Raw genomic sequence first — 104731 nt, forward strand, 5'->3', positions numbered from 1 at the left:
ATCAGGTTGCCCAGGGCCCCGTCCAACCTGGTCTTGAACACCTCCAAGGACGGGGCATCCACAACCTCCCTGGGCAGCCTGTTCCAGGGCCTAAATGCCTGCATGAAGAAATAAGGCAGAGATTTGGACAAGACAAACATATACACTGAAACCAGAAAAATAATTAGATACACATATCTAATATATATACACACACATACACTTAAATAAGAGGCTTGCTTGTTCAGCCCGCTGTAGAAGAAATAGAACACAGACCAGTAGAGCCCAGTTTGGTAATACAGGTATCTATTTTATTAAAAAAAGTTACAAACAGGTGGACTGGAGGGTTGTCTTACAAAATGACAAGGATGGTTTCTACTGGAAAAAACTCTTTTACAAAGCATTATAGGGAATTGTTCCATGGGTTCGGGTGGCTTTTTGTTTTTTTGCACTTGTTATTCCAGATTTCACCTATCACTGATAAAGATACAGTACATTAGATACGTGATGTTAGGTTACATTTGTATTTGTAGAGCCCTACTGCAGTGATTTGAACAACTCCTAAACAGATGCCATAGGAAAGACGATACATATTTCATTTATTAGCCTCTTAACTCTAATAAGCAACTTCAACATGCAATCTAATTGAGGAAGCCTAAAATAACTTTTGGTCCCTTTTTCCCCCCAAAGTGTGCTGAAGCAACCATGTCTCGTTCTCCCCCTCCTGTCACTCTAAGCAAGGTTCAAGTTGAAGGTTTCTCTTTTTTTTTTTTTTTTTTTCCTTTTTTTTTTCTTATTTTTTGGCTGAGGACAATGAAAATGAACACAGCGTTGATAACTACCCATAGGAACGAAGCACCGATTCCTATCCACCGACCTTCTCCCCCCTTTAGACAAAGGAAAACTAAGCTCTTCGTCAATTACTTGTATGTCCTAATTACTTCCTTACAACCTACCAGAAAAGATCAACAACCACCACTGAAAGAAAAACCCTACTCTGAGTACAAGGTTTGGTTTTACTTTGATATTAAAGTGCAAACCTAAATATCAGACTCAGCCTGTTGATAAATTTGTACAAACAGGGGAAAAATAATAATAATAATAATAATAATAATAATAATAATACATTTCAAGTGACCCCACAAGACAATATCGGGTGTTCTGATAGCCAAGCAGGAAACCTGCTCTGCTCTTCTCATCAGGATTCAAATTCAAAGCTGAACGTAGACTCAGAACCTGTATCCCTGCTAAACGCTGAAGCCAGCCTGCGTTATTACCAATAAAACACATTAATGTTGAGATACTGAACTGGTGATCCTTTATTGTTTCAAATGCCATCATCCACAATACATTCGGTGAGTTTGAAACTGCTTAACCTCATATTATCCATCACTGCTTTTACTGGAGCTTTTCTCAAAGGTATTTTAGCTATTACAGGGAAAGAACGTACAATCCTAGAAGCATGTTCAAATGACTAAAGCCGGGCTCCTAAAGACCTAGACCTTTGGTGCAGTAGGTGAGCTGCAGTTATTCAACTTCCGCAAAGAAAAATAAATCACACGCTTGAAACCACTGCTAGAAAAAGCTCTCGTGTACGCAAACGCGTCGCTAGAACTGAACAAAACCATTTCATCTGCCCTTTGTACGTTTCCATTCTGCTCTTTATACCTGTGTTATTGTTAAGATTTTCAAGTATTCAGAGAAAAATGTCGATCAGGTAAACAATATGGAAGGCAATGGCTGTTTAAAGCACACTCGCAGTTAGTATCACTGAAACCTGGTGCTTTTCCCCTTGTTACACCAACTTGTCTCTAATATTAAACTCGTTTGTCGGGAAAAACAAAATAAAAACCAAAAACAAACCTAAAAAGCAATTTGTGACAGTGCAAGAAAAAAAAAAAAAACTTTTAACAAATATTGCTTTCAAACATTATTCAGAAAGACAAATATTAGGAACTATAAAATGTAAAGTGATCTTATTTGCATTAGATTTACATGTGCAGAGGTCTACCAGATGTCACTTGCTGTGCCAGGCTAAGCCGAGGCCCATTCTGAAGGATGCATTATCCCTTCCCAAAGGCATAGAGAAGCTACATGTAAACAAGCAAGTTGAGAAACTCAGTAGACAGAAAAGAGCGCTGCCATTTTTCAATGCTACAATTGTCATTCGTTGATTAAATGAGTTTAAGAAACCCACGATTGCCCTCCAAAAAAAAACATCAGCTGGAGACTTCACAGCCCATTGCAACAGATCCCTGCTGTCAAATCAGACTGGTTACAGTTATCACAGCTGCACTTGCCAGGAATAGGGATATTACATCCATACAGAGGTGCCTTCAGCATCTATTCATGACACTGTCACACGTAAACAAAAAGTCTCAAAGAATCACAGACTGCATCGGAGGAGAAAACTTTGCAAAGAGAAATAAGCACTGATGCGAGGTAATATACAGAAGTAACCATTTGTTTAAGGCTCAATTTATTCTCCATTAAAACTCTCTTTTAAAAGGCATTGAGTAGGTAATACTGAGTTTAAGTATTTAATAAATACAAGTTCAGAAATTGATTAAAGAAATCAATTAAAATATTAAAAATGAACTCTTGCATATTAGCCATTATATGAACTTAGAAAGCTATAAAAGGACTGATAGATAAAGAACAGATTTTAAACTTATGGTAAACATGCTAAGCATTCTGATTAAGGTGTGTGGATCCTGGAGGCCACCAACCTTATGCACTTAGATGTATGGCAATGTGCTGTAATAGAGACAGGTTTACCAAGGCTCAGCTCTGCAACCTGGGCTGAAAGTTCTCCAAAGCAGCATCTGTGCAAGTTTCCTCTGAGTTTTATCTGAAATTGAAACAAAACAAGCAATGAAAATCACATGCATTCAATTGAATTCAAATCAATCACTCAAAGTGAACATAGCTGCTTCCACAGCGTGGAACTAAGATCCAAAGCAGTACTTTACACAGTGGCATTCTTGAAGTCCTTCTCCTCTAATTCAGGTACCGTTAAGAAGCAAGCAGGTAACAACCATTTCCATCTTAACAGGTGCCCCTAAGGGACACTCAGCTGTTTCTAAAGATCTCCAACAACCAAGGGAACGTCAGTTCTCCTCTGGAATGATACCGGGCTTCACATTGGTGGCACAGAGGCCCTTCACCACTGAGCAATGACAAGCAAAGGCACAGTGCACAAGTTCTGGGAGCAGGCAGGTGAGCCAACAGAAGTGCTTTAGACATCTGAGTTCTCAGCGCTCAGATCTAAATTACCATGAAAAAAACCCTTAATATTTCTCAGACAGCTTCAAAGCAGGGCAGCATCGTGTGCTGCTGTTCTTAAGTACACACAGACAAGTAACCTTTATCAGCACTGCCCAAGACATTTCTGTATCTCTGATGTTCATTGGTTTTGGACTGGGAGGGTCCCTGTACTGTTGGAAAAGAATTAAAACCAAAGCAGAGCCAACAGCATTTAGCTTTCAGTAGTGGTGCATTAGACCTACTTAATACATCTTTTATCTTTGCTTAGAGCACAGGAGGCAAAACATTTACAGCGCAGCTCTTCATCCCACCAGGATTTGATCCATCTCAAAACTTCACCAAAACGCAGCACCCAGGGCTGTGACCAGCACAGAATCACATGGCACAGCAATAACAGAAGCAAGTAATAGCTTCCTCAAAATGCTCTTTCAGCATCTGTGTGTTTGCATATCAGGGAACACCCAGTTTAGATTTTTGATCTTTCCATTTTACCTTATTTACTACAGAGAGCACCACCAGGCTGGCTTTCCTGGCCTGTGACATTCCTACACTCCCTTCTGTGAGCAGGCAGAAGGGGGTGGGGGATGTTAAAAAAGCCTGGTAAGATGAATTTGTCTGTGTCACACAGTCACACACAGAAGACAGCAGATGCTCAGGTTTAATCCCTAAAGGAGTGGTCTTCCTTCAGCACTTGCTAATATCAGTTAGCCGTGAATGGAGGAGCCAGAAATCACTAACCAGGAGCAGCCCACAGTAAGTGCTCTCCATCTGTTCAGTGCCTCTAAAGAAGAACTTCAACATCAGGCATTACTTTCCAAGGAAGATGTAAAACACGAAACACTGTCATACTGAAAATTAAAGAGAAATGCTGGACTGAGCAACAGGGAGCAGCTACTGGGAATCTCATGTCACTGAATGCAAGAACGAGATGACAGAAGAGCACTGCAGAAGCAGGATGGGGAGGGAAACAAGATGCAAGAACGCACATTTTAAGAGGAACTATGGGTTATTCTGATTGTGTGTGTGTTCCAGCCCCCATTGCACCAAAGGCTGCCTGGAACAGAACCTCAAAGACATGTTATTCAAGAAATACTGTTAAAGAACCTACACAACAATGTCCTACTTGATACCTCAACAGATAGGTTGAGCTACCAACCAAAAAGACGTAAGTGATAACCGCTACTTAAAACTGATCCTGAAACAGCCCTAGATGTGACAAGGAGCAGCACGTACTCTCACCCCTCCCTTAAGTTCCTCAAAAATGTAGAAACACAAACAGTCTCCGTGTACCTCAACCCGAGCTGACTAACTGGTCCACAGCAAAGACAGCTCCCAGACACAGACAGGTCACACGCTGCAGGGGTGATGACAGGACAGAGCTACAGCTCAACTCCATTTCCCACGCACGGGTTTTTTAAGACAACTGTTTTAACTGCCCTGGTTTCACTTTGGCTAGGAGGGGCCACTGCTCAGGCAGATGTGTGAGAAGCACTGCTAGTCCCTTGGATCACAGATAAGAACATTTACCCCTAGAGAGCAGATTACAGCTATCAGAAGACACCATCAGCAGCTCCTACACAAGACGTTCACTACCAGGCAGCACAGCTAACAAGATCCTACCCCTAATTCAAAGAAGAAGGATTGAATGGAAACAAGGAATAAGAAAACATCCCGAAAACGTGAGGCTGAAGTAAGAGATACTGGACAGAAGCAGCATCTCCCAGAAGCAAGGAAGTTTTTTGATGCTAAAGGTTTTATGCGACTTCTTGAGCATGGCAGAATGAAGAAGAAAGCCATACCACAAAACTTAGAATCCTGTGTTTCAAGGGATTGCAAAGACATGAGAACGCAGATGTTTGTTCTGAAGCAAGAGCGCGCTCTGCTTAGAAGACCCATCCTGATTAAGCATAACTTAGCATTCAAAGGGATAACATGGCTCTGTTCCCTGTCACCTTTAAGCCTAAATTTGGTATTTAAAGTCACGTTCCAAACCGGCCAGGTTATTCAGAAGCTTCTCTTAGAAGCAACCAGCTCTGGAAGTACAAATTTCATCGATAACAGGCCTTGTTTTGTCAGAGTTGAAGACAGCAACCTGCACCAAATGAACCACCGGTAACCCAACAGATTGCTGTAACTTTTGGCCCAATACCATAAGAGATGCTCTTATTTGTGAAGCAGCCTTAGAACTCGCTGAAACTGCATTGCTATGAGTGGTTTGAGATATTAACCCTGTAGCACTTCAGTTGTATTTTTCTCTTTTCCAATACAAATAGTCTGCTCACCTTTCAGCATCAAACCTTGAACCTGTACGCATGTCTTACACGGTGACAGCAGCCTCTCCTTACTTCACAGAACTAGAGATAAAAATACCCTGCTGCCTTTAGAATGACAGTACCAGGGTCATGAGTACCTAAAATTTTACATCCACAAAGCACTTGATAACAATCTCAAAGACAAGCTTTGAGACTTCACTCTCTGACCTTACGCTCAAGATTAAAGAGCATGCACAGTCCAAAGCTTTCGTAATAACCTGTTTTCACTCTTGTCACTCAGACACAAGGAGCTCCTTTGACTTGACTTACTAACACGGCAGTCAGAACTTAAGCTTTAATCAGCGTAGCTGTCAAGTGAGGCAGTTCTTTCCCCTGCATTTTCAAGTCCTTCATCTCTGTGCTTGCCCTTACAGATTACATCAAGTTGTTTGCAGAGTCAGATGCAACAGACAACTGTGGGTCTGACAGACCAGCTGGCTGCACAGGGGGCCTCTTCCAAAAGCAGGGGTTTGAGCTGGTGGTAAAACCACACCCACAGCAGCAACAAGGAAAACAGAGGAGGGGGTTTCATGAGCACCTTACACAGGGATGACCGTGCTGCTGCTTGCACGGGAGGAGCAGAGCCACATACACAGCTGGGTGAGAGGCAAGGTGTGGTACAGAAGATGACCATGCAGGCAAAGGGCCTTGCAGAAGAAGGAAAGCAATACCCAAGACCAGTGAAGCCTTCAGGGTCCCTTCTGAACACTGTACTCTTGCCACACCTCTTATGAGTCACTGGGAAAGCAGAGTCAGGCCTCGGGAGGCCATTTTATCATGTATTCTCTGCTCAGGAGTCGTTAGATGAAGAACACTTTGTACATGTCCTTGACCAGTACATGTGGGCTTCAAGCCACTCCTCACAGCTCAGGGTAGTTCTCTTAAACTTATTTCACTGATAAGACAGAAATGTGCTCCAAGTACATTCAGTTTCTGTACAGCTTTTTTTTTTTTTTCTTTGAAGCAAGCTCAAAGTCTTCTCAGTGCAATTAATGGAAAGCTGGGCAAATATAACACTATTCAAGTCCAAGGTACTTCACATTAACTTGAAAATAAGTCAGATAGCAAACACAATGAGGAATCCCACTAAAATATCACAAAACATCATTAAGGATACAGTAATGTCCAATGCAGTGCTGACAGTCAGAACAGGTGGAGATGAGATTGTGAACTCTGCTGCACTACAGAATTGCTACAAGCAAAGGCAGTGTTCCCTGAACCAACACTACTGCAGTAAGGCAACAAGTCTGTGCGATTCAAGTACTTACGTGCAAAGGAACTCACGAACTTCCAGCTCTTTCAGAGGAAAGCTACCTCCAAAGCTACACCACTTAATTTCAGGCTCCTTGGCGCATTTTATCTTACTTAAACAGTAATAAATATAAAGCTTATATGCTTCAGTTAGTTACGACCGTTCAACCAACCTGCTCTGTATGGCCATGACTGAGGTTTTCCTTAACTTCTCTCACTGGACGATGCAAGTTGTACAACACTGATCTTGTTTTTCAGGCAGGGAGGCATAGTTCATTTGCCTGACGATCTCAGCAAACAGTTCATCCACCATCGTTTTGCTCTTGGCTGACGTCTCCATGAAGGGACAGCCCCATTCCTGAGCCAGAGCTCTGCCTTCTGCAGACAAGACCTCTCTCTCCGACTCCAGATCCACTTTATTCCCCACTAGGATCAGAGGGACTTTCTCGTATCTCTTCACCCGGACAATCTGGTCCCTCATTGGCTTGATGTCCTGATCAAACAATCCAAGCAGTTAGTGTGTGCAAGCAATCACATGAAATCACTATACAACCACTACAGAAGCACATTTAACCAACCATCACATGCTACTCAATACTGAACACGTTTCAAAGCTTCATTAAACTCACTGCCATGTGGATCTGGAACTCACAGGAAGTTCTACACCCACTTTTCATAATGTTTTTTCTAACTTCACATGTACAGCTATGCTTATGTTTTATAAAACAGGCCCATAAAGACATAAATCTCAGAGAGCCTTTCAGTTTGGCTGGAGGAAGACAGCCCAGCTGCTTTGAAAAGCCATTAGGATGTTTGAGTTCAGTTTACAGCTTGAGAAAGCCAATAATTTAAATAGCCTTCTCACTTGTGGAGAGCTTAAAATAATTCATTGTGAACACGTTTAATCACGTGTAAGTAACCAAATTAGATGCTGCAAGAAGATTGCATTACCTAGAGATGCATTTATTCAAGCCTGAGCTAACATTAGTTTACACAGGCTGAGTCAGACTCCTCTGCCCCCTGACTGTTTTAAGTCACTATCAGTGCCAGCCACTGAGTTCTGCAAATTCTTGCATAGTTCTGAGACAAAGCAATTAAGCATCTGAAGTCACCACTGTGTCAAAGATCCCGTAGGGTGGTTTACACCTACAGGCTTTGCAGCAAACATGCTGTAGACAGATAAAAAGAACTAAAGATTAACAGGGTGGATTGTGTATGGCCGGTTCTTGAATAATGGGGAGACACCGGTCCCCAAATACGTGAGAATGAAGGGAGAATCATCCCGACGGCCTTGTTTTCCAAAGGGAGCATGTCTGTAGCTACATGGAACCCTCTGCTAAGGCCAAACCGAGCCCTCATAGAAGCAGCCGTTCTGCTTCAGTGGGGGGTGTGCGAGGTTTCTCCAAGCAGCTGGAAAACACCCAATTCCGAAAGCAAAGCCAACACAGCAGATGCAGATCCCTGCATTGTACGCAGCGCTGCTAAACGCACGTTTCCCTTCAAATAAAGCCTCAATCCCACAGGCAGCTCAGCCCAGTCGCTGCCTCGACGCTTCCATTTTTTGAGAGCTCTAATAGCAGGACCGAGCTCAGAGCCCCGTGTTATAGCTCCAGAGCCCCACATTATAGCTCCAGAGCCCCACACTATAGCTCCAGAGCCCCGCATTATAGCTCCAGAGCCCCGCATGATCCCATCTGGCTCGCTGCTCTTCTGTGCACCACCCACGCTGCCAGAGCACCGAGCTCGTGCTGGACAGGAACGTGATTTGGGGGGATGGGGGGGGGAGGAAAACGGCATCTGATTGAGCGAGTCTTAAGTGAGGAGCAAGAATTCTCTCTTCAAAAGCAACCGAAGAAAAACGCCTTTTTAAGAAGAAAGAAGAAAAAGAAAAGAGGAAGCGTTGGTTTTAATATCGAGTGATCTCCTCGCGGAAGGGGCTCGCCTGCAGGTTTCTAACAGGGAAGTGGGAGCGGGTCATTGTTGTGCAGCACAGCGCGGGGCTCCGCGATGGGGGCAGCCCCATAAACAGCCGCACAACCAGCGGGGCCGGGCTCGGTTGTGCCGTGTGTGAGGAAGGCCGAGCCCGGTTACCTGGAAGCTCTGCTGGTTGACCAGGCTGTAGACCAGGATGAAGCCCTGCCCGTTCTTGATGTAGAGGTCCCGCATGGAGGCGAACTGCTCGGTGCCCGCCGTGTCCAGGATCTCCAGCACGGACGGCGACGAGTCCACCTCGATCTCTTTGCGGTAGAAGTCCTCGATGGTGGGGTCGTACTTCTCGATGAACGTGCCGGTGACGAACTGCACCGTGAGGGCGGACTTCCCCACCCCCCCGCTGCCCAGCACCACCACCTTGTACTCCCGCATCGGGCCCCGATCGACGCTTCCCCCCGCGCCGGGCCCGGGCCTAGGGCAGGCGGCAGCGCGGCCCTCGCATAGCCCCGGCCCCGGCAGCGCCCGGCCCCGCCCGGAAGGATTACGCTGCGACACCGGAGACGCGCCCCTCCCGCCGCTCTGCTCCGCGCGGGTCACTTCCGGCGTGTGACGTCACCGCGCCCATGGGGACGGGGTTGGGTGCGGCACCGGGTGTGCGCGCGGGGGAACGATTTGAGTGTGACACCGAGGAGCCGACCCAACATGGCGGCGGTGCTGGGGGCCGGGCCTCGTGTGGAGGGCGGTGCCAACAAGGGGCCGGGTTCAGCCCTGAAACCCCCCCTGAAGCCCCCTGGGGCTTTCAGTGCCCGGCTGGGCTCCAGGGCACCTCCAACACCAGCACAGCCCGACCGCCGCGCGGCTGTGTGCGTAAATAGCGTTATTTGTTCACAGGTCCAGAGCTGCCGCCCGGTTCTAATCGGCGACTGATGGAGGGAGACAAGGGGAAAGGATGAGGATGAGGGTTATAATAATGAGATTACACGGTCACTTGGGCTCCTTGTGTGCGCCTCTCTGTGGTGCCGCCCGGCCTGTGTGCAACGGGTGGAGGAATGAGGGAGGAAATAATGGGGCTCGGGTGGAGGGATGAGTGAGGAAATGGGGCTGGGGTGGAGGGATGAGGGAGGAAATGGGGCTGGGGTGGAGGGATGTGTGAGGAAATGGGGCTGGGGTGGAGGGATGAGGGAGGAAATGGGGCTGGGGTGGAGGAATGAGGGAGGAAATGGGGCTGGGGTGGAAGGATGAGTGAGGAAATGGGGCTGGGGTGGAGGAATGAATGAGAAAATGGGTTTGGGGTGGAGGAATGAGGGAGGAAATGGGGCTGGGGTGGAGGGATGAGGGAGGAAATAAATGGGGCTGGGGTGGAGGAATGAGGGAGGAAATGGGGCTGGGGGCAAAGAGTGGGACCCAGCGTTGGGGCGGCCTCGTGCACAGAGCTGGGATTGATCACAGAATCACAGAATGATCAAGGTTGGAAAAGCCCTAGAAGATCATCCAGTCCAACCATCACCAATACTTCCCAGTTAAATCATATCCCTCAACACAACATCCAGACGTTTCTTGAACACTCCCATGGTCGGTGACTCCACCACCTCCGTGGGCAGTGCATTCCAATGCCTGACCATCCTGCAGCTCCCATTCATCCAGCTGCTGTTTGTCCATGGCCAACCCTTCACCTCCAGCCAGCAGCACCTTCCTGCTGCTCTGTGCTGCCCTCACCTCTTTGTAGCGCTCCCTGTGTCTGTGGCCCGGTTTAATCACTGCTGTTTGTTACCCATCTCTTGCCAAGGAGAACGACGCAGGGCTGGGCCCATGGGAGGCTTCGCTCTCCCTCAGCAAAACAAACCTCTTAAATGAGCATCTGGGCTGGATCTGATTCCTGCTCTGTGCTATTGATGTGCTCCTCTGCTCCGTGCCGTGCCCGTGGCCAGCAACAATAAAGCAGGCGGTTATTAAATTAACCTGCTAAGACACACATCCTGCAGGGATGTTCGGGGAACAGACAGATGGCACAAGCAAAGGGCCGGGACTAATTGCAATCCCCAGCTCACAAAGTTGAGGGGCTGCTCCTGCACACTGCCCTGTCCTGAAGCTCGAGGAGGAGCAGCCCGGGCTCTTGAGGGGAGGGAGCAGCTCCCATGGCAGGGTACAGTCACTTCCTCACCAGACAAAGCACGAGCAGCGCCCCGACTGCTGCTGCTGCCTCTGCAGGCTGCAATGACTGAGCAGAGGTGGCTGTGACTCACTGCCTCTGCACGAGCTCTGCACCAGGCCCTTGCCAGCGGGTCTACAGCAGGCGGCAGAGCAGAGGCTGCTCCAGCAGGGACAGCCAGGAGTTCACCTGAGTTACGCTCTAGCCAGGTACAAAGTATGTGTGAATACGCGCAAAAGAAGCTGAAGACTTTGTGTCATTTCTTCAGCAGCCCCATAATAATAAAAGCAGCTTTCTGTTTCAGCTCCTTCACAGTATGACGAGGTCTGTCTTAGGGGCTGGATGTGTTCACCTGGTTGAGCCTCTTAATCTGTGCCTTTGCAGCAGCACTACCTGCAGAGACACTGCTCTTCTTTGCCAGTTTCTCCTGCCAATGTGGAGATGACTCAGAGGCAACTTTGCTCTGAAATCTCTTGTTTCTGCTGAGCTGCTTTTCCCCGTTACTTTGCTTACCCCTAACAAAAGAGTTACTGACTCTGCGGATGCATTGAGATACAGCTGGTACAGGAAGGTAACTGGAGTTTCTGAGGAGGACAATCCCAGTCCCGCTTACCTCCCCATAACCCCGCACACCTTGTGATACCAGCTTCCACCAGCTTCCCCAAAGCTGATGGGGTGGGGATGGCCTCAGACTTTCCCATGGCAAATCACCAACGCATGCGACAGCCTCTTCCTACATACAGAGAGAGGCTTCCAGCCAGTGCTGTCGTGGAGTAAGGCTGAAAATACGCCTCTCTGAGGCTCAAAAGCCTGAAGGCAACAACGAACAAATAAGCCAAAGCTGCTGTTTTAAACCCTAACTGAAAAGAAAGGTGAGGGAAGGTAAACGTGCTGTCAAGATATACTGAAGACTTGTGAAAATAAAGCAATTTAAAACTGACACCTCAGAGAAGAGTTCTTTCAAAACTCCACGGCTTTCCCTTTTTAATCACATTCCCTCAGCAGTTACAATTCAAGTGCTACAGCGGTGTGCAAACTTGTGCATGACATGCAATAGCAGAACGAAGCAGCTGACAATCAATTAGAGTGATACTCTCCAGTTTATTCCCGTCGCAGGGAGAGAATAAAATGCTCTCAGACGTGGGGCTTCAATTTAGGGTGGTCCCGTGTAGGGGCCAGACATGGGACTGGATAATCCTTGTGGGTCCCTTCCAACTGAGGTTCTTATATGATTCTACTGTTGTAAGTGTATTGGCAGAGCTGCAAGCAATGTATGTCTGGACAGACAGGGATTCTCCCCAGGCTGTACTTGCAAAAGCTGACAATACTGCCTGCAAAGTCACTCTTCTTATGTTTTTTGCTGTTGAAGGGTTTCTGTTCCCTCCATATCAAGACTTCGTACCTCACACCGCCACTGTGCTCCGATCATTTATACATGAGCTATTTGCACATTACATCTCACTGACAGAAATTCTTGCACGTTCCCTGGGAAGAAAATTATCCCCCATTATCCTGTACTTTGCAGTGAATGGGGATGGACACCACACCGAGAGCAGCAGCAGCTCCAGGAGCGATTAGAGGTGGATAAAAGGCAAACAGCAGCTTTGCTTTGGGTTTGATACCATTATCCACCCATGACTTGTTGCCCAAACTGCAACCTGGCTGAAGTTGGTGGTCAGTGGGATGGAGTGAAGGGAGTTTGACCCTGCGTGCCTCCTAAGTGGGTGGAAAATCAAAGCTTCCATCAGGCAGATCTCTGCCATGGGCTGTGTCTGTCCCTGAGGAGTCCAGCGATGTTTTGGGAGCGTGCTGAGGTTGCTTTTGCAGTCACGACTTGCCACCTGCTCTTGCAAAAAGAACAGCCTAGTGAGCATGGGAGCCTGGGAGGCTTCTCCTGCCATCGTGCCCTGAGCTGGCCCAGCCACTGGGGGACACACGGTCCCATCCTTGCCTAGCTGTCCACTCACAGCAGACAGGGCTGAGGTGACATGACACCTGCAGGAAGGGATGCTAGGGGACTGCCACATCCCCACACTGGACAAGGGGAGCAGAGCTGCCTCCCCAGCCCCAGAACAGCGCTGCCATGAGCCTCACAGCAGGCCCGGATGGAAGGGACGCTCCCTTGTTTTGTGTCCTTACGGTGCAGATCAATAATGCTGCAAAGAGGAAATTCTTCCTGCCTGATCACTGCAGCACAAAGGTTGGAAGAGGCAGTGTGGGCTGGAGCTGCCCTGTTTCCTCTGCTCCTGCCTTGCAGCCCTGTGCCAGGACTGGGTTGCCTAGTGGTGGGTGTTCGTGACTCATTATCTCTGCTTGCATCCTGATGACACATTTATTGCCAGCAGGATGGGCCTCCTGCCAGTCCGGCAGCCTTGCAGGAGGGAGGGAGAGAGGAAGGCTGGCTCTGCCAGAGCCAGGCACAGCCAGACAAGAAGGCAGCAAACACCTTCCCCTCCTGCAGTACCCACTGTGCCCCAGCCACCGGGCAGGCAGCGGTGGGGCCATGGCGACCAACACCTTTAAAACATTCTATATTAAGTGAGAAATCTGACTCTGCTTCCCCTGTACCAAGACTTAATGCAGTTCAGATCTAAATACAGCACTAATGCAAAAGCTTAAAGGATTTCCCATAATTGAGCAAAGCTGGCAGAGCGGCAAGAGCATGGGAGGGTGATTGCAGTCCAGTTTCCCCCCAGCACTGCCCATGATGTCCAAATCCAGCCACGGCCCCACCTTCAGAGTAAAGAATCTTCTAAGAACTCATCCTCTCCATGAGAGACAGCTCTAAGTGTGGCCAGGTGAGGGCTGCTGCCTCTTGTTCAGCTCAGCTGAGCAGGAACAAGGGGCACAGAGTGATGCACATGGGGCCGGCTGCTTTACAAGGGGTCAGCCCCTGCAATTAGCTGCCCAGCTCTAGGCAGGCTCTTAAATTCCCCGCTCCAAGCTTTGGCACAAGCCGGGTGACCCTGTTTGAATGATGCAATCAATTAAATACGCACAGCGGCCCCTGCAGCTGCGTGGAGCAGGAGTGCCCTTGGCAGCTGGGATGTGCTAATGTGGTGTGAGCAGGGCTGGTCTGTCCTGGATCAGACCCAAGTCCTGAGCTGTCATTGGCATCCCCTGGCTACTCCGAGTCCCCCAGCCTGGCCCACTCTCCCTGAGGGAGCTGTGCCGCTTTGGCATTGGCACAGAGGGCAGAGGGGTATCTCAACCTGAGGTCACGGAACTCGGAGATGCTTCCTAGCAAACAGAAGGAAGAAAGTAGAAGGGGTGTTGGAGCAGGGCCTGGGGCCAGTGGGGCAGTGGCATATCCCCCAGCACAAGGCAAGCTCCTGAGCCCTGGTCTGGCTGAGGGAAGGGTCCAAATGCTGCCTTGGGGGGCACAAATGCGGATCCCTCCCTGCATCCCTGGGCACCCCAGGGCTGTTGCCAGGAGCTGCTCAAAGTGAGAGCCCTTCCAGGCACTGAAGATGTGGGACAGAAAGAGGGCAGCTGGTAGGGAAATGGCACATAGCAGGGGAGCCTGGGCCAGCCAGAGCCACTGCTTGCACACAGACACTGCAGCAGAAACCACACCACTGAGATCAGCTGAATTATGGCGGCATGAAGCATTAAAGCAGTAGCTGCACTGATTATAAACACAGGATTCAAGAACACGGTGGCTACAGAGGACAGGAAGGAGGCAGCAGCTCCTTTGGGATGGCACAGACAACGTTTATGAGCAAATAATTCACATGCACCATGGAGCGAAGCGGAAATACCTCAGTGCAGCCCAGGTGTGGCTCTCAGGAAATCCTCGGTGCTGCATCATACCCTCCTGCATGGCTGCAGTGCCATCACCCCGGGCTGGATTTACACCTCCAGATCCTGGACAAGGACAGCAGCAATGCCAGGGAGAGGACAGCTGCTGTTGCTGCATTGACTGGATGAAACACCCTGCAAAAGGCACAGCGAGGAGGAAAGGGACAAGGCATTTGCAGCAAAGATCTCCCAGCCCAGCCAGGCCCAGCCTGGAGGAGCACCTGCTCATTCAAGCCCATCATCGTGTCCTCTGGGCTTCAGCTCTTCTCCAGGAAGGTCCCCCTGCCCTCACTCAGCCCGGGGCCTTTGTGGGCTTTTCACAAGAATCAGCTTTTAGGGAGATGCTCTCCAGGGAGGAACCCACATGTGCCAGAAGGGACAAACTGGTCCATTATGCATAAAATCGGCATAAAATTGAGAGCACGGGGCTGTTTGTTGGGCTGCAGCTTGCTCCGAGTGGAAGGGTTAACCGGCTGCTTTTACTGGAGAGGGTATTTGAAATCCACAACTTGGCGGGGATTAGCCAAATGTTTCTTTCTCCTTCCTCCTCTTCCTTCTAACAAATAGATCAAAGTGATCTATTTATCCAGCACTAAGTCCAGATTGAGTCAAAACTGTCTGCCGTTGGACCACAGAGGCTCATCTGAATATGGAGCAAACCCTGAAAAATAGCTATTTTCCCCACGTTTCCCACTGAAGCTTTGACAGCCAAAGAGCTAAATGGAGATTTTTATTAAACTTGGCTTTCCCACACAAACATGCCCCAGCGGAAAGGAAGACAGATAGGCTGGGTGCTGTTATATTTCCAAGTGACGTTTGCCATAAATACACTATCATGGATGATGTGCTTGGGTTCTTTAATCCAACTTCATCCATAAAGCTCTGTCCCAGCTCAACACAATCAACTGCACACTCGAGCAGCCATGGCTCACCAGTAAGGAGCACTGCCAGCTCTCTTCTTCTGGCCTCCTTTTCTCTCCTTCCCATCCCAAATCCCAGCGCTGCTGTACCCGAGCTGGCAGGGACGGGCTGTGCTGGGCTGCTGTCAGCAGGAGGCACAATGTGCCTTCCCTGGCCAGGCTGCAGTGCAGCAGCGCAGCTCCCTCCTTGCAGGGCTGTCAGCCCACAGCCACCCTGAGACGAGCTTGATTTGGGCTCCTTAAGAGCTGTGGATGTGTCACCCTTGCATTAACCAAGCAAGGTTTTTCAGCCCAGAGTTTTGAGCTTCTCCGATTGGAACAACGTTGGCAAGCAGAGAAAGAAAAGCAGAGGAAAGTTGGGAGTGAAAACAGTAAGCATTAGGAAAGGGTCCCACACCATTAATGGAACAGCAAAACAATCACTGCTTAGAAGTTTCAGTTTTCCCCTTCTTCTTTACTTTCAGAAACAATGCAGACCTGTAACTGTGCCATCAGATTAAGGAGGAGTCATTTATAGAAGAAAATCTGTGTGGCTCTGACACACAAATAGAGTCAATTAACCTGCAAGGAGAAGACGAGGAAACAGGCTGATAAAAAAGGAACGGTTACATAATTTGTCCTAGTCTTGGTCTGCCTTCTTTCAAAGTCAACAGCACGTCCTACTAAAGGCAGTGGGGAGCACTGTCCCAGCAGACCAGGAGCCTGATGTCAGTGTTAAAGCTCCTGCTTTTCCCTGGCAGAGGATTATTGAACACGTTTGGGAATGGAGATCCTTGCTGTCCACGATGCAGGACACCAGGTGCTGTCCCAGGCTGGGCATTCACACACACACTGCCCAGGAGCTGCAACAAACCTGCTTTGGATCTCACGAAGTCAATCAAGGAACCAATGGCCAACAATCCATGGCTGCAGTCCCTCGTGTTGGCACTGCAACCTCCTTTTACACATGGCTTTCATGACTCCCATCATTGCAGCAGCCTGGGAGCTGAGACTAAAATAGGACAGAGAGGCCAGAGTGCCCCACAGGCAGCACAGCACCCAGCAGAGCGCTTGGAGGAGACTCTGGGAACCCAGCACAGCCAAAGGGCGATGAGTGCTGTGTTACTGCACCGGGATGTTCAAAATGGTATCTGACAGAGCTGCTGCAAGAGAAAAACGAACACGCATCACTGTGCTACAAAAGCCGCAGGTCTCTGGATTGCACTCAATGCCTTATTCAGGGTTACCTTCAAGCGTGCAGCTCTGATGTCCTCCCTGATCACACGCAGTCAGGGTTGGAAAGGAAGCGTGGGCACACAGGAAGCAAAGACAGCGCACCATGCGTGTCCCAGAGGGTCTGGAGGCACAAGAGAAACCAGCAGGCAGCGTCTGCAAAGGTTGGCTTTTATTGTTCTAAAATACAAACGTCTCTGTTGCTCTGTGAGTAACTTTAATAGGACAGGCCCGATGCGTCCAGGAGGCACCGGCTACAGAACTCAAAATACTGAAGGGATTTTTCTGGAAAGGAATTTATTCTGTTGTTCTACATTTTCAGGTATAACATCGAATCAAATCCATTAGTCGTTATTGTTTTTACATCAGAACCTTTATAAAGGTCGGGACCAATAAATCGGAACTCGGAAAGTCCTTCAACTCCTATTAATGCGTAGATATGGATCAATTTAAAAAAAAAAACAAAACAACAACACAAAAAAAACCCCTCAAAAAACAAGCAAACAAAAAAACATAACCAAGAATTTTATACACTTTATTAAAAGATCAAAAAAATAAAAATAAAACCATAACAATAGAGAAGTAACATACTAAAATGAGTAGCATTATGCACATCTCTAAAGCACGTACAGGCACTACAGCAATATAACGTGGCAAAAAGAAAAGGAAATCCCAAGCATACACCGTTGGTAGCAGTTGAGGGAATGAACTACCGTGTTATGGAACCAAAACACTGTGTTAGCCTGTCTGAACCTGGTGCTACTTTGTTTCTTGCAATGCCACAAGGGTAACTGTAGTTGTTGGTATATACGCTAAACGACACCGTTAAACGGATAGATAACGTTTCTCTTAGCGTTGTTGTACCAGGAATGCCTATGAAAGGAATTGGTTTGGCTATCTACTTCACACAGTACGGTGTGTTTGTATGGACTTAACCACTCGTGGTTCTGTGTTTGAGTTCTGTGGCTGCCTGAAGTACAATTCTCTGCTTGTACAGAAGAAGAAAGCGACCTGTTGTCAGGTGATGTGATTGGGAGCACGGGGAGCTTCGCTTCATCTTCATGTGGTACAGAAAAAATAGAATGAAAAGGAAGCTAATTGGAGAAGGAAAGAAAACCAAAACAACCAATAAATCCCATAACCCAATCTAAGAATGGTCTTATCATCCCCTCATCTGCTAGGATACAAAAGCCATGGCAACAAAATCATTTGGCTTCCACCACTATCACATAGCATCTGTGTACAGTAATAAGGAACTGGAACCTTGTATTTCAGTGTCAGGTAATTCTCTCTGTTGTGTGTTTGGAAAAAAGAACTTTGTGTTATCTAACAGTTGTGTTATTTCTGCGTGTTTAAGCATCTTGTCTGAGAGGCATAGAGTTATTTTTGATATAGAGACGTCAGTAGAGATCACTAGCAAAGATTTCAGCAGTGGTGTTGTGGTTGTTTTCGTATCCCCAAGCAAAAGAAGTTTACTATCTATCTCTGATTCGTTTCACATAGTGCAAAATAGTTGTGTTTTTTTATTCCCATAATCCTAGAAATGAGAAGCAGCTCGATTACAAAACCTGATGACAGTAACGGGAAGCTTTAACAGCACGCTGGCTAGAATTAGCTGATCATTTCATATTAAAATCTACATGGAAAGAGACAACAACTGATTTTCCTTCCCCTTTACAGACACTGGGACCACATGATGCTAAGGCTCTGATTCAGCAAAGCGTGCGTTCCAATGAACCGCGTGTTGAATTATGGGCTGGCAGGAGACGTTTGTGGACAGCGTGAAGGGAGTGATCTTTGGGATGCCAGCAGCAGCACCCAGAGCACTGGGGTGGGCAAGGGAGGGACCCGGGGACAAGGAGCTTTATCAGAGCAAATCTGAAGCGTGTTTGCAAAAACAAATGGGTCAGTGCAGGCCTCCCAGCTTCCCAACACCTCACCCAGTGCTGCAGAGCATTGCACTGCAAGCAACAGAGCAGGAGTGGGAAGGGAACTGAGAGCCCAGGGACCCAGATTGCTGGGAATCAGCGATCTGATGCAGGGAATGGGTATTTTACATCATTCATCTTCTGTTTTCTCTGTTGCAGCTAACATTTCAATTGGGAAAACAACATGCAGGGAGCAAAGGGACAACCTAGCTTGCATATGAGAGCATCTCCTGGTCCTGCATGGGCACGGGGCTTTGCCCAGGACTCCCACTACCTCCACACAGCTTGGCAGCCCTGCAGAAGCAGGTGAAGCATGGGCTGGGTGGGGGCACATGGCCAGCAGCTCCTGGGAGCACAGGTCCTCCATGGCTGGGAACAGGGCTGTGCTCCCTTTGCACGGCAGGGCAGCAGGGCTGCACCCAGCCAGGGGCACCATGCTGCCATACAGCACAGCAGCGCTGCCTTCCTTGCCCAGCACCCAGCTCACAGCTCCACCACGCACTGCTGCCACACCAGCAGGCCATCTCACTCTCTCAGAAGAGCACTAAAGCAGTGGCAACAGAGGGGAAAGTCATTCCAAGCCCATCTGAAACAACTCCTACCCTTCCACTGCTTCTCAGCCGTTCCTTTTTGTTGGCTGGCCCTGAAACAGTGAGAAAAACACAAAACCACATATGCACAGAAAACCCAGCAAAGGGCAACAGTTCAAACTCCCTCTGGGATTTCAAGCACTGCAACAATAGTCACCTGCAACAGAGAAAAAAAACGCTTCCAGCCAGAAACAGGATGAGGTGCTGGGAAAGAAAATGAGCGTGTGCCACCACCGGCATTCCGGTCCCAATAGGATTCACCGAGAATGCAAAGCATGAGGAACACGACCTCGGGTGTGTTTGAAAATGCAGGCTGATTCAAAACAAAATCTTTGCTAGTGACCTTACTAATTCATTAAGCACTGTTTCCCATTTCTCCGTGCTGCAGGTTGGAGCTGACCTGGTATCAGTCTGCTGTATAATAAGCTATGGCAAACTACAAAGCTTTTACAACAGCAAAGCAACATCATGCTTTCAGATAAGTTTTATAGCAAAAAAAACCTCCTCCTTTTCAAAGCCTTAGTAATACCTATCTCTTTTACAAACTTTTCCTGTATTATTACAGACTTTTTTTATTTTTTTTTTTAATATTCAAAATAAGTTCCAAGGATTTCTTTCGTGGACTATGTACATAAGTGCAAAAAAGGTGTGTCTCACACATTCGTACACTAACTGAATCAGTTTAACTGCAGCATATTGGTATCTTCAACACTGTTACGGGGTCATTCCACAATATTTTTTTCTTTTTCTTTCTCTTATGTACAGGTTGTTTTTTTTTTTTGCTGATATAAATTAGTATTAAAATAGTTACACGTTTCCATCGCTTAGCCCTGATGGTAACATCATCACGCGAGCGTTCAATTTCAGGAAGGGGGAAAATAAAACCAAACCAAACCCAACAACAACAAAAAAGGAAACCCAAGAGAAAACTGCAAGCAGAGCTACAGTACTGAGAGGGATGGATTCGGGATTCCCACAATGGTGGTGAGTGTGAAATGAAGGAACGACCATCACTACGTCCCCACGCAGCCCGCCGTGCTGTCAGAGTTAAAATACTGTGGAATAACCCTTGCCACACAACAATTTTCTACAAGCTATAAAACCTGACTCTAAATCCATGTGTTGTAAACTTCTCGACTGAAAAAGTGACGTACAGACACCGATTCAGCGTTCACATGGGGCTTTGGGATTTTAAAAATATTCAATCATCTCTTTATCTGACAGTATCGAACTGTACCTTTCACAAGCTCATACTGTTACACATCACTTTTAATTTACATGTGAAAATCTCACAAATAACGTATACAAAGGTAGCCATGTTGTAGTTTTGTTGCCATAGCAACAACAACTTAATATAATTAGTTAACAATGAATCTATCATTGTAGGAGTTACATACAAAGTTAACTTTGTTCTTAAACTGTAAACTATACAGACAAGTTATGGACCGCGTTCTATACCTTACCATGCTTCAGTGTTGGTTTAGAAGAGAACCAAACGGGTTGAACGGACGCATGAAAAGCTTTAAGCTTTCTCTAACTCTCCTTCAAAATTAAATTCATTCGTCACTAAAGGTATCAAAAAAAAAAAAAAAAAAAAAGCAATAATGAAAAACCTTATGAGCTAATGGCAAAGAAATGAAGATACATGGCGTGGGTTAATGCGTTGTAGCCCAGTAACAACGTGTTGGAGCTATATTTACATTTGGATTAGGCTAGCAACTATTAAAGTTATTACAGTCTTTAACATACAGTATATACTCTAAGGCCTTCAACAGGCACGTGGTAAAATCAGGTCAATATCAAACTAAATCCATTCAACAGGAATGGGAAATTAGATTTTCCTCATAAATTTCACCTTCTTCCGTTCTCGCGCGTGTGAAATGTACAAGGGATCGAAACCAAAACCCAACGAGGACTCCAGTTATTCCATCACTGCATGTCCTAGAGCTACCCTACAGCGCCAGCAAGGAGCCCACGAGGTGGAGAAGGCATCCCGTCCAACTCAACGTGGCTCCTCGTCCCACCGGCCGCACCTACCACAGGCACACACTCATCTCCGGTGCTGCCTCTATGCTCCCGCAGCTCCAGCTGCCCAGTGGGCCAGGAGGAGCCCGCAGTGAGGACGAGCAGCTCCGTGGCTGTGCCTTTGGGTTGCTGAGAGCATGGCCAACCTGCCTGCACCGCCGCTCCTCAGCACCCCAAGCACCGCAGAGCAGTCGGGAGCGGGGCCGGCGCCGGCTGCCCTGGGAGGGAATGGTTTCTAGGACATCACGAGGCAAAAATACAAAGTCACAACATCATCAGCTAGAAACTTGCAACTAAAAGAAACAAAAAAGAAACCCAAAAAGCCAACAACATTGATTGTGAAATCGTGTTCCAAATTACTAAAAACACTGTACTTAACAAAAATAATCTTAATAGTTTTATGAATCCATTTTATTTTAAATCCCTCTTTTATTGTCTGCTTATGTTACAGTTTAGTAGTAGTACTTTTATTGAAACTACTAACAACCTTTTGCGTGAAAATGATCAATCTCAGCTTTCATTTTCCCTCTGCATGACCCGTTTTATCCAAGTTTCAGCATTTCTTGCATATTGTTTGCATAAGGCTGAGAGAAATGGACAAAGAGAAATCACTTTGGATAAATAAAAAATAGAGGTTCATGGAAAGTGGGAAGCTTATAAAAATGTCACTAAAATTATATTGATTTAAACAAACTTACATACATCTCTTGTCAAATAAAGGATGATATTCATGCTTTTATGACATTTGTTTAGAGTCACTACCCAGCTTGGTGACTTTGTAAGAGTCTATGTAGGAAATTTAGAGTCTGGCGACTGTTTTTTTGTTGTGATTTTTTTTCGTTGTTTTTCTTCTTTTTTTTTCTTCTTTTTTTCTTTTTTTTTTAATTTTATTTTCTTTCTTGAACGAAGAAAATTAGAGCAAGTCATTGCACAACTAGTTTCAATAGTGCTACCTCAAATGGCATTTGTGCCAAGATTGTTTTGAATTTGGTGAAGTTTAGTGCTTCAAGCTTTTCTTTCCTTAAACTCATTTACAAATTAACGCTAAATTTGCCAGCAATATAAAAACTGTTGTGGCACCTAATATAACTACCCTGAACATCCCTCATTGGACCTCTTTAATAAAAAATAATCCTTAAACGCTTTTCTTTTTTTTTTTTTTTTCAGTGCTTTAAATGTGACGTGAAAACAGCTGTATTCTAGGTTTACATTCTATGCACATCTATGCCAGATGTTTAAGTAGATAAATAAAAGAGGAGGTTACATCAAAGTGTCAAGATATACAAAAATCCATTTAGCACTGAAAAAGTTCCAACCTCCTTTAACTCATAAAGCCATACAAGCTTGAATGCATCCTTTCTGGCTTAAGAAGATCAGCTCTGTTCTTTGTTGAGGCACTGGCACAGGTTGTGCAAAACCCATTTTGATACACAAATAATTTCAAACAGGAAGTACTCAAATCCACTTTTTCCACTAATAATGTTATGGTTTTGGGAAACAGAAACTCAGTGGTTAAAAGAACAGGTGGGCGGTAGCCAGTTTAAATGACAGACACTAATTTCAAGCAACACTGTCTGCTCTCGAATGCTGATGGCTGGGAGACATCCACAGACACAAGGGACTGCAAAAAAACACGAGGTGCATGGCTGAGGGTTGGGGTTGCAGGGGTTTCTCCCCACTTTTAGGGGGTTAGGTTCAAAGCCTGCTGAAATGAATGGGAAGATTCCTTCTGGCTCGAGGCCTTTCTGAGCTGGACCCTTTAAAGGTGCCTGCTATGAATATACCTCCACACACAGGTGGTTGCAGCCTGTCCTGGGCTATGGCTGTTGTGCCCAGCCTGCTCCTTGTCCCTTGTGGTCCATGCAGACGTATGTTTATCAGTGCACCCACAGAAGGACATTCTCTAACCAACATCAAGGAAAAGAAAATGGAATCCTCTCGGCACCCCGCAAGACCACAGTGAGCTCAGGGCAGCAGAACATTAACAACTCGCCCATTTAAAAGCCATGGCTTTAAAAAATCATTCTCTTTCTCTAGCACTTCCTACTTTTAGGAGTTCATGGAGCAAATCCATCTCTTCCATGATGCCAGTGATGGTAGAGAGCTATGACAGGATGGATTTAGCTGCATTCTCAAATTAAAACGTATTCTGTGTGGCCAGATTGTTCAGCAAGGCAGCACAATGCCAGGCAGTGCTGCCCAGGGTGTGTGGGCCGGGAGCTGCTTTATTCACGCGCATGACAAGGAGGTATTGAGAACTAGCCCTTGTTGTGTGAAAAAAAAGTTGGACTTCATCAAGTACAAGGTGCCAAATCACATCCACCAACCTCTAGGAACCCCATTAAAATGGGTGTTTATGTATAGAATAGGATTTTTCCTGGTTTGTTAGTGCTGAGTTTGCTTTAAAGGGCCAGAAATTAGTGGGAAAAATCACCAAGTCATGGTCAACGGTGACTAAAGAACTGGTGCATGCTGACAAAATTGCAGGAAGGGTCACTGGATTTCAGGCTGAGATGTTTCAGCACGCTCAGTGAAGAGAGCAAAGTATTACCCGGCCTGGGCCAGGCCACGTGGCGATGGCCCTATTCCAGCTACGTGGTTTGCAGCTAACAGTTGGCATTTGTTCCTCTCCAACGCAAATGCCCAAAGGACAACATCTCACTCATCCACCTATTGCTTTCCGCTGCACCATGAGAACAGCAAGAAAGATTGTGCGCCGTTTGCAGCTGAGAATGCACTTCAACATACAACAGAACTGCAGAAATTCCGAGCAAATCTTTCCTATCCCCTTACTGAGATGGGTTTTGGTCTTCCTCTCTTTTTTTTTCTTTCCCCCCCTCCAATTTCCAGAATCAGCTCAATGTATTTAACAAAATACCCTGAGCTGGGCTGAAATCACAGCCGGCCTCGCACATCATTGGTACTAAAAATTCGGAGAGTATCCGAAGGCAAATTTGAACTGATTAAAAGGAGCCTTTAACACAAACAACTTTAGCTGACGTGAACAGCAAAATCCAGAAAAGGGCAGAACATTCCTGCGTCGTGTTTTTCAAGCACATAATTCCTGTTTCCCACGATAACATTTTTAGTAAAAAAACAAACAAAACTCCATAAAACCTACAGTATATGAAAACTTAAGACATAACAATAATGAAAAAAAATGGTACTGAGTATACTTGATAATGATGTACACTTTAAAACAAATCAATAGACTATGATGTAAACAAAACAGTAAGATAACACTTTAAAAACAAGACAAACATTTATCCATCGATAGTATACAGTAAACCAACAGTCCGCTGTGCAGATGCACTTATCAGGATGGTAGTCATAAAATGATTAAGTGTGTTAAAGTAATGTGTTATAAAAGTCTATTATAATTTTCTACTTGTATATCTCATATAACAGAGCGCTGTTTGTTAATTGTTTCTATAGTGCTTTTTTTTTTCCTTTTCTTTTTTTTTTTTTTGATTTTTTTTGGTCTTTTTTTGTTTTGTTGGTTTTTTTTTTTTGACATTCCCATTGATCAGTTTTTGGTTAACATGTAGGCTGCAACAGGCTTACTGTAGAGGTGGTAAAGAATGATAGAAGGGAAGAGGGGATATATACAGAAAGGCCATGCGCAGCTTCCCACCAAGAAGTCCTGGTGCTCCGTAATTGTACGGTTCAGAATTTCAACATGGTCTGCTGCAAGGGAAAGAGAAAACAAAGAGTGAGACGTCAAGATACATTTTTCTGTACCATTCATCCTACTAAGATGCATCTACATCCTCACTGCACTGCCTTGGAGGTTGCTGTTATTATGTCGTTGGAGAGAAACATGTTTTATTCCCTTAATTTTCGGATGTAGGGTGAAATTGCTAATAATGCTCTTTAATCAGCACTTTGGGCTTTCCATTTCCAGTGTGCTTCACACACGCTGACAAGACAATTTGTGAAATGGGGAGGTGGCAGAACAACCATCTCATTTGTGAGACAAGATGGCAGGTGGAGAATGACTGATGAGAGGGCCAGAGGAAACCCTGACTGCTGCTGCCTCCTGTTCGCTCTGAAGATATTCACATTAAAATCTAATCCCAGAGAGCCAGAGGTGAATCAGACAACAAAAACCCTATGCTGAGGTGGCCCCCTTCTGGGAGTAAATCTCCTCTCTTGGGATGCACTGGCAAAAATCCTCCCTGCTAAGAGCTAGGCTAGGCAGCCTGGCTACCAGGACCTGGTCAACCATGGAGAAAAACATCTGCCACAGCAGATTCTATTACCAAACTCCCACTCACAGCAGCTTCAGGAATTCACCCTTTGGCACCTCAGAACGCCAAGTAAGGTCCTTATCTGGCAAAAAACAGGCGCACACGCACAACTTCACATGCTCAGGTGGCTGCATGAAATGGGATCAAAACACAAAGGCTCCTGTGTGGGAATGGTCACTAGTGGGACTGTGAGCTCTAGGGACACTGGAGGAGATAAATCACAGACTGGTAGAAAAGAGCTATGTCCTGTAGCTGCACAGTGGTGAGAGGACAAGCACATCTGGCAGAGTGCACCTGGTCAGGCATGTGGTCACAGCTCCCTGGTGAAGAACAAGCTGCTTGTCTGGCACAGACACTCTCCATGCCCAGTAGGCTGGTCCCCAAGAGATCCAACTGAATATGAAGTGTCTGACCCTATTTCTTTCAGGCAAGGGTTTTCACTGTCCTTAAAAGCATGGCTGACTCAGACAGACTGTATCGTGCTCACTGTTTGCTAAATAAAGCTATTTCATGGAATTTCCTTTCCTACTCTGAAATCATTAGTAACTGTCAGTGTGTGTTTTTAAGCACACACACAGAAGCAAAAAGAATCCAGAAAAAAAAAAAGAAATCCTGAAATAAATAGAGAAATCAATCTCTAGGAGTTCAATAATGAGGTTCTTCCAATGCAAATGATCTCCTTATCGGGTAGAACAGACTGTTTTGCATGTGTTATGGAAATCGTGGAACATGTCAGGTGTCACGTCTGTCTGTTGTTTAGGAGAGCAATACACTGCACAGCACAGAATGTTTTCACTGACAGACATCCCTCATCGTTCACCTAGACTAACTGGGGTCCATGGCCACAGTCAGCAGGCAATTTATACATACGACAGCTTATTTAGGTCACCGGTGATAAGGGACACCACCGACACGAGTGACTTCTGTCAGCTGCTAAAGATATAATTAGAGAAATGCTTGCCAAATTAATTTCCAGCATTTAAGTACTTTCTTGTAATACATGACCTAAAGAAGAAGTGGGTTGCGCATATGTGGCCTGAGTTGGGAAAACGTGGTGATTACTTGTTGAAGGGGCTGAACTGCTCGTTCATCTCTTGGGGTGAAAAATAAAGTGACAAACTAAAACCCTCAAGGGATTCACTCTCAAGACTTAGCTAACACTTGCAAATAAAATAAATGGAAAAATAACACTGCTGCTAAGGCTGCAGAATGCTCTGTAAGTCAAAGGAAAGGATAAACTCGATTATTCTCAGACAGAGGAGCCCAGCAGCCCAGGATCTGCAGGTGGCACGAAGGCTATGCTGCTTGTGGACCTGTGAAGAAAACTGCCATGGGCCATGCCCCACTGTGGTTAACAGATCTCTGCCCAAACCCAGCCCGTCCTGCTGATGCACAGCAGCTGAGGATGACCCGGTCCTGCTTACCCCAGGAAAAGTAATGCGCCACTAACAGCAAAACATGAGTTTCACCTTTTCAGCTGACTCATTACCAGAGCAGACTTAACCAGCAACAGCATGAACCCGAGGCACCTGCGGGCTGCTGGGAGCTGTGCAGAGCAAGAGTAACTTGCAAACGTAACCGCCAGACTCAGGGGGATGCAAGAAAGGGAGGCAACAAACACTGCAAAACAGCTATTTTAGACACAATGAAATGCTGCTCGTTGTAAGCCACAGGGCCGGTCTGTATCTGTGCTGCAGCTGCTGAATTGCTGTTGACCTGGTAGAGAGCAAAGCCACCGGGGTCCTGTGGGCTCAGACCCACTGCCCAAAGCAGCCCCTTCTGGGGGACGCAGCACCCTTGTACAAAGCAATCCACTGTAAAGAGAAATACTGAAAAGCAACTTACTGTTCTATCGGGAACTTCTACATCTGTGAAACAAACATGCTGCTACTCAGTTCATCTACTGATAACTGGGATATCTACAGCAAAGAAAACAAAGAACACAACACATTAAAACAATGCTTTGAGATCCGTCTCTTCATTCTGTCTTCAGTTTCAGGTTAGCAAATACATCAGTGTCTTATAAAACAGGATCCACTCCCAAGTTGTCTTTATTTTGCCACACGTTAGGTACGACATAGTTGCATCACTACTGATGCCTCGTGGACTGTGCGGTGATTGTACTGGGATTTTAGCTCCATGGACTACAAGTAAGACAAATGCTCTGAAATTAGCTGGCTGAGACATAAGGAGCATAGCTTTGTGCAGACTCATATAGCCACAGAGCAACACTGCACAGAAATTTCTGCTTTCTTCTCATGACCAATGCAAGCATGAGTGAGACCTTCTCTACCTGACAACTACAACACATCTCAGAGAAAGAACAGCAATACCTACTGCAAGCAGTAAAACACTGCCCAGGACTTAACACGGGTAAAACTTCTGAAAGCTTTATAACCTTGCACTGGCAGAAGACTCCAGGATACCCCCTGAGATAACACTGACATTCAGCATGGCTAACAACATCACTGAATAAAGCGATACCCCATTTTTTCTCTGCTACAGCTCTAAACCTGAGCGTGACGAAGAGCTAAGAAAGCTACAACTTGTTTTGGGGAGTCGGGGGGGGAAGCACTTGACATTTCTCTGGCCTCAGTGGAAAAAGTTGTGGCACACCAAATTATCAGGAAGCATCACTAGGACAGGTTGTGCGTATACAGTTCGGGACGGGTGCGGAAGCAGCCATCACAACTCAGTATCTTCGGAGGAAAGTTTTGGAGAGAATTATGGCTCGGCAGACATGCATGAAGTCCTGGACACTTATGGCAGTGCTACAACGGCACGTACTGCACATCCAGAGTCATTTCTGTAGGGATGGGTGACGTTACTGGTGTAAATAAGCTTCAGACTTCACCGCCTCAACCCCGTTTTATTTTATTATTATTGTTTTGAGTTGTTTTTCGAGTCCAATTTTGCAATATGGGGGGAGGCCGCTCTGTGTTTCCACTTCCACTTTCCAGCCAGGAGAAGACATGCCAAAATACCACAGGGAAGGATGCTCGGGGTGGTATTTCTGCTTGAGACTGAAAGCAGAAGTGCTGCAGGTCTAAGTGCAACAGAGGACTTTCGCAGCCCGGATTCTCAGTTCCGGGGCTCTTTGGAGAAGGCAGCGAAGCGCCCAGACCTGCGGGGCCGTGCCCTGCCAGTCGCCCATCCCTACGCTCCCGCCGCAGCGGTTCCAGCCGGTGCCCCCTCACCGATCCCCAGACACACGCTGCCCGAGCCTGCACCGAGCCGGGCGGGACTGGGAGCCCTCGCCCGGTCCTCCAGATCTGAACACACAGTGAAAGAAAGCCATTGAAAGGAGCAAACCTGGTTGGCTGTGGCTGTTGCAGCGAAGGGAACACTTGTGGCAGGAGTTGTTGCTGCAGACACAGTGGCGGGCGTAGCACCGTGCATCATGGGCACTTTCGGAAGGGAACCATGGAAGCGACATACGGGAGGGTGGAGCGTTTTTATGTAACCATGGCAAGATGTGGTGGATTTGGGGGCGTGGCAGGAATCACAGCAACAAGCCATGTGACATCGTCATGAAGGACACATCGGGGCGCGGCATGCAATCACAGTGCAAAGCAAGACAGCGTTGGGAAAAAAAATAAACAAGAGAGAAGGGGAAAAGCCAATTACAATTATAATTAAGGAAAAAACCAAAACATTCTCAACACTTAGTACATTTATAAGCAGAACAATGATGTATTAGACTCTGAAGGCCAAATTTCCAAAGGGGGGGAGGGTGGGTGTGCTAGCAAAAGCCCACGTCAGCTTGCACCCCTGGGGAGTTAGATGCAGCCAGCGCACGTTCCTTTGGGTGGGGACATTTTGGCAAGCGCACCCTCCCACCCACCTTGGGAAGCTCGTCCCCTTCCCTCCCCTCCCCGTCCCCGCCAGGAACCAGGGGAACTCAGGGGAACTCTCAGCTGGGCGGCCAGCCATGGCGGCGCATTGCACGGCTGGGGCCTGTGGCACAGCTGCAGCATGGTCGCCATCTTGCTAGGCCGCGGACGCAGCGGCCCTTCACCATGTTTTGTCGCCTGTGTTGCAGGGATGTTTCGGCACGGTACGGGGTGAGGGCAGGGCAAGTTAGCGGCCTAGCAGCCCAAGCTCTCTCCCCACAGTTCCAGCGTGCTTCCTTCCCACTCTAGTTCTAGAGAAGTTGATGGATTTCCCTCCTTGCGAGGTAGTGCAAGGGATGGAAAGGGGAGGAGGCCGAGAGGGAGAAACACACGAGTGCATCCAATGCTCACAACTGGCGGGAGAGCATCCGGAAGGACAGTGCGGCAGCGGGGAGCTCAGCAGCCTCTCCAAGCTGCGTGGAGCCTGAAGGGATGCTCTGGGGCACCCCCAGACCCAGGGAGCAGGGGAAGGATGCTGCCCTGGACCACTCCGACCTGGAGATACCTCCTTCTGGCTGAGCAGGAGCTGGGAGCGGAGCAGCAGGCAGCACAGAGGAGCCAGCAGCCCTTGGAAGCTCCTTCTCCAAAGGAGTGGGTGAACCTGTGGGCACCTGAACACCAGGAGCTGTGCCTGAGGTGTCAGCTGGGGATACCCACAGCCCCGGCTGTCTGTGTGTGCTCCCACCCAGCCCATCTCAGCACACACATGGGATTCAGCAAAGTCCAGCAAAGCTGGAAGCTGGGGCCTGCATGAGCGCTCACAGGGTTCAGCAGCAGGGTAACCCTGTGCCCACAGGGCTCCCTGCTCCAGTGGGTTGCCTTCAGGTGGAAGAAGCAGCCTGTAGGACGGGGAGGTTCAAGAGCAGAGTGCTTAGCTGTTTCTGCCAAAGCTGCTGGCTTTCAGACTTTCCCAAACTGCTCCCCAGGGCTCCTGCTCCCCCCTCTCGCCCTGCCCAAAGCAGGCACACTCCTATCCACGATGGCTGCTGCCTTGCGTAACCTTGGCTGGAGGCCGAAAGCTCAGATTTCACTTATGCTACTGTGCACAGCAGCTGCAGATAGAGGTGGGGGTCCTCCAAAGACCCACACAGGCTCCTAGCATAACCTAGATCCTGAGACTGAACATTCTGGATCCCCACAGAAGCACAGAGCGTCCTCTCAGCCCTGCTGCCTGATTGCATCCCTTGTCCCCTGCTGACAGTTCCTTGAGCCCGCACTGCTAAAAAGTCACTAACGAGATGAAACTTCAGTTGGTCCACCGTACTAGCCCTGCTTCACTCACTGTACCATCGGCACCTTGCTCTGGTAAAGGGCCTGCCTTTAGATACATTCCTTCTCAAGAGCCTTTATGAAACCAGACTCTTAAAATGTCCTCAGGACAACCAAAAACCTGAGCTGTAATATACCTGACACAAAAATAACAAACCAACAGGATCCTCCCACTGCTTTTCCTTTTGTTGACTGAAATGGGTTGGAAAGACACTTAGTTGACAAAGTTTTCTCTCTGCAGCAGAACTAAATAGGGGTGGGAATGCACTGCCTTGGATCTTTGTATTAGTCACACGAAACACTGCACTGCACGGAAATTAAAAGGGGTACAACCATTAAAGCCTCAAAGAAGACAGCAGATAGACAGTCACACCACACAGCCACCCAGGTTCTCACTGATGCATACTGACTTGCTGTCTCTTTCAGATTAGGAAAAGTTGAGAAGTTTGTGTAGAAAAACCTACCAACGCTTGCAGTGGGTGTCATGCACAGAACTGACCCTGCGCACCATGCATTGAAGCGTGGAAAGATGAACAAAAGGGATATTTCATTAGTGAAGCTTCAGTGTTAGAAATCACTTTAACTAAAAAGCAGGTATTCTCTTCGCAGCATTCAATATTTAAGCACATGCAAAACAGATTCTGCATATTGATACATAAATAATTTAAACTCAGTTTTAAGAGAAAAACAAATTAATTCTTGCATTCTTGGGTAGTAGAAAAATGTATTTCTTCTTCCACCCTGGTATTAAATGGCGTGATCTATTCTACAAATCAGGGTTGCTTTGTTGTTTTGGTGTTGTTTTTTTTAGTATCAGGTGTCTTGATTTCTTTCCAATCACAGAAGCAGATAAGGTTGCCTTATAGGAACATCACACTCATGTTAAAACCAGCTTTCTAAAAACAATTTACTCCTGTAAGCAGGGATTGGGATTCAAAGTCTCTAGTTTAAAGCTGAAAGAGGCAGTTTCTTTTAGACTTGAAACAGCTGCAGTGATTACATCATTTTCAGTGTTTACCCTGATCCCTGCACCTCCGTGGCAAACCATGATGCTGAGAGATCACAGTTTATCACAGAGGGATAACTGACACTTCAAGGACTGAATAGGAGACACTAACAGAAGTAACTCTACCACTCAAAAGGGTGTGAGCTGCTACATGCCACCTCTCTGCTCTGCTTCCAAGAGCACTGCAATGACTTAGATCAAATTTGCAGCCTGATGCATGAGTAAGGGAACACATGGATATGTAAACTCATCAGAGATTCATTCTCTGACTGGAAATTTACTTCTCTGATCAGCATTAATGTCCACAGATGAGAGCCAGTGTCAGCAAATTGATCTGTTATGCATCAGCCTGTGCGTAATCCCATCGCCAAGAGACAGTGCACAGCAGTATCATGAGAGTTCTGGGTGAAAGCTAATTTACAGTGCTTGCATCAGAAATATGTGTCTTTATGTCAGCTTTTGAGACCGCAAACTCAAGGAAGGGGAGCATGAAGCCAGCTCACACACTTGGCGTTTTAGGAAGTGTGAATGCCTCCTGAGGTTGTATTTTGCTTGGCATCTGAAAGAGCCGCAGTCAGGTCAGCTCAGCCCATCCCCTCCAAAAGCCCTTTGCAGACCTCAAGGCTCCTCCTTGGTCCCCTCCTTCATCTTTCCATATAAGACTCTCCTTCCCTGGGAAAACATCCTGGAAACTGATGAATTCTGAGCATCTTCAATACTCTCATAAAGACCATGAGAATAGAAAATGTAGGTCTTGACTCTCTGGACCACGCTCACAGCTGAGACACACAATTTAGTCTCAATACTGTGCTCTCTTAAAGCTTTTCCCCTGACTCCAAAGAATGGCATGGCCAAGGTCCAGGTCTACTGCACGTTTACTGCACAGACAGCCTGCAGAAAGGCTTTGTATATTTTTATAAATATCTCTTGGTGAATGAATACAGTGTTCAACATTAAAAACTTCAGGCATTTGTTTCCATGTAATGCTTTGCAATGAAAATAATGATACTAAAACTAAGCTACCAGCTCTGAAATGTTCCCAACTCAGCCACTTGCAGTACTTACTACTCTAAGCAGGTTTTGTTTTTCATCTGGCTGCAGCGAACAGAGGTTAACTGGCGAGGCAGCAGTCACATCTGCCACGTCAATGTTTCGATTTCTATATGAATTACTGAGCTGCATCTTTCAATTTTACTCTGAGACCTTAAAGGTACAATAAAAGCCGGGAGTTAAATTGCTTTTAAAAATCTTAGGCTTTCATACTGGTCAAAAGACAAGCAAGAGGGAAAAATACGCCTTCAAAGACAATTAGGTAATTTGTATTTACTGAAGATGAGCCGTTCCCTCTGCAAACATGACGGCTGCCGGAATATGTAGGTCACTGAGATAGAAGGTTAGAAAGAAACCCGCAGCTTGAAGTGAGCAGGCAGCTCTAAATACAGGCCCACCGGATATTTTAACATGAGTCTTTAATACAGCTACACAAGAGTCAAAGAATTAATTTGAGATTACCCAGTCGAACCATAAGAAGGAAAAACAAGAAGTATGAATTCAAGAAACATGCAGACAGTTTTCTTAGTTGGATTGCTTAAAAAAAAAGGGAAAGGCTAAGAAGGGCTCTTTATAACTGAAAAGCTCTGGGACTGCATTAGGTGAAGGCAAAGAAGTCAAACAACATACATTAACATTCCATCGATTTTTAACACGAAACTTTATACACTAATATTCTTTTGCTAAGGACTCCTACAGATCTGCTTATTAGCTCAGTGTCTAGGTCATACAAAGAAAAGCACGATGGAGAAAGCAAGGAGGCACTTACCTGTGGGGATGAACGTAGGCTGTTGCAACTGCATGTTGGCTAGAGCCTGTTGGTAGTGGAAAACGCTTGGGTTAAAGACTGTGGTGGCACCATTGTTTTTTTCAAGTGCTGGCCTCTTTGGTAAAGGTTGAAGTGCACCAGGCGGCAGGGCCTGTGGATAAGGGAGTCATTAAAGACAAGTGGAATAAAAAAAGGACCCAAAGAAGGTAAAGCATGCAAGAAATAACGAGGGTCTTGCCTGCAAATCACCTGAAACTGTATCAGTGTAACAGACGGGAAAGAGAAGAGCAGCTATATGGTAGTGACAGCTGTAGGTGAAATCACAGCTTCCCTAGGTAAGCAGTTAATAAATGCATCAGGAGAAAGGGGCAGAGAGCAGGAAGAGGCAACACTACAGAAGATGTTCAGGAGGGTTGACTTGGGCACATAGAAGGAAAGACATGGCGAGGAGGAAGGGGAGAGCTGATCAGGACAGGACACTACAAAGCAGGCAATGGGCTAAGAGAAGCACTGGTGACTACTTAAAGATGGAAAGATTAGTGTAAGCTGCAAGTGCTATGGAAAAATAAGGGGGCTTGCCTCTGCCTATTTCAACACCTCCCTACACGGCGCTGTGCACACTTGTGGTTGTCTACACCTGCATGCAGATGACCCATGTGTTCTGGTGGTTAAAGTGGTAATTGTTGCCAGGAACACATACAATGTCACATTCATAGTAAAATACACTTTCCCTCATTTTCAGAGAGGCTGAGCAACAAGGTGATGAAAAGGAGGACTGATTCTCCACTGCCTGCAACAGCTGCATGGCTCACAAACAGCAGATCTGGGCTCGCTCCCAATATCTAGTAGTGCAATGCTAGAAGGCCTCCAATAGTTAAATACCACTTGCCCATTATCAGCAGTGGAAAAAGCCATTGACAAATCTGCTGTTCGAACAAGATCTGGGTGGGTCCTGCTATCAGGCAAATCCTCTCTTTTTGTTCTATCACACCACAGTGCTTCTTCCAGCCCGTCAAACCTGTTTCATGACAAGACTGGGTAAAAAGCATTAACCGGACTCAGAAACTTCTCTCAGTAAGGTACTCATCATTTACAAAACGTGTCTCAACAGCAAAGTAGTATGTCAGGTTCTTAAGAAACAGGAATGTGTCTAATGATTTACAGCTTTTCATTGTACCCAAGCAGAAACCACATTTTTTTTCTTCACATTGTGATAGAAAAAGGGTCCTTTTTAATTATGCCCTGCAGTCCTTTAGCATGTAACACTCCCATTGACGTCAATGAGCTTTACGCACGTGGAAGTCATGCAGAATCAGGTCATTTCTGCCTAGTTGTGTTCTATATCATGTCGCAAAGCAGTGGCTGAAAAACAGGGTTAGTACTTTTGTTTGTTTGTTTGAATAAATGACAGTGAGGGATGGGTAATGGAGGAGGCTTAGCTAATGAAGGGTTAAGGCTACAGACACACTGTACTTGTCAGAAAGGACACAAGAAAAGAGAATGTAAAGAGTCATGAAAATCAACACACAACGGAATACAAACTAAAGCTTGCAACAGTTTGTCACCATTTAGAAACGGGTTCCACCTCAGATTTAATCTGCTATAGGAGACTGCTCATCTGAGAAACGTTAAGCACGACACTTTCAGGCAAAATATCACTCCAACCTATTGCTATTCACATCGTGGCTTCTGGATGGCTTTAATATTATAAAAAAAAACCAAACACAACAACTAGAGGAAGAAACTGCATTTGCAAAACTGCTCTCAGACACGCACACATCCTCTGCTAATATTAGCAGACAACCATTGCCAGCATTAGGACTTCACGATATCTTTCCAGATCTCTTCTGGCTAGTACCAAGAGACAGCAGTCAAACACGAGCCAGCATTCTCAGACACCAAAATCTCTTGCTTAAGATCTCCATTTTAGGATGAGGCCTTTTAGGTGAAGATGTTTCCATTTTTAGGGCAGCCTTCACTGGTATCTATGCTAAATCTGTACCTACATCTTGTCTATTTAATGATAGTAGTTCTATAAATGTTCCTCTGGCACAGAACAGATTTGAGTACTCCAGTAGAGACTGGAGTGGCTGCACTCACATCAGAGGGGTTTTGCAGATCTACAGTAACTAACTTGCTGCTTCAGTTCAGGCTCCTTACTGGGCCTGACTGCAAAACACACTTTTTTTCAGACGCTTCCAAAATCCGCCTCAGAAAAAAATAAAAATTGCTAATTATAGCAAAGCAACTGTGCCAAGCATGTAATGGACTTTTGACTCCTTGCTTCTTGGCCAAAGGCTGTCACTTCCCCAGAAAGTCCATTATCCCACAATGGCAGTGCCAAAAGCAGAACAGATGAAGGCTTTGAGACTTCACTGTGATGTCCTGGCTCTCTACACGAGGGACAATTCCTGAGCCTACTGCTGCAGTCAGAGGGAGCACACAAACACCAGCACGGCCAAGGGATGTCAAAGCTACACAGTTCAACCTCCTAATCTCTAACATCACCCTTCGTCCTACCTTTAGAGCCACTCTAAAGGGGGATGGGAGAGAAAGGAACTACGGCAACCCCATTTCTACCACCTGAACAGCACCTCTGGGAAATGCAAACACTTCAGCTGGGTCGGAGAAGCCCCAGTATATGAAACACTTCCACAGTCATCTCGAGAAGCAAGCACACTGCAGTGCCTGCTGTGCAGCCTGGAGGCCAGCTCTGTGGAACAGGAGGCTGTGCCCATCTCGGTCCAGTTCTGTTCGGACACAGCCTTCTGGTCACCTACTATTCTTGGTGCTGGGGCAGCATCCGTACTGCAGCACGCCCTGCAGACAAATCCCAGCTGCCAAACTATCATATCCTTGATATCTAGCCTACCTAATCCTTGGCTTGGCCAGCACTCTGATTGCTGAGGATGGGCGAGTGATGGCTCTGCAGTTTGGCACATTCCCCAGGTTTGCTACAAAGCCAGAGTGCTTGGGGTTAGCAATTACTTTTGGCTTCCAAGCAAAATGTGGCAGTCCCTATGGATGAAGTACATCACAAAGCAATGCTGTTCGGATGCAAAGAGAAATTCAAACCAAATCAAGGCACTGAAGCAAACAGCTGTGTTGCATGTGAAATGGGACAGCATTTCTTTAATGGTCTTAGAACCATTATGCAGAAATCTTAACAGCTTGTGGGAATACATTTCTGCCTTGTACCATGTCCTGGTTCCAAAGGTATTCCCCAGGTGTGTTCTGTAGCACCTACAAAAGGCAATAGGAGGCTCCTCAACACTTTTTGGCCTTGCTGAATCCTGTAGCAGCACCTTCCTCCAGCAGGACAGGAGCTAGATCAGAGCAGTACAGAACTTCATGACTTTACCTCATCCTGTCGCTTGCCTTTTCCCTCTGGACAAACTTCATTCATGACAGAAGTAGCAGTAACCTTTGAGAATGGACAGTAGCCTTGTCTCACTCTTCTGTCTGGACTTGCGGGGGTAAGTAACCCTTGCAACAGAATCATACCATGTGTTCCAGTGAAAGGGTTAATTTCTCCTGCTTAGTACCCATGTGATAGCCCACACTGATCCCAGTGAGCAATTCCCACTAAAAAAATGGCAGGCAGCCCCTCATATTTGGGCTGGGAAAGCGACATTCCTGCTGGTATTGGAGCATCTGAACATAAAGATTTCAGTAACTTCTCTGCATGGCATAGAAATAAATCCTTTGCCATGAATGACAGACAAAAATGCAATGCATGCCTAAGTCAAGATTTCCCACGTGCAGGTTAATAACTTATTTTTTGCAAGGCAGGAACTGGATTAAATCTTTGCAACAAACAATTTAATTGCTCCTCCAAGTTCCCTTCTGATCAGTATCTCCTGGGAGCAGATCACACTTTCACTCCTCTGCACTCAGCCAGGAGGGGCTGGGTTTGTATCTGACTTGATGCTTCAGCCCCAGTCACAACACACAGAATGCTTTGAAAGAGGGCAGAGGTTGCACCCATTCCCTGGCAAGCAGCAGAGTTGATCTGAGCAGTTTCCTCTGAAGACTATGTATGCTCTTATCGGTACCATAAATTGCTCTCCAGCACAGCCTCCACAAAAGGTTCAGAGGAGGTGACATATTCCAACAATGTGGCTGAAAGCATTCAGATGTTCCAAGGCAGGAAGACTATTAAAAGTCACTTATCTGATCAGATTTTGATCATTGAGAAGGTCAGAAGGGCAGGAGAGCTACAGAGCTTTCCCAACATCAGCCAGACGGAGCCCCCTCGGGGGGGTGGCACTCCAGAGGGCAGCCAGGCACTGCATGGGTCACTGCCTGTGGGCTTTGGGGCTGCGCTGTACCAGCAGTGAGCATGGCAGGCTATTGTGTCAGGCACTGTTGTGTCAGTCATTCGGTGTCAGGCCGGGTGTAATTCCAGCCGCCGGTGGAAGCTGGTCCCTAACAAGATTTTCTCATGCTGCAGTCTAAAACTCCAACAGGAAAGCCTGTGGACTACTTAAAAAGCAACAAATAACAATATTAGCCTTGCCGAGTTGCCACAGGGGCTTTGCTTCTGGCCAAACTCAATGCTATTATCTTTTTTTCATTTAAATTTGCCCCAAACAGAGCTTAAAGAACCATTGTCATTCTGGGAAAAGCAGCCTCTCTGCCCTGACCGTACATTCACTGGCACTGGAGGGGGTGTTCATCCCACTGACACTTCTGCTTCCCAACAAGGGGAATGGGGAGCAACGATCCTCTGTGCCCACTGCTCCCTTTCTCCCTTACTGCTGAGGGACATGAATTCTAAGGATGAACTCAATGCCTCCCATGGAGGTGAATGGGAGGGAATAGCCTTAGCAGGCTTCTGCCCTACCCTGTCACAAAGAGGCAGACTGCTGCTGCAGCTGGAAAACCACCTGAAAACCCCAAGCTGCAACAGAAAAGCTCCCAGAAATACTGAGCACCTCCAAAACCAATCCTCAAGAGGAAAAGCTCAGAGGGTTAACAGGTGGCGTGGGGATGCAGGATGGCATATGTGAAGGGACGTCAACATTTCTGGAGGGATGGGCAATCCCTTAGGCACTAACAGGACAGACAAGTGAGGAAGGCTTTCATGCAGATGGTTACGTGCAAAGCAAGAAGGTGAGATGTCCAAGTACCAGGCCAAAGGTTGCCTCCAGCGGTTGCTACAGTGATTTGACAGCCGACTGAGTCTTAATTAGCAGGCAGTGTGCACATGATGGCAATGGGCCAGGGAGGGGAAGTCAAGCACAGCAAGCAGAAGAGTGTCAAGAGAGAAGTGTTTTGGGGAGGCGAAGAGAAAAAAAAATAATAAAATGAAAGCATTACACAATATATTAAAAAGATGAAACATGCACAACATGGGTGCCCAGGTGGATACCTGGCCTAGTCAGCTACTTAGCTTAGCTTAGCCTCAGTAAACTTTAAAGAAGTATCAGTAGTGTGTGCACTGGAGTACTGCCACTGCAGCTCAGGGATTAGCTGCAGGCAGATGGGCACTGGGCACCAGCTCCAACCCTGCAGCTCTGCACAGAGGTCAGCAAGAGGGCTGGTGGCAAGAAGAGGTAAAGCACGATGAAACACTACAGAAGTGTGATCCCAGAGCAGGGACTGAGCCTGCCCCAGTTCATTCGGCTGTGCTGCACAGATGGCAGCCAAGCAGCAGTGAGTAAAACCACTGCTCGTGTGTGTCAAGTCACTGCGGGACAGTGTCCTTCAGAAACGTCTGCTGAACCTGGACTTGAAATCGGTCCAGAACTGTTTTAGGAGGACTTACTACCCCCATTGGTCTGCCGTGGTTTCTTTTATTTGTTTGTTTTTATCCAAGGAGACTGGGCACCAGTTTTCCCTTGAATGAGACCTTATTCCTCAACAGGTACAGTAAATGCATCAAACCTTGAAAAGTCAATGAATAATGTAAGCTGTTTTGGTGGCAAGGGTGATGCAACAAGCCATCAATAAATATTTTAAAGGTTCTAGTTAACAGCATACAAATAAGGTTAATTACGTTTTTAAGAGAAGCCAGCAGCATGAATAAAACATGCATTGGCTTTGGTTAAGTAGCAGTGTCCTGGATAATTAGTGAAAAAGCAAAGTGTCAATTGTAAAAAGCAAAAGGGTTTCATTTCAGAAAGTCCTTTTTCAACAGACCTTGGCTGTTGTTTCAACATAATAGAAACAGTAAGAAATACAGCACATAAACCATGCAGGACAGAGAAATACTGCAGCATAAATTGGTTCTTCAAATTACGTTCCAGGTAATACTGATGTTGCCGGGAAGGCAGTTGTTTCATTTCTGTAATCCTTTCCCTTTTTTTGTATTATGTTTTGCCATGAATGAAACCCACCCTCATTTACTGTCTTATTTAGAAATCTTTTAGTAGCCTGACTTTTGAATCACACAGGGGGCACGACCCTTCTTAAGATTAGTTATCCAAGTAATCACAGAATGGAAGAGGTTGGGAGGTCCAACCACCAGCTCAAGCAGGGTCGGCCACAGTGCCTCACTCAGAACTGCATCCAGACGGGTTCTGAGTATCTTCAAGGGCAGAGCGATCTATTCTGGTCATTGAAAACCCTCACAGTTCAAGGCTTTTTTTTTTTTCTTGCACCTCAATTTGTGCCCATTGTCTCTTGTCCTTTCACTGTCTGCCTCTATCTTCTTTACTTCCCCATCAGGAACTCAAACACCTTACATATGGCTACAATCCCCCTGGTTCTCTTCTTCCTCAGGATGAACAGTCCCAGCTCCTTCAGCCTCAATTTCCCTGTGTGTCAGATGCTCCGAGCTCTTCATCATCTAAACAGCCCTTTGCTGGACTCACTCCAGTACATCTACGTCTGTCTGGCACCGAGGAGCCCAGCTCTGACACAGCACTCCAGCTGTGGCCTCAGCAGAACTCAGAAGAGAAGGACCCACCTCCCTTGATTTGCTGACACTGCTCTTCCTAATGCAGCCCAGGATGCTGGTGGTCATCTTTGCCACGAGGGTATAAGAAACGTCTATCATGACAATACTGTCCCTACTCTGGGCTATTTTAACACTACAGATGCAAATTTCAAACTAGAATATGTAGATGCCATTAAAGTGCAGTCAACAGAACGACAAACATTTACTCCATCTGGGCATCTGATCCATCCTGCTAAGTTTTCCTTGAGTTGTTTTCATAATTCTAGGTATTGGAAGCCGCATTTCAAATAAAGTGCAAGTGAGACCATCCCTACCATAGAATCAGAAAGGTGAGAAGCCATCCTTGACTGGAGACTTGTCATTTCACTAAGTCTTGACAAAGGTAACAAGGTACGAGCCTTCCCTGTTTGCTAGACTGGAACAACTGACGTCTTGTTTGCTTTGAAGTAAGTGGAAATTCTGCTACTGACTTCAAGGAGCCAGGTTTTCCCTGTAAAGGATATATTATGAGATGTGCATTCTTTCTTCTCATTGTGTGCTGAAGAAGTTGAACTGACACCTGCGACTTAGCTAGAAGGTGTTTGTTTCATATGCTGCTGAGCTCGCTTTCATGATGCGTGTAACCTCATGATGTTGTGTCAGAAAGTAACAAGGTTTGCCACTGCGTCCCTAACTGCTGAGCTGCACTGCATCGCTCAGTGCTTCATGCTACAGCCCGTGCATACAAAGGATGGAGAGGTGGGACTCACACTGCACACGCTCTCAGCTCTCTAATCAGCCATTTACAAAATAACCTACTTCTCCACAAATGACACAAATGAAATCTCCTCGCAATTGAAATACAGCTTGATAAGAGCCCTACTTACCATTGCAGCTGCAGCTGTCTGGTTCACCTGATGTTGAGCTGCCTTGATTTTGGCTTGCAGGTGTGCAGGAGGGTGAAAGTACTTGCATTTCTCCCTTGAGCATCGACCTTTGATGTAATCCATGCAAACTGTAACGGTGTTTTCGTTTGTGTCTATCATCGCGATATCTATAGGGTGAGCATAGCGGCAATCGTTCTCACCACGTGTGCAATTTCCACGCTGAAACTCTCGACAAACCTTAAAAGAAAGTCACATTGTTAAGAAAGACATCGTGCTACTCTTCGGTCAGTATTTTCAACACAGCATATGAGTTTGGGTAATGTATAAAGTAACATGCATATTCTAAATCCATGCTTAACTGCAGTTGTAAGCTGCAGTATTCATACAGGTACTTACTCTTAAATATGAGGAGCCTCTTTCATGCAGATAGTCTCACTGCCCTCCATAATAAACCCCTGACCTTGAGGTTACATTACAGTGCATTTCATTACCCTGCAGTGCATTCTAAGGTGCTGCCCAAACTGCTGGCTTTCAAAAGGCCTTGGCAGCTCCTCATACGTTACAAGCACCGGAGCATCAAAGGCAGGGATAAAAGTTTCACAAAATGGAGCTTCAAGGCTTCCTTGTCTGAAGGTATGAAGGAACTAAGACAAACTGTCATGCTCACAGCCACTGGTGTAAATCACACAGCAGTACTCTGTAAGACTGTGTGCAGGGAAAGGTGAGACGTCACATGAGAACAGAAGCAATCGGCAAAGCAATATGAAGCACGTAACACAAAACAATCTATTCTCAAATTATACCCTTTCCCACTGTCTTCCAGTGTTATAATTTACACCTGCAGGAGCCTCTGAATTCAAGTCCTCAGCCCTTATTTCCTGCAGAGCTTCTACAAACAGTCTGAAAGACGTTTACAGTTCCTCCAATGCTAGATCCCAGCACGCCCTGTTAAGTGCCATGGCGATCCTGGTGGGCAAATGCCTTTCCAGTGCCCCAAACTCAGCAGCCCCAACAGTGTAAGGCTTGCAGCTTTCTGTAAGAACTTACCAAGCTTATCTCAGGACAAGAGAAATGCCTGTTCCTTCCACCCTCCTGCTCTCATTCCAAAACATCCCCCACTCAACCTGGTGAAAGGGCAAACTATCTGCTTGCTTTCATTTATGTTTTATTTTCAGTGATTTCTAAGGATTTGGGATCAGTCCCCATGACTCTCCTCCAGCAGAGAGCAGCAGCCCTGTGACTGGAGAACTGCAAGTAAACTTTGCACTGCACCGCATCAGGTCATCACGGCAGAGTGCAACAGCTGGGCCAACACACCCTGTTCATTCCCTTTAGCAGTATGAAAACAGACACCCAAATACCTCCAGTTTATCCGTACGCATCAGTTTCTGGCCAGCAGAGCTTCCTGGTACCGTAACAGTTGGATTTCCAGAAACCAGGACAGGAGTATTTGGTAAAAGCTCTGCAGGAACCAAGCCCATCCCAGGAGAAACGTGACTCAGGTAGGGACTAAAAGCCATTGTGGGGCTCGTTGCAAGCGATGGAGTCACAGGAAATGTTGTCTGTGCACAGAAAAAGGAGAAACAAGATATTAGTTAAAGAGCTCTGTCTTGGATTACCCAGTCGAAGTCTCACAGCACTTCAATCCTTTTAAGCAAATCGATAAGCAACATTAAAACACCCTGCTCTTCAATCTATTCATTCATTGCCATTTACTTGTGATCCATTTGTTTCTCCTGACTCACAAATTCATGACTCATCCTGAACATAAGGCATCTTTATTTGTCAGATCAAAGTATATTGATGATCTTTATGGTTTAATGACACAATTAAGGATTTCACGCCAGCAATTAAGGCAGGTCCAAATTAAACAGACTTCTCACTCCCAGAGAAACGTCTCGGCTTTTGTATGTCTACACTGCAATGCTGTACAGAGGTAAATGGAAGCTTCAGGATCTAGAAGCTTCATGGTTGAATTTACTACCACCTTGCTACTACCACTGGAGAGGTCCCAGAGGACTGGAGGCTTGCTGATGTGACTCCCATCTACAAGAAGGGCTGTAAGGAGGATCTGGAGAACTACAGGACCTGAGGGAACGGCCTCAAGCTGTATCAGATGAGGTTTACACTGGGCATAAGAAGGAACTTTTTCTCTCAGAGAGTAGTCAGGCACTGGAATTGCTGCACAGGGAGATGGTGGAGTCGCCATCCCTGGCAGTGTTCAAGAGGTGTCTGGATGAGGAGCTCCGAGATATGGTTTAGTGGTTTGCTGTAGCTATGGTAATGGGAGGACCTGGACTGCTTTTGAAACCTGAATTGCCTTAGGCAGACCCTGCAGGAAGAGTGGGGAAGAACACAGGTGGGCCAACCAGCTTCCCCTGCCTGAACTTCTTCAGCAGCTACAGTCTATTAGAATTTCAATTCTCCTGCGTAAGCAAACTCCTAAACTGAACTCCTAAGTATGGACAGAATTTTACACCTATGAACAGCCCCTAATCAGAGAGTCTGTGAAACTTTAAAGCACCCAGGTGATGTAAAATTTCCCCCTTCCCACCCAGATGGCAAAAGCCTGCAAGGAAGCAGTTCTACTCCTGTAACAGCGGATTGACAAGCCCTCAGGGACAGTAACCTGTGACTTTATTTTTCCTTCTGTCACCTTCTCTGCTGGAAACTCTGGGTTACAGTTAAAGCTTGCTCACATTTGCTGGCACACATGACGCTGCCCTCAGCAGCTACAGCCTCTGCTCAGCAAGAAACATAAGTGTGCTTACAAAGAGCCCCTAGGCAGTTCTTTGGCCACTCACATCGCCCCTTCCTTGCTTTTATTTTTGTACTCCTAATTTCATGGCTTTCTATGAGAAACTGCACATGAATAGTTTGTTTCTTGACGGCATCCTCACCCCTGTACTCTGATATACCAGGAAACACCTTGCTAGTTGTGATCTGGAATAAAGCAGTCCACAGTAATATCAGCTAAGCTGTCCTAACCTATCTGCAGCTTAGTGATGCTCTCTTCTTAGGGTCAGAGGGATAGTAACAGCACCTGAGCTGATGGGGAAGGGGACGACAGGTCACTTCCAGCATATACTTTCTCCTCCACAATGACAAGACACAGCCTGCTGAATCAGTGGACTTTGGTGCTTTAAATGCAGTGAACCAAATAATCCCCTAAGAGGGATTTCCAATTTTCCTTCTTTTGAGCCTGATCCAAACCCTGCTTCAGCTGATAGAAGATTCTGACTATTAAACCCAGAAATCCTTCAGTCCACAGCCCTTTATTAAATCACTTTGCTCTCCCTTTCAGTACTCGGTGGCTCACGGACACATTACACCTTTTGCTGCTAGAAAAGGTCTTTAAGGATCTTCAAACACTGTGACTCCCTGAACACATCAGTGAGAAGGCAGCATCTTTTAAGACCGCTTTCTTTGGTATGAGTACTACTAATTACAGTGGCATCTGCTGAACTTCTGTCATCATTCAAACTTTTAATTCTGTTTTAAGCAGCTTCTTCAGCCTGGACAGTCCTTGCAGGGCTGTGCTGGGGCCTGACACATGTTGCCAACACTTCTTTTATGCACCCACAATAGCTCCAACATTGCAGTATGGGTGGCGTGTACAAATATGTGGGCAAATCTATCCAATGTTTTTCCAGGACCCAGTACAGCAGGAATCCCAGTTATCCCAGCAGAGAAGCACGGATGGTTGGAGAGGCACCTCCTCCCACTGCCCCACTAGAAGATGCTAGAGAATTTGTGGAGAAAGGCTGGGGGTTTTTTCAACACCTCTCACTGGATGAACTCACCAGAAACCTGTAGGAGTGTATTTGAAGCGTTCCCAAAGAGACTATACGCCAGCATACAACTGGGAAACAGCTCCTGCACTATGAAACACTCTCCCTGTCTCCAAAGCTATACTACCAAGAGCAGACTTCTCCTCACTGGGAGCAAGCAGCACAAGCTAATGAACAGGAGCCTGATCTAAAGCAAATGAAGGAAAGACGACCCTGAAGAGGAGTCAAGGATTGCAATCTCTTCCTGGTTCTGGGACCTGCAGAGAGATGCAAGAAGCAGCAGGATGGCTTTTACTTTCTAGCTGCCACTGGTTGTCCACCAGTCACCGTGTCCTGCCTGGCATCTGCTGTAGCATTCCCAAGGTTTCATAAGTTTTTATTCCTCCTTCCTGAACAGCAGCACCTGACGCTGCTGACTGAAAGCTCCAGCTCTGCTCCACACCGTACCCAGGGGCAGCATGCAGAAACACAGGATTCATGCAGGTACTGCCACCAGGATACCCACCTGCTCCACTCAGTCTTCCTCAGGCCACAGATGCCAGTAGCTCTTCCCAGAAACCCTGGGCTTAAGAGAAGAGCCTGAACCCAGCCCAAGGCTCCTGCTTCCAGGAAACTCATGAAAGCGAAAGCAAAGCTTAGCTGGAGGATGGCTGTATGAAAACCCAGATGAACAACCAAAGAACAAGCAGACCACACTCAATGTGCTAAACCTCGAAGCATGGTTTTCAAGTCTGAAGCATATCAAATGCACTGAAAACCACTCCTTTGCAAGCTGGCATCGGGGAGCTCTGTATTTACTGTGGCTGATGAGAGAAAAAGATGGGCTGTGCTCACTGCCAGCCCTGACTGTCTGTCTTGGTTTGGGAAATCCAGTCTGGCTCATGCATCAGTATCAGTAATAAAGACAGTGCCAGCCAAATCTTCCCTCCCCTTACATCTGTGCAGGTCCCCCGTGCCAGGGCCTGTCCCAAGGGAATACAAGCGAGTTTCTTCCTTGCAGCCAGAACACAACTGTAATTTCTACTCCAAACAGCACTCTCCTCTGGGTGCCTCCCATCCACCCCCTGATTGCATCTGGCCAGGAGATTTGTTGGAGAGATCAATGTTTTGACTGCATGCTATAAAGAAAGCCTCCTTATCAGTAGGCAGGCAAACATGCTATGGGCTCCGGACTGAGGGCTGGTAAGGTCAAGTTTTGATGCAAAACCTAACAATGCAATTCCAAATCACTGAAGTCTTTACCGCTAATGAAGCATCGTGGCCAAGCTCTTGAACATCAGGACTAAAGCTCTGCCTCTGCGGGAACAGCAAAAACGTGTGGCTTGCCTTAAGGATTATCAGAAGCTGCAAACAACTGCCGCTCTCATTTTATACTGTTTAAACTGAGCAGATCGCCTTGGAGCAGTAAAGAGGCTGGGACAGACTGCCACAAACACGTGTGCAATGGAGGAGGCTGGTGCACTGGGACAGCCCCAGGCTCCACGAGCTGCCAGGTACCACCAGCACAGCCACCACAAGCCCATCTGCTGCTGGAGCACTGCGAGGTCTGAACTGCAGTGCTATGATACAGGCAGCAGCCAACTTGAACAATATTAAGGAGGTTCAAAGAGACCTGTGTAATAGGCTGCTTTTCATCACTGGGAGCACAGACGATCACCTTCAGAGCAGGCAGGAGTGCAAACTGCAGGTCCCTGGGCTGGCACAGGGGACCTGTGAGGACACAGGGAAGCCCCTAGGAGCACAAGGGCCAGCTGCAGCAGAACTAAGGATCAACTCTACCAGATCAGTCTCTGGAAACCCAGACGATACTTTTCCCTGGAAACTTCAAGCATGTCAGACTTAGGAACCTGCTATCTGCAACAAGGGCTGGTATGCTCTGGGGCAAAACAACCTAATGGAAAACGTCAATTTCACTCACTGCGCCCCTTAGAGATCTTGTATACTCAGCAAATGCAGGGACAGGTTTCCTCACAGACTGTTTTTTAATAATCTCAACATATGCAAACGCTACCACTAACTTCTGAGCAGAGGGAAACAGCTCACAGCACAGAGGCAGAGGGGCTCAGACCAGCAGCTCACAAGACTGGTTTACTGATTATTAAAATGCTTGCAAGAATGTAAGAAGCCCAAACGGCTTTTTGTATCTCAGTGCCTGCCAAGGACTTGGGCACCTCTGTCTGCAGCAGACACTGATCAGATGTGAGCATTACCCAGAGCACACAGGTGGCTGGTGACACAGAGAAGGGACTGTCCAAGGCAGAGCCGTTTGTCACCACCGGGACACGTTACCTGGAACACCTGATTTTGTTAACAAACCAGAAGTTGCATTCAATTTGCCTAACAGAAATCATGCTGAAGCTGCAGCAGAAACACAGAGTGGGTGTGCAGAGGAAGGCGGGGGAGCGGCTGTGTTTTGTTGAGCACAGCCCAAGCACTGCCTCAGGCAGGAAGCCTTGATGCTGAGTTACTAAGACCCTAAAAAAGAGAAAGCCTGAAAATGAGAGGCACAGTGTGGATACAGAGGTGCTATTGGCCTGGAGAACAGGAGCTGCTAAGAAGCTACACAAGGAAACACATAAAATACAGTAGTAGCTTTTATTACAGACTAGTGATAGAAATATAGAAGATAAAGATCTTGTACTGACAAGGCTGAAGACTGATCGGTATCACTCACAAGTGGTACTGTTCAGAAAAAGCAAAAGTTTGTGTTCCTATGCAATGCAACTGCATGAGACTTGCTGCAAGACAATCCCTTTAGCACAAAGGCTGAGCGTGCTGCTATGAACCCCACTGGCCAAAGCCCAGCTACCTGTTAGCAGCGCTGCTTGTTTCCGTGGCCAGCACCAAAAGCCAGCCTCGTATTGCTGCAAAGGGGAAAAGCACAATGGAAAGGGTGGGGAATCAGGCCCAGGGTGCATCGCTTTTTGGGTGGCTTTGCTTTGGTACACAAACAACTCAAAGTGACTGTGTCTAGGAAACAAAACTCAGCATTGTCTTGAGTGGTTTTCCATACTGATGCCAGAGCCCAGTTCTATTCACCTTCAAGCAAACTTCTACTTCATCTTCAACAGAGACAGAGGAAAAACAGCCTGGAAAGCTTCCAACACAGCTCAGGCCACGCCAGCAGCTAAAGTGAATACAGCCTTTTGAAAGTTGACACTTTACTACAGAGCTTTCCTCCTCAGTACCTACGCAATCTCCTCAAGGTTCCCTTAAGAAAAATACAGAGCAAACGCTGTTCTGCATCCTTGCCTGACTTGTTTTGAAGTGCTGTATGAAGCATTCTGTTTAGAACTGCATGATGGGCATCAAACATTTGCGTGACTCTCAGCTTTGCACGGATGGTTAACAGCAACATCACAGAGCAAACCTGAGACTTGAGTGAAACAGCTTCATGTTAGCAACGATTAATTCACACCTGGTAGGTTTCTGCAAGCAGCAGGCAGCAAACCTGGGACAATTCTTCTCAGAGCAAGCCTTCATTAAACTGGCATTATCAGGGTCCTGGCTATTAGTTCAGAAGGGAGATTAGCTCTTGCTGGATGTCAGCAGTGGTGCAAGTTAAGATACATGGTCATAAATGGACACATCCAATGCCATTTCAGGAAGTATGACGAAAAGCTGCTACATTAAACACTATTTTACACATTCTTTTTTTTTTTTCTGGTGAAAATGCACTTTTAAAAGTCTGGGCATTCAGCTATTGTTTGGAGCTATTAAACATGCTGCTCCAAATCTCATCTCTGGCAAGCATCCCAATTAAGCAGGCATACCACTGATCAGCTTTCTGATCACATGGAATCTGTTCCACTGCTGCATCTGAGATAATGCCTTCTGCTCTGAACAATTTCACGTGGAGCTCAGAGGAGGCCCCACCCTTCCCATTCAGAGAGAAAAAACACTCTCAGACTGCTTCCATTGGCAGCATCTTTGGGAAATCAAAAGCAGGTGAAAGAGCCATCTCTGGTCTGTCCTGAAATTGGTGTGGAGCAAGTCAGGCAGGAGGAACAAGAGCTCATTTACTCTGAGCCCTGGGAAAGCAGGAAGCAAATAGTCATCACAGAACCAATTCTTATTTTTCTTCTTTGCCCATTTCTCCCTCATGGCACAATTTAGAAACCGGGGGCCCTGCTCATCAGATAAGGTTACCTCTGAAATGAGAGCACTAACCAGACAAACCAACAGATTCGGTCTCAGAGGCAATTTAAAAGGCAGTAATGAAACTGTAGTAGAAGAGAACTGGATCTGCAAGATTGCAAAGTGGGAAGATGGGAACTTTCCAAAGAGGAAATCCCAAAGGTATTTTGAATAGCCAGCCAAAGAACCACTGCGAATTCCCCACAGAGGAAAACCCCAAACAGGAAAGGTTTGCTTTCCATGCAGGGCAAGGAAACCGGTGCTACCATTTTGTGGGAATCCAGGACTTCCTTCCTATGCACACGTACTTTAGTGAAAAGCAAGCTCCACTAGAAGAGGTGCAAAGATTGCTGCAGATGTGGGACCCAGAGCAACCAACAAGTAGCTCATTTTCTCTTCTGCCTCACTTTCCCATCTTTGAAATGGGAAGAATTATCAGCATTGCCCCCGTTTGGGGCAGAGAGGCCAGGCACTGTAGGTGGGACACCAAGAGGCCGAGCACTGCTTCACAAACTTGCAGGCTAGATAAGTGTGTCTCAGGATCTAGTCAGACCTCCTGCATGGCACAGCCCAAGGAGCCTTGCCCAACAACGGCACATCAAGCGCACATCGCCCCGGGAAAGACATTCACCCATGACTTGAAATGGAAAATTCCTCATTAGGCTCACAGTTAAAAACCCACAGCTTATTTATGTCAGCCATGAAGAGCTACTTCAAAACCTCTGGCACTTTCTTAAGATATACTGACACACCAAAACTCAGCAGTCCCCTCCCAGCAGATGCAAGCCATCCTCCCCCTGACACAACAGGGTTCTCCAGCCTGAAAACCTGCTTTAACCAATAGTCCACAGTGGGGACTGGCAGTGAAAGCGTCTCCAAACCATCCGCTCTGCAAACAGCTATTTCCCACAGGCTTCCAGTCTTCTGGAAGCGAAATAAGTCTTTCTTGCTGTTAGAATAAAACAATATTACCAAGAGTGACAGAGCCGTGGTATTAACACAGCTCTCTGCTGGGACAACTGGAATGAAATCAGTCCCTCCAACACAAACGTCTGGGTGGAATCCATCTTTCCCAATTTCAGCCCACCAGTGCAATGTACCTACTGGCCGCTTGCCACAGGGCAAAGACCTCCAACAGTCTCAGCCCAGTGTAAAACAGCCATTCAAAACAGAATGCATTGGAATCGAGCCTCTCAGTTCTGGTGATGCACATGAACTAAACGCTCTAACTCCACCTGGAGCTACGATGCTTCCACCTGAAGCCTTGAACTCTTGATACTCAGTTATCAGAGGGAAGGAGAGCCACAGCTCCACAAATAAACAGGAAAGAAATCAGGATGAGTGTGAAACCCAGCTCGCCGCAGTGACTTACGATTGGCTGTAGCTGCGTGCCTGGTAGCATGAACTGCATTTGCTGAGCAAACATGGCTGCGGCTGTCTTTTGCTGGATCAGGTTGTTGCGTCCATTTATTTCAAGTTGTGTTTTTAAGTGCGGGGGAGGGTGGAGATATTTGCAGTTCTCTCGGGTACACCGGCCCTGAAAAACATAAGGGAACAGTATTTCAGTGAATGCAACGCTCGTAGCAGCCAGAGAAACGTAATGACGGGTTGTTTGGGTTACTGTAATGACACAGTCAGGAGGAGGCGTTTTGGTGGCTACTGCACTACTTTAGTGCTTTTCCTTTAGCAGTAAAATGCTTATGTGAAGAGAAGAACAACACGACTCCTGCTGCTGTAACGCTAACTGAGCATTGCCAAAGTGAATCCAAAAGCGAAGCTTCCTAACAATAACAACACGACTGAAAAAAAAAGATAAACCCTAATAAGGATCACTATTTCCAGAAGTTAGCAACAACAGTTCCAGAAGCAACATCAAAAATCTCCCATTTTCCTGTGTGGGTTGTTTTTCCTCTCCCTCCCAACACCAGACCACTTAATTGGCCCTAACAACCAGGCAGAGAAACAGAACTGTCTCTACCGCTACCCCAACTGCAAGACAGCTCTGTAAGAAGTACCTCTGATCTTCAGCACACACGTAGGCTGAGATGTTGAGAACTGAGAGCAGCAAGAGCAAGAGTTCAAACAATTCCCCTTTCATGCTTCCATTCATTAAAAGCCACGGTACTTTGCATCACTGACTTCTTTCTTTCCTTCCCCTAAACAAACAGAACTACCAACGAAGCTGGGGGCTCCCAAAAAGCAGAGGTCTGCTCATGTTACAGACCACCTGAAACCAGCACTTTCAAAACCATATGAAAATTGTGCTTTGCATAAATAGCATTTGCAGGCAAATGAAGATAAATGCAAACAGTTGATCGAGCAGAAAAACAGTAATATATTTAAGAATAATTAATGCTTAGGTTGTTGTGTGTTGGGTTTTTTTTTTAATCCTTTATGTATTTCATCTTCTAAAAGACATACAGAATACAAGAGACATCTCATGCAACCTATACAGAAGTTTCATGAATAACTTTTATGCAAAAAAAGGGTGGGGTTTGTTAGTTTTTATTTCTGGAGATGGTAATTCTTCTGTAGCTACTCAGAGTCCCGCAAGACAGGGCCAGAACTGAGGGGCACAGAACTGCTACATGATGGATAACTAATAATTGTTACTGCAGACAGCAAAGGAACTGGATCATCCATTACCCAGCTCTTGTCCCAGGCATTCTCTCCAAGGGACGGACCCTGAGTTCTCAGCCTCAATGTAATTAAGTGTGCTTTCAAAACAACAACATAAACACCCAACAAACAAAAGGGCAAACAAGGTAACCCTATGTTCCTGCCTGCTGGCAGGACCTTGCAGCAGAACAGCAACCCCATAAGCAGATTCACAAGGGCACCCTGTCACAAAGCACCAGGCAGGGCACAGCCCCTCTGGGATGGCCCTCATCCAAACTGAGGATGCTCCCCCGGGGACTTTTAAGATCTGCCTCTGCCAGGACAAGTGGAGTCACTGCACAGGGCTGAGTAACACTGCACAAAGCCAACACCGTGCACCACTGCAAGAACTGCCTTTGAGTCACCTCAGCACAACAGCAGTGGCAGCTGCTGCAGGAGAAGGCTGCAGAGTATGGGAGAGGCTGTGTGATAGAGCATCATGAGAGATGAGCTCCTGTATCTGCTCCTTGGGGATCAGGCAGTTAAATACAACTGGCTCTCCGCTGTTATTTTCTGAAGGCAAATAATTAAGTGCAACAAGTGATGGGCTGAACCCTCCCAAGGTTCAAAAGCCTGCATTTGCTCAGTGAGACTTTGCTTTGCTGCTACAGGAGGTGCCGAGTGGCTTCCGACAACCAAACTGCAAAAGAAGAGGCTTTTTCATGCTATTGTTTTTGGCTTCTCTGCAACCTGACAGCACCAGATCCCCAGCAGCGAGTTAATTGCTCACAGGCCCTGAGGACATGAATCTTCATCACCAGACTTCGCTTCAAGTGAGGGTAAAATGGCACCACACAGCTTGCTGGTGCCCAGACAGCCAGCACTGCTTCGAGGCAAAGAAGTGCATTAAACTGGAAGAAGAAGGAAGACTCCTTTAGGATTCAACTGGTTTGGGTTGTCATTCCTGCTTCCCTGACCAATCCTGCTCACCTTGCTTGCAAGACAGGTGGAACAGCAAAGGCAAGCATGCTGCTTCAAGCTGACATCACACGGCATCTTGAATTCAGTTTTCCAAACCCAGCTGTTTCTGTGATTCCACTCACGGCTTTCCCTGCACTGACCCACATGCATCGAGGAGCTCATGATGAAGGTGGCATCTCTACAGCAAACAGGAGCCCAGCACTCAGAGCACGTCTGCTCTGTTCTGGGCTACAGCCTTCCAGGGCTTACACATTAATTCTTCCTGGTTGGAACCTGGCACACAGCGCCTTGGGTTGGGAGAATGAATGTGTCTACCACATTTGGAATGGACGTGTGAGGTTGTTTCTACACTGCAGGAATGGAGGAGATGAAAAATAGCTGCCATTTTAGTGAGCAATATGTATAGAGCCAACCTCAACTTGAAAAGGGCTTTGCTGTTTCAACTGAACTTTTGCCCATCAGTGATACCACACACCCCTGTTGGTGTGAAGCACTGTTCTACTTCATTCTTCCCCTCAAAACAGTTCAATTCCATCAGGGTTAACTAAAAGCAAGAGGCTTTCATTAGCAAGAAAACAACATGCTTGAAAAGGCCCAGTCTGCAGAGCTGTGAGCAGCAAGCAGCTCCCACTGAGTGCTGCTGGTTCCAATGATGATATGGAACACGCGGAGATGCTGCTGCAGAGCACAAGCTGTGCAGTGCAGGCACCACTGTCATTTGGGCCTCCTATGGCTCCAGGAAGGCTCAATGAATCACCATGTAAATTCATAAATCACATCTTCAACCCAGCTCCTACTGGTCGCCATTTTGGTTTTATGCATCATTCACTGCTGCATTCCACCATGACTGCTCAGAAGCCACCAGTGAGATGGGTTTCACTTTCCTGCACTGCTGCAGATTCTCTGTCTGACAACAAACATTAGGAACAGACCGTATGGCAGAACAACACAAGAGACTGCTGTCCTGGTGACCTCGGTTCAGACCTCCAGCCAAACAACATTCAGAACGTCTCACCTAAAGCAATGGGCACTTCTGAACACCCACACTGGTAGAGGCAATCCCCTCCTCTACATATCCATCACGATGTCCATAGTTCCCAGTGCTTCTCAGCAATGCACTGAGCTTTACCAGACTGATTTCAGCTCAGTGAAAGCAGCCAGAAGGACGAAGGAAATGCTGTTATTCGCTTCTCAGTACCAACTGCACCACAGCAGGGAAAGCAATGGGGAACTGGTAGCAAATCTGCTGCGTGGAGGGCAGGCTGGGGACAACTAAGGACAATTCCATTTTATACCTGGGACAGCCTAGGAGCACAGTAAGAGAAAAAACAACACGAGCCAGGCTCCAAAGCCTCAGAGGAGTGTTTTTACCATTGATAGGTGCTCACTGTTATGATGAAGCGAGGAGCTGTGGCTCCAGCACAGTGAGGTTGGCTGTGTGCATTGGGAAAGGCAAAGCCCTCAAAGCCTGATGACAGGGAGCAGCATGCTGAGCTGCTGAGACCACTGCAGCCACTGCAGCGTAATTGGAGGACGTTGTTCTGGTGCTGTTATTTCAGCATAAGCACTGATTCTAAATAGTATGCATTTCCCACCCTGTCCCAGAGTGGCACACAAGCCTAAATCCAAGGAATCACCACCCAGCAACAGACTGCTGCTGGCCCTGGAAGCATGCTAAATATAGCCATCTTTTCTGGCTCCTCACAAAATGGAAGGAGTACGAAGGACCACATTCGTCAGCTTCTTTGCCAACTAGAGCCAGGAGGGAAAAGCATATGGACTGCAATTCCCCAGGCTCGAAAGATGGATATTAAAAATAAATCATTAAAGCATTTTCTGAGAGTATCTTCTCCCCTTTCTTCCCACATGCTCCCCCACCCTGACAGTAGGCTGCTGGCATGTGACCGGCTCTGTGTTGCCAACTGAAGTCATGCTGTGATGGCGCATACTGTAAATGGTTGGCATCCAACACGAGCTAACGTGACAGCAGCTTGCAATGTAAGTAACAAAGGCAGCTGTTTCAAGCACAGCAGTGATGGCAGCACACTTAAATGCAATAACAATACCTGTGTTACACCTAGAGTTTGGAGTGTGGTAGGCTGCACCTTGGTGCCTGCACAGGGCTGGATGAGCCACCCCCTAAGCACGATGCACAAGTTCTCCCTTTGCTGGCTGCTGAAATGAGCCAAACCATGCTGCAATAACACAACTTTCAGCACTAACCCAAGGCTGCGCTCACATTTACACCCATGCCACAAGGCACTTTGTTACAGCCTCTAATCAAGGATGCTGGTGAGGGGTTCCAGAGCACACCCGTCTCTGGTTTTAATGACTGCACTGCACGTCCCGTCAATCACCAGCAATTCCCATGTGAAAACCTTTAAGCTAATGCTGCTTTTCACACACTAGAAGCTGCAGTAGTCCAGAGCCCTGACTGTGCCGTCTTCTCCACAGACATTGATGACATGTGCAATGACTGACAGCAAAAAGAATGAAAAGAGATGAGGCAGGAAAGGATTTCCATGTTTTGCATCAAACCAGGCACCAAAACACAGCTTGACTACATAACTTCTCTCTGCATGAAGCAGCAGATTTCCCTCCCTGGAGCTCAGTGAGGAGGCACACAGAGATGAGCGGTGCTGCTTACTCAGAGCTCTGGCTGCAGCACGAAGCGTTGCCTTCACCCACTCAGCATGTGCAGAGCATTCTCCTGGCCAGAGATTCCAGCATGGCTGTCACACATTAACATGCAACACAGCCATCTAGTGCGTGCTGCTGTATGCTGGGGGCAGACAGGGACCAGGCAGCACAACTGGCCACAGTGATTAAGTTATCAGGGGGAAGTGAGAGACCATCCCCAGGCCCACTAGTCCCCATGAAGGGACTCCAGCACGTTGCTCTCCTTGCAGCTGTAAAGCTGCTCCTGATTCCCAATTCTAGCTTTTCTTCTCTTGCAAGCCAAGCCCCAAACTTCTTACGTCACCCTAGAGGGCCAGCAATTATTCCCCTCCTCTTGGAGGAAGGGCTCATGCTTATAGACTGCAGTCCCATTCGCTCCCTTCCTCAAACCTCTCTGTTCCAGGTGATGCAAACCATGCTCTTTGAACTCTGTGTGTGCTTCCAGCCTCTCATTAGGAGCTTCTCCAGCCACCCTGCTGACGTGTGTGCACGCACAGGGCACACAGCTCCAGCTCAGCCCTTGCCACCACTGTGCAGATAGGAAGACTTTCCCCTACATGCCCTGCAGACGATGCTGCCATTTATACATCCCCGTATGGCATTGGCATTATCTTTACTTGTAGCAGCCTAACATTTTTGACTGACATTCAACAAGCTTCTATCATGCAGCTGATGGTTTTGCTTATAATTCTGTACTGTTTTGATTGAAGTTAAAACTTCAACCCTTCAAGATGATTCTTCCAACTTGCTGAGATTATCCATCACTCCATACCCAGTTCCCTGGTGTTCCTGATTCGCATCCTTCCTGGATCAGGGCTCAACCATACACTTGTATGGAGCGTTTGGTGCAAAGGAGCCTGTGGTCTGACATGACTTGTACTATACAGTTCATTAAACAATTGTACCTACAGTTGGTTGGTGTTTCCCACCCCCTCCTTTTCTCATCCACATGCTGGTATAACCTTGACATTTTCCAAATGTGGGTATGGCATCTACTTACAGAGAGCCCCAAGACTACTGTTAAGATGTGGATCTCTGTTGTGAACAGAACATAGCTGAAAAAGCACAGTGCATCTTTTAGTCAGAACTACCAGATGGCAGTCAGCCATGGGAAGGGGAGCAACGTGCATTTCCTAATGTACAGAAGATCTGAAGCATAAGGATAAAAATGCTGGAGTTGTGGTTGAGCTGGTAACTCCCAGGTACAGATGATACAGGTCTTGTGAACTGCAAACCTGAGCTACAATTGAGTACAGTTCATAAATACATTATTTGCTGGAAATACAATTCAAGCAGACCCTAAGAAACAGTAACCATTGCTCTGCAGTGTCTATAGGACAAGCTTTGCCTGACTTATTTCAGCTTCCCACCACTTGGGCCCAACGAGCCATCTCCCTGAGCTTGTGCTAAAACCGCCCCAGGTGGTGTTCTGTCCTAACTCAGCTCCACCTGCAGCAGTCAGACGAACCCGTTCAGATTTTGCATGCAATAATCAGATCGAAGGCAAATGCTTCTCAAGATCCTGCTCTTGTATAGCTCAGAAAAGTGTTACAAGCAGAAGAGCTGATATGTACATCCCCACATTACTCACCTCAGCCCCACAAAGCCAGTGCCAGGGTGTCTAACCACACTGCAGCTGCTGCTCAGAGCTCTGCAGCAGTCACCAGCACACACACTGCTCAGCCACGGTTCCTGCTGGGTCCCAGAGGGCCGGCCAGGCCTGCCCCAAGCCTGGTCTCACTGCAGAAGGGATCACTGCCTTTCCTACATGCTGTTTGAAGAGGCATTACCTACTGAGGAGCGAGAGCTCTCAAATTCCCTCATACATCCCCACGGCTGCAGTGGAAAAGCTTGTAGATCTGTCACAAGCTCCCAGTGCTACCAAGACAGCCCAGCTTGTCCCTGAAACAGCGACTGAATTTCCATCGGCTTCAATGAACACCAGGTCGAGCCCTTTCAGAGAAAGCCTAGGTTTGATTTTGACTGAAATGAGCGAACCCTGATGCTCTGCATGACTTCAAATGAGAGCAGGGGACACCTGGCAGCTCTGACAAGAGCCATGGGTCTTTTTGAAGCAAAACCTCAAAGCAAAGCTCAGTGGCATGTGCAAGCAGAAGGGAGGTATTAGGCCCTCCAGGCAAACCCAGGAGCCACATAGTGCTGTCCCCAGTGAAACGATGCCAGTCCTGATCTGCAGTCCAGTGAGGCTCTTCTTGTCCAGTGAATAAGAAAAATGCAGAAGGAATGGGAAACAGACAAAAACCCCTGGCTCTAGCACATTGGTACTATTCATCAGCCTCCCTGTCTCACCCTTGTGACTGCTCTTCTGGGTTATTTTTACTTTGCAGAGAGATGGAAGGAAAGCCAGGAGGAACAAAAACATCAGCATCGTTTCTTGCAAGTACATCCGAGCCCAAACAAAAGCCATCGAGGGGACAGCTCAGGGGACCAGCACTGCAGGGTGTTCTCCAGCCTGACACAGGCAAGCAAGCTGCCCCGAGGAGCCCAACACACCACTGAGCAGATGGGGCTGTGGTCAAGCACTTAAGAGTACAGCTGGGCAGGCTCCATCGTCAGGCATCGTGTGACAAATAGCAGCACTTTGTTCCAACAGGGGACATATCTCCCACCCTGCAGCAGAAACAGTGTAGTAGCTAAATGTTATCACCAGTTTGAAGCGAGGCACAAAGCTTTTAGTGAGTAAAACCACGCGAAGAGTTAGAATTAAAACACTGGAAGCAAATCGCTGTATGGTGTGGTCAAATCTTACTCCAACTCTGGCCCTTTCAAACAGTGTGCTTGAAACTATAGAGCACCTGGAGCTGGGGCTCCTCCAGAGCAGAGGCGTTCTGTTCTGCTGGGATGCAGACACAAATATCTAGGGCTTCCGAACAAATCTGCAGCCTCAAAACGTTTGTCAAGCTTGTTTTTGTTCCGCAGTTCAAACCAGAACACAAGAGGAAAAAGCAAATACAGCAACATTTCTGCTTCATCGTACCCTTTTTAGCATCGCCTCAACCACTGACAGGTACTCAGAGCTATCACCAAGCTCTTCTTTGAGCCAGTGAGCTCGGCAGGCAAACCCAGCTCCATGCAGACAAGCTTGTTAGCATGGAGCCCATGTATTTCACCCAGTACCACCACCCCGGCAATTTTTTTTAAGTTTAATTAGAAACGGAGTGACATGCCTTCGCTGTGTTCTGTCAGACCCCAAGTAGCCACAGGCACCAGCTGAACTCCCAGCTCCTCATTCACCTGGCAATTAGGAAAGCCGAGAGCTGCTGTGAGTGAAGTTTACTTTTGCACACTGCTGAATGCAGCAATGTTCTGCTGCGTTTCCCCAGGACAGCACAAAGAGGTCATGGCTGTCCTGCTTTCATACAGGATTTTCATTCCAAGCTGTTTGTTATCCTGTTCTGAGTCTGTAAGAACTTCAAGTTATTTTGTTGAGGAAAAGCCCTGTAGCTCCTTCATTATATTTTCACATCTTGACAACTCTTTCCAGCTCTGTTCTCCTGCCAAGCTCTCCCCATTCGGGCCAATGGCACGCTCTGCTATGCTCAATGAAAAACACGTATTGATTTTATGGTTGTTGGTTTGTGGAACATTTTTGCTCCCTCCAAGCAACGGACAGCGCTTACCAAGTCCAAAAAATATATATTGAGAAAGCACAGCATTGGCAAAGTGTATTTTTTTATGAACTGCAGAGCCAAAGAGCAGAAAAGCAAGTTTGTAGGAGAGATTATTATTTGCACTGCACAGTAAGCTCGTTCCTCAAAAGAGGACTAAAGAGTTTGTTCTGCTTTTGTTTTTAATGCATCCTCCAGTGCATTTTGATCAGGTTATATTTTGTGAGCAGCAGCAACCTGCACCACCACCACACACTTGGAATGATTCTAACACCAGCTCCGTCACTAGCACCGTCAGCTCTTAAGTTCTGACCTGACCATTCCTAACCTCTCCCAGGTGTTCTTCTGCTCCACGCTCAGGTTCAAGAACATTAAAAGCACAATGAAGTATATTTCTTTAACATGGTACCAAACAGGGCTTTCTCCAGGCAAAACAAGCTTTAACAGACATCCCTTATTCTGGAACAGTCCAAACAACTGATCAATAACAATTATGAAAGAAGGCACTTAGCAACCAGTAAAGAGAACAAGTTTAGAAGCAGGTTTAGCCCTAGGATGGCTGCATGCACTTAGTGCAGGGCACAAAGCAGGTGACGTCCTGCAGCGTTAATGTTTCTAGGGTGAACATTTCAGTGCAGGGTTTACTCATAACCAAATAAATCAATTCCACCTACAAGATGGCATTCCATTGATTTATGAAAGCTATGCCAGCCTCTCGGATAACACAACTACAGCATTAAAAACAACCCTCCCCCCCCCCCACACACAAACCCCCAAATCCTTCTAATACGTCTCCCACCTTTTGTCTCCTGCTCTGTCACTCCAGATTGCTACTAAACCAGGGCAGCTTTTGGAAATACCAGGTGTGGTTTCTCCTTTGCCTTAAACCACTTTTTCATTGCAAATCCCATAATCCAATTCTACAACTTTCACTGGCTGATTGAATCCGTCAAGGTCATATGGAAAGTTGATGCTTTTGACCTTCCTTTACCTACAGCGTCTGTTAAATATTACAATTGAAGCAGTCAAACCACACGTAGATGGGACCAAGAAAAGTACATTAAAGCCCAGGAGAATAAATGTTAAAGCACTGTGCTCATGAATACAAATATGGGCTGTGTGACCACCCCTGGCGTTTGCACAAGGGAGAAGATAAACAGAGGAGCACAGAAGACTGACAGCTGCGTGGCCAAAGCCCAATGCTTCCTCCTGTCTGTGGAGGGCAAAGCGATGCTCAGAAGGCCTGGCTTCCCCTGTGCTTTAGATACTTAAAAAATAAAACTAAGAAAACAAAGCAAAACAAAGAGCTTATTTGCGAGAACTTGGCATAAAACAAATTTCCCATCTGAGTACCAGCCCAATTTGTGTTTGTGTTGTTGCAAGCAAAAGCTCAGTGGGCATAAACAATTCCTGGTTTTAAAAAAAAAAATAATAATAAAAAAATATATATATATATTAATTCCATCTGGGCTGACAATTCACAGGGAGAATCCTCAGCCTGGAAATACAGCTTGGCCGGATGGGCTCAGCCTCAGCTGAAGAGGGGCTGCCAGGGGACACACGCTGCCTAGGGTGGCTGCAGGGGAGCGGACAGACAGGGCAGAAGGCTGTGAGCCTTCTGGGTATCAGGGCCTTTGGTTAAAGCAAACAGAAAGATAAATAAATAGCATGCCAGACTTCCAATGTCACACCCATGATGGAATAATCTTGCTGCTGGGCATGGGACTAAATGCACTGTTACCAAAATGCACCTTCAGGGAGATATCCAGCCCGCTCAGCTGGGCAGGCAAGGACTGCACTGCCCTCCCCTATCTAGGAGGCAGCAAGGCTTAAAAAGGAAGGAAGAGGGGGGGGAAAAAAGAAAAATAACAAAGGGAAAGAAAAATAAAACCCGCCTTGCCCCAGGCAAATATTTCACCTTGGCCAGCTTCTGGAGATTGATTTTAGTATGTTCTTTATTCTTTATTACAGCCAGTAACATACGCACATTTAAGTCGCAAGGGATTTTTCTCTTAAGGAAACCCCTTCAGATGTGCTCTTTAAGAAGTGCCTAGCACTAGAAAGCAGATACGCAACCAATCTCTGCTCAAATCTCAAGTGAAAGGAAGGCAAAGGCAGTGTCAATATTTGCTATGAGTCCAGGGCAGGGCCCACAGCAGCAGCGGAGCACACAGGCTGCAGCAATGGCAGGACAGGTCTTCCACAGGCACCAGTTTGCCAACAGAGGTTAGGAGCAAAGGGCTCATAATGGCAAAGACCACACCAGGCCATTTCTGTGGGCAAAGAAAAACATTAGCAACACCACACTGCAATCTATGGGCCATATTGAAGCGCAGGACACGTGTGCTAGTCACAAGCACCACTCAGGCAGTCAGTCTTAAGGGACAGCGTGCCAAATTTGGTGCCAACATCTGAAAACTTGTTAATTTATGATGAATTTATTAGAACAGCCTCAGCCAGAAGAAAAAAAAAACAAACAACCCACATCTTAACGATCTGTCCTAATTACAACACTCCTCCCAAACTCTCGTTCCACCCCAGCCTGTTATCCAAGTGCCTGATGAGGGTCTGTGCAGATCTGCACTGCCCACCCTGCTCAGGCGAAGATCTGTGCTCTGCTTCCCCACTGAGCACCTGCAGACTATTCCCAAGCAGCACAGAGCAAACAGCAGCCTGCTCCAGGAGCTGTTCTGCTCCACCTACACTGCACATAGACCCACAGACACAGGAGAAGCTCTGGAAATCTACTGCCCAACGATGGCAAAATCTAATAACGTCTGCTGTCCCTGAGCAGTGCCAGGAATAGGGAGAAACAAATAATGCATTTCATGGAAACCTTAATTTCAGGCACTGAAGGGTTAATTCCACGTAGTTCTAATTAGCTCTGTTGTTCCCCTCCCTGTAAGGAGAGCTGCAGGACTGAAGGCAGAGGTTGAATCTCATTCTGGAGATGCAGCCACTTTTTCCTGCAGGATGAAACTTCTGCCCTGCCAAAAATTCTGACCTAAATTCTCCTCTGAGTGGCACTGGTACAAGCCTGGAATAACACTGCTCAGTAACAGAGCAGCTAAGAGGGGAAATATGCTGCAGATATGTGCGTGTGTCTGCCCCATTCCAGCAGAACAACAGGAAAGGAACAGATCAGGGCTTCCATTTGGTTTGCTTTGGTGCTTGGAGTTTTTGTTTTTAATGGCTGTGTCTATAGGTTCAGAATGCTAAGAAAAGCCCAGGGAGGTAGAAATAACAAAAGCATCCCCACGCAGACACCTGCTTATTCAGGCTTCAGTCACTAAAAGCAAACTGCTCCCAGTACTGTGGGGTTTTTCTGCCCTTTCCATATTACTGACCTGCTTTCCAAACTCCTGCCCTCGGTTTCCACTCTGAGCCGCTTAGCCTTGTCCCAGTCACCCACACAATGCAGGCTGCCTTGTGCAGACACGGAGGAATGCGAGGATTTGCTTTCTAATAGAAACCAGCCTTTAAAAGCTATCTTGACAATATGACGCTGGCAGACACCCGACCTCATGCATTCTGCTTCTGCCACCAACAAGAGAGACCTTCAGACACAGCACAATCCTTTCTTAAAAGGGCAGCAAGAAAAAGCCCTTTCAGTGCCCTGATTAGGAACAGCCAGGACGACAGTCAGCTCTGAGGCAAACATCCATCTGCGTTGAAGCAAGACGGGTCCATCCCGGATCTGGCAAGGAGAGATTTTTCTGCAAGGAAGCATGACCTTTCCTGAGGACATCTGCAGCCTCTCTGGCCACGTGGGAGGAGTAGCTGCAAAGAAGCTCCAGTGTCATTAGTGAGTCTGGAATGCAGCACAGCCGGTGCCTACGTCAGCAAACACCCGGCTGGAAAAAAATGCTCTCGCTCCTTACACTGATAGATGGGCTTTGATGGAGCCTGGGCAGAAACCCCATGCAAACCTGGGGGAGCTTCTCTGATGGAAAGAATGAATATTAAAAAAGAAAAATACTAAAACCTTTCCTCTCCCTTTGGGCTGCTCCTGGCAGGGTTACATTCTAAAAGGATGCTTAAAAACCATTCTCCCCAGAATTAGCACTATCAAGACACTAAAAATCCCCTTCATTGGTGTTTTCCATCCTCGCTAATATAAGCTCTATTTGTTGTGAGTACTTCTAAAGATTTTACATTACCACAAAAAGAAATGAAACAATAAAAATCCCCTTAATTCAATCTGCATTACATCACACAGGGCCATGGCTTGGGAGCTTTGGCTGTAGGAGTACACCCAGCAATGGCACAGCCCAGGGCCCTGCTGCAAGCACTACCTACAGACAGAACAAGATGCCCAAAAGTTTTTGCTCTGAACACATAAAACTTGATGAAAACCATATTCCATAAGGCTGGGGGAAGCCTTCGTCACCCCACAGCCCTGCCACATGAACAGTCCCCTTCCCCACCACGTCTCACTGCACGTAGGAAGGTACAACACGGAGCTGCTTGCTACCATTCCTTGTAAGTCAGCTCCTCCAGATTACTGATCCTCCACAACCACGAGGCTGTGAGAGTGTGGGGGAAAGCATCCGGTTCTGATCGTGCAGGGGGACAAACTCAACTGCATTTTCCATACAAGCAATTGAATTCAGCCCGCAGGTTGAGCACACAGGCTCTGCAGGAGACCACTTCTGCACTTTTCTTACCCCTCAAAGACTTGCTAACTCAGGCACAATCTGCCTGTCTCCAGCTGAGTCCTTCCTTGCTGGGTTGCTGCAGAGCTGTATCCGCAGTGCTGCCTGAACTCCTGCCTCCCCGCAGCAGACAGATCTCTCTTCCCATCTCCACATCCCCAGCTGAAAGCACCCCCATCCCAGTATGCCTCTCAGCCCCCAAGGCACTTTTTCCCTGAGCTCTCACGAGCCGTTTGAGTGGGCTATGGTGACAGCAGTACAGCACTGTGACAGTGCCGGTGCCGTGGGATCATCTCCTCCCTCCACCAGCTCATTCTGGCCCTGCTGGCATGCCCATACCCAGCCTTCCCAATCCCACTGGGATGTGTGGGAGCCCTGGGAGGTTGCCCCCCTCCCTGAAGCAGCCCTCGCCTCTCTCTCAGCACACTTCAGCCATCCCTGTCCTAATTCCATCAGCCCTGACAGCTCCCTGGCTCCAAGCACCTGAGTCACACCGCCTGCTCACCTTGCTCCAGCTCCTACACTGAGTGCTACAGGGGCCTTACAGGCAACACGATTGACACAGCAGGGAACCAAGGTCTGCAAGGAGCTAATCACAATGATCTCTGCTTCTCTCCAAGTGTACCGGATGCTCTAAGAAATAGAAGCGACCACAGATGCAACAGAAAGAGAAAGGCAGAAGAGACTTACCAGGCTGCTTTGCCCTGTCTCTATTGATAGCACTGGTAAGGATAGAGGACGTGGGGACCAACAAGCCCAGGGGGAAGGAGGAAACAGAGCAGAAAGTAGATGGAGAAACAGGGCTTTGGAACAAGGCTGCAAGTCTCATGACAGAGAAGCAAGATCAGGAAGAGATGCAAAAAGTGCCAGCTGCATTTTTAACATATGGCTCAGGAAGAAGTAACATGGCATCCAAAGATGTCCAACCCAGCAAGGCTCCTGCTGCCTCCTGCCAGACCCCTTCAGCCCTGCCAGAGCTGGGCTCCCGCAGTGCAACAGGGAAGGGAAGCCAGGACCCTGCAGGATCAGGTGGAACTTAATTATAAGAACAAACCTGAACGCATGCTCTGATCCTGCAGAAACAGACAGCAGGAGGAAGATGCTGGTCAGCAGTATTGGGCAGCGCAGTCAGGATTACACGCTGAGGATTTGTTTTCAAGCTCTGCTCAGCTGCGACAGGGGCTCTTTAAGGGCCTAATCTCCGTGTGATCGTTCCCAGCATCAGCCCTATGGATCATGTCTGGAATGAAGGTCTCAAGGCAGTGCTCCCAGGCAGACAGGCTGCAGCTTCCTGTGGTCAAACTGCCCCGGCCATTTCCTCTCAGTGAAAGCAGACAGATCTCCACTTGCTTTCCCTAATGTCCCTCAATGCAGCAGGGCCATGCAGATCACAGAGAGCTGCTTCTCACTTAAAGCAGGAGCAAGCAGACAGCGTTAAAGCATCACCATCTGGTCTAATGGCTTAAACCTCCCATTGCAGCCAGGTATTGCAAGCAGAATTTGTTCTCCACCACTCAGTGGTGCCCTGTGGACTTAGCCAAGGGTTGGGGTCAACAGCTTCCCTGTAGATGCGTTGGGCTGGGCACTGGGCACTTCTCTCTGCTGTGCAGACATATGAACACACGCAGAAGTAGCTTGTTTCAAATATACACATTCCACTACTGCAAGAGAAAAGCTTCTCCCCTAGCGCACAGACTGCCACCTCTCAAACAAGGTCAGGCACCGATCTCCTCCCCCACTGCCAATGACCTTATTAGCACTGATCACGGTTCTAATAATATCCTGCATTGTAAGCAGACCATCTGCTGTAACATTTCACTACAAACTTCAGGAATTGCAAGTGTGCTTGCTTTGAGTACATTCACTTTCCAGCAAGCCAATTCTCCCCCTCAAGAGCACACCTTCCCCACAGCTTTAAGCTACATGTTGCAGAAAGGCACCTCTAGATCACAGTGAGCTCACTGTGCACACTGCAGGGACTGGCACAGACATGGTGCCAGCTCCAGGCAGGAGTCAAGATGCAGGCAGAGGTTAAAACTCACCAGCCCTGAATCACAACCTTAAGCTCTTTTGGTGATGGGGGGGGGAACCAAAACCCAACATGAGGCCAAACACCAAGCAATGTTCTGAGCCAGATGTCAAGCGTTAAGACTCTTGAGAGCAGAGATCATCATTCCAACTGCCGTGTACTCTCTATTGTGTGGATAGTTTTACCACGTGAACATATTAGCTATTGTCAAGCAGAGTACTTTCTGCCTTCAATCAAAAGAAAGAAGGCTTTCACAACAGCCAGGTTTGTTTGCAGAAGAATTACCCATGTTTGATAGCTATTCATTCGGAAGGAGCAAGGTTTTGACATGCTTCCTCAGTCAGGACATCTGCCTAAGACACACAGTCTCGTTACTACAGTAGCTCAGCTCCAGTCAGTCTTCAAAGTCTTCTTTTCTTTGTGTTGCTCCCAAGGGGTCAAGAAGTGCAATGAGGCACAGATCGACACTGCAACACTTCAAGGCAGCCTGAGTGCTCGTTTTCCAAATCCTTGGCTTTTCCTCTGACCAGAAGGCCATTCTTAGAGAGAGACTGAATGGGACAGTAAAAGGTCACTGCCTGCTTCTCTGCAGCTTTATGAACAGCAATAAACAACATTAATAAGCGTAAGACTGCTTGCGTGGAGAAACATTCATCCAAGTGCCTCGAAGCATTTATCTTAATGCCAGCATAGCAATATTTATAGGGGCAGATTTTCAAAGAGCTCAGCTCCTCACTTGGAAATCTAACCGCTTATTTAAATATTCTCTGGGAGATGTCAGACGATGGGCTCTCCAGAAAACCTGGCACATCTTGTTTATATTTGTTTCCTATCTTCCAAACGGCTCAATTACATAAATGCACATTACTGCACCCTTTCAGACGGGTGAACCAAGCAGCAGAACGCTATTCTCAGCAAAGGGATTACACCAAGCTGATGGGATGCTACTGCAGAAATCAGTGACTCCGTACAAGCTCGTGGAGTCATCCTCTTCCCCCCAGCCAACCTCACCAGGTTAATGCAATCAAAAGCAAGAGACACGGCAAGGCAGCTTTGCTGATGCAGCAGTGAGGGAGGAGACAGTGCTCCAGTGTGGCTCCATGTTCACGAGGCTCCTACCTTTCTCTGGGGGCAGGAACTTGCAGGTTTGGGGTCTTTCTGTAACCCCCATGTCAGTGGTACAGATCAGGGCTGGAAAATGCAAAGCTTGAGCTCTGGGGAAGGTCCCATGTGGATCTGGCAATGCCACAGCTCGCAGCACAGCACACGCTGAGGTGTCAGAGCTCACCATACCAACACACCCCACCGCACTCTCTTGGCCAACTCCCGACTCTGACTCACAGCCACACAAGGGTGAGCTTTAGAGCTGCCAGAGCTTGCCAGTCAGGCTCCTGGTGCACAGGAAACCCCTGGGGCTTGCAGAGCACAGCATTGCATTTGCACTGGGTCACCGGCACCGAGCTTGTACCTGCACATCCAAGTAGACTTGGTAGTACCATGAGCTCCAGGTGCGAGTGCTGAGCATGTGCAAGGAGAGCAGCTCTTCCCAACTGGAAAGCCAGAGGTGACAGATGGAACTGCAGACAACTCTTACCACTGTAGAAAGGCAGGGAGGACCATTTCCCTCTCCCAAAACCTGACTCAACAGCTCACGCTTCAACACAAATTCTTTGCTTTCCACATTAATTCTAAGGCGCTTCAAGCCAGATTTGCTATTTCGCAGAACTGGAACCTCAGTCCAGAGGGCTTTGCCCTTGGAAAGGGGAAGTGAGCCCTGGGAGCAGGAGCTGGCATGCCCCAGCCCGTGCAACACTGCAATATGCCCATAAAAGGTTTCAAAATGCATCTGCCTAAGTGGACGCTGTTAACTCAGAAGGGTTTAGAATCACATCCCAGAAGAATTTCTCTCCTGCTTTTTTAGGCAACTGAGCGGCGGTCAGCACTTTACCATCATCTTCCCAACCAGAAAACCAAGGTTACTCTTGGCTGATATTAATAATGTAAATGCTGTAGGCTTTTGCCTTTTGGGATGGCGGCTTGCTTACACCACAGGGACACAAGCAGGGCAATCCAAACTGCAGGCAGGCAGAGGCGCTCTGCACTGCCAGGGCTGCTGGACAAGGAGAGCAGAGCTTGGCAGGGAGATCCCACTGCTGAATCTGCTTGGCTGCCTCCAACGCGTGGTCTCAGGACAAGTTTGTAGCCACTGATTTGCTTTACAAGGTGATCTTTTAGAATGTATCTACAAAACCAGGGCTGCCCCACACAGACCTGCTCAGATCTCAAGCTCTAATTCAGCCCCTAAGGGACGCTGCTCTCCTCCTAGCCTTGATGTAAAGGCAGTAACCCAGGGTAGAGGAGCAAGGGCACAGCTCAGGACAGCAGCCTTCCAGCCATCACAGCACAGTTCTGCAGCACACATCAGACATGTTAATGGGTCAGAAACAGAGTAGAAGCAACTTCTTTAAGAGAAATACATTAACAGCTCTTACAAATAAAGTGCAGCCTAAATAAGTTTCCCCCAACCACTTTCAGCTACTTCAATGAGTAGCTTAAAAGAAACCAAAACATATAAAATATGCCATGAGACCTGCAAGCATCCACACAAGACACTGAATGTCAACAACACGTTGATGCAAATCTATTCCTTGCCATTAAATGCTTTAAGTCACTTACCACCACCACGCAGGTAAATGACTTAAACTGATGGGAAGTTAAGGTTACTATCAAAGGTGACTTGGCTCAAAGCTGTTCATCTGTGTTATTTGCCTTTCCATTACACTGAGCAGAGATACAGCCAGGGTCTCTCCAAAAATATCTCTATTGCTTTCTTTTCCTCCTTCTTCCTCTGCAAGAGCAGAACCATATGCTAAGTTTAGTGGGTGTTTTCAGTTGTTTCCTGGTTTAAAAAAGATTCGACTGCAAATCGGTAACAATCAGATGTAGATCCAGTGAAGTCAGCACAAAACAAGTACAAATTAGCATGACAACCGTACAGAACAGCCTCGGGTACAGCAGTGCCAAACGTGAGCACAGCCAGCTTCCAGGCTGCCGTGCGAGTTGGAAAACTATTACCAGATAATGATAACTTTCAGAACAAACCGTCAAGTACGACTTGTGCATTTAACTACTGGTTTTCTGCCTGCTTACAGATGGTTTGATACAGAAATGCCATGAAACACACAACAGCTTCACGATGCACTAAACGTGTTATCACCTGAAGTCAAAATTCACTACCCTGAAGTTTTCACCATGCTGCCTTTTTGTCTCTCCAGGTGCCGTTCAGATCTGCTTTGCATGTGAGAACATCCACACTCCAAGCACAAAAAAGACACCCCAGAAAGTTGGGCTTGTGCTTTTTAACCACAAGGCCACAGTGCAGAGAAACTGTGAGCACTAAGAATGAGAGCCCCTTGAACACTTGGTATGCATCACCTACGTATTTTGATATAATACCTCACAATCTACTAATGCTCCTCCTCTCCACTTACTGCATATTCATCTGTACTCCTGCTGAAGAAAGAAGTTTGGGGATTCTCCTTCCCTGACGTCTTTACAAACTGGAGAACCCAATGAGGGATCTGCTTAGGAGTCAGACATCTCACGGATGTTTCAGAACAATGCCATCAGCTGTTCTCTATCCCAGCACCCTGCAGGTGAAGGGGACATACTGAAGGCCACAGTACTGAGCAATGGCCATATTTCCCCATGGCACCTGGTCAGGTCACTGCCCAGGGCACTTCTAGATGGGGTGGCACGGTCACAGCTGGCCTGGAGACTCCACACTGCCCTTCACCAAGCAGGGCACACACTGCCCTTCCATTCATACAAATTAATTCAAATAACACAGATCTTAAAGAATAACGAGGTGGGGGAAGCATGAGTAAAGAGTGAGAGCTCTCTTGGCACCCGATTCAAATCCGTGAACAGCTTCTCACAGGAACTATTTTTAAATCTCATATCAATCTGCTTGAGAAAGGTTCCTTCTGTTGCCTACAAATGTGCAAGCTCTCCCTTTGAAGAACCACCAGGACAGCAGTACTGAACTTGCAACCTAATTGAGGCCCAAATATTTGATGACTGAAGCTCTTCACAGCCACACAACACCCACAGAGCACACAGGCAGATCCCCCCTAGCATCAGTAAAGCCTCTGCATCACCTCACCAAGAGCCCTGTATCTTCCTGACACACTTACAGGTAGCGTACACTCATGTGAACCAACAGACGCTGAAGCATTTGACTTCTGGAAGCAAAGAACTGCAGCATGAGATCAGGGAAGGAAAAAAAACCCACAGTAAGCATATAGATGCTGTGTGTGACCTGACCAGCGAGGTGAAACCATTGTATGCTGGGTTATCAAAGTTCCTGTATGAACGCATTGTTCAGGCTTAAGAGGTCTGTGAGAAAAAACAAGCAACTTCACCACACAATGGGTGCAGATAAGCAACCTCTGAACAAAGCCCTGGGTGACTGCGAGACAACGGGAAAACTTATTAGCTGCGAGCATCCTATATCCTGTCTCTAATAAAGCAACACAGATGTTGTGCTAATGCAGGGCGTGAAAAGATGAAAAGAGCACTGAGCTCTCATTGGGTAGGAAAGGATGAGCGTTCAGCAGCTGTTAGAGGGCTTCGGAGGCTGAGTCCAAGGGAAGGGCAAACAAAACCTCCCCATAACAGGTAAGTGTTAAGGGTGGGGCCTCAGCCCAAGGCTGTGCAGAGAGCTGACCCCCCCGCAGACAGCAGTTCGGTGAAAGACAAAGGTGAACTCAGTGCATCACAGGCACTAGAGGAGAACAGCTGCACACACAAGACGGCTCCACGCGTCTGCATGGCACTGCCCTTGCAACCAGTAAGGGAGGCCACTGTTATGACCACAAGTCCCTCGATACAACTGCAAACAGGGCCTTGCAAGCCCAGCTCCGGCCCCAGAACAGAAGGACTATTGTTTGAATGGTTAGTCACCAGGGCTGTTATCTCCCCTGGGAAATGCGTGCTGCACACGCACACATCCACCCACCCTGGCTAACCTGCCGGTTGTTAAAGCAGGCTGTGGTTCTGGAGCTGCACCCTGCAGTGGGGCAGCGGCACCAGCCACTCCCAGAGGGAGCACCCAGACCCACCCAGAGGATCTCTGTAGAGGAAAGAAGGGCTCAGACCTGCTCCCAGCAGGGTGAAGAAATTGCCCCCTACCATCAAGCTGCGTGCTCTCCCTCCTCCAGGTGTGCTGGCTGGGAATGCAGTGAAAACATTATTTAACAACTAGATGCAGAGGGAAGCAGCTGAGCTGTAGAAGACCATACCCAACTCTTTTTTCTTCTCCTTTCTCAACACAGTACTTCCCATCACCCCCCCCCCCCCCCCCCCCCCCCCCCCACTGCTGAAACACGCTTTTGTTGCAAGGGACATGGGAATATCTTACATGGCGTTACAGCACTCCTTTCAGTTCACAAATGAATGCTATAAAACAAACACGTCCATCTCTTCAAAGGTATCTGCACTGCCACTGGCGACAATTCAGACCGTTTCAAGGGCACAAAGGACGTGACTTTCCCCCTCCCCATCTGATAAAGAATATTTTTGTCCCTCACCATCATAAGGCCAGCACTGTAAATAAACATTTGAAAGTCACCGCGCAACTGAAGTCATTGCATATACTCAGATTAAAAGGAGCAAAACCAAATGCAAATAGGAAGCTCGAACTTCTTGGTGAAAGGGAACAGAAGTGAAAATATAAAGAAGCCACAAATGGTAATAAAATGGATAAAGCCACGTTAGACCAGATCCAGCCCCGGCCTGAACCTGCGCATACAGAACTCCACCAGTTCTGTTAGTCACTGTGTTCATAAAAATAAACCCCGAGGTTTTCAAGCAACAGTTGAAGGGAAAACTTTCAAGCCTGTAAAATGTACCAGATTCCTCTTAAAAATTCAAACAGGTTAATCATTCAAATCAAAACATCAGACACAACGCAAAGGGCTCTCAAAAGCAATCACGCATGACGTTGCAAGGGTTTTATCAGCTCCACTGAACCACCCTTGAGAGGCTTCACTTAAAGAAAAGAACACAAGCAATAAAAAACCCCCCTCAGCTCAGAAAATGGGTATTTCCTCAAGTTTTGAACGTTGCTCCAGAACTCTGACAGTGAGAAGGAATCAAGAACCATTTGCTTCCTGTAAAACTGACCATACAGAGATAAGCGCTGGCCCAAAGGCTCAGCTTGAACCTGGACAAGCTCAGCAGAGCCGTGCTGCTCCCACATCCCTTGCAAACCTCATTTTCCCAACAGCCTTTTTTCCCTCGTGAGCACTGCTCTCCAAATATTTTGCCTGTTCCTCATCTACAGGACAGTGGTAAAGTACATCTGCAGCTCCGTCTCCAGGAAATACACATAAAGCTGATTCATTATCTTAAAATGCTGCTTTCGTTTCTGCTCATTAAAAGCTCATTTCAGATCTCTGTGCTGAATACACGGCCCATGCGCTCCAGACACAAATAAAGCACTGGGTTTCAGTTCTCTACTTTTCTCATTTTGGTTTCATTCACTTCCCACAACGTGCATTCCCCATCTCCAGGAGATCTGCATCAGACCTGAGCTACAGTTAGGAAACACTCTGGACCATATTCTCTTTTTCCTCTCTCCATGATGCAACACTTGATGCAGTCACACCTGATGTCAGACCCAACCAACACAGCACAGTGGCAGAGTTTTCCCCCTTGTTTCTTATTCCTATTCCTGCTGTGATCTCTAAGCAAAAAGCAATCTGGAACTCCCCATTTTTGAATGAGACCACACAAAGGAGAGGCAAACTGCCTGCTAACCCAGGGCAAAAAAACAGTTCTGTAACACCAAGAGTCGAGCGATTCGGAAAGAGAAGGAAAGCAAGTGAGCTTAGGTAACACACGTGTTAGACATCCTCACCTTTAGGGAGTCAAAGCAGGCAATAACTCGACCATTTTCCACATGGCAACTCCGTGACGGATGGGCGAACTTGCACTCTGCATCAGACCGAGAACAAGTTCCTCTCTGAAACTCTCGACACACTTCTAACGTCAGCCATTTTGTATCGCGAACCAGGGAAACGTTCACAGCCATATTAAAAACAAAAATCAAAATGCAAGCGATCGCACCCTTCTTCAGGGCAATATTTACTGCTGATCTGCTCTTCTTTATTTAAAAAAAAAAAAAAAAGGAAAAAAAAATAGGGTAAAAAAGTGAATTCAAGTGAAACGTGACGAAATAACTAACTTGTTGCTTTGGTAGAACTCCTATTCATCAGCACTTAGGTTTTCATTTAAGTCAAATCGTGTTTGTTTAAACGAGAATCAAACATAAAGCCAATCATAAAATAGAAATCTTATCAGAGTAACTGAAAAATCAAATTAGAGGCCAGCTCCTAAAAGTGCAATTGTAGAAGTTAAAATCTTTAAGTGTTATATTTTGTGCCACTGCCTAAGTTACTTGAAAATAACTGGCAGACTTTCAAAAGAATTCTGTGCTCTCCGGTTAATGGTTTCAATTATTCTTGCAAAAAGCATATGCTGCTGGCAGCACTTCAGTTTGTGGAATGGTCTCAGTCCTTGGGGGGAAAACTTGTCTTTTTTTTTTTCTCCTTCTTTTTCTTGCTTCTCCAAATCACTGCTCACGAGCATCAAAACGAGCAGAAGGATGGCAGGGTTTCCTTTCTTTCCTTCTTTCAATGTTTGCTACATAGTCGGGGGAGGAAAAAACGGCTGAGCAAACTGCGTGCAAACGGGGAGCACAGGACAAAAAAAAGGAGGGTGGATGAGTTGCCGTCAGGGTATATGGACCGCAAGCAACGCCAAATTAAAAAGAAAGGGGGTGAGGGGGCAGAGAGAGGCAGCCCTAGACAGAAATCCAAGCAGCGGTGGCTTCAGGAAAGGCACTTTTCAGCAACCTGCAGGGAAAAGAGAAATAGAATCAGCTCCAACCAGACAATCGCCCCTCTCCAAACTCAGCGTTAAGCAGCAGCCGCACGCGCGGGGCTCCCCAGACGCTGACAGTGCGGCACAGTGCAGTCAGCCATTGTAGATAAAAAGGGCATTTCCCACACGAAGCTGCGCATGGGAGGAGGAAGCAACCAATTAGATCGGCTGTTGCAGCAGAAGCTCTGGGCAGACGCCCAATAAAAGAGATTGTTTCAGATCGATCTCTTCTGGCAGACGTTCATTTTTGTGCCCACTGTACACGCACAACGTCTCGGCCTCAGGCTGTGCCCGGCCCAGGCCCCGGCTGGGTTCGTCTGGGGCCGGGGTAGCTCTGTAAGCACATGCCCTTCCACACACAGCAGCAAAACCCCACTGTGGGGGGCTGCAGGAGCTGTGTTTCTGTCCATTCATCTCCCCCACCTCTTCCGCAGGAGCACGGCAGGAAGAAAGAGCAGCCGTGGTTCCCCGTGCACAAAGCAGAAGGAAGCGCCGCAGCTCAGCCCTCTGCCTGCTCCGAGGTGGGTTTAACCCACTGCCGTGCCGGCGGTGTGACGTGAGGACACGCGGTAGTGCATCTACACGCTTGGAGCCTATGGAGTGAAAAGCAAACCTGGCAGGGAAACGTGAGCCGTGCACACAGGGAACAAATTAACCCCTTGTTCACAGCCGCACTTCTCCGTGAGAACGAACACTGCAGCACCTCGTGCTACACAACAAGCAGCTCCCAACGCACCCCATCCCAGGTGCCCTTGAAATCCACTATAACAGCCATCCTTAGGAGTTCTGCTCTAATATCTGATGTACCAACGCTGTACATCAAATACTACTGACTATTGCAAAGGTTTAGGTTGGATCTTAGGAGGAAGTTTTCCACCCAGAGGGTGGTGACGCACTGGAACAGGTTGCCCAAGGAGGCTGTGGATGCCCCATCCCTGCAGGCATTCAAGGCCAGGCTGGATGTGGCTCTGGGCAGCCTGGGCTGCTGGTTGGCCACCCTGCACATAGCAGTGGGTTGGAACTGGATGATCATTGTGGTCCTTTTCAACCCAGGCCACTCTATGATTCTATGATCCCATCTCCTAACCTCCTAAAGCATTGCCATCCACTCTGGCAAGCACTTCGGGAGCACAGCTTTTTGCTCATGTGACAGCTGGCAAGGCTTCAAACTTGTGCAGAAGAGCCTTCAAGGACAAGAATAGGAAGCTTCCACTCTTATTATTGGTGTGTTACTGCAATTACGCTGATCGGTAACCGAGACCCTGCTGGAGCAGCCACACAATGCTGAGAGGAAGGCGTGTGGGAAGCTGCTGTCATCGGCTACAGGGGGTGGGGCAGGGAGCCTGTTTGATTCATGGGCTGTGTTATTTCACACAGAAAACAACATTTGCTAAACCTACACTACAAGTCTGCTCTAGGCTAACTGGAGTCGAGTTGCTAACACAGTGCCCGGATTGTTGAATGCAAGATGGTTGCAATGGTGCAGAAGTTCTGCTAAGCCATGCCTCTGGGAAGACCTCTGCATTCTTGGATATCAGGTGGGGAACAGTGAGATGGGATTTGCTAGACGTGTTTTCAGCTTCAAAGGGAAGTAATAAGAAGCACATCTAACCATGCTCATGTCTTCCAGGATTTTAAGGAAAGGAGATGCTCTCAATCAACTCTGATTTTGTGAAAGGAGCAGATCCATACACAAATCCCATTCACTCATGTCTGGGCTCCCAGTCCAAGCTAGCTCAGCGAGCAGGAAAAGATGTGCAGAAGCCTCCCTGCAGCCAGCTAGGGACAGGCTGGGTGCAGCTCTCCAAAACGAGCTACAACAGGTCAAATATGGGTGGGGATTAGAAGGAATGCTCCCAGGAGCTGCTCTGAGCAGACTGAAGTACAACCATCTTGTGCACGAGGTGCCTACTGCACAGCTTCAGGCTCCAGGGAAAGCAAGGCTCTCAACTTCACACAACCACAGCGCATCGTGCAAGCAGCACAGTTATGACTATCATTTCCATGAGAAATCCTAAAGTCTGTAACAACGCAAGCATTTGTCCTTCTCTCACCCATGTGCACAGACTTTACAGACACACATATGCAGTAAGCCAAGCCCTCAAGATGGAAGGCATTAAGCCACAAACACTGAAATGCTCGGATACAGGTGACACGGCCCATACTGCTCTCTTACAACTCCCAGAAACAAAACTAAGCAGTATTTGATCTGCTGATAGAAGCAAAAAGGAGAGCCCTGCCCCACAGCCTGCAGAAGGGCATAAGTTTGTTCAGTGATCAGGAGCAGATACAAGGCCAGCATCATCACAGAGCCTCACACGGGTGCTCCCACACTGGGGGAGCTAACCAAGATGTTATAGTGCCAGTGCATCTTTACTACCTGCCTGACAAGCAGCAGAGCATCCCTCGGCACACACTGCCCAAATCCCTCATTACACACACAGAAGGCTTAAGCACTGCATCACCCCGAGCACAGTGACTGCAGGGAGGACAGCTGGAGCCGTACTTGAGTGCTTTGCTGAATCAGATGAAATGCCTCTGGTTCCCAGGTTTATTGAGGCCGGGAGAGCAGCAAGCACAGACAGAAGTCATCATGTTCAGGCTTACGTGATTGCAGCCCAGAGGAACACGAGCGAGGATTTTCTGCGAGTCAACAAATACAGTTCTGTCAATGTTTGGATTGTTGCAAATTCCCTCTCCATGCGGCCACAGGGAAAGCCTAAAATGTGTGCTTTCTGGGCTGACATCACACAGAGCTCATGTGCTGCAGTCAGACTCCCTGCAGACAGCCAGAAGATAAAAACAGTTGACAGAAACCCACCCCGACACTGAAGTTTCACTTCTCCCCCTTTCAGCTCCTGGCTGCAAACAATCAGCTGCTCTCACTGTGATGCATCCTCACAGCTCTGTGCGTTGCCCTTCTTGGGAACCGGCCTTTCATTCATTTTGTTCTCCTGCTTGTTTCAAACGGGAGGAATAAAAGCATCCACGCCAAAACCGACATCTAACGAGGTTACAAAGCAGTCCCACAAAACACAGGTTTCGTTAGCTTGCAGCAAATACAACAAAGGCAAGGTGCTGCCTTTTGAACCCTGCCCAGCGAGCCAGGCCCGCTGCACAGCTCAGCTCTGCACAACCAGATGGGCCAACTGAGCTGCAACTGCAGCATCAAAGCTGCAAAAAAGCAGTAAAAGAGAGAAAAGGCTGCGGGTTTATACCTTTAAGAAACAATGAGGCTCAAGCCTCTGCTCCAGGGCCCCTCGCTGGGCCAAGCACTAATTGCCTGAAATGCAGCAGGACGGGGGCTTGCCCCTTATGTCAGAGCCAGCCCTGCAGCTAAGGAAGGGAACAGGGACAAGAGCAGAGTGACAAGTGAAGGGCACACGGGTGTTTGCTGCCGGCGGGACTGAGATGCCCCTGCTGCTGGAGGTAACGTGAGGACAAACGTCTTGGCGCGGTGGTTGGATGCCTCTTGCTTGCTTGAAACTGATCTCTTGCACTGACACCCCCCGCGGATGGCAGCTCCCGAGCATGCTTCCTGACAGCCAAGTTCAGAGATGGTAATTTGTGTGACAGGGTGGATTCGAGCAGCTCCCACGTGTAAATGATGCTATTTCAAGAGTTGAGGTTTTTTTCCTTTTTTTTTTTTTAAAAAAAAATTTTTCCCCTCCAGAGAGAAAAAGAAAAAAGTGACTCAGTAAAAGCAGCAAGGTATGCTGCTATATTTACTGCTCCTCAACTATTTCCAGGTTGTGGCTGCTCAGATGAGAGGCAGAAGTGCTTTCATCCTAACTGACAGCACTGCTGAGGCAGAAGGGAAGATACTTCCCTTCACCTGCAGACAGTGAGGGGGCACTGGGCTTTCTCAAGGCCAAGTTCCATCTTTCTGTTGCACCCAAATGGGTGCAGAACAACTTAGTGCATGTACCACCCCTTTCATGACATGCCAGGATGTGAAGCCGCTCATTCACAGACAGAAGCAAGATGGTTACAGTGACAGAAAAGAAACAGCTTCCAAATAAACGCTGTGTTCCTGGAAATACTGTAAGGCAAAGAGAAACGGGAACAATAAAAACAGCGCATTGAACTATTTTGTTCTGAAAGGGAAACAAAAGCCTTTAGAGCACTACAACAATCCAACAGCATTTTCACATCCCCGTGGAAAGCAAAGCCAGAGCATCTTCCCCAGTTGTTTCTCCTCCACTTTCACAGCAGAAATAAAGGACATGGAAAGCTTCATCCTTGCTCTTCAAAGGTGCCAAAGAGCCAGCAACAGGATTCTGCCAGAGGGTGCCGTGCTGGTACATGTATTGGCAGTGAGGCACAGGAAAAGGAAAAGCGCTTCTGCAGGGAGCTTTCACAGCCAGTGAGGGGAAAGCAAGCATCTTCAGCCAGGACCTACCGAGCCACGGTGACATTCACTCCACTGTGTGACATTCGAGAAGCTCATTTGGGGCCCCAGGAGCATGTGGCAAGTCAGGTACTGCCATGACTGCATCACAGAGCAGCTCTGCTGGGCTTACGAGTGGTTCAGAAGCGAAGCTGGCACGGCTGTAAACAGCAAAAGAAACCACAAAAATAACCCTCATGAGATCAATACACGGATCCTCCGCTGCCGAAGTCCAGAACAGCGAGGCTCTTACCCTGCATCACACAAAAACCTCTCAAATGGCTGCAGACTCAAATTCCTTTGGCAGTGCCAGCAGTGTGTAGGCAGCGGGCACACGCTGCGTGCTTGGAACAGAGGGAGCTGCGCACACTGCGGCCTCCCAGCAGCTCTTTCTCCTTGCCCGTGCACTTACTGCTGCAGGATCCAAGCTGAATTTCCTACCACCTGCGAGAGGTATTTCTTTGCTCTCAGATTAGAAAATATTCTATTTATTTATTTATTTATTTGGTCTGGCCCTTATACTAAAGCAAACACTTTGGGAACTCGGTAGGCATTTTGAATATTTCCTTTGTGAACAGTCTGTACCTGGACACTTTCTCCCTCGGGGAACAGTTTACTTAATGTGAGGTAGACCTTTACAGCAGGAAAGAAGCAAGGCCTTTGTTCTCCTACCAGATGAACAGAAAAACAGCCCATTCTCTACCACAGCCATGCCTGGAAAGTTTCTGTTTGAGATCTAACTGCGGCTGTTGAGGGCCATGAATCACCGAGGCTCACACTGCACGCCCAAGAGTCCAACTTCAGCCCCGACCACTCTCTGTTCAGAAAGGACAAACCCAGAAACCACACACAAATAAAACACCCCCAGCGCTGCTGCAAAGGAAAAGCATTACTGACAGGATGCAAACCAGCTACAGAAGTGGCTGCGTGCAAGAGCCGGATGTTTGGGCATGCAAATACCACACATCTCTGTGCTCAAGAAGCCACTGTCACTCATTTCTCCTTCCCCCACTCACTCACGCCTCTGGCTTAGAGTCACTTTACAGAGTGTGGGTTACTGGTCACGACCTCTATGGAAAGAGCAGCACAAACTGAATTCTTGGTGGCTGAGGATGCACGTACTGCAGCCCACACTGCAGAAAGCTTGCCAAGAAGCACCTTGCTAAAGCTGCTGGATCTACAGCACCCCAGAAGGCAGATGCAGTGCTCTGCAGGGACAGCAGTGTGGTGTGCTGCTGTCCTTGAGAAATGGACTGCCCACCATCCACCTCTGCAAGCACTGCTCTGTTCATAATGGCACTGGCATGACCTAGACTGACCTGGGCACTTCCCTTACCTGGAGAAGTGGCAGGTGTGGAGTCAGAAAGCCAAAGCAAACAACAGATAATGGGGAACTGTGAGGGAAGGAAACCTTCCAGTGCAAACAAAACAAACAAACACACACTGGGTGAGCTTTACCCTCCCTCCATTATAAACATGCCAATTCTCCACATTTACACCTTGCAGCAAGCAACTACAGGAAAAATAAGAGCCATATCTAATGAAATATCTGGGGGGGAAAAAAAGTCCATTTCTGAAATCCACCATTCTTCACTGTGGTCCATGGTGCTGCTGTTCCCTCAGCTCCCTGAAATCTTCACAGTCTGCTTTTCTCCATCATCAACCTCCTGTCCAGCAACGTGCAAAGAACACCTCTCCCCTTCGCTCCTGTGGAACTGGCCCTTCTCCAGAACCAGAGCCAGTTCCAAAGGCAAAAGGCTGACAGCTATTTGCCACTATCTGCCATAGAATTCTAAGCCAAAAACTTGCTACAGGAGTACTATAATTTAAGGAGCTTTTCTGTCTATTTGTTTGTCTCTGAGCAAAGTCAGTAAGCTACAAGTGCTGGACCCCCATACTTGCCCAGCAGAATGAATACCTTCCCATCGGGTGCTCCAGGGCAACACAGAGCTTCAAACAGAATGTCCCCCATCTTGCTGAAAACATTTGTTAAAGTAACAAGCCCAACAACACCTCTGTTCTTCTGGGCTTTCAATTTCCTACCATCAGTTTATTTGAGGCCAGGCAGAGTATAAGACCACTTTTCTCCTTCGGCTTTCTGCTAGGAGCGATGGAGACCTCCAGCACACCCTGCCCATGGGTGTTCTGAGCACATCTCTCCCCAGCCACAGACACACAGAGAAGGAACCCACTTGTCACATCCCTTCTGGCCTCACACATGGAGCAGCTCCCTGGGTAGGAGGCCAGAGAGCACATTGGAGCACAGCGGTTAACTCAAAGGCAGCGTTTTCTCTGTGGTTCAGAAGCAGCTTCGATGCTTCTGTGAACCAGTGCTAAAATCCCCTCCAATGCCAGCACCACTACGGAGGGTTAGGACCACAATTACACCAGCTGCAAACACTCACAAAAAAAAGGGGGAAAAAAACCACTGGCAGGGATCTCTAGAGGTCAGCTAATCCACAGCCCTGCTCAAAGCACAGCCAGCTTCAGAGGTGCACGCTTCCATCTCCAAGCACAAAGAGAGATGTCTGGCACAAAGAGAGCTCAATTGAGTCAAACAGATTTACAGAGGAGACAGGAAAGGCCAAGGCTCATTAAGGCTTGTTCCCCACCACGTAATCATAAGAAATAGGATCAAGCAGATGTATCCCACAATCTACCTGATTATCCTGCTCAGTGCTCAAGAAACCCCCAAGGTCCCTGACAATCAACCAAGTGTCCACGCATTTGGGCAGGCCAATGGGGACAGAGCCAGCGGCGAGGAATCCCGTCACTGACCTGCCCTTTGCAGGATGATGCTGGCAACACTGACGATCAGCCTTTCGTAAGCTACAAGCACAGCCCGAGCCCTTGAGTTAACGTGGGCCATGAAGCTGCAGACTGAGCGCAGTATGAGGTCAGCTCAGCCATTCAGTGATGCACAGAAGACCAAGGACTCTGGAAAGGCATCCCCAGGCTAAGAACTGGATGCAGGCTGCAGTGCCCATCCTGCACACCGAGGTGTGATGGGGCTCTGAGGAGGAAGGTGAAACCTGCTCATAAGGAGCTAAAGAGAAACGCTGCAGGCTCAGAACAGCTGTGGCTACAGGGAGCCCTGGACTTCTTAATCATGCTCCAGGAGATTTCTTCTCCAGCACCGCCTCCAGAGCAAGTAACGAGGCATTTTCCTTTCAGGTCTCACAGTCCATCTTTTCAAAGTACACCTCTGCCCATGCACACAAACACACTGTAGGTTCACAAGGTAACATTAGCTGCCCAGCCAGGTGAAAACTGGCCTGCAGAAAGAGGAAGCAGCCACTTGGACAGTAGTTTGAATTCTCTCAGCCGGAGGAACTTGCAGAAAACAGAAATAGTTTTTCTTTCAACATTCTTTGTATTGAGTGCTTGGATAAACCATAAGCAACTTGGCAGTGAACCAGTTTGGTACAAACACAGAGCACCAGAACACAATGCAGTCATCACAAAGCCATCACTTTAGGCCAGACAGTAATTTTCCCCTTTGCACAGGGCAGGCCTCCAAAGCCTTTATGCTACTACATTCAAATCCATCTGAATTACACGATGTGTTACAAAATGAGGAGTCATGCACAGCAATGAAAGCACCTACCACATCAGGGCTACACAGAAGGGCACAATGCATACAAAGGCACCGAAGAATTGTTTGTGAAATGACTTCAGACCTGGGGAAAAGGTAGCCTTGATTTATTCCTCAACTCAGCCCTGCAACAGCATCCTCTGGTTGCAAATCAAATATGTGATGACTGAAAGAGATGGGAATTGTCAACAAAAGCATCTAGGATATTTAGGGTAATTTCTTTCAGCATTAAAAAAAGGCAGGAAATCAGGAAAAGCAAACATACCAATAACTGAGAGCTCATTTTCCATTCCAAACACCAGAAAACACCCAGGGCTGCCCAGCCTCAATCCCCAAAGGCACTGCTCTCACAAAGGCAGATCCCATAGGCTACTACTACACAGGACAGATGCTCCAGTCTGCAGATGTCAGACTCTGGAGACAGGGGCTCAAATCCTGCCTCAGCTGTGGGCACCACCAGTGACACTGAACAAGCTGCTCGGTCCCCTCCGCAAGTGGGACCACTCTCCTGGCTGATAAAACCCAAGAATGGCAGCCAGGCATTACAAAACATCTATGATGGAGGCTGTATAAGCACTAGATGATGCGACCTCTTGGACCACACAGTCACTACAGCATGAAACAGGATACAGAAAGGGAGGAGGGGAGCATGCACATACACATACATCTGCCCCACTACCCCAGCAGGCTGCAACAGGATGAAAGGCATGTCCAACAGCTCCAGTCCTGCTTGCACAGCAATAAACACCCTGCCAGCACAGAAGCACTGCTGTAGAACACGGGTGAGAGGAGGGTGGGAACAGCAGAGCCAGAAGGCACCTAGAAGGATTAAGAGCCTATTTTGGAAGTACTTCTAACAGCCAGTACCACCTGCCTGGTGAGGGTCCAGGGGCTGTGTGCCTGGTGTGCCCATGAGACAGAGAGGGGTTGGGGATCTGCACACAGAGAAGCCCACAGAGCTAAGCTCTGAAAGAAAGAGGCACGAAAAAGACAAAGTCACCCTTAAGGCACTTCCCAAGCTGCTTAAAATTAGTGCGTTGGCCTCTCCCGCCTCCCACACCCCCCAGAATCTATTATTCATTGCTCTTCATCTCATTGCCAGGTAGGTGAATCAACTCTGCAGTGACTGAACATCCTCCATTCCCCCTAAGATGTCTGAGTCACGGACATCAACACAAGGCCTGAGATCTTCAATCATCTCCCCACCTTCTCGTACGTGTGTAACACAACAACCTTCAACTTCTCCTCCATGGAAGGCCTTAGAGACAGGAATTACTTTTGATTTCTCTCCTATTGCTTGTGGTGGTGTTTTTCTTCCAGAAAACATCTGGCTTAATGCAAAACCACTGGATCAAACCAGGGGGCTGAGAAGGCAGGCTCACATAGCTCATATATCATACCCATAGCTCACATCTAGATGAACAGTGCCTTCTACATGCTGTATTATCCTTCTTGCCAGAACCCTGCGGCCCCAAATATACAAGCACCCACCTCTGCTTGGTTGGGAACCTGCCAAAGCTGACTTGAAAATCAGCAGACAAAAGCAAAACAGGGATATACTCCCCCAGATCCAGAACGAGCTCTCGGAACCACCAGTGCACTTAATTCTTTCCCCTAGGGGAAGGAGCTTGGATGATGGCAGAGGAAAGAAGGGATAGATGGCAAGTGGAGTCTTTGTTTTAATTGGCTGCTGTTAAGAACATTAGAAGGATGTTTGAAGGAGAATGATTACAGGCAGAGTGCAGAGGAGGTAATCAAAGGTGTCCAACAAACTGAATTTATGATGTGGCTTAGCAGCCTGTCACCTGGCTATCATTCCTGCGTACATGCACACACATAAGCCCCAACATATATTTAGCTCGGGAGGTCTGAAAAAAAATGTCTCTTCTTGCAAGCCCAGCTAACAGCCACTTTGCTCCTTACAACATTGCAGAAGCTACGTATTTCCAACCGAGAACACGAGCCAGTTCACATCTAACGGATAAAAACTGTTTTAAGCTCTTCTAAATGTGAAGACAACTTTGTTTACGAAATACATACAAGGGAACATATGCATCCAGCACCAACCCAGCAGCGGAAAATTGGCTCCCTACAATTCCCTGTGATATAGATTCATTTTTTCCAGAGGAAGTCTAACGGACTTGTTTGTTTTCACCACTAACAGAGGAGTTCAATGAAATTTTCTATTGGGAAAGTCTAATAAGGTCAGAACAACAGAACTGAGCGACTAGGAAGGAATGAATAGCCTTGGCATTTATTTTTAGAATAAGGATAAAGGTGGAGCCCTGTAAGAGGCAAGGGATGGGCCTGCTTTGGCACACATGGCCAGGCTGGAACACTTTGTCCTGTGAGACTGGGGGGGGTGTCGAGTTTATTTTTGCAGCAGCAAATCCCTCAGTGAAATCAGCAACAAGAAAGCAGAAAGGTCCAATTTGGAGAAGAAGCAACAGCCCCAGGGATCAGTTGCAGCTCTCGGCCACGTGAGCAGGAAACACTCACCTCCCCCCCGAACGACGTTTCCTTTTCTTTGCTGCAAAAATGAGCACTTTCAGTAGCCCTGGTGAACTGAGGATCTCTCTACTGCTGCACATGAAGGGGAAGCAGAGTTACAGCAGGATGAGCACTGTGGAGGAAAGCAAGAGCAAGAACAGCACGGCATGGCAGAGCACAGGTAACACTGCAAACAGAGCAGCCAGCAGCACGGCAGGAGCAGGACTCAGCCCATCTCCAAGTGATCACCGTCCTTGGAGGTGTTCAAGACCAGGTTGGACGGGGCCCTGGGCAACCTGATCTAGTAAATGTGTATGTTTGGTGGCCCTGCCAGGCAGGGGGGTTGGAACTACATGATCCTTGAGGTCCCTTCCAACCCGGGTCATTCTGTGAAGTGCCAGGGCTGCATGGCAGAAGGCAGCGAGATCGCCTCAGGGAGGGACAGGATGGGCCAGGAGGAGACAAAACGAGAAGGAAGGAACACAGCTACATTAAAAAAAGAAAAAAAAAACACCAAAAAAAACCACAACAAAACAGGTGGAGCGGGAAGTGACTTGACTGGGATAAACAGGTAAGAAGGAAAAAAGGGTGCATTCAAGAGCAAGCAGGCCGTGGTCTGTTTCCTGGCACTGGCTAATCTGATTGGCATGGAGATACAAGAAACAGAGGCTTAAATAGCTCGTGGGAGCAGATCCTCGGCTGGGGAGGGCCATCAGCACTCGGCAATTAACTCCGTCACCGGCTCAGCCCTGTGCGGCACACGGCTATTGAGCGCGGCGCTGCCCCTGCACCAAAAGCAGGGACTTGACCCCGCCGAGCACAACCAATGCAGAACAAAAGAGAACAAGATTAAGCGCCTTTGTAAGGGTTAACAGACAATAGAGAACAAGCTGTTCCATGCATTCAGGTCAGGAAAAACAGGACTGGGACTTGACACAGACGCGGCGCACGCATCGCTGCCGCCCCGCCAGGCTCATGCTGAGGCCCCACTTAACCCCAACCCCTCCGCATCAGGACCACCCCACCCGCGCTCCCTCGGAGCAGGATGCTCTTTTCCTTGCGGCAAAACCCGTATCCTCAAATCTCCCTCATCTCCCCCACGGGACAGCACGGCTCAGAGCACCGCTGAGGAAGCGAGCAGACATGGAGGGACGGCCCTCCCTTCCCATGGAGCCCAGCCAAGGACGAGCAGCCAGCAGCCACCCACTGCCACCCAAGAGCAACAGCAAAGCAGACATGCGCTATCTCCCAGCCCCATACTCTCCCAGCCTCCCTCTATTTTTAACTCGGAGGATCTCCTGAGCCCGCTGTGGTTTGCCTGCTGAGTTTTCCCCAACCAGCTGCTCATTTGCTCCTCATCCAGTCTCCCCTGCACTTGTATGAGCTCCACGCACCCGCAGCATCCTCTGGCAAGGACCTCAGAGCCCCACATGAGGGAGGAAGATAAGCTCCCTTGGAGCCTTTGGCCAAGAGCACGCTCAGATCTCCCTGCCCCCAACACTTCTATATGCTGCAGACCGAGCATCAGTCTCCTCTCAGACACTTCTTTTTAGGGACTCCCAGTGTCAGCAGTAAGTTAAAGATTTATGTGCAGCTTATTTCTCCCTCAAAGGGGAGGGTCAGAGTGACAGAGCAATTGCGGGATGAAATGTCGCAATTCCCAACCAACCTTTTGCAGGAGCCTCATTTTCAACCCTTGCAATTAAATACATATATATATTTATATATAATATATATATATATTAGTGGTGACCTTGACTATAAGACCCACAATTTAAGCAGCCCGCATTCAGGCTCTGTTAACAAAGCAGCCCTTCTTGTGGGCTGCAGCACAAGATCGAGTTACCTCTGCCCAACAACGCCAGGTAGAAATGTTACAGACCTTTACATAAGGGCTCCAGGAGGGCTGCTCTCACCCTGCTGCTCACTGAGCAGGTTAAGCTCCAGCCTTGCAGTCCGCAGGTAAGGCAGGGCTTGCAATTAAGCAACACTGAGCACAATCACAAGGCATTTCCAAGGGACTGATGAGCAGCTGGGCGGGGTTACATTACAATCCATTAACCTAATCGGCATTTAAACCTCAAGAACTAACCAGCAGAGGCTGCCACCAGGATTAGAAAACAAAGTGAGAGCGTACTGTTAAAACATGCATCTTCTAAGGCTCCGGAGAGCTTCACAGCTACATCTTCACAGCTAATCACATCACAGGCACAGGTTAGGAATAAACGCCCAGAGCTAACAAGGAAGTTCATTCATCTGATCTAGCACAGAAGTGCTTTCTCCTCCATCTCATGGCAGTGTTACCTTTGGAAGAGCAGAGCCCACAGTAAGCACCAGGTGATCCCTTTAGGATTTAGGGCAAATATATTTGGGGAATGGGAACTGTGGTGCTTCCTACATGCTTTGTAGCGTCAGAAAACGAAGGTTTTAGTTGCTAGTTTCATATATTTCCCACACTTCGTTTCTGCCCCATCAGGGCCTCTGCTCACCCTCTTTTTGCCTGGATCTTGGTTCTTCCAGCACCCTCTAAATATCATTCCCTTAACACCTGATTTAATATTGCAACCCCTTTGATTACACACAACGGAGGTTTTATTGGAAATCTGATTATTATTTGAAAGTCTGAGCATTTCATCCCAGCCTCTGAATTGATCTATTGACGGCTTTCAACTCTCCCATTTTAATGTAACACTTTATACCCATAATAATTACATTTCCCATGATCAATACTAACAAACACCATCTCTGGCCCTCTCCTGATATCCCCCCAAAACAGCCCGTGGAGACCCTACTCTGACAGAACTCACAAGACGAGATTTGCTATTGAAGAGGGACTGTTATGGCCCCGATCTTGTCAGCAGGTGAGAAAAAACTCACAAAAAGCAGCAGTACTGAGTAAGCAGTGAGATCTGCAAGCAATGCTACCTGCAGAGCTCGGCGAAATGCTGATGCTGTCGAGCAGGGCAGGGACTGCCAGCCCACGTGGAGCTGAGAAGGCGCAGAGCCCAGGCTGGTGGCAGCACAGAGACTGGCCGGGCCCCAGGGCACACTGAGCATGCAGCCAGCACGGGGTCCATCTGTCCCAGCTCAGCTGGAGAGGGACCAGGCTCTGATGTGGGGAGCCACCACAGATAGGCTCTGCAGGAACGCCTGCCCACTCAGAATAGCAGGTGAGCTGTACTTGGCTAGGTTCAGAACCGTATACAAGAACCAGAGCACGGGAAATGCTGACAAAGAGGTCAGGGGTAAAAAAATAACAACAAAACCCTTTACCAGTGCCTATCACCTGCCATGTAATGTGCACCATGCCTGTGCCAGCCTGCAGATAGAGATCCCTCCGCTTACTTCACCACAGCACAGCCTGCAAAGCAAAGCACTTCTCTGAGGTGCAGAGCTGCCCCAGGGCCAGGGCTCTGCAGGACACAGCTCCCCTTCCCACAGCCAGGCAGGACCCAGCAGCCCAGCCCTGGGGTAGTACCAAAGGGTTGGACAGCCCAAGCCCACCTACGCCTCCTGAGCTGCAGATGCCTGGATTTGCAAGTAAAACTACATTTTCATAGAGGAATAAAGCCATCGCCCTCCTTCACACTGATATTTTCCTACCAATCCTTCTCGTTACTGCTTTGCGTGCCTGCAGTACAGCAGGTCTCTTGTTAGCAGACACAAACCGCACAGGCTAATTAAGGAAGATGCCCATCATGCTGCCTTCACATCCAGCCACTGCCAGCCCCGCAGAAGGGAACTGCTAAGGGCACTGAAAGCTCAGCTTGGGCAGGAGGACAGCACCGAGTTTCCTTCTCCAGACCACAGGACATGGAGCTGAAAGCACTTCGGGGGGGGGGGTCTGCAATGCATTTGTGTTTCTATGTTGCAAATGGAATAAAAAGATGCATCCCCAATGCTGCATGAAGCGAGAATATTTGTCCCTGAATAATTTCTCTAGTATATTAAGCACAAGTCATTCTTATGCAAACGCTGCCCTGTACAGCTGCCAAGGTCAGCAAGACCTTGCTTTATTTGCTGCATAAGGGCTGGCTGCGCAACTTTTCCTTATACATATTTTTCCATGCGTTTTCTTGTCTTAGATTTCCCTCCTGGTAGTGCCCATGCATCTTGCTGTCTGCTCAGCAGGTCACGCCACCGTCTCTGGCTGCTGATAATGAGTACCCAATATCCAATCCTCCAGTGCAGCCAGAATTCCAGCAAACTCTTTCTTACAGTATGTTTAATTCAAAGGCACCGAGGACAATATTGAATAACCATTTTCAAGGAAAACACGCTCCGCAGCTTTTGCTAACAACATCAATATGTTTCTATTTTCAGAGGGTCTTGACCCGCCATCCACTCACACAGCCATCACTGTTCACATTCTCATATCTACATACAGATGATTTTTTGTGCAAGGATTGCATTCAACCGAGCGGCACCGCCCACAAACACAAGCTCTGGATTACAGTATCAGTAAGTATAGGTTTCGGTAAGCAGCCAAGTACGTGCACTTGCTGAACAGCTTGGAACTAAATAGATGTCGTGGTCTGAAAACAAGGCCCTCGGCTTTTTAAAGGCAGGCACATCCTTCTGGAGAGCTGCCAATGGTTATACCCAGACCTAGGGCCCTTTCCCCTACCCCAAATGTATGTTAAGGTACCAGTTTGCTAAATGCTGAGATGCCATTTAGGAAACAACTTACACAAGGTAGAAACATAGTATTTCAAGACAGTACAGCCTCACAGTAGTACAGAGGATTTAAACTACAACAAACATTAATCCGAGCAGCCCATCTTCAAAAGGACTGAGTTCAGCAGTTGGGTATAAGAGTTCCCAAAGAGCCCACCCTGTCTGAGAAGCACATGGCCCTGCCCCAATGTTCCAGGCTAAACCCAAACCAACAGGGAGACAGAAAACAAAAGCACCCATCACCTCCCCGTCCTACCAGGAACAGCACAGCCCCTACTGCAGGGCTTCTTTATTCCCACTGGATTACTGCGAGCTGCACCTCTCCACAACCCATCTCCAACATCAGCACTCGGTACCGAGCTCTTGCTTACCAGCCTCTGACGCAAACAGGTTAGCAGCCTGAGAGATGTGCTCGGCTAAGAACAGGAAACGAAGGACTCAAGACGAGGGCTCCCACATCCTTCCTCCAGCCCCAAAACCAAGAGCTGCCTGGGGCCATCTCACTCATCCCTCCATCACTGCATGATCTCCATACACAGGGGGCAGTTACTGACACCAAAGTCACATAATCCTGGGTGTTACCCTGGGGGCTCCTTGGGGTGCAAGCCCCCTCCCCTTTCATTCTGCAGCAGACTGATCTTGGTAGGGACCCACAGCCATTGCTGTAACAAATCATCATTCAAGCTTAACACACACACAGGTGCCAGAAGTTTCTCAGAGAGCAGCAGCATTATAATGAGGCAGTACACAGGGGTTAAGAAGCACCGCTGAAAAGGGAATGCAAACATATGGACTTTAGGCACTGAACAAGCACGCTGCCATACATGCAGCTCAAAAGGTTAGCAACGCTTATGAGCAAGAACTGTCTGGCTGAATGCACTGCCTTTGTTAAACCGAGAACGGCTACATGATAGAGTGGGCTAATTAACTGTGTTTTACTTTGGGGGACCCGAGTTTAAATCCTGGCCCTTGTCACAGCTGAAAATGAATTTAGGGACTACAATGAGAGCCAGGATCATTTATTTTCCACAAAATCTTAACAATTGCTGGTCTCCTGACAGAGAGGCCCAGAACTCTGGGCAACACTATCAGCACTTGCACTGTTATCTCCCCAAGTGTAGGAGTTATTAACGGACTGATGTGAACAGCCACAACAACAACCAGTGCTGCCTGGCTGGACTCGAGGCCTGAATGCAAGGAGCACCTCCAAGAAACACGGCGGGCACTTCACAGTGCTACGGCTACAGAGAAGGGAGCAACATGCGGCAGGATTTACATTGACACCTTCATACCATTCACATAAGCCCTGAATTCAGAGGGGTCTAAGGCAGCTCTGGTGCAACTCTGCTTACTTCACGGGAAAAGCACCAGGGTAGAGCTGGTCCAAAGTGGCTGAGGGCAATTTCCCCACTTCCTCCTCACTCAAGGCAACCCAAGGCTGGGAGGGAAGTCAGTACTTCCCCCATCAAGTAATTCTCTACTTTTATCTTGCTTAGAAAAGGTTTTCATTTAGAAACTCCAACTCCTCCTTCAGGGAAAAACGAAGCATCCCTTTCCTTTCACATTTTTACTACATCAATTTTCACCTAACCAAACTGGACATTTTTCCACTGACAGAAATAATCCTGGAAAAGTCAGAACAGTAGAGCAGTCCTAGAATGCTTCCAAGCAAATAAATAAGCACAAGTACCTGGAGAGCTGCACTGAGACTGTGCTGCTGTCCCCAAGGAGAAAATCCAAGCCCTCCTTTGGATCCAGGCTAGAGGCCAGCCCAGCCACAGCCATTTGGGGTGGGAAGCTGACAGTAGCTGGCTGTGACGCAGACTGCCTCCCTCTTGCAAGGCTGGCAGCAGACTGCAAACTACATATACTCACCAAAGCTCACCCCAGGCTCACCATCCCCTCCTAGGGAAACAGCAGGAAGACACTGACTGCATTCTGGCTGCAGCAGCATCATCATCAAGCTCCTTCATTGTGTTTGTAGTATGTCACTTGGCCTCCCTGCGACTCAGTTCACCCATCTCAAATAATGGCAGCCCTCTGTGCCTTTCAGAGAGCAGAACATTCAGGATGTGCGAAGCCACTAGTGGCAGTGAACCACAGTTTTGGAAACAATGTGAAGCACAAGGGTTATTGCTTCAGAAGTGCAATTGTTCTCTTCTTTCCCCCTCTCTTAGCAAAGAAACAGTCTCCAGCATCCTGTGCAGCCAGCACAACTGAAGGTAGGCAGAAAGACGCAGAGGTCATAAGGAACACAGAAATATTTTCTGAAGCAGCCTCTGGCACACAGTGTTCAGCAATGCCGCATCTTTCAGTGGCAGCAAGCAAAAGACCCAGGCATTTAACCCTTTGGTACAACAAAGCAAGGGGTGGGCACGGTCTTTACAACAGGGCTTTACAGCAAGCCAAAGGTTTGCGTGGAAGGCTTTCCTTGAATGGTACAAGGTAGAAGCTGAAGCCAGGCTTCTATCTAATGAGTCACAGGCTTGGGAGAGAAGGGATGAATCCAAAGACCACTGCAAAGCAGAGAAGGAGAGAGCAGCAGCCACAGTGCTCTGCAGGCTGACAGCTCCCTGCTCACAGGGTGAGAGCTCCAAGGCCAAGCCAAATTCCGCAAGTAAGGGCCACGCATCACCCCCTGCCATTATCTTTAAATCCTCTTTACTCTGCGGAGCTGTTCTGCACCCTCCTTTGCTTTTAATCAGGCCTGACCTACAGATGTCAGTCTCATTTCGGCTAAGTCAACACAACTGCCACATCTAGGATGCTGTTACAGGAAAAACCTCACTTACGCTTTTGGCTGGATTCCAGAGTCTACTTCTTGGTCTAGACCTGACCTCGTTCCTTTTCTTCAAGCCTAATCCTTTACCTTAAGGGCAAAGCAAACGCACAGGGACTCCAACACGGGCCTGTCTGCACCCCATCCCCCTGCAGAGCCATGAGACTCTTGATCACTCTGTACAAACACCAGAGTTTATTGACAAAAGCCTCCCTTAGAACCGCAGGTTCTTTAGAAGCACACGTGTATTCAAGAGCTAGAAAGCAAATGTGAAACACTGGCTTCATATTCTGCAAGCCAAATCCCCACCCCAGTGCTTGCACAAGACACAAACCTTCAATGAACAAACACCAGCTTTTCCTCAGATGGAGTCCCGGCCTCACATCAAAACAAAAGTTAGGCCTAAGCCATCATCCACTGTCACCTAAGGGTCAGTCATCCTACAGCAAAGAGACAAGACAGCAATACCACGCACTGGAGCCATGCTTCAACCCCAAACAGAACGAGGCTCCTGCTGATGCCTGTGGCACCGCTCCCTCACAAGCTGCCATCGATTCAAAGGCCTTTCTACTGGTCCAGGTCCCAGCCCTGCCTCTCCTCCATCCATCATTTGACACAAGCTCCCTGTATACCTCCCAAAGTTCCTTCCTAGACTCGGGCAGCCCATGAGGCTCTGAGCCCCCACCCCAGCCATACATCCCCGCCTGGGATCCCACACTGAGCGGGGTCTGGCCAACATGCTCCATCCACCTCGTAACCAGAAGACCTAGACCTCAGTGACGTACTAAGAGCAGCAATGCAAATATCAGCCCATCAGTCAGATACTAGCAACTAACCTGTTATCAGCTTATTTGAGCAGGCAGCTCTCTATAAATTCAACCTTCAGGTGACAACACAGGTGTTCGTTGGCTCTCAAGGACACCTGCACAGTGTTTGAACACATCTCCCATTTTTAGCAAAAACCCAAGGATCTGTACCCAACGTGATGCTGAGCAGCTATTTTCTCAGCGCCCAGCAGCACAGCCTCGCATGAGATGCACAGGAGCTGCAAACAACAGCCCTGTGAGGCCAGGAGGAGCCTCCTGATCAAATTCAGAGCTCTAAAACCGTCCTTGAACACGTGCTGCAAGAAATCCTCTGCACACACTCACCTTTTGTATCATGGGAGGAGGCGGGGGTGGGCTAAGAAAGGAGATGAAAAACAAGATGCAGGCCGGATCCTCAGGTAACGAAAAACAGAGATGTTCCCCCGGTTTACACAACAGCCAATCTGAGCCAGCCGTGCTTTTAAAGTACTCTCACAGCAACATTTTCATCTGCCTTTCTATCTGCTACGATCACAAGGTGGTGTTTTTCAGAGAAATTATTTATTCAGTTCTGCAGTGACTAACCTGAATTCTCAGCTTGTTTCAAAAGAAAAACTGGAGCACTCCTTCACAAGAAGGGAGCAGCGGCGGAGCAGCAGCATTTCTCCTCCCTTGTTTTTCTTCTCTACCTCTCAGCTGAATCTGTGCTTCAAGGCCAAGTATCTCTACCTCTCATCCAATAAATAAACAAACCCTATGTTTTTTTGACTAAAATGTTCTTCACCTCAGGGCCAAAAACGGGATCATTTTTCCAGTTTATCACTGAAGCCAAACACTTCTCTTTTTTTCTTTACCAGTTCATCCAAAGTGGATGAAATTCCTTTCCTTCTTTTTTAATTCCCTTTTCTGTTTAGCCACCTACTTGAAAAAACAGCTAATCTTACATTTCTGGCTGCAGCCTCACAATCCGGAATTAGTCGAACACAAAGTTCAAAGTGTGGGATTACCACTGGCTTGGCATTAGCGAGGCACCCTATGAAAAACATCCACAGAGAACAGTCAGAAGCAAATCACAGGGTCAGTGAAAGTGGCCACACTACTGTATGAACCACATTAATGCTCCTCCTCAGATTAAAGAAAGAAAACTGGCTGAACAGAGGTTAAATTAAGGCCCTGATCTGAGTCCACCAAATTAAGGCAGGGTTCCACAAGGCACGGGCTCACCCCAGGGCCTGCCCTCACCATGGCTCCGGTGCTGTGCCTGACACAGGCACACACAGCAGTTCTGGCTCGAGGCAAGGGCACCCTTACAACTACATTTCAACACCAGGAAACTCTAATTCTGGAAGGCTGAGGACAGATGTATGTTTTCTTGCATGGAGATGCCCTCTACTCAACCCAGCCTAAGACCTTCACTTACACGAGGCTGTGATTAGGGGATTCGGGTCATGAGCAAGCAGATCTCATGCTTTAATTCTCTCCTGGTTGCCTGAATCTCCAAGATGAACGACATCATATTCTTGCTGAAATCTAAGCAAACTTGCATGCACAGGGACAGCCACCAGCTTCTCCTTCAGAAAAGGAAGAAGTCAAGCACGATAACCTCCCACTTAAAGGTGGCAGATACGGCTGCTCTGCTTTCCTCACACTAAAAGCTCAATCTTCGCAAACAACAATCCTAAAGCCAGTCTCACCTCTTTTATCTCCACGATCCAGCTAATGTTACTGCATCAGGCACATCTATAGTGTTACATCTCTATTTCCCCTTCGGTACATCTCCAGGAAGACATACATTAGCAAATCCCGCAGCGTTACCCCTCTCAGTCTCCCAGCTCAGCAAGCCTTCCCCCTGAGACCACCTCACTGAGAACCTCGTTGGAAACATTCTGGTTTAAGAGGGCCCTAAAACCAGCCCCGCACCTAACACCCAGCTGCAGCCCTACTGCATTCCCTCGTGTAAGCAGTGCACAGGATGGGATCCTCGCTAGGTGACCCAGGATTGCAGCAGCACATTTTGAGCTGCGCTGCCATTCTGTGTGGCAGGTTTCAATACCTACAGATGCCTTCCAAAAATACGGAAGGGTAATTTGTGCTCTTGGGAGCTCACAGTCTAAAGGCAGAGGTCAGGAGAAACACTTCGTTCTTATTAATGCTGTTCTGTGGAAAGGTAGGGGGGGAAAAAAAGTCAGGACTGAGTGCTTCTCAGCAGCAGATTACAGCTAATAATACAAAGATTACTGACATTAAATGAATTTAAATTCATCCTTTTACCTTCCATAATATACAGGTGGGTTTTTTTTACCTTGCAGTATTGCTCCCATTTGTAGTCAGCTTCACTTCCTGCCCAACACGAAGATGTTATATTTGGACTATAATCACTATAATGGACTCCTCCCCCTCAGCAGTTTTGTTGTACTAGGCGCCTTAAAAAGCATTTGTAGTGTTAAGTGAACAAGCATCCTATCTTCCCTTTTTTAGGTAATTGCTGCATAACTCTGTGAACAAGTTCTGCAGTTCTAATGGCTTCCTTGCCACCAGGAAATAGGAAATTCCCACCAGTGCACCATCACTCAGGCTCAGCTAGGGAGGGGAGCAGCAGCATCCCCATGTATTGAAGGCAAAGGGGACTGAAAAAGAATCACCTGCCACCAGTGACCAATGTGAGATTTTGAACTTAAATGGCTTCTCATAAGGTTTGAATTCTATTCAGCAACTGCATTTGCTCACCTGGTCCCTGCAAGGCGATACATTTCCAAGCTTACAGAGCATGCGTCTGCATGCAGTTGTTTGAAATGTAGTTTGTGGCCAATTCCAGAAGCACAGGATCAGCTCAATTCAATTGTCCAGCCCTTTTGTTTCAAAAAGGGAGTTACCGCTGGTAAAAAGCACCTGCCTTTGCTCATAGCCTTATGCAACACCTACATTAAGCATTACTCTAATATTAATCAGCACACAACTACAACAGTTAGCATTTTATTGAGTTAGAAACCCCAGCACCCTGCAAAAGGCTGCTGCTGACCAGCCCAGCCCCACCTGTGCAGATGCTCTCCTGCAGGCCTGGGCACCCTCCAGCTCCATTGCAACAGCTCTGGGATCCCTATAGGGACAAGATGGTGGCACCATACAGAATATAAGTAAATCTAATGTTAGACACACTAGAAACTTCCCTGTACCTCATGGCTGGATCTCAGGGTCTTTTCAGAAGTATAACCTTCCACCTAGCATGGCACACAAAACAAATCTGCACTTCAGCAGCATCCTCATTCCAACCCCTGCACCTGAGCACAAGCTGCCTGATATTACGACACAGCCCCAGAGCTGCAGTCCCCAGCCCAGCAGGGCAGACCAAACCTCAAGCAGAACCAGCCCTGCATGCCCTGTTCCTCCCTTCAGAGCCAGGAGGAGGATGGAAGGATGCTCAGCCAGCTGCTCTGTGCCTATGAAGATCACCCTCAACTCTGCAGCCTTCAGGGAAGAGGACACATCGTGATACCATGTAACCCCATTAACAGCTCCGTTCTACTGTTTCTTTTTTCTACCTCAAAAAAAAAAAAAAAATAAAAACACACAACAAAAAGCCTTTTAGGTAAAAGTTGTAACATAAACAGAGCAGGGCCCTGAGTCAGGGCAAAGCCTCCTTCCAAAACAGAGCGAGGGGAAAAAAAAGCTTTCAGTCTCCCCTGAAAAGCAGGTCTATGCGATAGGAAAGGTCCTAATAAAGGTTTCACCATCCAAATTAAAAGTCAAAGGCAGCAATAAAGAGCCTCCAAACTACAAGAAATGCGTTGTGCACAGCATGAGATTTATCGCCGCCTCGCAGAATGAAGCCAAACATCTTAATATGGAAAAACACTGCTACTTTTGACCCAAACATACCGGGAACAGGAAGCAAAAACAAATTACCCAGCTGCAGCCTCCCTGAGTTACAAGCAGCAGCAAGCAGCATTTCCTGCCCCTGCGTGTCACAGCCCTGTGCTGCACGCTGCTCTCCCAAGGCCCAATCCTCACCCCACCCAGCCCAGGACCCGTCTCTTACTGCAGCTCTCACAGACAGGATCAGGCTCGGCCATGTTCTTTCAGCAGCCTCATTCCTAGTTCAGAGCAGGCATATTTTAAAGAGTCCGTTCTGGTTTTACTGCATTCTCACCAGAAAACGCTGAGAAATTAAGTCAAGCCTCAATTGGCTTAAAAACTAATTGCATTTCTTTCAAATAATAGCTTTGTGTAAGGTTTTTTGTTTTTTTTTTAAACCTTGTGTATATTCCATCCCAATTATATCCTCAGGTTTTCCTACGCAACGACAGGAATCACAAGGCACATAGGTGAGCTCATCCCAGAATCACAGCTTCACAGAGACCCCAGGTAGACCAAGGGACCCACATAGGGAAAAGCCAGGGCAAAACCGACAGCCTGGCATCTCTTCTGCCAGCAGCAGTAAGGGAAAAGCAGAGATTGGCTTGGAGACTCCAGCAATGTTGAACACCATGCACGTAACGCAACCAAATGCCATTTACACAAACACGACACGCAAGGCAGCAGCTCAGTCTGCTATTTTGATTTAGATTCAGCTTTCAGGAAATCTCATAGCCATCGTTTTTTATTAACTCGAGCTGGTTTTTCCTACAAGGATTTAAAAGGCTACATATGCCAGGTCTAGAATACTTCGTAAAGTAAAATAAGGTTATTGTTGGGTGGGATTGGTTTTTTTCTCCCTTCAATAATGCCAAGCGGCCAAATTACAGCCATTAGTACGACATGGGCTTCGGAGCAGACTTATGCCAGCCTAAGTGCAAGCAGAATTTCACCGTACAGCACTCCTGGGCATTACAGACATCTGCCAAAGCGATGCAGACGGCCCAGAAACGTGCACTAACACACATTTTATCCACTGCAATCTGCAACTTTCACAAGGACGCGGCGTTGTGTGCCGCCGTTTTGCAATGAGGCACAGGCGAGCACACCCTCCCACACACAGCAGCTTCCCAGCCCTACCTCATATTCTCTTCAATCCGTCACCTTCCCGTTCCTAAGCGCTGCCGTGGGGCTGCATGCTGAGGAAGGTCGCTCCCGTTATCACGCCGTGCCCAAATCCCACCCAAGCTAAATCCAACTTAACGGCGGAGGCGACAACAATAAGCGGGAGTCCAAAAGGCGGTCAGAAGTGCCGCCAAAAGCGGAGCTCCTTGTCCAAAAAGGCCCTCCCTTCTTCGGAAGGCTGCCAGTCAAACCCGGTCACGAGGCTGTTTTCCGAGAGTGAATAGAGTTCTTATTGACACAGCTTATGTCTGCAGCATGCGGCCCTCCGCAAGGCTTTCAAGAACAGATCGGATTACACAGACACATTCTCTCTGATTTTATGCATTCAGAAACCCTCCGACGCGGAACACCGAGCTCTGAAGGCCACTCGTTTGCAGCTCTGTCCCCGGTGTAAGTGCTGGGACAAAAAGCACACGAGCAGCTGAGCACCTCACTGCTATCCTGCAGGGCCATACAGAATGGAGGCCAAGGCTCGGATCTGCTCCATGCCATAGACTCATCCCTGTGGTGGGTACTTAGCGTCGGGATGGGAGAAAGGAAAATAACAACTATCTGCTGACACCGCTTCAAATGGGGGATGATAGCATCGCCTACCCGTGTTGGAAGATGGCACGGAAAAATGGGAGGGTGCAAAGCTAGAGGAATAACGCTGCCTCGGCTTAGCAGGCAAGAGGCACCCAGCTGCAAAAATGGAAGTAAAGCATTTACCTAGGAGCAGCAATCTGCATGCACGCGTGAAGCAGGAGAAAGCAAAGAAAATGGGTCTGTTTATGCTGTTTCTACATTTAGCAGGCACTACGAATTCAGCTCCGGGGAGAAAAATGACCAACACACTGTCTGGCATACCCACAGTGCTGCCTCAAGGTGAACAGAGAAATCCTAAGTATTCTGGTATCATAAAGGCACTGGCACTGAGTGCGATTCAGCCTGTGCCCAAAGCACACACCAAGTTAAACCCTGAGCAATGCACCAGAGGAGGACGCGGGAGGTTGAAATACAACAATTCAAAACATAATTGGGCAAACAGCACACCATAAAGCGTTACACACAGGTATCTGCTTCCCTGACACCTAAAAGGGAACAATTCCTGCATTGATTCTCCCCATACGGAGCTGAAACTTCTCACTGAAATATTATGTGTGGCAAACAGTGCATTGAGTGATTTGCAAGTTTGAGCTTCAGAGCTTTAAAGGGATTTTAAGAGCAAATATGCACTGCTCAATACAGACAGCCATCCTCTTCTTTCCCCTCCCAAGCCATGACTGCTGTCCAGCCAAGTGTTTCTGTCGACTTTCAAAGGCTGTTTTGTCCTCTTGGCAGCCAGGAGGTGGACTTGGGAACCCCGAGCTGGGATGCCAGGTCTGCCTGAGGTAGCAGATCTCCTTTACTTGGACATGGGGTCTACATCTGTACAGCACAGCCTAAGAGCCACAGCTCCTATAACCACATCTGGAAACAGACGTAGGCAAAGTCTGCTTTCCAGCACACAGCCTCCCTCTCATCGACCAGCACTGTGCTTCTAGCTCTTGGTTTAGTTTCCACACGTGATTTCTAGTAAGCTCATGGTCAGAAAAGCCTGCTCCCATAAAAGCTGCATGCTCCTTCCCAACATATCTGAGTCACACAAAGATTTGCTCCCTTGCCAAAGCCGAGCTCCAACCACTGGTGTGGCAGGTGTCCTGCTGCAGGCACCAGCAACCAAAACCTGACAGCAGATTCACAATCATCACCTGTGCCTGCATTTGCCAAAATAAAATCTCAATTTGCTTTCGGGCTCGTGACCAAGCTGCAGGTAGCAGAGCCTAGGAAAGGCACGCTTTGCCTTGTGCACAAAGAAAGCCATTTGCAAGATGCAATAATGCAGTTTTCACCATCACTGGAACTCAGTGCTGGTAATAAAACCCTCACCCTGCCCTATTTGTGTACCCCACATCCCTGTGCCAGCACAGCTGCGTGGCCACATGGAGAAGCAAATCAGGAAAGCAGCAACAGTTAAAATGAGTATCGCTCTTCCTTGTTACTCTGCAAGATTATTTTTAACCAGTGAGGATAGTAAAGGGACTGGTGCAAAGGGCTCCAAGCAAGACCATTTCTTTCTCTGCATCATCAGCAGCTTGAAAACTGACTTGCAAGCCATACAGCAAGAGGTAAGACATCCAAACTCCCTTGAATTTGCAATCACAAGTTTAAATCCCACTTAAACGTTCCCTTAAGAGCACAGAACAAGATTTGGAAAACATAAGAAAAAACACAAGTTACTCCTCAACACAGAATGAGGCGGCAGAGAAGGCTGCTGTTGGTTATAAAGCAGAACTGGCCATGAAAGCTATCAGAAAACCACCTATGTGGATGTAAAACTGCACCCATTCCTGCAGCACCAACACCACAGCATCCCTACTTTTCAGTAACATTCCCATGAAGAAAAGAGGCCCATCACTACATCCACCACCTCATTCTCCTCGGAGGGCCCTTGGTGTATAGGAGGTGGTATCACCATGGACTTCTGCTGTGGCCAGGCACTGCTGGAAACCTCAGCAACCAGAGGGAGCTTCCTCAGCGACTGCCAGAGCTGTTCTGAACCCCTGGGACCCAGAACACAGTGCAGAGCCATTAGAGATGCACAGCAGCATCCAGACTGAAAGGTACATCTGTAAAACACAGCTGCTTCTGAGTAGACAGGTTGTGTCTGAGAACAGGCTGCACCTCCTCCTGCTCTAGGTGCATCCCATAATATCTAGAAGCTTCTGCATAGTCCATTGTCTCTCAAATAGAAGCACTCAAATGCCAAAATAGCTCTCAAAACTTTTCTGGGCCATCACTACTTTAAAATGACTTAATTTAAATATGACCCACGTCTCTCTATATATACATACACACACCAGGGGAAATTAGCACTTGCAGAAAGGGTTGGTGCCCACACAGCTCTGCTCTGGGCTCACATGTGCTGCACTGCCCCGGATCCCAGCAGCCCCCCAGGATCCCACCTGCTGCAGAGAGAGTCACAGCCCCAGCACACACCTCCTGGGAACAGGAATATGGGGGTATATATACGGGGTATAGCGTGGTGAGGGCAGGGAAGTTTTAAGACCAAATTACAGAACCCTTCAGCTGCGTGAACTGCGTGTGCAAAGCTGAACCCATGAGCAGCTCCTCTGGGAGGCTGTTCTTTTTCCTCCTATGAATTGTGTGATCTGAACCTTAATTTGCAAATAAAGCTCCAAGGAGAAGCACTGTGCCACGTCAGGTATTCCTCCAACCTGGAGAGCAGCACCACTGCAGCTCCATAAACTACCCTAGAAGCAAAATATCCTACAAGGAGGGCCCATAATATCCTACAAGGAGGGCCCATAGGGGAACACATCCCTGCAACCCCACTGCAGCTGCTGTATGAGAAGTTAAACAGCATTACTTCTGCAACTGCATAATCCCAGCAGAACCAGCTCGACTCCCACTGCTCTGCACAGACACTCGATAGCTCCAGCATGGCACGCAGACCATTACCTCGCTCTAATTACAGGATCGCGTTGCATGTCCAACAACCATTGCAATTTACTCCTGCCCCACACACCCCAGCTCCAAATGTCTCATCCCACCTCTCGCTTCCCAACTTTTGGGCATCCTCGGAATAAATCCAGGAGCACCGAGCAACGCCTTCATTTGCATCACACACACACACACACGTGGTGGCCCTGAGCCCCCAAAAGGTAAAGTCGTTAAGGAAGGCAGACAACGAGTAAACAAGTGATTTAGGCAAACAGCACAGACGTGATGCTGCTGATCAAACACACCTCGGGATCGCTGCTGACAGCCACCAGCCCACCCCGCTGCTCACCCACAGCTCTCAGAGCAGGATCGGGTCCTCACAGCCCCCAAAGGCAGCGCTGAGCACCGAGCAACAGCCACAATCCCAGCTCGGAGCTGCTCGCTGCCAACAGGTCCCTGACCGCCCCCCTCACCCCGCAGCACCTCTGGCTGCACGAGGGGGGGGAGTGCTGCTCCCCGAGCTGCCCAGCCATCGCAATGATTCAGCATGGGGGTGGCTCCAGGGAAGGCAACACCTCCAGCCAAGTGTCAGAGCACGGGGCTGGGTGGGAGAGGGAGAAGTTCCCCATCTATCATGGCTGCACTTTCCCAAATGCGTACAGCCGGGCCTGACAGTGGGGGTGGATTGGGGGGGTTCTGCCTAGAGCCGAACGGGAATAACACGTGGAAATATCCACAGCACGGCGAAACGATGCGAAGGGAAGGAGGGAAAAAATAAACCGACACAATAAAAGGAATAGAAAAAAATAATAATAAAAATAGAGGGGAAATGAAAGGCAAAGGCAGCCACTTCCCGAGACAGCCCCAACTTCGCCAGGCTGTGCTCTTTGTTTCTAGGCAGACTCCAGTGCGGTGGCACGGAGGAACAAATGCGCATGTCTTAATAAGAGGCCAAAAAAAAAAAAAAAAAAAAAAGGAAAAAAAAAGAAAGAAAGAAAGAAAGCAAGAAGAAATTCCCTCCTTCCACTCTCTCCCCCCCCCCCCTTTCTCCCTCCCGAAGCCGCTGCGCTGCGCATGGCGGTGGGAGAACCCCCGGACCCTCCCGCAGCGCTCGGAGCTGAATTGCCGGCAGCAATTACTTTGGGTCTGTTTGGGTTTTTTTTTTCTTTTTCCTCCTCTTTTTCTCCCTAAAGAACCCAAACTCCAGGCACAGCCCCGCTCCTCCCGGCCCCGCACAAAGGCGCAGCGCCCCGACCCCCCCCCCATAGCCGCTCCCCGGTGCAGGTCGCGCTTTGCGGCCTTACCTCGGCGCTCAGCGGGCAGCGGGGGCCGCTCCGTGCCTCGCGCGGCGGCGCGGGGCGAGCCACGGGGGCCGGGTTAGCACGGGGGCCGGCTGCGCGCCGCCATTTTAACACCTCCCTCCCTCCCTCCCGCCCGCCCTCCCTGCGGCGGGTCGCCACGCGCGGCGTGGGAATGTCACTCAGAGCCGCCCCCTCCCCGCGTCCCCCCGCGCCCCTCCCGCCGTTACATTGACGCAGCGGCTCCCGGTCGCCGTGCCCGCCGTGGCGGAGCTCGCAGGGCAGCAGCAGCGGCCGCCGCCGTCGTCGTCGTGGCCCCTCCGCCGCCTCCCGCCGCCGGCCGCACATGGTACGCTCCGGGGCCGCGCCGCCTGGCTACTGCCATGGCAACCCGCCCGCCGAGCGCCGCACCCCCCGCCGGCGGCGGACGGACAGACGGACAGACGGACAGACGGACAGAGCCGGCCCGGAGCCGCCGACACAGCCCCCGGCTCCGTCCCGAAGCGCCGCCGAGGGGCAGCGGCGACACCGGCCCCGGCCACCGCCGCTCCGACCCCCACGGTGCCCCCGGAGTCACGGCGCCCTGTCCCCAGGACACCTCACGTCTCCCACCCGGGTCCCCCTTGTCCCCAGACCGCAGGCACATCTCCCGCTGTGTCCCTAACATCCTCAGAGCCACCCATCAACCACCCGCCCCCCCTGTCCCCAGCGCTGCTGTCACTGCCAAGCCCTTACCTGGGGGTGTCACGGCTCTCCCACACCGCAGCCCACATCTCACTCCTATTTTGCATCAGCAAACCGAGTCTGCAGGACGATGGGGGGGATGAGGTGTGACGAGGCAGACAGGAGCAAATCGTGGAGCTGTGTGCACGCTTTGTGACCTGACAGCCAGCTGCTCTTTCCTCGGTGCACGTCCTCAGGATGCTGCAGGCCGACCCGCTCCAAAGCAGCCCATTTAAGCATCACTTACACGTAATGAGAGGATACAGCATGGCCGTGGACAGCAAGGAGGGCTGTGCTGCTCACGGGACACATCACCCGGTGGTGTGAGGGATAGAACTGGGCACGCAGGACTTTCCCTAGGAGATTTTTCTTGGCAGTGAGTCTCACCGTAGATGTAAAAGCAGTAGTTGTGCTGCTGGTAGGGCTCCAGGAGCAGCGCACGTCTGATCTTCTGACCTACAGGCAAGAAGAAGGAGGAGAGGAACCGGGAAAACCGAGCTTGCCTGTTCCTTTGGGCCTGGACAGGGCCATGTACATGGTGATGAGGCACCAGTGTTTCTGGCTGGGCATGCAGTGGGTGGGGATTTGCACAGAGGGAGCTCCAGGCAGTTTGGGATCTGAGAAATGAGAACTCTCCAAAAAGAGCGGTGCTCTGCAAGGTATCTTCTGCTTCATGAACCCAACCGGGAGCATCCCTGAGCCGCACCACCCCGCTGCATCTCCCTGCTGAAATGTGATGCTGCCCTGCTCTGATGGCCATCGGAGTTGACTGCAGAAAAGCTGAATCATGAAACAAAGGTTATAAACAAGGTTATTGATAACGAAGGAAATGACTCTGGCATGCAGAAGTCGGAGTGAGGGAATGTCATCTGCAGCTCTCAGGTCCCACCCCTCCAGCGCTCCCCACGTCCTGAAGCAGACGACAATCTCCCCAACCCTTAATTCACCTGCCTGGCTGACATTTCTTTTCCCCAGCTAAATAACAATTGGCTCATAGAAAATAACAGAAAAAAAACAAGGCATCAGTGAATTGTATCCTGACTGAGTTCTGCTCTCATCATCCAGGCCCACCATCCCCTGCCTGCTGGGCAAGCAGACACTGGAGCCCTGCTGGCAGTGGTGACAGCGAGCCCTGCAGCACAGCCACGAGGGGTGGAACAGGACCAGCTTTGCAAGCCAGTTCCCTCTGCAGGTGCCTGCAAGGACATGTGGCCACATGCCAGCAGATAGAATAACCATCGCCCCGCTCTGCTTATGGGGCAGGGATGCTGCAAGGCCGCGTTAACGAGTGCTTGGGACGCCTCTGTGATCTGCAAATGAAAGGTGTTTTATGGCTGCTTATTATTGTTCTTCTTCATGCAAGGTCTATTATTTTCTGGTGCTCCTCGTTTTAACTCATGCCACAGCCCGTATTTGGTGTGGGGCAGGCTCCTGGATGGGATCTGCTCTGAGCACCCATTTTTGGCAGCTGGCAGTGCCCACTTCTAGCTAACCCGCTCTGGGATTTGCACAAAGCAGTGGCACCACAGCGGGTTGCTTGGCTCCTGGTTCTACAGGAGGCCGGGTGTGCAGCAGGGGTGTGCGCTGTGAACAGGAGAAGAATGTGAGGGTGCACCTTAAATCCTGCTGCAGAG

At 48.0% G+C, this 104731-nt stretch overlaps 2 protein-coding genes across 18 annotated transcripts; both read right to left on the bottom strand.

Annotated features, from left to right (window-relative positions):
* Positions 1 to 268: 268 nt before the first annotated feature.
* On the bottom strand, positions 269 to 9289 carry RAP2C (RAP2C, member of RAS oncogene family). The gene is made up of 3 exons (XM_015860416.2): positions 8901 to 9289; positions 6983 to 7302; positions 269 to 2830 (listed from the first exon to the last, which is right to left on the bottom strand). Exons 1-2 carry the CDS (start codon positions 9171 to 9173, stop codon positions 7024 to 7026), a joined length of 552 nt encoding a protein of 183 aa, XP_015715902.1. The 5' UTR covers positions 9174 to 9289; the 3' UTR covers positions 269 to 2830; positions 6983 to 7023.
* Positions 9290 to 17337: 8048 nt separating this feature from the next.
* Positions 17338 to 103659, bottom strand: MBNL3 (muscleblind like splicing regulator 3). Of its 17 annotated transcripts, none has more exons than XR_004307254.1 (9): positions 102381 to 102483; positions 72795 to 73791; positions 50674 to 50838; positions 42735 to 42935; positions 41374 to 41610; positions 33604 to 33649; positions 31243 to 31278; positions 27462 to 27535; positions 17338 to 25053 (listed from the first exon to the last, which is right to left on the bottom strand). XR_004307254.1 is itself a non-coding variant. In XM_032444616.1 (9 exons), the coding sequence occupies exons 2-9, from the start codon at positions 72966 to 72968 to the stop codon at positions 27479 to 27481; spliced, it is 1116 nt and encodes a 371-aa protein (XP_032300507.1). In that variant the 5' UTR covers positions 72969 to 73791; positions 78222 to 78370. The 17 variants fall into 17 exon arrangements, 13 of the variants coding, with proteins under 13 accessions (XP_032300507.1, XP_015715849.1, XP_015715850.1 ...); XR_001554584.1 differs by having other exon boundaries at positions 33604 to 33754; XM_032444616.1 differs by lacking the exons at positions 17338 to 25053; positions 102381 to 102483 and adding exons at positions 28929 to 29023; positions 78222 to 78370 and having other exon boundaries at positions 27479 to 27535; positions 33604 to 33754.
* Positions 103660 to 104731: the final 1072 nt, after the last annotated feature.

The sequence above is a fragment of the Coturnix japonica genome, chromosome 4 (genome assembly GCF_001577835.2).
Source record: "Coturnix japonica isolate 7356 chromosome 4, Coturnix japonica 2.1, whole genome shotgun sequence".
Lineage (NCBI taxonomy): Eukaryota > Metazoa > Chordata > Aves > Galliformes > Phasianidae > Coturnix > Coturnix japonica.

Excerpts from the sequence above, each read along its gene's own strand:
- RAP2C (XM_015860416.2), bottom strand. The coding sequence starts at position 9,173 with ATGCGGGAGTACAAGGTGGTGGTGCTGGGCAGCGGGGGGGTGGGGAAG. Across the intron at positions 7,303-8,900 it reads TCAACCAGCAGAGCTTCCAG|GACATCAAGCCAATGAGGGA; the intron begins GTAACCGGGCTC and ends TTGTTTGATCAG.
- MBNL3 (XM_032444614.1), bottom strand. The coding sequence starts at position 72,968 with ATGGCTGTGAACGTTTCCCTGGTTCGCGATACAAAATGGCTGACGTTA. Across the intron at positions 42,936-50,673 it reads GCACGCAGCTACAGCCAATC|ACAACATTTCCTGTGACTCC; the intron begins GTAAGTCACTGC and ends TTCTGTGCACAG. Across the intron at positions 41,611-42,734 it reads TGCGTACGGATAAACTGGAG|GTTTGTCGAGAGTTTCAGCG; the intron begins GTATTTGGGTGT and ends CTTTCTTTTAAG.